Source organism: Trichosurus vulpecula, chromosome 3 (assembly GCF_011100635.1).
Source record: "Trichosurus vulpecula isolate mTriVul1 chromosome 3, mTriVul1.pri, whole genome shotgun sequence".
NCBI classification, from domain to species: Eukaryota; Metazoa; Chordata; class Mammalia; order Diprotodontia; family Phalangeridae; genus Trichosurus; species Trichosurus vulpecula.
The window spans coordinates 302,672,997-302,817,175 of NC_050575.1; the positions used below are offsets into that span (position 1 = coordinate 302,672,997).

The window sequence follows — 144,179 nt, forward strand, 5'->3', positions numbered from 1 at the left end:
ATTGCATCCCACAGCGGCTAATGCCAACAGAGTAGTCCTGCTATCACCATCTCCTTGCTGATGATGTTCCCTAAAAGCTTGTTGAACTAGAGGATCATGGCTGATACCTATGAATCTCATGCAGTCTGTCCTATCTACTGATATTCCACTGGCCCCTTGATCACTGAGTCTTACCATCCAAGATATCAATGGTTCTCCTATTCTTTGGCTGAATCTACTCAAAATATCTGTGACCTCTTGCGGTGAGAAATCTTCCTGAATTTCCCTTGTAACTGAATCTTCACCTCGGGTTTCTGTCTTCCTCCTTTGTATGGGTCGAGCCCTTGTCTGATCATTTAACCATCTCCTATTCTCTGTGTGAGGCACATCCTGAACCCCAGTAGTGTTTTGTGCCTCAGCCCCTAACATTGTCTCATTCTCCCCCCACTCACTTCCTCTGCCACCATGGCTAGGACGAAGCAGGCAGTCAGGCTCTTTCTGGGCTGGGTTGAAATGCACTCTGGGCTTTTTTGGTCTCCTGTTGCTCTTAGCCACATTAATAGAAAAGTTCTCATTTGAGTCAGTTTGGTCTCCTGCTATCTGAGATTCCCCTTCTTCCTGTGGGGTAGGAGTGCCCCCATGTCTTTCACTTAATCTCAATCTTTCGTATACTAGCCGGTAGGCTGATAACACTATCCAGCTTTGCCTAGATAGTGATGCCCCTGACTGAATCCCAACTTCTCGTAAACACTTTTCCAAATCCCTAGGATCTCCTCTCCGTAGCCTTGGTTCCCAGTTTTCACAGGGTCCAGCTTTTTTAGCCAATTCTTTTGCTAGGGAGGAATAAAATGGATCCTCCCATCCTGGGATATTCATCTCTTCCTCTGGAATTGTTCTGCTTCTAAATAGAGATCTTATACCTAGCGATCCCATCCTCGTCGCCAAATGTATTAGGAGGGCAGAGTTTATAATCTCAAAGAGGATCATAAACATGTCTGAAAGGTTCGGAACCGCCGGATATAAGAAACTCTCAAAGTAGAAGGCAAAAGAATCAGAACATATATTTAGGCTCCACAGTAACCAACCCATGAACCAGCAACCCCATTTTGATATATTGATCAAAAGCTTCCAGGCCCAATAAGTACGCCTTGAAAGAGTAACCAGGAGGCTACAGAGAAGCATGATTGCGTAAAGCAAAATCATGCTTCCCCCTCTATGGTAATAAGATTACCCACTGGCCTGAAGTCTTTGTTCAGCTTCCTCCCGTAGGTCAGCTCTGCTACTGGCAGCTCCTGCTTCAGCTGTGGCTGTGGCTGTGGCTGTGACTGTAACTGTAGCTGTAACTGTAACTGTAACTGTAGCTGTAACTGTCGCTGTAACTGTCGCTGTAACTGTCGCTGTAACTGTAGCTGTAGCAGCCTCTGGCTCCAACGGGAGCTGCTTTTAACCATCCAGCTTCTGCGGGGGTGTAAGGTACGCCGAGGAAAGCACAGGTTCTTTCAATCTGCTTAAGCAAGGTGAAGGGGTTGACCAGAAAAGCACAGGTTTTTTCCATCAGCTTAAGCAAGGGAAGCAAGGTGAAGGGGCCGACAAGCTTACTCCAGTCCAAGATACAAACAGCATTCAGTTCAGGGGAAAAAGCCAAACTAGTCAAGGGCACTTGTTGACTAAGTGCTAAGGAGCCTATTTTTGGTTGCCAATACAGATACAATTGACAAAACTTAAAAAAATAATTAATAAACCCAAAATATGGACAAAAGAAGAAATCTTGAAAATTCAGGGGAAAGAAAAAATTGAAAAGAAGAAGATTAGAGAAATAAAACTTGGGGCTTCTTTTAAAAAAAAGACTTATGAAACTGATAAACTCTTAGCTAAACCAATATAGAAAAAGAGAGAAGAAAATTGTCACCAAAATAAAATATGAAAAAGGTGAATTTATGATAAATTGAGAAGAAACAAGAATTATCAAAAATTACTACATGTAATCATGAGAGTAAAATTAAAAATTTAAAAGAAATGGATGATTAATTTAAAAAAAATACCTATACTGACAAAACAAGGAATAGAGATTTTAAACAACCCATCCTCAGAAATAAAAATTGAACAAGCCATAAATGAACTAAAAAATGTTTTTAAAACCTTCTCAATAGGAACTTGTAAGTAAATTCTCACGCAAATAAAAAGCAATTAATATTTACTACAAAATTTATTCTCAATAATTGAGAAAGAAAAAAGTCTACCAAACTTCATTTATGAGACAGATGTGGTCCTGAAACCCATACTAGGGAAGATTAAAGTATAGAAAGAGAACTATAGGTTATATCATTAGTTACTGTAGATGCAAAAACTTCAGAAAGACTATAGAAAAATATCTATAAAATTATTCAAATTGGTTAAGCTCTATTTCTTTTACTAAGAACATAAGGATAGATAAGGATTAGGCCCTTAATAATTGATTTATTAAAATTAATTAATTTTGTGAACAAAATCATAGTTATTTAAACATCAAAATAAAATCACATGGATGTATTAATAATATAATTAAAATTAATATACTATAATGTTTGATAATTTAATTAATCATTCAAATAACAAAAGCTACATGATTATGATTAATAAGTTACAAAAAAGGACTTAGACAAAAGTATCATTTTCTCATACTAAAATTCTAAGTTAAGGGTTCTTTTCTAATAGGATACACACATATACATACAAGAATATGTATATACATATACAGCTTTTGGCTCTATATGTGTATGTGTATATACATATGTAAAACTAAGTACTATCATTATTTGTAATGGAGAAATATAAAATAGTTAAAAAATAAAGAGATAAAGCAAAGATATCTCCTATCCGCACTGGTATTTGACATGATCCTAGAAATATTAGCATTACCAATAAGACGAGAAAAAAAACAAAAGCATAAACCTTGGAAAAGAAGAGATAACATTATCCCTATTCAAAGACAACATGAGACTTACTTAGAAAGCCCTAGAATCAGTTTTAGTAAAATAGCAGGATGTAAAGTTAATCCACAAAAATTAAGAGCTGTTCTATATAGCAATAATAAAAAACCAAGGAGAAACATTAATAGGAGAAATTCCATTCAAATAACCACAAAAGACATAAAATACCTGGGAGTTAACCTACCAAAACACAATGAAAGCTTTTACAAATATGATTACAAAATGCTCTTTGCGGAAATAAAGGAAGACAAATATTTGGAAGGATATTCATTGCTCATAGTTAGGCTGCACCAATAAAATAAAAATGATGCTGCTGCCAAAATTAACTTACAGGTTTAGAACCATGCCCATCAAAATAACAAGGGGTTATTTTATAGAACTAGCAAAAATAATAACAAAATTCATCTGGAGGAACAAAAGGTCTATAATCCCAAGGGAAATAATGAAAAAAAAAGTAGGAATGAAGGAGGCATAGAAATTCCAAACCTCCAACTATGGTATAAAGCAGTAATCAAAAATTTTTGGTATTAGTTAAGAAATAGAAAAATAGATTACTGGAATAGACTTAATGAACCATAACCAGAAACAAACATAGTATCCTTGTGTGTTGGGGTAAATACTCTGAGAATGACTTCTTATTCAAGCATTTCTGGGAATACTGAAAAACAATTTGGCAGAAGATAGGTTTAGAGTAACATTTCATAGCAGAGGTCTTCAGATGTCCCTTATCCCCTTGTCTCCTACATTCCCACTTTCTCCTCCTTCTCCCCCTAGCAATTCTGAGGCCACACAAATCAGATCCACCTGGGGATATGACCTCTTTCTCTGCTATTTTAATGTGCCCGCCTGAGAGTGAAACTCAAGGAATAACTCTAAAACAAAGCTTAGGTACAGTTCATGTTTAGAGTTTCCACACATATGGGTAATAGGGTCCCCTTCCACAAAGGTACTTAAAGTACAGTATGGATATCAGGTAAGGGATAGCTTTTTATTTCCTCCATTACAAAAGAACCCCAAACTGTATAAGACACAAAAGATTCACAGGTGCACATGAGGAGATACAGGAAACATAAAACACTCAAATAACCCATTGCACTCATTCCACTACTCTGGAAGGTGAAGATCATTTGAAGACTGTTGAACAGCTATTGCCCATTCACCTTAGACTTGAACTATCCAAACAACTCATACCAGTTATCATGAATGGTTGGCAGATCTTCTGACACTTCATCACATGATTTTAGTCACAGTATCACATAGGATCATTGATTCTGATTTCAAAGGGACCTCAGAGGTCATTTAGTTCAACCCCATTTTGTAGAAGAAACTAAGTCCAAGAGAGGTTAAAGGACTTGCCCAAAGTCATACTTCAACTCCTGATGGCAGCATTCTTGTCCTCTAAGAAGCATGGTATTGAGGAAATCTTCCCCCTTTGTCTGATTCAAAATTACCCGTGAGATAAAAACTGGCAAAATCCATTTCTTAGCATTACCAGTTGTTGACCTGTCTTAAGAAAAGAAAACATCAAAGCAAAGAAGAAAGCCAGGAGTTGGGAGGCCCATGACCTCCAGTTTCAGGCATACCTGGGCAGTCACGTATTTTCCATGATCCACGTGCTACTGTTACAAGTCACTATTAATCCTGGGGTCAGGGAGGGAGATACAAGAAATCTCTTCCCATTACTGGAATTTTGAAGGAGAGGGAATATGTCAAAAATGACAAGGGTCCACAAAGGCAACACCATCCCATAGATTGCTCTTATAGATCGCAGAGTGCAGCAGTTATCTGATAATAGTCTGCCCCTCAGTTCTCAATTGCCTGTCATCAAAGTGCAGCCCCAATCATTAGGGACTAATCAGAACAGGGCACTGTGTCTTCCCATGAAGCTTTGTTTTAGACATGTCTGGCTCCATAGGAAATTCTCCCTTTTAACTATGCCCTATGGCAATCTTGTCAGCTTTCTTGGGAGACTTATCAAGAGTTCTTCTTATAATCCCTACTACAACAATTTCCAAGTGGATAGGCCAATTAAATATAAAAAGGTTACTTCAAAAATAAATTAGAGAAGAATTGGAGGGTGTAATTTTCACAGCTATGGGTAGGGGAAGAGTTCTTAACTAAAGAAGGAATTGGAGGAGATCATAAAAAAGAAAGCAATTTCAATTACATAACATCAAGAAAGCTTTTGCATGATTAAAATCAATGCTGCTGAAACAAGAGGAGAAATGGTCAAGTGAGAAAAATCTTCACATTAAATATTTCTGATAGAAGTCTGATTGGCAAGATTTCCGGAGAATTGAAACTGGTATAAGTAAGAACAAGAATCATTCTTTAAAGAACAGTGATCAAGGGATATGAATAATTTTCAAAAGAATTGCAAGCTCAATGATCATTTGAAAGATTGTTCTAAATCACTAATATTAAGTAAGAGGAATGCAAATGTAAACAACTCTATTGATTCACTTTTCACCCTCCCAGAAAATTAGCAAAGGTGACAAAAAACAGAAAAAAATTAATGTTAGAGGAACTATGGGAAGGCAGGTACATTAGAGGAGCTATATATTTATCCCAATGTTCTGTAAAATAGTTTGGAATTATTTGGGGAAAATCACCAAACTAACCATATCAAGGGAGCCAATATATGTGGGTATATAACAAAAGAGGGTCAGACAGAAAAATACTGTATAGTAATATATGTGATAATATTATGTACATGATATGCACACATAAAATATATGTACCAAAATATTCATAGTAGTACTTTATGTAGTAACAACAACAAACTGGAAACAAAGCAGACATACATTGATTTTGGAGAGATTAAGCAAATGTATTTGAATTCAATGGAATATTATTATACCGGACATAGAGATAAAATGAAGACTTCAGAGAAACTTGGGAAGATTTGCATGAACTGATGTAGAGTGAAGTGAACAAGGATTCCAGAAATGTACATGAAAATAACATTAAAACAAAGTCAAAAATCTGAGTGGCTGTAACGACCAATCTTGGCTCTGAAAAACATGATGAAATGCATCTCCCTCCTTTGGATCAAGAGATGAGGGACTCCAGATGTGGAATGTTGCATATGTTATCAGAAGCAGTCCCTGTGTTGATTTATTTTGCTTATCTAGTTTTCTTTTTTACTAGAGTGCACTTTGTGTGGTTGGGGAATATATACAGAAATGTCTCTGGAGTAAAAAAAAATCACCAACAGAACTTGTTATTTTTGTTTAAATATTCAGAACTGAACATAATATATAATTCAGAGGTACTCTGACCAGAGAAGAGTACAATGGGATTATCATGCCCCTCATTCTGGACATGATATTTTTATAAATTCAGCCCAAGATTGCTTTAGCTTTTTTTTGGCTTCCATGTCACATTTTTTTTTACTCATATCAAGATTGTAGTCCTTGAAAAACCCTAATTCTCCCCACCAAACTGGTGACCCTGAGCTGGGTGGAGATACCCAGCTTTCCCCTGAAGGGTTGGAAGTCTCTTTTGTGAACCACTGAAGCAAGGCATCGTTAGTGAGCAGAGAGGAGGAGAGAACAAAGAGCAAGGAGCCCAATTATTAATAAGGCAGCAGTCCCATCCATCTTAATGAGACAGGGCAAAGAAAACAGCAGCCAAGCAGGCGGTATACAATTACAGGCCTCATTGTTCTATAACAAAATTTAATTTAATTGAAAAAAAATCTCCCCTAAACTAGAAAATAATTCCCAAACCTACATCTTCTGGGCTCCTCAAGGTTGGTGTCACCATATATCAGAGCTGTGCTTGCCATAAAACTATTAAGTATGTAGCGATCTTTAGCTGCTTTTTGAGAAGCATTAACTAAGAGCTTATCTTGTGCCAGGCAATGTGCTAAGCATTGGGGATGCAAAGACAAAAACAAAACAAGTACCTACTCTCAAGAAGCTTACATCTTACTGTGGGTAAACTACCTATATCTAGATCCGTGAATCTGTATATACTCACACACAAATATCCTTCTCTATATCATATATCCTATAGCTATTATGATATGTAATATACTATGTGACAATATATTACACAATATAACATATTAGAATGATATAAAATAATATATAAGAATATATTTATTTATTATAAAACAACTTGTAATATAACATATTAGAATATATTATATTATACACAGTATATTATAAATACTATATAAGAGAATATATGGTACATATAATATATAATACTAAATACAATAAAATACATAACATATAGATATCTCTACATATTTTATGTAGATATATCTCCATTGAAAGAGAGCCAAATGCAAAACATAAAAGGTAAATAGAAAATAATATGGAGGTGTTAGGGTACTAAAGGCTGGAGAAGCCAGGTAAGACCTCATGTTAGAAGTGGCAGTAGAACTAAGCCTTGAAGGTAGGTAGGATTCTAAGGGATAAAGTTCAGGAGGGAGTATATTTCTGGCATGGAAACAAGAGTGAATGCTAAGCAAAGAACTGGTCTAAGGAGATAGGAGATGGAATGTCATGCATGGGGAATACCAAGTAGGGTGGTTTTGCTGGAATATAGACTATATGAAGAGGAATTGTTTGTGATGAGCCTGAAAAGGTAGGCTGGAGTCCCTGGAGCACTTTGAATGCTGAACAGAGGAATTTGTATTTTGTCCTAATAGAAATAGAGGCCATGGGAGCTTCTTGAAAAGGAAAGTGACGTGGTCAGAACTGTGCTTTGGGAATATCGATGTGGCAGCTGCCAGGGGAGGGTGGATTGGAGAGAGGAGACTTCTGCTAGGAGGTTATTGCAATAACAAGGTGAGAGGTGATGAGGGACTGAACTAGATTGGCAGCTGTGTTAGTAGAGAAGGGGACAGAGGCAAGAGATATTGTGGAGGTAGAATCCATAAGACTTGACAACTGAGTGTACATATGGGATGACAGTGAAGGGTCAAAGATGATGGCAAGGTGGCAAAGTCAGGTGACTGAAAAAACGGTGGTGCCCTCAACAGAGGAAGGGAAGTTATTAAGAAGGGTGGATTCTTGGGAAAAGATGAGTTCTGTTTGGACCTGTTGACTTTAAATCTGGATGGAGATGTCCAGCAGGTAGGTGACAATTCAGGACTGGAAGTCATCAGATGGCAATTGAATCCATGTGAAGTGATGAGATGACTTTGATGAGAGAGAGAGTGTAGTGTGAAGAAATAAAAGAATGGAGTTTCCTAAGATTGATAGGATTTGTTGTTGTACGGGACCTCAGACATCATCTGTTCTAACCCTGTCATTTTACATGAGAAATGAGCCATCAGCTTTGGTTATCAACATTTCTGACTGTTTTCTTAGGAAGTCAAAAGGGAGGATTCTGTGGAACCGACACATATCCAGACACACTGGTCATTAAGGGGAAGTGATTTTCCCAAGATTGTACAGAGCTAGGAAAACTAAACCCATCTGAGTTTTTTTGACTCAAAAACCAGAGATTTTTCAATGATGCTATGGGAAATGGTGCCAGGGCCCTAAATACAGCTTTCACCTAAAACCTTCGGATGCAGCTCATGTGAATGCAATCTGGTCTGGGGCATAAAGACTCACCTAGGCAAGGTCTAAACCTTGAAAATAGGCTTAAGGTGTTTATACTTTATAAAAATCCACTGGGAGGAGAGTATTAGTCTTTCGAAAGTGATCTGTTCTTTTTCCTTTTCAGCCAGGGGCAAAATAGGGCTAAGGCCGATAAGGAGGGAATGGGAGTTAATTGATCATGTCCAATTATCAATCAGATATTGGTTATAAAGATTGGGTGGTGGTGAATCTGACAGCCTACTGGAAAGAGTGATTCAGCTCTGCCCATTGTGCCAGATGTCTGGGGGAGGCTTTAATGGAGGGGGTGGTGATACAATGATGGGAAATTGCTCAATTCATGCATACACATAATCAATTCTTCTGGGGAGGTTGGGTGTTATTCCATTAGAAAATGGATCATTATAATGTGGCTGCTAGCATTTCTGACTGGTTCTTTGGGAAATGAAATACGAAGATTTCATGGCACTGACATGTGTGCAGGCACACGGGGGGCTCTTGAGCTGCCAACCTTCATTCTTATCTCTGCCCTGCCCCACCGCTGATGAATAAAACATTGCTTGCCCTGTGTTGCCCTGGAATCAATGCCCTGCCTGGTGTTCGCCGGAAACTCAGGCATCTGAAGAACATGTTTTTTGCCTTGCAGCACCTCTTGCCATCTCCACCCTCCCTGGGACAGAGTCCAGTCCCACAGAGGAGGATGCATTTTAGATGGCAAGTTATTACAAGATGATAAATACCTATGTATTTTCAATGAGCAGCTGCCAAAAAGTTCTCTCCTGGTATGACATGGTCTATGACCATCCAATTCTTTCTGTTTGGCACAGTTCTTAGACAAGGGATTACTGCAAGCAGCTATTTCTTTAAGTAGAAGATAATACAGAGTTGTAGGCACAGGCTGGAGAGTCAAGAGGCCTGGCTGCTGCCTTTAGTTTCACAGCTGACTTACTATGTGAGCTTGGGCAAATCGTTTAAATTATTTGAGCATGTTTCACTGCTTGCCCTTCAGGCTGCTTTTGAACTGGGGTTTAAAAATTTTGTGTGTGTGTGTAATGGACCCTTTTGGCAATTAGGCTGGTGAAACCCATGGACCCCTTCTCAGAATCATGTTTTTAAATGCACAAAATAAAATACGTAGGATTACAAAGGAAATCAATTATATTGAAATATAGTTATTAAAATATTTTAAAAAACCATTTCGAGGACCCTAGGTTTAGATCTCCCATTTTAGAACAATGGGGAAAATACTTTGGACAACCTCTTCATGTTTTATTTATTTATTTTAGGGAGATAGGGAGAGGATACGATCCTATGAAATCTTATCATCTATCACCTTTGCTCAGAAACGCTTGATAGCTTGCTATTACTAACAGAATGCAATGAGAGCCTGTGGGCAGTTGTGCCACAATGTAGGTATGTTAGGTTCTAACTTGCCTCTTCAGACTTATTCCAAGCCAGTCTCCTTTGCCCGCATCAGGGACCCTGATCTCTGCTCACTCTTTCTTTTGTATCCCCCATGCCTAGAATGTACCACCTCCTATACACTGACTCCCTTTCCTTTTTTCAAGGTGCAGTCCAGGAACTGACCACCTCACGAAGCCTGTCTCCTCATTGCATCTCAGCCCACTCTATGCATCACTCAGCCCTCTCTACTCATGAAATCATTTTCTGCTCTTTATTATGGTTTCAGAATACTTCCCCCACTGTCAATCCCGGTGTGCATGTTTCCTATCCCCATCCCTTCACTAACCAGAGTAGAAGCTCATTTTTCATGTTGGTCTCTTCATTGACCAGGATACTGGATCATTGAGGTGGAAAATCCAATCCATTCATTTTGTAGATGAGGAAACTGAGGCACAGAGTGGTTAAATGACTTGACTGGGGTCACACAAGTAGTAAGTGGTCTGAGGAAGGATTTGAACCCAGATTTTCCTAACTTCAAGCCCAGCGCCCTATCTACCATTCCTCTCCCCTGCACACTCAACGATGGTTTGTTGAATTGAATTGAATGGAGATGCAGCCAAGGAAGAGTCAAGGCATCTCTAAGTTACCGTATTTTAGGGAAAAATGTGCTTGGAGTATGATGCAGAATCTGCAGGTCTCCTTATAGTACGAATTCTGTTGGGCAGAGAGGAAAATGACAGAAGAAGACGTAGAGTAAATGGTTATGCTGCATGCACACCCTTCTCATAATGTTGGGGAGCTCACCCTGTATATATGTATGTGTGAGGATGAGGCAGGGAGTCGCTTGTCTCTCTCCCTCTATTAACATATGCATTTTCAGCATGAAATGATAGCATTTTGATTCCAGGTCCAGGTCTGGATTGTGCCTTTTTCATGAGGCAGCTGGGTGGCACAGTAGATAGAGCTCTAGACTTGGAGTCAGGAAGAGCTGAGTGCAAATTTTGCCTCAGTCACTTATTAGCTGTGTGACCCTGGGCAAGTCACTTAATCTTTAGGCTTCGGATGAGGATAATAATGGTACCTACTTCACAGAGTTGTTGAGATGATCAAATGCGATAATATTTGAGATAATATTTGTAAAGTGCTTTGCAAACCTTTAGGGGCATGCAAATGCTCGTTATTCTGACTCTGATTCTGGTACTTGCAGAAATCTCAGGGGACTAGTTTTCCACAGCAGAAGAGAATGGCAAGGGGTGAAGGGCAAGAAGCGGTAGCCAGGGGACTTGTTTGACCGTTACCCCAGTCTTGTTAAGCCAAGTTGTATGTTCATCTGTGTGTGTCCTTCCCTCCTTTACAGGCATCCAGAAACACCTGAAAAGAGCAAAGATGCAACTAACCTGGCATTAGCTGATTGGTCTCAGGAGAGGGTGTTGAATTTGAAACAAACTTTGTGGTTTGGTACCCTTGGACTGACTTGAGCTTGAGCGCTAAAGCTTCCCTGGGACCTTTTGGGGAGAAGCATCCAGAATTGGAAGCATGTAGGGATGTCACATAGAATTTGAACCTGGGCATCTATCACAGGCCACTTTTACAGAGACCCTACCTAGCAAATGAATCACTAGTCCCTGGAGAATACCCTTTTGTCATTGGGTTTGTGAGATTTTCCCATCTGCAGCCCCGAAAGGACTGCCTCTCGCCTAATGAAGTAAAATCAGTCATTTGGTAAAAATCATCTCAGTTGCTGCCATTGTCCTTGGAGAGGTAGAGTTGAATGGGGCAGGAGGAGGGAGGGAGAATTGGAGAAGGGAGATGGATAGGGGAGGGCCAACAAATACACCATGCAGCCAGGACAACTAATATATTCTATTATGCTCCTTTTGCCTGGCCGCTGGAAAGGGGAGCACTTTTAATGTGAAGGTTTGTGAGGAGAGACTCTAAACCAACCTGTCTCATGCTGTCTTGTACCCTTGAAGGCCCTCATGTCCCAGAATCAGCCTGAGAGTAACTGTATAGGAGGATTATAGGGCTCAGGGGTCTGTTCGTGTCCTAGTCTTGTATGACAATCTCAAGAAAACCCATAAGAAGGATGGGCCATCCTCATGGAATCTGCAGTGTTGGGGGAAAGGGACAGCTTTTCAGGTAGCAGAGAATGAGGAGGGCTGAAAGGAAGAGTCATGGAGTGGGTTTGTTGTGGATTGTATTGATTTAGGAAAGCATAGATGGACGAGGAAGAATAGGGCCTGAGAGTTCGGTGAGAAGGCCGCCACGTTGAGAAGTGGAAAGGTGGCAAGTGAATGTGGGTGACAGGGATTAACAGGCTGATGAAGGTGTGTGAGGAGAAGAGTCAGGCCTCTGATAGCTTACCTGCCCGGGCACATCTCTCACTCCCCATTTCTCCTGCCTCACAACTCAAAGCTGCAGGGAATGTTCACCTAACTGTGCAGTCTGTGTCTGCTAGCCCTCTCTGTGTGCCCTAAGGCCCCCCTGCAGATGTACCTTGAAGTCTGACTCCACCAGAAACATTCCTCCCCCAGAGAATAATGGGTGGGAGACAGTGTTCTGCACAGCCCACGGATCTCATGTTCCGAGGCTACTTATCCTTGGAACAATGGAAATATTACGTGTCAGAGACAAGCTGAGAGAGTGAAAGGACTTGGAGAGCTAGGGTCATGTTCTCAAGCCTTTATCGTGCCCTTTCAACTCAGGAAGGGGGGATTTGCTTCCCTGGGTTTTTTTCTCAGCAGTCTGGGTCAATGCACACAGTCCCTTGTTGTTCCTTTCTCCCTCCCCCTAACGCTAACCCACCTCTACCCTGGATTCCACTTCAACTTGTAATGGCTGGAGCTGAACTCAGCAAGCTGAGGGAGGAGAGGCAAGGGTTCCCTGATGTAGCATAGGAGCCCAGCTTTAGCTCTGGAAGGGACCTCTGGGGTCATATGGCTCAGTCCCTTCATTTTATAAAAGAAGAAAATAGGGCCAAAGAAGTTACTTGCCCATGGCTGCAAAGATAGTAAAAGTGGCTCAGCTAGGGTTTGAACCTATTTTCTTTCTACTCTAGCACATATGTTCTTGTTCAGTTGTTTTCAGTCATGCCCAACTCTCTGTGACCCCATTTGGGGTTTTCTTGGCAGAGATACTGGAGTGGTTTGCCATTTTCTTCTCCAGCTAATTTTAACAGATGAGGAAATCAAGGCAAACAGGGTTAAGTGTCTTGCTCAGTGTCACATAGCTAGTAAGTGCCTGAGGCCAGATTTGAACTCAGGAAGATGAGTCTTCCTGATTCCAGGCCCAGGGTTCTCTCCACTGTACCACCCAGCTGCCCCACATGCTACATATGTTGGTACATACAGAGTACGAAGGCAGAGGCTCTAGGAAATGTTACCCTTCCCCTCCTACACATCCTCCGTTTGTGAGACTAGTGGAAAGTTATGACAACACTTCATGCCATACTCTGAAACACAGATCTCCCTAGCATCCCATGGCCAAGTGTAAAGGATATTTGCTCTCATAACCAATGGCATCCAGAATTGGCATCCAGTTAGGAGAAGGGTCTAAGCCACTGTCACTGGTGTCTGTTGGAAGGTGTATACTCTCTTGCCCTGCAGGTCTATAAGGACAGGAAAGGCTGCCAATCTGACAATCAGTCAATACATATTTATTAAGCACTTAGCATATGCCAGGCACTATGCTGGGCACTGAGGATTCAATGAAAGACGAAAGATGGGGGCAGCTAAGTGGAGTAGTGGATAGAGCACTGGCCCTGGAGTCAGAAGGACCTGAGTTCAAATCCAGCCTCAGACACTAGTGGTGTGTCCCTGGGCAAGTCATTTAATCCTGATTGCTTCCAAAAACAAACAAGTCAAATGTTAGAAGAGGGTTCTTGCTCCCAAGGAGGTGCCATACTTGAGCATCTAGAGGGCCACATGTCACCTCGAGGCTGCAGGTTCCTCACCCTTATTAGTCTTATGGGAGAGAACATTCAAACAACTATGTACAGTGAAGTTATATGCCAGATAAATTAGAAATAATCAATAGAGGGAAAGTACTAGAATTAAAGGCTTTCTATAGAAGGTGGGATTTCAGTTGGGACCTGAAGGAAGCCAGGAGGCAGAGATGAGGAGGGAGAGCATTTCAGGAATGAGAAATAGCCAGTGAAAATGTCACCACGGAGCAAGGAATAGGACAATCCCTCTTCTTTGTATCAAAGGGCATGGGAGAAGTAGCATCCAACTTTGGAAAGGGTATTAAGAGATTGAGTGTTTTGTTTGAGGAACAGTAACAAGTCCAGTGCCCCTGGATCTCAGACTCTGTGTGTGTGTGTGTATGTGTGTGTGTGTGTGTATGTGTATGTCTGTATATGTGTGTGTGTCTGTGTGTGTGTTTGTGCGTGTGTGTATGGTGTAAGGTGTGAGAAGACTAGAAAGGTGGCGGGCAGGAAGATTTGGGAGCCACTGGAGTTTATTGATTAAGGAGATGTCATGGTGACACCTGTGCTTTAGGAAGATCACTTTGGCAGTTGAGTGAAGGATGAACTAGAGTACGTATATGTTTGCTGGATAGTTTTAGGTATAGAAATATGAGGAGGCTATATATGGACAACTAGGTGGTGCTGTGGATAGAGTGATGGGTCTGGAGCTAGGAAGACTCCTCTTCCTGAGTTCTAATCTGGCCTCAGACACTTACTAACTGTGTGACCCTGGGCAAGTCACTTCACCCTGTTTGCCTCAGTTTCCTCATCTGTAAAATGAGCTGGAGAAGGAAATGGCAAACCACTCAAGCATCTCTGCCATGGAAACCTGAAATGGGGCCACAGAGAGTCAGATACAACTGAAAAATGATCTTTAGAGTGAGTTTTTCCCCCGCTCTTATATAATATCCAGAACTAGAGTGAGATTTCTCTGTGCATCATTCATTCATTTATTCAGCCCACATTACAAATAAAGTAGGTGACACAGTGAAAAATGTTTGATTTGGTGGGCAAAAGTCCCAAGTTCAAATCCTACCTCAGATGCTAACTAGCCAAGTAAGTCACTCAATCGCTGTCAGCCTCAGTTTCCTCATCTGTAACATGAGCAAAGACAATAGCCTCTACCTCCCCATGTTGTTGGGAGGATCACATGAGATGAAGCATGGAAAGCTTATTTTAAACCTTTAACAGCTGTATATAAATGCTAGCTCTTATTAACAGTCATTAAGCACCTGCTTTTTGCAGAGCACTGAATTGAGCTGTCGGGGAAAGGAAGAGATGGTCCCACATTTATTAATCTACCATTACGCACCAGGCTCTGTGCTGGAGATACAAAAAACCGAAATGAAGCAGTCCCAGGTACAACCGAGTGGGGCGCTGGGTGGGGGTGGGGGAGTTAGGACACATAAACAAAAATTACCTAAGTATTTACGCACGTACTAGTCATCCTTCAGGGCAGACTATGACAAGAACAGATGAGAGGTACGAAATACTACGTGATACCCATGGAAGAAATGCATATTTCTGGCTGCTTCATGGAGGAAGTTGCATTTGAACTAGTTCTTGAAGGATGGATGGGATTTCAACAGGGGGTGGGCGTAGTTCCCCAGTGGGACAGTGTTGAGGGCTCCCTTGGAAGATTATCATTTGGCATTCTTCCTAGAGTTTCAAACTCTTCCCCTTGGCTCGATAATCACTCAGATAAGGGATGGAGAGATACATTTTCTAAATGGAGTAGAAGGAAAGCAGATGATGAGATCATCCAGTAATATGTCCTCTGTCTACATCTCATCTTCCCAGATTGACTGTATATTCCTTATGACCCTTCCTCCTACCCCCACCCCACCCCTGAGGGCACACTGGACTTGGGATGCCTAGGATCAGAGAGGGAGAGTAATTAGCATAGGGGATATTGGCACTGCCTGAATATAATGTGACCGCCCCTCTCCCTTGCCCCCATAATAAACTAACAGACTCTTTCCAGTCTGTATCTTCTTTTGCCCTCCATTTCTAAGGCTGCCTCTGGACCCTCCTCTACTGTGGTACAGTGGGAAAATCAGGGGATTTCGAATAGGACCTGATTTAGAATCCTGATTTGCTTTTAACTAGCTGTGTGACTTCAGCAGCTGGGCAGCAAAGTGGATAAAGTGCTAGGCCCGGAGTCAGGAAGACCGACTTCCTGAGTTTCTTCCTGAGTTCAAATCCAGCCTCAGACACTTACTAGCTGTATGACTCATGGCAAGTCACATAACCCAGTTTGCCTCAGTTTCCTCATTTGTAAAATGAACTGGAGAAGGAAATGGCAAACCACTCTAGTATCGTGTCACAGAGTTGGACATTTGGGCAAAACTGAAACCACTCAACAACAGCTCTGAGACTCAGGCAAGTTCCATTAGCTATCAGATTCCTCATCTGTAAAAGGAGTGGATTAGACTAGATGACATTTACAGTCTCTTCCAGGTCCAGATCTATGATTCTATACTCCTAGATCTCTTCCTCTCACATTCCTAATGTCTTCTGGTGTTCTCTGAAATCTAACTTTCTCCTGACAACATTCATCCGTGTGTACTTTGTTACTTATCAGTTGACTAAGATAGAGGCCTTTGGAAGTGTTATTCCTATTTTCCCCCTCCTCCAACCCTGTCTCTCAGACCACCCATCTCCTGGTGCCTTGTCTAAGGCTGGCTGTTCCTTCTCTGATACTCAGGACCAAGAGGAAGAATTGTCTTATTCCTTGCTCCCTGATGCCATTTTCAGACCTGCCCTCTGCTGCTATTACTTAGCTTTCACTACTTCACCCTCTTGTCCAGATCCTTGTTATCTCTGATCCTTTGCCAGCCTCTTCATTATGTTCAGAACCTAACTCACTGTCTTCTCCACCCCAGCTATTTCTCCCTTCAACTACCCTGGTTTCCTAGTTCATTGACCTCCTCAGCTCCCAAAATCTGCCTCCAATGTACCTCAGCCACACACAATAGTGACCTCAGACACCCTTCGCATACCATTCCAGCCCAAGGCTAAATTTAGCCCAGTTATCTGAACTCCTGGTTATGGTTTGGCAGAAAATCATAGACTGTTAAGAAGGGACTCTAGAAAGCACTGAATCTTTAACAGAGGAACAAACTGACACCAGGGAGGTGAAATGATTTGTTAGAACCATGACCAGTGCCTAGGTCTCCTGACTTCCATTCCAGCATTCTTTTCAAATTGTATTTTATTTTTTTTAATCACATGAGCCTGTGAGCTCTTTGACCTATTTTTTCCCCCTTTTTATCCCCAGAACTTCCTAGCACATAGTAGGTGTTTAATAAATGCTAATTGACTGAGTTTTTTTCTCCCTCTTACCACCCCCCCAGCCCCTCACACATTGGAAAAAAAAGAAAAAAAAGGAAAAATAAAACCTTGGTAACAAATATGCATACTCAAGCAACACAAATTCTCACATTGACCATCTCCATCAACTGGGGAATGGCTGAACAAATTATGGTATTTGAATGTAATGGTATTACTACTATGCTGTAAGAAATGAAGAAAGAAATGATTTCAGAGGAACCAGAGAAGACTAGCATAAATTGGTATGGAGTGAAGTGAGTAGAACAGGGAGAACAATTTATAGTATAATTAAAGCTACATTGTCAAATGAACAACAGATGGTAAAAATGAACAATTCTGAAAGACTTAAGAACTCCAATCGATGCAACGATCAACCATGATTCCAAAGGACCAAGTTTATGAAGACTGCTATCCATCTCCTGACAGAGAGGGTGGTATGTAATGAAATTTTCAGAACAAGCTACATATTTTGATGCATCCAGGGTTGTCTTCACTCTACCCACTGCTTTTCTAAGGCAGGATCAAGGTTAAAAGGTGCAAACTAGAAGTGCTCATTAATAACTCAGTAGCAATTCCAGACAGGTTAGAAGTAAAACCAATATGCTGGAAAAGAAGGATCAGTTACAATCATGGTGAATGCTATAGCATTTCAACTTTCAAGGAGAATAGTTTATTCTCCTGTCACAGGACCAAGGATAATGGCAATAGAACATAAATGATAGTATTAAGGATTACACAGTAATATAAGAAGCAGTTAGTTATATATTTATGGACTGAAATCATTGGAAAAGCCTTCACACTGGAGGAGTTAATGTAGGGCTTGGAGAGGGCTCCGAGGCTTAGTGTTTCTATTTGAGAAGTTGTTATTTATGAGGCTTTATATGGTGTATTAAGCAATTTGGTGGTCTAGACTGTAGTAAAAAAGCAAAAAGCAAGAAAAAAATCCTTCCTGGACAAATTAGGTTTTGGGGGGAGTTTATGGCTTTTCCTCCAGTGTTATGAGGGATTTGATAAAAGGCAATGTTCTTATAAATGCAGACATTAAATATTAAATACTTGTTGATTGAGTAGTGGTGCAAGGGACAGAACAACATGAATATTCCAAAATCATCTACAGCAGAGATGGCAAGGGTTACAGACACATGGGCTTTTCGAGTAGGAAGAGCTCTCGAGCCTACCATCTAATTTTTTATTGAAGGAAACTGAGACCCACAGAGGGACAGTGACTTATTCGATGTAACACGGTGGAGGAGCCAGGACTAAAATGCAGAATTCCTGACTTTGTGATAGTCTCCTATTTCTAGGAAGAGTAAGGAAAGAAGCATTTATTAAGAGCATACTATGGCCTGTCACTTAACCTTGATTACCTCAAAAAAAATTGGGTAGTTAGGTGGCTCAGTGGATAGAGAACCATCCGTGAGACTCTGGGTAAGTCATCTAAGCCTGATTGCCTCCCCCAAAACAGCCTGTCATGTGCTAGGCATGGTCCTAAGTGATCAACAAGTATTAGCTCGGTTATTTCTCACAATATCCCTGGGAAATGGGTAATATTATTTCCATTCTACAATTGAGAAACTAAGGCAAGGTATCACAGCTAGTAAATGTCTAAGACCAGACTTAAATTTTATTGGGAGCTGTTACAGGCTTACAGAGACCTTATGAATAGGGCGAGTGCTTATATCGTTGGGTACTGGGAATGTCTTCAGAATGGAAGGTCTGTCTTGCTCAGAATAAAGCAAAGGGGAGATGGAAGCTGTACTCATCTCTCTTGGTCTGTCTAGCTATTTTCTTGAGAGCTTCTTTGGGAACACTGTGAGTGCCTTGTGAAGTTGGGTTTCTTGGCAGACGTCTCACTCTCTGCCTCCATCCTTCCGAACTAGATTATTTTTTAAATCGAGTCTCTGAATGATGCATGTTCCTGGAAGGTTACTGACCTCTTGGAATTATGTGTATTCTTTTGTATGTCAAGTGGGGCTTTTATAGGTCCCTTCTGGTAAGCTATTTTGAGGCTAAATTGAGGCTACTCCAATGACTCCCTATTACCTTTAAGATCAAATACAAATTCACCTGTTTGGCTTTTAAATATCTTCCCAACCTAGCCCCAATCTACCTTTCTAACCTTATCTTCTCCCCTCTTCCTCACTCCTCATCTCCTTTATTGATGGATCATCTTACCGTTCGTTACAGCTAGGTGGTGCAGTGGATAGAGGGCTGGGTCTGGTGTCAGGACGTTCAAAGACAGCCTTAGACACTTATTAGCTGTGTGACCTTGGTCAAGTCACTTAACCTTTGTCTGCCTCAGTTTCTTCAACTATAAAATGGGGGAAATAATAGCCCCTACCTTTCAGGGTTGTTGTGATGATCAAATGAGATAATATTTGTAAATCACTCAGCACAGTGCGTGGTACACAGTAAGCGCTTAATAAATGCTTATTCCTTTTTCCCTTCTCCCCTTCCTTACAAACAGTGCTCTATACCCTGTCTCTCTATGCCTCTATACTGGTTAGAGTGCTCTCCCTCCCCGTTTCCACCTCTTAGAATTCCTTGTTTCTTTCAAATTTATGCCCATGTGTCACTTCCCACATGAAACCTTTTTTGATCCTCTCAGGCATTCGTGTCCAACCCGTTAAAAAAAAAAACACAACAGCAAACGAAAGCTTAGTATTTATGTTGATATACTATTTTCTCATTTTTAGAATCATAGAATCATGAAGTGTTAGAGTTGGAAGCTTTCTTATAAATCCCCCTTATTTCACAGATGAGTAAAATTATATATATGTTAATGTATATGTATTCATATATATATATTTATCTACATCTATATCCATATCCATATCTATGTATCTATGTATCTAATCTGCCAATCTGCCTGTCTGCCTGTCTATCTATCTGTCTATCTATCTGTCCATCTGTCTATCTATCTATCTATCTATCTACCTATCCATTGTCTCCTAAATCTCCCTGAAGGTTGGAATCATTTAATTTTTATCTTTGTATTCTTAGCACAGTGACTTATACATAAAAGATTCTTAATAAATGCTCATTGGTTGATGGAGAAATAGATGGGCACATAGAAAGCTTAGAAGACTCTGTATTTTTTTTCGTATTAATGGTGTAATACCAATCACCTAGAATATCCTGGCTGTTGTACCATTCTTGTTCACAGAATCCCAGGATCTGAAAGTTGAAAAGGATCTCAATGGGCATCCTGACCAACTCATATTACACAAAAAGGAATATCCTATATAACATACCTAACAAGAGTCCAGGCTCTGTGTAAAGAATTCCAAAGTGGGGAGCCCAATCTCTCAAGGTAGGTCATTCCATTTTTGGACAGCTCCAATGTATAAGGACATATTTCTGACATATGACTAAAATTGACTTTTTTTCTTTTTCTTCTTTCTTTCTTTCTTTCTTCCTTCCTCCCTTCTTCCTTTCTCTTTCTTTCTTTCTTTCTTTCTTTCTTTCTTTCTTTCTTTCTTTCTTTCTTTCTTTCTTTCTTTCTTTCTTTCTTTCTTTCTTCCTTCCTTCCTTCCTTCCTTCCTTCCTTCCTTTCTTTCTTTCTTCCTTTCTTCCTTCTTTCTTTCCTTCCTTCCCTCCTTTCTTTCTTTCTTTCTTTCTTTCTTTCATTCTTACTTTCTTTCTTTCTTTCTTTCTTTCTTTCTTTCTTTCTTTCTTTCTTTCTTTCTTTCTTTCTTTCTTTCTGTCTCTCTCTCTTTCTTTCTCTTCTGCCCATCACTGCTGGTTTGACTTTCTAGGGCCAAACAGAACAAATCTAATCACTTCTCCACCTGGTAGACCTTCAATCCTTAAAGACTGTTGTCATTCCCCCCACTATCTCCCCTGCCAAGTCTTCTTTTCTCTAGGCTAAACGTGCCTAGTTTCTCCAACCCCCATCCTGCTATGCCCTGGCCTCAAAGCTCTTAAGCATCTTGGTTGCCATCCTGTGGATACTTTCCAGGTCATCAATGTCCTTCTTAAACTGTAGTCCCTAGAACTGAACATTAGAGTTCAGTTGAAATCCAATGAAGGCAGAGGGGCAGTGGGACTGTCAGCTCCCTACTTCTGGATGATATGCCTCCCTTAATGTGCACTTAAGAACACATTAGCTTTTTTTCATTGTCACATTACTCTTCTGACTCTTCTGAGGCTTGCATTCTATGAAAATCCTTAGATCTTTTTCAGAACAATTGCTGTCTGTTCTTGCCTCTCCCATCTAATGTTTGTGAAATTGATTTGTTTCTTGTAAACAAATGAAAGAATTTATGTTTTTCCCTATTACATTCCATCTCCTTAGATATAGCATTTGATAGCTAGCACACTGGTATTAGAGTCAGAAGAGGGTGCTGACCAAAGGCAAGTCTCTTCCCCTTTTTGGGACTTATTTTCCCCATCTGTAAAATAAAAGCAGTTAGACTAGATTACTTGTAAGATCTCTTTCAGATTTAATACTTCAGGGTTCTATCACTCTAAAAACGAGACATGTATATGCTATAGTTTAACATATGGTCCAGGGTTACATAGAATTTAGATGAAATGAGAACTTCCACCCCTTGAGTCCCTAGTCTGCTGCTGGAACTTTGCCCTAGGGCCCCTCTTTGGTTGTTTTTTTTTTAATTAAAATTTTTTTTCAGTTCCAAATTCTCTCCTTTCCTCCACTCCCTTTCCCACCAATTGAGAAGGTAAGAAATACAATACCTATTAGACACATGAAGTCATGCAAAACATTTTTTCCATATTAGCCATGTTGTGAAGAAAAGTCATTAAAATAAAGTGAAAAAAAGTACGCTTCAGTTTGCACTCAGAGTTCACCAGTTCTTTCTCTGGAGGTGCATAATATTTTTTATTTGAGTCCTTTGGAATTGTCATTGAGCATTGTATTGACCAGATTAACTAAGTCTTTCACAGTTGATTATTGTTATAATCTTGTTAACTATGTACAATGTTCTTCTGGTTCTGCTCACTTCACTTTGCATAAGTTCATGTAAGTTTTCTCAAGTTTTTCTGAAACTATCCTGCTCATCATCTTATAGCACAATGGTATTCCATCACAATCATATACCACAACTTGTTCAGCTATTCCCCAACCGATGGGCATCCCCTTGAATTCCAATTCTTTGCTACCACAAAAAGAGCTGCTAAAATATTTTTTTGTACAAATAGGTCATTTCCCCTTTTCTTTGCTCTCTTTGGGATACAGACCTAGTAGTGTTATTGTTGGGCCAAAGCATATGCACAATTTAATAGCCCTTTCTATATAGTTCCAATTGTTCTCCAAAATGGTTGGACTCATTCATAGCTCCATCTTTGTTTTTTTTTTTTCTACACACCATGCAAAACTTCCCAGATGACAGAATACAACCATCCAAATCATAGACTGAGTAGGAAAGGACTTCAGGGGCCATCCATTCCAACCCCCTACTCAAGTCAAGAATTTCCATGATAACATCCTTGACTAGCAGGCATCCAGTTTTGTGGTAGTGTTAAGTCTATTTGTATCCAACCTGTGGTTGAGCATTCTGAGCTTGTAGTAGTCTGATCAGCCACAGTCAAACACACGGTACCTTGACCCCAACATTGTGATGTCATTTTGGTTCTCTTCAAGTATGAAGGGCAAACAACAACAAAAATGACAGCGTTAAGAACATTGGCTGTAGAATGAGAAGAGCTGTGTTCAAATACTGCTTCTGATACTACCTATGTGTTCTTGACAAATTAATGAATCTTTTGGGATTTCAGTTTCCTTGCTTGCAAAATGAGTGGGTTGGATTAGATGACCTTGGCAATTGCTTTCAGCTCCAGAACTATGATTTTATGACCTCCAGTGACTGGAAACTTCATTTCCCTCAGAGGAAGCCCATTTGATTTTTTGACAGCTCTAATTATTAGAAAGGCTTCCCCCTGCATCAAATTGAAGCCTACCTCTCTCCAGCTTTCACCTATTGGTCCTAGCTCTACCCTATATTGTGGACTTTCTAAAACTTGTTTATATGGTCCCCTGCTAGCTCTTTTGGGGACCACATTGCATCACTAATAGTTGTCAGAGGGACAGTTTCTGTTTTTCACTGTCAATTCTCCCTATTCACGTGCATCTTTTCATAAGATCATAGAAGTTTAGAATTGGAAGGAACCTCAATGGTATTCTAGTCCAATTCATATGTGACAAATGATCCCTTCTACAACATAGACCTGCCTTTCTATCCTTTCCTCTAGCTAAACTTGCTCCTCTCAGTAGACTATATGTATGAATTAACTCCTTAAAATCTTTCCAATGTGAAGTGTTAATGGCTGATTACAGCTTAATGGATTACTTCTTGGCAAGGGTTGGGGGTGATGGTGTAATATAAGGGGCATGTTCTAGACTTGGATCCAAAATAATGATTTTGGTGTATTTCAGCCATGAATAATGGTGTGGGAGGAGAAGATCAGTGTGTTTGCATTTATGTGTGTGTCTATGTATGTTGTGTGTAGGGGGTGATAGGCTCTTGGTAGTGTTCCTACAACCACACCCTGTTGACAGTCTTGCTCCCATGGTCATTGGGGTGAAAGGTACCCCTGGTAAGGAGATGGTTGGGAAACAGATGCAATTTATTCCTGCCCCCCAAATCCCGCCCCTCCTCCCACCATCCACAGGTCCTTTGGGAAAGGCCAGTGGAGGCAGGGGCACTTTCCTGCAGTGAACAGGTTAGGTAAATAAGCACCAGGCTTCTTGGGGAATACATCCTGGCTCCTAGTCTCCTCCCTGCAGCTATCCTGGCAGATTTATGGGCCTCCTGTCACTGAAGCATGTGCTGCTTCACTTTCGATTTCCTAGAGCCTCCCAAAGTGGTAAGAGGTGGCTGATCTGTCCTACTAGCTGTGAGTGGTCTTCTTTTGCTTCTCCTGGTACTCTGGAGACAATACTAGGACATCTTCCATCACAATGAGGTTTCCTCATCCTTTCCTCTCCTCCCCTGAAGCTTTTGCTAAGGATGTCTACAACTTTCCATGGTAGGCATTAGTATGTCTGTTTCGGAGCTCCTGATTTCCTAACTGGACAGTTGACACTGTGGGAAAGATTGGAAACTCTTTTGAAATGGGAAATGATGTTTAAAGCTCTTCTTCCTTTTTTCTTTCTTACTTTTCTTCCCTCTCTTCATTCCTTCGTTCCTTCCTTTCTTCATTCTTCCTTCATTCCTTCCTTCCCTCCCCTCCCATTTCCCCCATCCAGAAAGGAGAAAGGGCTTGCTTCTCAACTTAGAGATTGGAAATTTAGAATTCTTTGACTCTATCAACATGACAAAAAATTCCCCAGGATTTAGTCATGAAATCTAAGCTCTGGAAAAGTTCTCAAAATCATCAAATCCAAATCTTTTATCTTACAGTTGAATAAATTGAGGCCCAGGAATGGGAAATAACAGACCCAATGTCAAAATAATTCTACAAAATCTTCTGTATGCATCCCTCTTTTCCTTCTCCTCCCTTCTCCTCTACCTCCATCCCCCGTCCCCACCCCAATGCCCTACTAAGGAACAAAGAAACTGAACTTCCACACACAAAATTTGAGCAATGCAGTGTTGCAATTCATTGTGAATCATAGAATTTTGGATCTGGAAGGCAACCTAGACTTAACCAAGCTTTTATCCCTTTTGCACTGTCCCTAATGAGAGTTTGTCCAGACTCTGCCTGAAGACCACCAGTGATGGGGAACTTTCTCCTACCCTCCCAAGGTATGCTATTTTACTTTGGGCCAACCCTCATCATTAAAAAATTTTCCCTGTGCTTCCTTATATTAGAAAGTAATTACATCTTCAGAAGGGGAAAAAAGCATTTATTAAGCACCTACTATGTGCCAGATACTGTGCTAACTGCTTTTCAAATATGATTTCATTTGATTATAAAGTTGGACATATCCTGAAAATGAAAAGACATTTTCATTTTCAAAAGCTCAGTCAGTCTGGCAACAATTATATATTTTATTTTTCAAATTATCGTTCATTTATTTAAAATGATGTTTTCCTTTTCCCCTGAATTACATTGAAAAACAATTTTTAGCATTCATTTTTTCAAGTTTTGAGTTCCAAATTCTATCACTCCCTGACCTCTCTGCTCTCTGAGATGCTAAGCAATCTGATATTGTATGTGTGCAATCACGCAAAACATATTTCTGTAGTACTCATCTTGTTATTTATTCTTAATATGTATTTTAAAAGATTTTGAGTTCCAAATTCTCTCCCTTCAGCCTTTCTCCCACTCATTGAGAAAGCCAACAATATGATATCAACCATACATGTAAAATCATGTAAACCATATTTCCATATTAGCTATGTTGCAAAAAAGCAAGAAAAATAAACTGAAAATATGTACTTTAATTTGCACTCAGACTTCATCAGTTCTCTCTCTCTCTCTGGAGGTGGATAGCATTTTTCATTATAAATCCTTTGGAATTATCTTGCATCATAGTCTTGATCAGAGTAGCTGCGTCTTTCACAATTGATTATCCTTACAATATTGCTATTACTGTGCACAATGATTTTCCACTTCTTCTTGCTTTACTTTACACCAGTTCATGTATGTCTTCCTAGGTTTTTCCCATACCATCCTGCTAGTCATTTCTTAAAGCACAATAGTATTCCATTAAATCATATGCCATAACCGCAACAAGCATTTATTAAGTGTTTACTGCATGCCAGACAAAGTGCTGGGGGATGAAAAGAGAGGCAAGAACAGTTCCCTCAAGGAGGTTTAAGTTCAAATGGGGAGACAATATGTAAATAACTAGGTATATGTCATATCCACATAGAATAGGAGGAAGGTAATCTCAGAAGGAGAGGATGGGGAGAGGATAGGGAGGAAAGAGAATGAGGAAAGGCCTCCTGCAGAAGGTGGGACTTCAGCTGAGTCTTGAAGGGATCCCAGTAGGCTGAGGTGAGGAGGGGGAGTATTTCAATCATGGGTGCAGCCAGTGAAGAGGCACAGAATGGAGAGTAGAATGTTGTGTATGAACAACAGGAAGAATGCTTTTGTTGCTGGATAACGGAGTACATTCAGGGAAGTAAATTTTAATAAGGCAAGAAAGATATGAAGGGGCCGGATTGGGAAGGACTTTAAATGGCAGGCAGAGGGTTTCATACTTGATTCTGGAGATAATATGGAGCCACTTGAGTTTATGAGGTTGAGGGCTTGGTGTGACATGATCAATCTTGTGTTTTAGGAAAATCACTCTGGCAGCCAAAGGGAGAATAGAATGGAACAGAGAAGACACTTGAAGCAGTAAGACCAACCCATAGTCTATTGCAACAGTCCAGGTATGAAGTGATGAGGGCTGTTGTGTGAGTTGAAAGAAGGTAAAGGCAAGTCACATTGTGAAGATATAATGACAAGACTTGGCAACAGATTGGTAAGTGTGAAGATGACATTGAGGTCACCAGCCTGGGAGGATAGTGGTGCCATCAACACTATGTATAAAGCATAGCAACCACTCTGGCACGATGTAACCATTTATAATTTGTTCCCATCCCCTGGTAGAGGCTGATATCTATCCTCCCTCTGGGAACTATATTTGGTAACAAAGGCATGACCATGCAGATGGAGGCTTTTAGCACAGGAGTTCCCTACACAGCCAGACAGTCCTGGGTTTGAGGTTTAGGGATATTGCTTGGTGAGTCTTCAAAACTGGGACACATAGACCCTCTCCCTTTGTCCTCAAGACAATTGCATCCCATCATTGCTCTGGCGGCACATTGCTAGACCAATGAGTATTTGGAAAGGAGTGGGGGTACTGTGACCTGAAGAAAAGTTCAAGAAAGATTTTAGTTGGCATGCCATTGGCTGCTTCAGTCTCTGAGACAAAACTTAATGAAAAGCTGGAGATGTTCTTAGGGAAGTCTTGTTCAAGGAGCACTAATGACTTCTTAAGGTTTGATTCAAGTCAGCCTCCACTCCATTTCCTGCCATAGTTTGATACTGCAAGGGATATGGCTGTAGGGGGTTAAAGGGCTGATTGTCAGAACCAGTTTTGGGAAATTTAACCCTGGGGAAAGGCAGCTAGGCAGCTAGGTGGTAAAGTGGATAGAGTGTCAGGCCTCTTTCTGAGTTTAAATTTGGCCTCAGACACTTACTAGCTGTGTGACTCTGGGCAAGTCATTTAACCCTGTTTGCCTGAGTTCCTTATTTGCAAAATGAGCTGTAGGGGAAATGGCAAACCACTCCAGTATCTTGGCCAAGATTCCCCTCCCCCCAAAAAGGGGTCATGAAGAGAGGGACATGACTGAAACAACAAGAAGAAGAACAGCAAGGGCTGGGAAAATCATCCACGGCAACAGAAGAAGAAGAATAAAATTGGAATACACTGGAATACAGTGAAGCCTGTATTGGGGGGAAATGCATCTGTCTGCAAATACAATCCCTCCCAAATATTCATTAAACAGGGAAATTTGGCTTGGAATTGAAGGTTGGACCAAACATTAGAAATATCCCAGAAGCAAACAATACTTATTCTCCAAATGTCCCCTGAGCTCCTGCTGGCCAATTTCTGTATGGCTCTGTGGACTCTCGAGACAGAGCATTAGCAATTGTTTCAGGATTAACCTCTTGTCTCCCATAGTCTGTTTGCAGCATTCCTTTGGCCCTAGGAAGATTTCGAATACTCCATACCTGCACCATTGAGTCATAGTTGTGTCAGTGGTACTATCTCTTTAAGAAAAGAGCTCTATTTCTTCACAAGTGCCATAGTTTTCCTTGGAATCAGTCCAGTGAGAAATGAGGTCTGTGGGGTTGAGACCAAGCTTCCCTGAAGCATTCTGGAGCTTAGCAAACAAGCTAGCAGAGCCAGGCTGAGTTTCTGCCATGCCTGTCTTAGTCATTCAGGTTCTGGAGTCCCTGTGCCAGGTGGGGTGGCATCATGCCTAAGAAGAATGGTAGAGTGGAAAGGATGATGGATTTATTATCAGAAGATCTCAATTTTATTGGAAGCTTTGCTGTTTACTTTTTTTTGAGACCTTGGACACATTGCTTAACTTCTCTGCCCTTCTGTTTCTTCATCTGCTAAATGATGGGGTCAGACTAGATAGCCTCTGAAGGCTATTTCAGCTCTAACTCTGTGATGCTATGACCTTTCCAGCTCCAAATCCTTTGGCTCAACTGGAATATACATGAACAAGTACTGGCTTTCCACAGGGCCTTCACTTTTACTCCATCCATATCCCAGAATACCCACAAAATGGAAAAAAGAGGAACTTTGTAGTAGATTTCTTTCTGTCGTTTCAGTTGTTTCTGAGAATGAGTCCTATCCATGGTGAAGTAGAAAGAGTTCTGAACTCATGGTCTTGTGTTTCAGCTCTGAGACTGCGTCTGTGACCATAGGCAAGTTACCGCACTGCTTTGTGCCTCAGTTTCCTCACCTGTAAAATGGGGATGATAATCCTGGTGTGACCTTCTTCCCAAGGCTATTGTGAAGATCCACTGAGAACATGTATATAAAGGATTTTGTGAATCCTGAAATGGACTATATAAATCAAATGTAAACTCCTTGGTTTTTCATTTAAATTTCTTCAAAAACTAGCCCCTTTCTACCTTTCTAGTCTTCCTATCTATACCTTACTTTTTTTTTTTACACATTCTTCAATCTAACAACACTAGTCTATTTTCAGTTACTTGAACATGATACTCTGTCTTTCATCTCCATGCTCCTTTGCCTCAGTTTTTCTGGCCTTCTTCGAGACTCAATTCAAAGCCTGTCTTTGGCAGGAGACCTCTTTTTTTCAAATGAAGAAACAGACTCCCGAGATATGAATCAACTTACTCAATGTAGTCACTCACCCTCAGGTTTCCTGACTCCCAGGGCAGGATTCTTCCCATTTTAGTGCAGATGAGAATCAGTATCAGAGTAGAGACAACAGCCCCCCAAAGTTCTCTTTGTTTCCCGTTTGTGTGCTCATTTTCTGGGACTGAGATAGAATGTCAGTGAAGGCCTCATAGAGGCCCAGGCCATGAGCATGGATGACATCTCAGTTGTACTATGCCTGTTTTTGTTTCTGGACTCAACCCCGTCTTACAGCCTGTGTGCCTGAGTTAGGGATAAGATACAAGTAATGCTGATATGTGAGCATGTGTTTCTAATATCTTGACTATATACACATATGTATGCATGATATTTGTTTACACATAAACTCTCCACCATGGTTAATGACTCTACCAATGTTAATGTTTAAGGATAGCATGGAATCATAGGATCACGGATCCAGGACTCCTTTCTCAAGTGTGAACACAAAAATAGTATTTCACAGAGCACTGAAATTCCCCAGGGAATCTTCAGTATTGGTTGACAGCAACTTTCCCCGATACTGTGTGAAAGGTGGTACATTTCCAAAACAAGAAGCATGTCAGCCCCAACCCCCTTCACTTGGCCAGAAGGTGGCTTCAGAAACCCAAAGTTATTGGTGTTGAGGAGTTAAGAAAACTTTTTGTATTGTCCTGTTTGGAAAATTATCAGCCAGTATCCTTTCTGAGATACTTGCCCACACAACTCCCCCCACACCTCTGAACTGAACAGCCTCCCAGGACCTACAGAGATAAAAACCTAGGAACTGACCTCTCAGACTGATGCTCCGAGGTCAGTGGTTTAGAAAGAGAAAAGAAAGGATAGAAAATTGTCCAAATCTCAGATGCCTGTTAGGATCCCAGGATCATAGACTTAAAGTTGGAAGGGACTTTAAAGATTTGTCAGTCATTAAAGTCCCCTGCTTTTCTGCAAAGACTCAATTATAGCGTTAGACATTTCTCTTCTCTCTGTGTCTGTCTGTCTGTCTCTGTGTCTGTCGGTCTCTCTCTCTGTTTTGTTTTAAGGGGTGTTGACCCGTATTTAGCTTTACCAAACTGAGTCCTCTTGCAAGTGAAATGATTGGTTAATTGAGGCCGTGACTGACATGGGGAAAAGAGTGCAGAAAGGCGCAGCTCCGATCTGATTGGCTGAGAGGTTAGACTCAGAGGGTTCTAACAAGAGCACGGGGCACACTCTCCAGCCTGCAGCCTCCGGGAGTCGGTGCCGTTCACCCCGCGGGCCAGGGAAGGAAGGAGGGAAAGACGGACAGACCGGGCTGTATTTGCTCTGCTCCCTTCCCCTCCCCTCCCTATCCATTGCCCACCACCCACCACCCACCCACCCCCAGCAGGAAGAGTACAAGGTTTCCTGGATTGGGCAGGAGTGTGCAGCAACTGTGAGGGTGGGGGCTAGGGGTGGAGGAGCCTTCTTTTGTCCCCGAGGATCACTGGTAGGAGCCTCCAAACTTTCTGCACGGTGAGACCTCTCTGCAGCCAGAGAGAGCAGCCCTAAAGTTGATCTGACTCTGGGCCAAGGATGGGTAGGGCGCACCACTCCCGGGGCCGCTGCTGGCCCCCTGTGGGGGTATTAGTGGTCTTTGCTGCTGGGCTCTGGGCTGGTGGCATGGCCAGCGAGTATGACTATGTGAGCTTCCAGTCGGACATCGGCTCCTACCAGAGCGGGCGGTTCTATACCAAGCCCCCTCAGTGTGTGGACATCCCAGTGGACCTGCGGCTATGCCACAATGTTGGTTACAAGAAGATGGTATTGCCCAACCTGCTGGAGCATGAGACGATGGCCGAGGTGAAGCAGCAGGCGAGCAGCTGGGTGCCCCTGCTCAACAAAAATTGTCACATCGGCACCCAGGTCTTCCTCTGCTCGCTCTTTGCCCCCGTCTGCCTGGACCGGCCCATTTATCCATGCCGTTGGCTCTGCGAGGCTGTGCGGGACTCTTGTGAGCCCGTCATGCAGTTCTTTGGCTTCTACTGGCCAGAGATGCTAAAGTGTGACAAGTTCCCAGAGGGAGACGTCTGTATTGCCATGACCCCTCCAAACGCCACGGAGGCCTCCAAACCTCAAGGTAAGGCGAAAAGTCCTCCTTCCTTCCCGTCCTCAGACGTGTTTCATCTTCTGACACACTTTGGGGTTGGGGGTGGGGAAGGGGCAGGAGGTGATGAAGTTGGATCCCAGTAAGAAAGTGGCTCCCTAAGTTCCTTTCCTCCATCACTTTCTCTAGGACTATAGTATACTGCTTACCAAGAAGCTGCCCTGAAACTTTTTGGAATAACCACAAAAGCTTCTGTTGTCTCCTGGAGCTAGGTGCATGTCGAGTCTCTGCCTTGGCTCCCATATCCACGCCTATCCCCTTTCACTGAGTTCTGAAAGCCCTTATGCCCGTTCCTAGCTCAGTGTTTCTCTGAGTCCTGCTCTCATCCCGACCTCCCACCCTAACAAAGCCGGTAACCTTTAAGTGAAAGGAGAGAAACATCTTGCACCATCCTCTTGGAGGGTTGAATGTTCCCAAGGAACAGTTTATTTATTTATTTTTTTCAGAGAAGAGGAGAGCTGCTAAATGAAAAGTCAGTTGTGTGTGTGCGTGTGCGTGTGCGTGCACGCGCAAGCAAGCAAGTTTTGGGAGAATGCTAACAGCTATTTTGTTTATTTTCATAGGTACAGTGAGGCTTAAACACCATCTTTAGCCAGTCATTAAGCAAAATAGCCCCAGGATAGCAGTGGGGCTAGCTGCAAAAAAGTTTAGAAACTGCTGTGATTCCTCCCCCTCCCCCCTCCCTTCCAGGTTAGGACTGTTAATCTGGGGCTGTGAAGGGATCCCTCTCCCTCTCATCTTTGGATTCCTCCACTTCCCCTCACCGAACAGTTTCACAAATCCCCGGGTAATTAGAAGGAGGAAAAATGTAATTAACTCATTGTCTATTGTCTCAATGGGGGTGAGCATTAGCTCTGCTAGCTCTGGATTTAAAATCCTCCCAGATGACCGGTCTATTCTCTCAGAAGCTTTTAGCAAGTGTTTCCTCTCAGACTTTAGAGACAATTCGTGACTGGGGGTGTGTGTGTAGAGAGGGGAGATGCGGCAATAGACTGAGAGAAATTTCTACATTCACAAGCATGGATTATAACACTTAGCAGACTGGCTACTTCAGGTGTGTGTGTGTGTGTGTGTGTAGATGCTGAGTGGTTTAGACTGGAGAGAGGTAAAGACGGGTGCTTACACATTTACCAAGTCACCTTGAAGTGTAGTGACTTTTACCTTCTCATCCCGTGTAGATTCATAAAGAAATAGTTCAGGGGGAAGGGGAGCGCGCGCGGGGGGTGGGGGTGGGGGTGGGGGTTGTTACTTTATTTCAAAGATACGTAAAGATGAAATACTCCCAGTTAGCAGAAGTGTGAGTGTGTGTGTTAAGGGGTGTTACTTAATTTGAAACACAGTTCATTGTTTTAATGGGATGTGGAACTGGGGCGGGGGAGGAGTATCGTGAGAGATGCGGTTCGGTAGTTTGAGCCTAGGACTAGGGGTTCTGGGAAGTCCAGGCCACAATGAAATGAGTTGGGGGCAACACGCATTGACACTCTCCCTGTCTACAGAGGGTTAACCTTACGGGAAATTCAGCTCGTTTCGAGAGCCAGCCGAGCAATTACCTTGAGCAAACAAAGCACGTTGTGTTCTGCCCATGTGGAACGGTCCGTCGCCTGCAGCCTGGGCAGGCTTTTCCTTCTCGCCTTCCTCTCTCCGCTGGGGGGACGAGCCCAGCGCCTGCCCTGGCAACTACGCTTGCCGGCCCGCCAGCCCGCCCGGGTGTTATTGCACACAGTCCTCCTCCGATTACCATGTAATTGCCACTTTCGGGGACCGGAAGCGGACACGACCTGGGATAGAAGAGTCCAGGGGGCAGCCTCGGAGAAACTAGTTATGAGACTGGGGAGGGGGACAAGTGGATGGATGGACTGAGAGAATGCTCTCCTTCCCGCACCCCCATCCTCCTCCCCTCCAAGAAGGGTGGGGGGGAGAGGGAGAGAGAGAGAGAGAGAGAGAGAGAGAGAGAGAGAGAGAGAGAGAGAGAGAGAGAGAGATTTGGTGACTTCCAAGTGTTTTTTTTTTCTTTTTTCTCAGTGCTTCTTTGGCAAAGTTTTACTTTTAAAACCTAAGGGTTTTCCCCATTTTCTCCACCTTCACCTCCTTGCCCTTACCTAGGAGGCTCAGGTAGTTACTTCTCCCCTGTTTAGCCTAGGCTGAACAAAGGAAGAGGAAGCTTCTATGTCCTACAGCTGGGAAGCCAGGAAGGGAACTTGGTGGCCACCCATCCTCCCCTGCATTCCCTTAGTGATCTTGACTTTCTCAAGCTTCTTTTCAGCTGCTTAAAGATCCTTGGGTCTGACATCAAGACGGCTCCCTCTTCCATGTATGGAGGGCTGGCGTTTCCGATTTTCAGAATGAAGTCAGTGATACAGAATGGCAACAGAGCTGAGAAAGGGAAACCAAGCAGCTGGCAATTCGGGAATATAAACTGGTAGTTTTGGATAAGAGCAACCATAAGTGCAGCTCTCACAATATCCTTATTAAACAGGGTTGATACTTTGCACACAGCAGAAGTGGCACTAGCCATGGAACTGTTACTGTGTTTAGTCATTCAATCAATAAACATTTATTAAGTGATTACTATGTCCAAGAGGGTTGCTAAGTGCTAGGGATACAGAGTAAGGCAAAAGTCAGCCCTTGCTCTCAAGGAGCTCACAATACGATGGATGCAGGAACCTACATACAAATAACTATGTGCAAATAAATTATATATAGGATAAGTTGTAAATAATCAACAGAGGGAAGGGAATAGAATTAAGAGGGACTGGGAGAGGTTTGCAGATGAAGATGTTAGCTGAGACATGAAGGAAACCACGGTAACAAGGAAGCAGAAATGGGAATTCCTGACTTGGACTAGAGTCTTAGATATTGTTGGCCCTAAGTTTCACTATCCATCTAGATTTGTTGCTACACCAGATCTTTGTGCTTTAGCCTGCATAAGCGTGCTTAAGCACTCAAGTACACACACATGCCCATGAGTGTGCATACACATACATTTATGCATACTCTGCGCTTTGGGGGTTGGGTTGGTTAGGCCGACCTGGGTTTTCCTTCAAATGAGCCTAGAACCCTAGAACATTAGAACTAGAAGGGACCTTTGAGATGATGTCATCCAACCCCACTCATTTTACAGGGGAGGACACTAAGGCTCAGGAAAAGGAATTAATTGACTTGCCTGAGGTCACACAGGTAGTATGTGCCCTTATATGCAGCAGTACTCAGATATTCAGAGCCAGGATTTGAACACAGTTCTTCAGACTTCAATCAGATGTTTTTGCCATTACACTAAACTGCCTTTCTTGCAAACGTTAGTTCAAAAGCCACCTTTTCTCTGAGTGGATGCCAGGCCTCTGTGGGCTGTTATTGGACAGGCAATTGCATACTTTACAGAAGAGTGATTTCTCAAGCACTTCAATCCCATCAACACTTAAAACCTCCAAAGCCACACACTTCTTATTCTTTTTTTTTAAGTTTTACCAAACTCAAGTTTGAAAATTGTCTCATGCTGTTGTTTCATTTTCTTTTGTTTAGAAACTCTAGCATATATGAACTATCTAAACTGATTTCCTTTTCTTCCATAGATGGAGGTTGTATAAGGGCCACTGTCTTCCCACAATATTCTTGGGTTCTCTTTCCTGTGTGGTTCTCCCAGGACAAGAGTGGCTGCATGTGTGTACTCTTTTCATCAAAGAACTCGCATGATTCCTTCCTTACTCCTAAGTCTTCCTTGTATGAGACAATGAATGAATGAATTCTCTAAGATGTGCCTCAGCTTTGGAATCTCTGTCTTTTCACCAAACCAATGCTGTCAGAATTATGCATTTTAAAATTACTTTCTCTTCTTCCTGTATTTGTAGCTAAGAGGGGATAAACATTACCTGAATTTTGATTTGTCTGCCCTTTGTGTTGGTGTGTTGGGGGGTGTGTGTGTATGTGTGTGTGTGTGTGAGAGAGACAGAGACAGAGAGACAGGAGAGACTGAGAGAGAAACAGAGAGAGATAAAAAGAAGAGAGACAGAGAGAGAAAGAGAGAGAGAGAAGTCAAGCAACAGTGTAAGTCCTGGTATGTACGTGTTTTAATTCATTTAAAGAAAGTCCTAAGCCTAGTGCTTGGTTTTTCCTTCATGCTTTACTACTACTACTACTACTACTACTACTACTACTACTACTACTACTACTACTACTACTACCAGTACTACTGCTACTACTACTGCTGCTGCTGCTGCTACCCCCAAAGCTTTCAGGATTTTCTTGCTTTTAAAACTTTAAAAAACCAAATGATTATTATAAACTTTCAAATTAAGATTTGGTTCCACTTTTCATATGGTTGACCTGTTTCATTCCTCCTGCTTCTGCAGTCTGTAGGGCCCCCAAATACCTATCAGGGGAGTCACAGATTAATATTGCATTACACATTCCTTCTTCTCCCCTTGGAATAAAGCTGCTCCAGAATTGTCCATAAGGAAATAGTCGTGATGAAGGAAAGCAATGTGGAAAACACATAGAGGTCACTGCTTCCACACTTGTCATCATCAGAAGCAGTAAACTGACTTCCCAGGGCAAAACTTAGGAGTAAGGAAAGTGCCCTTGCCCTGATTTCCAAGAGTCAGTTTTGGGCACTTAGAGGTGTGGACAGAGCAAGGTCACACAGTCTGTACATAGGAAAAGCCAATGTGTGGGACTAGATTCCATGCCTAAATGTTCTGACTTCTCTGCTGCTGTCTGTCAAGATTCTATTCTTGTAACTTCGCACAAGGAAGGTTTCTGGTTTTTTTTTAAAACCCAAACAAGGACTGAAGGTATTCCACCCTTGTAGGACTTTATTGTTACTTGGGAGAGGGCAACCATTTTTTCTAACAGTGAAGGAATATTTTCTCACTGCTTCCTGTATCTGTGCACTTAGGAATGCTCCCCCCCCCATCTTTCCTCAGTCATTCCTCCCTCCTTTAATACACAGAGATTATGGCCAAAGCATCGAATTCTAAGCCAGACTTGGTCCTTGTTCATGAGAGACTAGCACCAGCTCTCATCCCCCAAGTCTTGGATGAAGAGTAAACTGTGGGCCAGCCTGATAGAATGCTGTGCATTTTTTAGTTTGCAGGGTAGGTCCCGACTACCTGGAGACCACTGGGTATTTACCAGATTGTTATGCTCATTCTTAGAATGAGTGGACATGTGTAGCTGCCCCTTGGAACAATTAAATGCGCGCACGCGCGTGCGCGCGCGTGTGTGTGTGTGTGTGTGTGTGTGTGTGTGTGTGTGTGTGTGTGTGTAATGCTTCTGCAAAGCATACGTCTTATGGGCTTCAACATAAACTACCTCCAGACTGTATTGGAACCCTGCTTGGAATGAAGGAAGAGATTACACACTACCATGCACTGTATTGTCTCCTGATTGCTGACACAGCATTAATCCTTCTCTAGCTGTGGAGTGTAGGTGCTCTGAGTACAACATTAATGTTGGGAGAAGTTATTCACCATCCTCGCCATTCATGCTCCTTCCTTCTTACCCTGGGAAGAAGTGGTGTGTGTGTGTGTGTGTGTGTGTGTGTGTGTGTGTGTGTGTGTGGTTGTTGGGGGGCAGGAAGCTACATTCTTCTCACTATCTGTGTCCCATGCTGAGGAGCTCCTTTGATCTATTTGATGAGGGAGGAGAAGCTGTAGGCTACTCTCTTGAGGGGGATGGGAAGAAGAGAAAGAAGGGTTGGGGACATGTTTCTGAGCAGAGAACACCTCCATCTGGAACGGGCACCGGCTCCTTCCCGAATAGTTTGGGGGTCTGTTGCCAACTCCTTAACACAAGGTCTCAACAAATTCAAGGGACTTAGTGCTAGAAAGGACCTTAGCTATTCTCCAGACCAAATAGGACTTGAACCCGGGCCTAATGACTCCTCAGATTGGTGCTCTTTTCACTGCACCAGTCTACCTCTCCCTGCCAGAGCCTTGGCTTCTTTCTAGGGCAGAGAATAGGCTACAGGAACTGCCCACTGAAGCCTCAGTGTACCAAGCCCCAGCCTGTTTATGTTCAGTGTTCCATATCGAAACATGGCTGTTTCTTGGGCTGGAGACCATCTAGCCTCCTTTGCCCTGACTCTGCTCCTGGTAGAGATACTTTGCTTCCACTGGGTCCTTCTGTTGTGACAGCTGCCTTCACTGATTAAACTAGGCATTCATTCATTAAAGGCCTGTTGGATTTCTTCTTTTTCTTGGGTGGTGGGGAGGGAGATCAGGGAAGACTTCATGGAGAAGCTATCACTGAGTTAGGCCTTGAAGGAAGACTAAGATTCTGAAAGGCAGAGATGAAGAGGGAATACATTCCAGGCATGAGAGATGGCTTGTGTGAATGCCTGGAGGTGGGAGATGGAAGGAGGAATTTGAGGAGTGGTTCAGTACTAGCTGCTTGTAGTTCAGTGGTTTCACGTCAGAGGAGTCATTCTGGATCAGTCCTCAGAAGTTCCTTCTAATGGGGTTTGGCCCCACCCCTAGTAGTCCTCACCTTTCAAAGCCTTTTACAGACATTCACTAATTAAAGTCCACTGAAGTGCCTCTCCCCACCAATTTCTGCCTTTCCATTTGGCAGCTGTTTCTGGTGTCCCCTCCCCACTGTAACTCCCCTTCCTCACTTCCAACAAATTCTGCCCTTTGCAGAGTGATGCTGGGTGGAGGATGGCAGTGTCCTGGGGATGGAGTTCATGAATAAACTTAGAATGCATTCTTTTTTTCTGCCACCATCCAGGTTCAGTGTGTCTCAGAGAGTGAGTTCTTGGCCAAATATGTCGGTAAGGTCACGTTGGAGAAAGGGCAGGGCAAAGGGAACAAAAAGAGAGCCTGCTTTTTAACTATTGATTATAGTAGTAAACAATATACAAGGAAGAAAGGAGAAAGAATTTAGGTGAGAAAAGAATGCCTAAAATAATCTAAAATTCACCAGGAAGTGAGTGATTTCAACCATTCTCCATATTTCATCCACTTCTCTTTAGACGGTGTTGGTTTAATCAGAGGCAGAAACAGTGCCTTATCTTGGACCTAGCAGGGGTGGGGAACCTGCAGGCTCAAGGCCACATATGGCTTCGAGGTCCTTGGGTGCAGCCTTTTGACTCTCGAGTCCAGGTTTTACAGAACAAATCCTTTTATTAACAGAGGCTACAATATTTCTCCTTACCCTGACCAGCTGAGATCAGAAACACACTGAGATAATTCTCCCCTTCTCAGGATCATAGTTTTAGAGATGGAAGGGACGTTAGAGGTTACCTTGTCCAAACTCATCTTGCAGTTGAGGAAACTGAGGGAAAGAGTAATATGGTGCCAGGATTTGAACCCAGGTCCTTTGACACCAATTCCAAGACTCTTCCCACCTCCCTAGCCTCCCTAGCATGGCTCCAGTGATTGGATCCAGCCAGGGGATGCTTTTTTTTCTCCATCCCCTCTTCTCTATTTCCAACTTTCTCAATACTTTTTCTCTTGTTCTTTCCCTTCTCCTAGGCACAGCTGTGTGTCCGCCCTGTGATAACGAGATGAAATCAGAAGCCATCATAGAGCATCTTTGTGCCAGTGAATTTGGTAAGCACATCTTTATGGACTCCACAGATTTGGAAATCTCTTACATGATCCCAATTGGGGGGGTCAGCTTCCCCTGGTGCAGAAAGTACATATAGCTGATAACAGCTTCCTTACTTCCCTCCTGGGGTGCCTAAGGCTTCTGAGGAAAGAGGCAAACCTGGGGAGTCTTCCATCAGAAGACTCTTGTAAGAACATGGAATATGTACTTCTCTTTTCAGAAGCGGAGGAGTCTGGCACCTCTGGGTTTCTGCAGGGAGCCAAATTGCTGCCTCAAGATCTGCCCCTAGGTGTCAGTGTTACTCCATCAAAGTGTGAGAATGATTGGCAGGAGGCCACCTCCCCAGGGATGGGGAGAGTGTGTATGTGGATGAAGGGTGCCCATCCCTGTCTGAATCAGGGTAGCCCAGCCCATGGAAGTCCTGCATCATAGCGGGCTAACATTTTCTTTTTTCTCCCTACAGCTCTAACATAAAAAGAACTCTCAAGGAGAAGGGATAGGTAGAGAGGACTCTGCTGAATTTCTGCATTAGACAGCTTCCTTTGTGGGATGACTTCCTTGTAGGTTTATCCAAAGGGGCTGTCCCTTCCAGTGACATAATTCTGTATATCTTCCACACCTTCCCATGACTTTCTCCCTTCGTCCAAGTTATATTTCAATCCTTCTCTCTGTGGCATTAGGACTAATGCAGATCTTTTGCCTGTGTGTGGGATGAGTTCTTTTCAGGAGTCTTCTCCACCACCTCATGTCTCCTGCTCAGACTGCTAGGTTGAGGGGCAAGGAGGCATTCTATGATATGACATGTGGCTCCTCATTTCCCTTTGCTCACAGAGAATAGAAGAGGCCCTTTCCTCCCTTTCCATGGTAGTCGTAGGGATTTGGGGAAGACAAAGGATCGTAAAGATGTGACTCTTAGAGCTTGAAGGGACCTTGGAGATCTAGTCTAACTCTCACATTTTTCAGTAGAGGAAACTGACACTGGTAGAAGTGACCAGTGAGTTTCTTCAGATTCAGGACTTGGGTTTCCTCATTCTTAGTCTTAGTATTCATGTTACTGTGTTGTGCAGCCCAGCTGATTTCCCCACCTTAGTAGCATCGCTCCTCTGGGAAAGGTTGAATATTGGGGTTTATATTCAAGGCAATATGTCTTTTATTTATTTATTTTTTAGTAAGGCTGTTGGGGTCAAGTGACTTGCCCAGGGTCACACAACTAGTTAAGTGTCAAGTGTCTGAGGTAGAATTTGAACTCAGGTCCTCCTGACTTCAGGGCTGGTGCTCTATGTGGTGCTCCACTGTGACATCTGGCAGCCCCTAGGGTAATATACTTTTTAGCTGCCAAGATCCTGTTCCTTTCTGTCTCTTTGTTTGAAGGAACTACCAAATTTGATTTTGACATTTCTGATATTGATCATCCTGGGAATTCATTCCTCATATGCCCTAGAAGAGTAATTCCCTGAAAACCCCTCCCAACATATTTGCTTTGTAAGAGAAAGGATAGAGGACTTAGTTCTTCCTGATCCCCAGTGCTCTGGGCCTCTTAGTTGGAATTTCATGTTTGTTTGTTTGTTTTTTTCTATTGGGTCTTCCCATCTTGTCCTGGCTATAAATGAAAGGGGTTAATCCTGGGCCTGATGTCACTACTGATTGTCCCAGAAGGTTTGACCCTTTCAGACCTGAGTCAGTTTGACCCTGCTTGGGTAACCTGGTGCCCCATGCCCCCTTCCTGCCGGTTCACCATACTGATGTCTGGGAGTTCTCCATAGTGACAGTGTAGACACTTGATTTTAGCCCTAATGCAACTCAGAACCTTTGAGCTCAAGAGATCTGCCAGCTTAAACTTTCCCCATAACAAAAAATAGAGGTGTATGCCACCATGGCTGGGCCATTCAGGGCCTTAACTGGGAACAAACAAGGATGGGTTATACATAACTTCCTCATTCATGTCCATCCAGATCTCCGCACTATCTGTTTCCTCAAATCAAGCTAAGGGAGGGAAATAGCATTACAACCAGGTGTCCGCAGTCACCGAAGCAATGGAATTGAGTGAAATAAGAGGGGAAAAAAGCTCAGTTCCTCTTGTAAAGGAGGGATTGTGGCTGCTTGAAAATGACCAAATTTACTTGAGCTTTATCTGTTTGGTTGGGTTTCTCTTTCTGCACTCTTATTTATTGGGAGAAATGAACCTTTCCCAGAGGTTCCCTTGGAGGAAGTCCATTATTTATTTCTCTTTTCTTAGATACTTGGCCTTCTTTTCTACAGCTACTTCAAACCCCATCAAATCTCACAAGATGACTTTGCTTGCCATTTTGCATGTGAATTAGGTATGCAAAATCCTAGTACCTTTTTACTATGACTTGTGTTGTAACAGAGAAGCTCAGGGTGGAGGCTGTGGGGGCAGCGTGGGATAGATTGCTGGACTTGGGGTCAGGAAGACTAGGGTTCTATCTTGCCCAAGATACTGTAAACTGAAGCTGCGTGAGCTTGCTTAACCTCTCTGGGCTTCAATTTCCTCATCTGTAGTCAACTAAGAAGGTCAACAAGTCAATAAGCATTTAGTATGTGGTCACCACTACTAGGTGGCACCACTATGTACCAGTGCGTACTCGGTCACTATGTACCAGTCAACAAGTCACTAAGCGTTAAGTGGTCACTATGTACTAGGCACTGGGTTTTATGTTGAAGATACAATGAAAGGCAAAAAATGATCTCTGCCCTCAAAGAACTTACAGTCTAATGGGGAAGATAATAGGCAAGCAACTATATCCATTCAAGATATATGAAAGGTAAGTTGGAAATAATCAATAGAGGGAAGGCTCTAGATTTTAGGAAGATTGGGAAAAGGCCTCTTGAGCTAATATTTGAAGGAAGCCAGGGAATCCAGAAAGCGGAGGTCTGTAAGGACAACATTCCAGGCATGGCTGTTGTTGTGTTTGTCCTTTGTTCTCGAAGAGGACCATGACATCAGGGAACTAATGACATGACTTGCAGTTGGCTTTGATTTGAGTGAGGGAGGGCTGGGCAAGGTCACTAGCTTCACTTTCTCCCCCAGAGCCATCTGGGTCCAGTGGCCTGATGTTTACCAGGTCAACTGGAGATGGCCCAGGATGCATTTGGAGACTCTGGCCCCTTCAGGCTAAGGTCTTTTCAGGTTCTCACTTTGAGTGAGATAACACTCATTCAGTGAATAGGCCTCTTTAAGAGGTTAATCAAGGGATGGCCCCTTTAATCAAAACTCAAAAAAAAAATCAAACGGAAGGCAAGCCCCCAGGGTTCCTGGCCAAAAGAGAAACAATTACTATTTAGTATTTACATTCACTCTGTGCTAGGAGGACAGGGACCTATTGTCCAATCTATGAGCTCCAGAGTGAACTGTGTTTAAGGCTTCGTTTTTGAGAAAGAAATCTAGCCAGGGACAACCAGTGAAAAGGCACAGAGTCAGGAGATCGGGCATCTAGAATAATAAACACCAAGGAGGCTTGGATAATGCAGTGAGTAGAAGAGTAAAGTGTGAGAGGACTAGAAAGATAGGAATAGGCCATGCTGTGAAGGGTTTTAAAGCAGCAGAGGATTTTCTATTTGAACCATGGAGGGTCCATCCATGATCCTTGGTTATATTTTCAGGTGCTACAAAAGATGGGCAATTAAATTCAACACATTCATTTAGTGCCTATTGCTTGCAAGGCAAAGGGACACAATAACAAAAATGAAGTGGTCCCTGTCCTCAAGAAGCTCACATTCTACTGGGGATAAGGCATGTACACAAATAAACAACGTAGAAGGGAAATCATTGAAACTCTATATATAGAAGGTAGAAGAAGTAAACCATTTATTCAGACACCAGAGAACCAGGTCCCAAAACCAATAAGTCTGACCCATCCAAAGAGCAAACAAATTCCAGAACCAGTAAGTCCACTTTATCGAAACAGCAAAGACTCTAAAACACAACATCACAGCAGGGAGCCAAGCCATCCCATAATCTTCCCGCCCCCTGCTGGGGCCTTGCCACCAACAAATACACTCGCAGCACAGCTAGGACACATCTGCTCTCTCTCAGCTCTGAGAATTTCCTGTTCCACCCTTCCAGTTCTTCTCCTTCAGCAAGCTCTTTCCACCACATGTACCTTAGGCTTCCTGTCAGGTAGGCGGGTCACATGGGCTTATTTATGGGTAGGAAAGATCTTCAAATTTAAATTACCATTAGAGAGAGAGAGAGAGAGAGAGAGAGAGAGAGAGAGAGAGAGAGAGAGAGAGAGAGAGAGAGAAGGAGGAGAGAGAGAGAAAGAGCTAACGACTTGTATGGGGGTGGGGAGAGGAGCAGGAAAGACTTCATGATGAAGATTTCATGATGAAGGTGTCACCATAAGTTAGTCCTTGAAGGAAGACAAAGATTTTGAGAGACAGAGAGGAGGAGGTACTATATCCCAGGCATGGGAATAGGCATGATTTATGTGGTAAGTGCCCAGAGGTGTGAGATGGAAGGTTGGATTTGAGGAGTAGCTAGTAGTTTAGTTTTTCTGCAACATAGTTTGGAAAATAAGGGTGGGAAGGTAGGCAGACCCTGCAGGGTCTCGATAAAGCAGCCACAGAATCTGTCATATAAAAGGAAATGATGAGTCCCCCTAGACCTTATGCAGAATAAACTCTCAATAATACAAATTCACATAAGGCTTCTTTCCAAAGATGAATTGTTTTTCTTATAAGAAACAAGAATGTTCCATAAAACCTTTCTGCCTAAGAATTCCCCACTGGATGCCTGACACAGCACAGCCGTCAGGATGAAGAATATCACAGCACAGCCTATGTGAAGAGAAAAAAGAAGAGAGAAACTGGGAAATGGCTGGAAATTTGAAATCGTCAAAAGACCAACTTAGCAGATAATAGTTGTTTGCAACTGCTTTTTGCATTGATGACTTTGCCAGTCCCTTGGCAAGGGTATGGTGATTACAGATCATTCTCACCTGGGTAAGATGGCCATCTAAGGCACAAAAAAGTAGAAAAGTCCAGCTCTGAAGGAACAATTAGGAGCTTTCTGTGCAGCAAGCATCAGGCAGTTTGCCATATTAGCAGGGAGAACAGTCATTAGAAGCTAGATAGAACTGCTTATCTCAATTGTAATAGGCAGGGAAGTGAGGGAACTATTCCATTGACTCAGACAGTGCTATCTTTGTATTTGTTCTATAGGCAACCATAGAACAACTAGGTGTTTACTAAGTTTGGATTGATTCTTTGGTAGAGAAAAAGGTGAAAGAAATTGAGGAAAGCCTCGCTCCTCTTTGGCTTATCAAAAGAGGCTGACATCTTCCATGATAGGATGGAAGAAATGATTTAGGTGGGAAACAGAAAAAAACCACTCAGAGGAGGTCAAATGGAATTCAAATATGTGTTACAAAGTGAGGGGAAAGATGCATGTGACACAAAGAAGGAAAGAAAGGAAAGAAGGAAGGAAGAAAAAGAAAGAAAGAAAGAAGGAAGGAAGAAAAAAAGAAGAAAGAAGAAAATCTTCTGAACCTAATGAGCGTTACACATTTCTGGTGACTTATGTGGAAATAATGATCCTTATAGAAATAACCTGGGAAAATCTTTGGCGGTTATGAAGCCTTGGATGGAAAATTGAAAGAGCTGGGAGAATGGGTGATGACATTACTACTTTCCTTTGAAGGTAGTGATTTTACAACGGAAAGGAGGGTATGAAAAGCAATCAGCCATCTAGAAGGATGGTATAAGACAGGGGAATTTGACTTTCTGAGCCTTGGCTTAAAGATATAGGAATCACAGATCTTTCACCAGGGTTGGAGTATATCTAATGAGGGCCAAGAAAAATATTTCTACCTGGAGACTTGCTGATCTGCTAAATGGGTTTTTAAACTGAGATTTGAGAAGAGAGGAGGAAACTCCTCAGCTACAATTGCTAAATCATATATTGTAGAAAATAGGAGGTTTTTTGGGGGGAAAGAAGAGTAACCCTGGAAGTGTCTAGTAATTCATAGGAGATGACAACATGGAAGAGGAGAAGAAATGATACTCATGACCTCAGATGCCTATAAACCAAGACAGAGTATGTATAATAAACAAAGTAACCAGACTTAGTAGGATGTTATTTATGACTTGAATATGACAATGGAAGGGACTACCATACTCAACAGGAATAGATTATTTAGAAGGAACATTAGGGTAGCAATATATAACAAGAACATGAAGTAGCTGGATAGCACAGTGGATAGTGCTGGATCTGGAATGAGGAAAACTAGAGGGCAAATCCCACCCCACACTCTTACTGGCTGTGTGACCCTGAGCAAGTCACTTAACCTCTGTCTGCCTCAGTTTTCCCATTTGTAAAATGGGGATAGTAATAGCCCCCAATTTCCATGGTTGTTGTGAGGATCAAATGAGCACTATATACGTTTTGTGAGGAAGATGTTGATGATACACAGCTCTGTGGAGGTCTGTAAACCTGGAGGAGGAAGTACGGTAGAGGACATTTTCATGAGGACTAAGGAGGAGAGAAAAAGAAGTAACATCATGGTAGGATACAAGACCACTTGGCCACAAAGAAGGAATTAAATTATGAATTTATAATACAAATCACAAAACTGACGTCGAAACAGAATCTAGATGTCAAGCAGTACAGCTAGACAGATGTGTTTGACTGATCAGAAGCATAGTGTCCTTCAATGAGCTGATGTTACCTAATAAAGGATGGATGGCACACTTAACAAGTTTACAAATGACATGAAACTTGGAGGGTTAGGCTAAAGTTATGGTCCAAATCTAACAAGATGAAATATATTAGGTACAAATGTAAATTTCTATACTTGGGTTTAAGAAATCAATTAATCGCACAACTACAGGATGGGAGAACATGGCTAGATAAGAGATCATATAAAAAAAAACACCGGGGAGTTTTAGGGGACGGCAAGCTCAACATAAGTTGACATTTTGTGATATAACACTTCAATATATTAATGTGATCTTGCATTAATAAGCTTAGTGTGCAGAACAAAAACATCTGAAGTTTTGTATTTTGTATTTTGTTCTGAGCACTTCACTTCAAAAGGATCAATATAAAACTAGAGCTGGTTGAGAGGAAGACAACCAGGATGGGAGGGGACTTGAAATTACATGAAAATTTATTGGAGGAATTGATGCTAGTTAGTCCAGGGTAGAGAAGGCTTAGGGAGGGACATGATTGCTCTCTTCGCATATCTGAGTTAACATGTGGAAGAAGATTTAAATGTATTTACTGTGTCTCTGAGGACAATAGTTAAAAGTTACAGGAAGGCAGATTTTGATTCAATTAGAAGAAAAATTTCCTAGTTTCCAATAAGAGCTATCCTTAAATGAATGGTCTGCTGCCTTAGAGAGGGCAGCAAATTTTCTGTCATCAGAGGTGCTCAAAGAGAAGGTAAATGACTCTTAGGAATATTGGAGAGAATATTTCTGGCAAATCTTTAACCATCAACTCTCTGAAAAATATATGAAGGACACACTTTTAAGTTGAATATACATTATTAACATTTTCCTCATAATTTTCTTAAGTTTAGACAATCAACAAAACAATAAATCAAGCTCTAATTAATAGTATTTGCCAATTTCCAAGGGGGAAATGTTATCACTAGAAATTTTTTCTTTCTTGCTTGCTTTTCTTTCCCTTTTTTCCTTCCTTCCTTCCTTCCTCCCTCCCTCCCTTCCTTCCTTCCTTTCTTTCTTTCTTTCTTTCTTCCTTCCTTTCTTTCTCTTTCCTTCTTTCTTCCTTCCTTCCTTCCTTTCTCTCTCTCTCTTTGTTTTTTCTATTTCCTTCTTTCCTCCCTTCTTTCCTTCCTCTGTTTTCCTTTTATCTCACTGTTTACTCTCTTTCTCCCTCCCTTTTCCTTCTCTTCCCTCCCTCTCTCCCCATCTCTTCCTTCCAACAAATTTATTATTTATTATTATATGTGAAACTTTCTCATCTTACTGAAAACCAACTTAATTTTCATATCAACCTTATATGAAATCAGTGGAATTTTTATAATTCTCACCTCTTGCTTATTGGCTGGCCCTCCTAAATCCCTCTGAATTTCATTAGTATCATTAACCCCTTCAATAATCTTTTAATATCATTAACCACTTCAATAACCCATTAATATCACTAGCCCCTCTTTAGATTCCTAACCTGGGGGATGGGAGCCAAAGAGACTCAGGCACATGATGGATATCAGTGATGGTGGAGAAATAGAATTCTTTCATTTCTGCCCTTTTCCTGTTTACTCTGCAAAGCCTTGATGCGTCTGTGTCTATATTTTGTTCAGAACCCATCTACATGGAATTTTGGCTTTACTTATCTTCCTTGAGCCCATCTCCCATCACAGATTTTGGAACCTCTGAGAACTTGTGGCAAGTAGACAAGTTGGATATATCCCAGGGATATACGGGAATAGAACTGAGTCTTTGGGAAGAGTTTGAACACTGTCATATATCCTAATGAACTTACCAGGAGGTACATGCTCCTTACCTGATTCAACCTACATAATGGGATTGAGGATCATGGGGAGGAACCTTAGGATACTCTGAGACTGAATATCTGTAACACACCAATACTGATGACTCAGGCAGAAAACTATTATACCTTTGCTCTTTTTGCCAGAAGGAGATTTGTTGTTGTTCAGTTGTTTCAGTCATGTTTCACTCTTTGTGACCTCATTTGGGGTTTTCTTGGCAAAGATACTGGAGCGGTTTGGTATTTCCTTTTCCAGTTCATTTTATAGATGAGGAAATTGAGGCAAACAGGGTTAAGTGACTTGCCCAAGATCACGCAGCTAGTAAGTGTCTGAGGCCAGACTCAGGTCTTCCTGACTCCATCCCTGGAGCTCTATCCACTGTACCAACTAACTACCCTATCAAAAGGAGAGGCAGGTCCTAATTTGAGAAGCTGTCAAATTTTGGTAAATCCATGTCACTGGCAGTCTGGATCTTTGGCTTAGGACAAAAGAAAGTTTTCTTTTTTGGCTCATGGAGTCATGGGAAGCAGAAATTGGAAGGGATGTTTAGCCCCCTCACATGCAGTAAGTCCCACTTACTATATATAAGAAACCTTTTCCAGCTTTCCTTGATCTTAGTGCCTTCCCTCTGAGACTACTTCCAATTTATATTCATATCTTGTTTGTACATGGTTGTTTACATGTCTCTTCCACCTGAGCTTCTTGAAAGCAGGCGCTATTTTTTGTTTGTTTTGTTTTTGCTTTTCTTTGAATCCTCATCATTTAGCATAGTGTCTGGCACATAGTAGGTACTTAATAAATGCTGGTTGACTGACAGCTATAGATGGTACCTGTCCCTGACTTTTAGTAGTTCCTGGGCACATAGTAGGTACTTAATGCTTATTAACTGGCTGTAATACTACAGTTTCTTTTTCATATCATCATGAAACAGCAGGACTTCATAGGATCATTGAATCAATCTCAAAACTTTGAGCTGAAAGAGAACTCTAGATGTTACCTGATCTAACCCCCTTCATTTTGCAGTGGAGAAAATTGAGACCCAGAGAGGGAAAGTAATCTACATATATTTCCAGAGCTAGTAAGTAGCTTCATTTTGACTTCCCATTGGGACCAAGTTATATGCTTCCAAAAGGGTCCCCGAATTTGGTCAAACAGCTTTCATTGAGATCTCACATACCAGCACCATCATGGCTTGGTTAGCTACACAGCCACCTATGTCAATAGGATTTGATTGGAGGGAAGGAAAACTAATCCAAGTGCACACATAGCAAGTAAGAAAAAATGTAGTAGGATTTCTTTTTTTCATCAGCTCAAACTCAGCAATAAATGGGCCTGACAGTCCCAGAGGGGAAAGAGGATGTAAGTTTCCTGGAAGGCTCTCCACAAAAACCTAGGTCCAGAGGTGGACATTCCATCAGGGTTAGCATACTACTTTCCTTTCTGCCAAAGCTTCCTCAGGCCCGACAGCCTCCAGGGCACTCGGGCATGCCTGGCCCCCCATTAACTTCTCGTCTGGTAACAACTCTCTTGCAGGTCTGTATGGTCACAATCTCCCTCCCACCACTGCTCCCTCCCATTTCTCCCCCAGTTCCAAGCACATTTTTTTTCTCCCAATAGGGAAAAAGACCAGCAGGAACACCTGTGTGTTGCTGCTTAGGAATGTGGCTGGATTGGCCTGGATCAAGTAACAGATGTTAGAAGCCAAAAGTTTGATGGTGCACAAGCTCTGAATTCAACATGGCAGTTGGCCTTCTTGCTGGGCTCAGGCTGGGATGCTCTGGACTGGGTTTATTGGTTTTTTTTAGTGCATTTTTTTTTCAGGTGAGGAAACGCTGCCCAGACTGGAGTCTCCTTTGCTCTCTTTGCTATGGGATTTATGGTTTTCTGCCTTGTAGGAGAGCTGAGACAGAGCTCAGTGCCTGGTAGTCATCTTTCTTACTGGCTTGTTTGTTCCTTCCAGGTGATATGATGTCACTTGTGGTTCCAATGAGATTAGGGTCTCTCTGCCCCAGGCTGCAGATTCATACCTCTCTTCCCCTTGGTCTCTCAAAATTCCCTTAAGTTCCTCTGGCATAATCAGAGTTGGCAAAGCAATGCATCTTTTCCAAAATGTTTGACAGTTATCTCCTGTATTGAGTTTTCTAATTATTTTTTTTCCTTCTGAGAGATTTCACATGGCAGCTTCTTTCTACAGATGACTTTCTGTAGACACTTTCTTGTCTTAGAGCAGAAAACTTTTTTCTCAATTGCCCATACCTTTGTTTATACTCAGACACAATATTTTAGTACAATCCATGAGATACCTTATTAGATGCCTGGGGTTCACAAGGCATTTGGCAAGATGCTGGGTTATAGTTCACATTTCTTTAATATTTTAGGGTCCCCAAAGCCATTTCCTTGCAACCACTAGCATATGTTACCATGCCTGGCACATAGCAGGTACTTAATAAATGCTTTTTCACTGACTGATACTCTGTGAGGTAGGAAGTTATGCTAACCTCATTTTACAGAAGAGGAAAAACTAAGTCTCCAGAGAAGTCAAAAGGACTTGCCTGTGATCCCAGAGCTAGTAAGTGGAAGCACTAGTGTTTGACTTATGGTCCACTGATTCTGAGCCTGGCGCTCTTGACATTGTGCCAGAGCCTACACTTTAATGCCTTTTCCCCAAGGTGACTTGGTTACTTTGTTTCTGAATAGTTCAGTCTAAGGACGGTCTGCCCATGTGACTTGGAGGAACTGAATTCTTAAGATGTCCTTTCCTTTGCCAGACACTGGAAGCTTTTCACCCCAGAGATGAGGATACCCTTGGCAGCTAGCTCAATAATTACAGGTTATTTAATTAATTGTTGAATTAATTAATTGTTAAGTTTTTGGAGGATGGAAGCGGCATCTTACACTGCTCTGTGCCACGGCCATAGGAGGTAGTTAATATTGATGGAAACAAATGCAATGGTTGAGAATGATGGAGTTGGGAGGGGAACTTTGTTTCCACCGAGGAAAGGGCTCATACCCAAATTAATATGCACCATTTGTTTAAGAACAAGGAAAGCTATGAGCTCTTGCTTAGGGGTTGACTTTGTGTATATTTGTATGTAAGGAAAAAAGACTATAATCTAGAAATCTATTTCAGTCAAAGTCAAATTAAGTAGACATGGGAGAAAGAGCTGTTACCCTGGAGTGGAGTTGGCAGCCTGAAAACAACTGGTTTTCATTGTTATTGAAGATCTCTAAAATACGTATCACATCCTCAGATATTGCAATGTTTGGAAGGAGTTGTTATAGCATTTTATTCGTGGGAGAGCATAGGACTACTTATTTAGTAAGTGAAATTGACGTTCGAACCACATACTTGTAGTTAACGTCCTATCCTAAATATTCTTCCCATGTCTTGGGTTGAATTTTACAAGTACAAAAATGTAAGGCCAAACCAGAAATATTCAAACCCTGGAATGGTTTTGTGAAATAAACTATCTCTCTTTCCCATCCTCTTTCCCCCACTCCCACCTCTTTCACTGGTCCCAACCTTATGATTGTTACAGATTATGGAATTCCTGGGAAGAAACTGGAACCTGTGGTCCTGGCTGTAGATGCTCAGTGAGGCCTTAGGCACTTTGGGCTGTGGCCACAGGATGGTCATGTTACAGTCTGACCCTGTGTGTGGTGTCCACAAGCAAGAAATGGAGAGAACTGGCTTAACCAAGATAAAAGGAAAGGCCTTTCTGAAGGAAGGGCCAAGTTCAACTTTTCTCCATTTGTTTCTCTCTTGTCTATTCCTGTGGCAATGAGAAACCTTGAAAAGGAGCTGTTTCTACTTAAAGTCCATCTACAGAAGGAGTAAGCATCTTAGAAAGATGGAAGAGACTTCAGAGATCATCCAGTCCAATCCCAAATCTGAGAGAGAATCCCCATCAGGTGGTCATCCAGTGTTTGATTACACACTTCCAGTGATGGACACCTCACTGTCTTCCAAAACATCCCATTCTACTTCTGGGCAGTTCTTTGCCAAAGCTTTTAGCTACTTTTAGCCTGAGCCTGTATAAATTGAAACATAAAAAGTATGTTTTCAGATTCATGGGCCCTCCAGTCCAGGATTCTGTCTCTGATGGGCACCAAGGTGCCCATGGGGAGGTTATGTTTGCTCCTTATGGTCTCAACCTCCAAAGTTCCCCAAACATCTTTTCCTAACATTTATCCCTTCCAGAATTACCTGAATATGTGTGTGTATGTATAGACCCAGACAGACAGAGAGATAGACACACATACACACACATACACACACACACAGAGGGAGAGAGAGAGAGAGAGATGTTTTTAGCTATAACCATCTCTTGGCCCAAGGATATAACATAATTCCATTTTTAATTTGTCCCATAACTGCCTCATTTACAGTTTCAAACTGGGCATAATTAAATCTTGTTGTTGAATCTTTTCAGTCATGTCTGAATGTTTGTGACCCCATTTGGGGTTGTCTTGGCAAAGATACCAGAGTGGTTTGCTATTTCCTTCTCCAGCTCATTTTTAGAGATGAGGAACTGAGGCAAACAGGGTTAATTGACTTGTCTAGAGTAATGCAGCAAGTTTCTGAGGCCAGATTTGAACTCATGAAGATGAGTCCTTCTGACTCCAGGTCTGGCACTCTGTCACCTGTGCTACCTAGTTGCTTAAGGGCCAACATAGGGCTTTCTCATTGTGCGTCTTTGGTTGGAATAGGCCTGTTCAGATTTGTAGACAATCAGAACTAGAACGGGCCTTAGAGATCTTCTAGTCCAGGCCCTTCATTTTTACAAATTAAGAAACTGAGTCTTAGTGAAGAAAAAAGACTTGACAATGGTTATCTTCCTCTAGGTTTTGGGTTGCACATGGGACAATTTGTCACTTAGTCCATTTTCACCATTTCACATGTACTTGAAATTTGCCTGAGGAGAGAAATGGAAGAAGATTCAGATTCAGCTAGGTCTCTGGGGTCTAGATTGTGTATGTCATGATGGTAATTGAAGGACAGATGTGTTTACATTTCAAATTCAGGCTGTCCATATCACTGGGCACTCTACTGCAATGTTTCCCTCCGTTACCTCTCTAATCCCTGGTCCCGAGTGGTTGCCTTTGTGGTCCCTTCGGTTCTATTTCCCTTGATTCTTTTTGTTCATATGCAGCTATTTCCATTCCCTACTCTCCCCTCCTCCCTCATTCAGTGGCCATTTGGCCTGTTAGCTTCCTTTAAGAGAGAAGAGAAGTGTTTTTCCTTCTCTAAAAAACTATTCAGGATAAGACAGGTGACAGATGACTCTGGGAGTTGTATTCTCTCATTCATTCAGCAGATATTAAATTCTCACTATGTGTGAATCATTGTACTAGATGCTGAGGGTGATTCAAGGAAAAATAAGTCATTACAGTCTCTGTCTTCAAGGACCTGATAATCTAGTAACAGAGCTAAAATGGGTTCACAGATGACTATGATCTAAATAGCACAAAAGTACATTAGAAGTAAAAAAAATACCTCGGAGGAGGAAGAAATCATGTCTGTTTCAGGAGGGCTGGAGAAGGCATCATGGAGGACGTAGCAATTGATTTGATTCTTGAAGAACGAGAGTAGAGTTTATTTTTAATTAAAGGAAGTAGTGATTTATTGATGCTTTTTTACATTGCTATCATGTGAATCAACCAATCGACAAATACTTACTATGGCACTGTGCTCAGCTGTGAAAATACAAACACAAAAAAAGAAACAATCCCTATTCTTAATAAGTTTGTATTCTGGGGCATGGGAAGGGGGGGTGCCTTGGTGTTGAGAGACAACGTGTATGTGTACATAGGGAAAGAGAATGTGATTTCATTGATGTAGGGAGCTCCCAGATGAGGATTCTTCCTCTACCAATGCAATCCGACACCTTCTCTGCAATTTATAGTGTTAGATAGCTGCTCAGATTCCTGAGAGATTAAGTGAGTTGTTCAGGGTCACAGAGACAGTATGTATCAGAAGTGGGACTGGAACCCAGGTCTGTGTTGTCTCTGTGGCCAGCTCTCTATCCACTAAGCCACACTGCCTCTCAGAACTGATATATACATACATGTACAGAAAAAAATAAACTAAATAAAAGGTAGGGAAATATACTATATTTCCCAGTGACCTTTCCCTTCCCCATTAATAGAATTATTTATTTCTTATAACAAAGAAGCACAATCAAGCAAAAACAAAACCAAAAAATCAACACATTGGCCCCATCTGACAACATGTGACTCATCCTGCAACTATGGTTCCCCCACCTTCCTGTGGAAAGGAGGAATGCCCACTCCACCTGGTCCTCTGCAGGCACAGTAGGTCTCTGAATTGGGCAGCCTTGAGGCTGGTCAGTTTTTGTCACTTACATTATTGTGGTCAATGATTACATATTGTTCTCTTAAAGGTAGCTTGGTGGTGCAGTGGATAGGGCAGCTCTGGACCTGACAGAAAGACTCGAGTTCGATTTTGACCTCAGACCCCTGTGAGCTGTGAGCTTTCTTAACTGTCAAATGGTGATAATGATAGCCCTTCTGTCCAGGGGTCGTTGCGAGGATCATATGAGATGATATTTGTGAAGCGCTTAGCACAGTGTCTGGCATGTGTTACGTGCTCTTGTTCCCTTCCTCCTGGTTCTGCTTACTTCATTCTACACAAGTCCATACAAATCTTCCATTGGACGTGAAGATTCTGGACATGAAGAACGGTGTGGGCAAAAGCACAGAGGCGGGAAAGACAGGGATGCAGTGGTGAAGGAATGGGGAGTCCAGTTTGGCTGGAGGGTAGAACACATGGAGAAGGATGACTAGGGAAAGGAATAAGCATTTCTATCTTATATGACACCTACTATGTGCCAGGAGCGTTTATTAGCAACTACTCTGTGTCAGGTACTGTGCTTAGCACTTCACAAATATCTCATTTAATCCTCCCAATAATCCTGTGAAGCAGGTTCTATTGTTATCCCCATTTTACAGCTGGCGAACAAGGCAAACAGAGGTTAAGTGACTAGCCAGGAGGTGTCTGAGGCTGGATGTGAATTCAGGTCTTCCTGACTCCAGGCCTAGCACTCTCTCCACTGAGCCACCCAGCTACCTACTGTGAAAAGAGAATATGAAAGGGGAATGAGATGTTCTATATAACTGAGTTTGTAGGATCATCGCATCTCTGGTTAATGGCGGCTTAAGCTTAAAATACTTTGGTTTCAACCTTTATTGTTGAGGATTTTTCTAAAGCACTAATTCATGCCTCTTTAGTTAAGACAGTAGGAGGAACAGAATACAATCTTCCTGTAATCTTACAGGGAATCAGGATTATTTGAAAGCACTTGTTCGTGTACAGGTAGGTACAGAGGGCATTGGAGAATGGACAGAATAGGCACAGATCCCAGGATATAACCTGCATGTGCATGTGTGTATATGTGTGTGTGTGTGTGTGTGTGTGTGTGTGTCTGTAAAACTGTGTGTCATACTGGAAAATGGGCTATAATGGGGCCCTGCAGATGCAGTCTGGGGTGACATGAGAAGTTCTGGGGATGGAAGATCTGGGTTCAAATCCCACTTCTGATACATTATCTGTGTGTCCTTGGCCAAACCACACAAGCTTCCTAGGCAGCAGTGTACTGGTAAACATTTAACTATTGGCTCTCTGGGGGAAAAACATAGACATGACATACTCTAAGTTTAATCTGCAGTATTAAGAGTTTTCTCCATTACCTTCTTAGTCTAGGCAATCAACAAAAGAAATCAACCTCTGATTTGTAGTGATTGCAGATTTTCAAGGTGTAAATGCTCACAAGGGAAAATTTAATTGTAGAGCCTGTAACAGCTGCCTCTAATTCCCCTTGTCCCCCAGACCTCAGTTTTACCATCTGTAGATTAAGGGGTTTGGACTCAAAGGCCTTAGAGGTGCCTCCCAGTTCTAGAGATATGATCCTTTCCTCCTAAGATGGAAATTTGGATCCAGCCTCTTACTATCTGTGTGATCTTGGACAAATCCCTTCTCTGGGTCTAAATTTCATCATCTGAAAGATGAGAATGTTGGTTTCTAGAAGATATCTAACGTGCCATGCAGCTTTATATCTTATGATTCTTATCTGAGCTTGTTTTTTACTTTGTTTATTGGGTTCTGGTTAATTGAGGTTTTACTGTTGCCTTCCTTTCTCTGCCTCCCCACCCACCTTATGTTTTAATAAGAGTCCTAGATTGGAACCAAGAGACTCTGGTACTGGTCTTGTCTCTTTCTCTTTCTAGCTGTGTGACCTCAGGCATATCGCTTTACTTTTATACAAAATGATTTTCTTATCTATAAAATTGTTATTGTTTAGTCATGTCCAAGTCTTTGTGACCCCTTTTGGGGTTTTCTTGGCCAAGACACTAGAGTGGTCTGCCATTTCCTTCTCCAGCTCATTTTATAGAGAAAAGAAACTGAGGCAAACAAGGTTAAGTGACTTGCCCAGGATCACACAGCTAGTAAGGGTCTGAGGTTAGATTTGAATTCAGGAAGATGAGTCTTTCTGACTCTGGGCCCAGTGCTCTGTGCACTGTGGAGCCCCCTGTGAAATAAGGGTGTTAAATTAGATCAATCCTAATGTTCCTTCCAGCTTTCTAAGTCTAGTTTGACATTCTTGACTTTCCCTTAAATTATTATAGCATTCCGAGCCAAAGGAACATTACAGACCAAGTCTAGTTCAACTCCCTCTTTTTACTGGTGAGGATGCTGAGAAGGGAAGTGAGTAATCCAAGGTCACACTGCTAGTTAGAACAGAGGCTTCCCTGGTTGCCTCCTTCAAGACTCGGCTCACATCCAGCCTTTTGAGAGATGCCTTTCCAGGTCTCCCCCCAGCCCCTCTTCACTTCCCACATTGGGCCTTCCCTTTGATTTATGGCCCATTTTCACTGTATTACTCTAGGTTATACGAAGCTGATTGCATGTGATCTCTAGTAGACTGTTGGCTCCTTCTGGTCAGGGACCGTATTTTGCCTTTTGTATCCCCAGCACTTAGCCTGGTACCTGGCATACAGTAGGTGCTTAACAAGTGCTTATTGATGGTGATGATGAGCTCAGATTTAAGCCCTGGCCCTCTGACTCCAAATCTAATTTGCTTTTCTTTCACTGTACAAATATCTCCCAAGCCTTACTGATGATTCCTGACATTTCCCTAAAGCACTCTGTAAGTCTAGTAAGCGGCAAGCAATATATATGCATGTTTTTTCCCCTTCATTGCTTAAATTCTGTTCACTTTTGCAGAAATTACTCAGTGAATCCAACCTGCAGCATTTTTTTCCCTAAAAGGGGGAACAAATGGCCAAAAAAATGCCAGCATGCTCAAGACCTTGCCCTGCCCCAACCTGCTCAGAGCAGCCAATTAAAGATGCATTAGCTTTTAGAAAACTCAAAGGGCTATAGATTGCTCTTGAAATCTTTGTTTAGTCTTTCAGGAGTACTGTCACACGGGTGATTTATCAAAGAAAGTTGTTTATTTGGCAGTAAAATAAACTCCCGGGCTATTCAGACTAAGATTTCCCGTGAATTTCCACCAAGGTAAACATGAATAACTGGCAGGTTGCAAATTCCGTGTGAAAGCCAGACGTGTACAATAAATATTTAAAGGAAAGCTTTGCTTGTGTAAGAGGCCCCAGCCTGTCACTGGAGCTGTCATTCTGGCTCTGCCCGGGAGGACCCTGACACTGGCCTGGCGGGCTTGGTTTATCTGCGCCATTAGGAGGGAGCACAGGCAGGGCCCTTTGCCAGGCCCAGGAGCTGCTGCTGACATGTGGGCCTCTTTCCAGGCCTAGTGGCGTGCTTAGAGCTGGCAAACCAAGACTTCCTGGTTCACAGAAAAGATTTTGAATGGCTTCCTTAAGTACCAAACAAAATAGCCTTGGGATGAGTTATGGGGGAAATGAGCCAGAAACAGGCAGCTTAGGTTTCCCTTAAAATTGACAGGCATTGATACGAGTGTAGAATTTGAAGGGACTGGAGACACCGTTTAGTTCAAGAGTTCTGAACCACAAATCCACTGACCCCTAAGGGGTCTTTGTGCAGATTTTTTTTGGGGGGAGAGAGAAATCTGTGAACTTGGATGGGAAAAAATGACATCTTTATTTTCAATGAAGTTGGTTTTCTTTGTAATTCTATGTATTTTATATTCTGAATTTAAGAACATTATTCTGAGGAGGGACCCAGGGGCTTTGCCAAAAAAGGTTAAGAACTACTGATTCAGTCTAACCTCAGCTTTTTACAGAGTATGAGGTCAAGGCCCAGAAGAATTGACCCAAGTGACGTGGGCAAGGTCACATAGGTAGTAAAGAGAAGATTCTGGATTTGAACCTCTATCTTCTGACTCAGAATCACAGAATCTCAGAGTTGGAAAGGATCTCAGAGGCCATCCAGTCCAACTCGTACCTGAACAAGAACCCTCTTTGCAACATGTGACTTCTAGCTTTTGCTTGAAGATTTTCTTTGTAGGGGAACTCACTACCTTCTCAGACAGCCCATTCCCCATTTTTTGTGCTCTTCTTGTGAGGAAGTTTATCTTGACATCAAATCTAAATCTGCCTACAATATAGCCCATGATCTGTCCTCTGGGACCAAGCAGAGCAACTTTGATAATCTTTCTCTGATGTGATATCCCTTCATATGCTTGAAGACAACTCTCATGTACCTCTAAATTTACTCTTTTCTGGGTTAAACATTCCCAATTCCTCTAGCCAGCAACGACTTATATGGCCCTTTATCATCCTGGTTGTCCTCTGGATGCTGTCTGGTTTACTCGTGTCCTTCCTGAAATGTGAGGACTAGAACTGAACACAGTCCTCTTGCTATGGTTGGACCAAGACAGAGGAGAACAGGACTTCCACCTACCTAATCTCAGACAGCCCACCTTTCTTCAGGTAGCACTAACCTTTCTAGCTGCCGCATCACATACACTTGACTCATTTTGTGTCGGTCTCTTTCAGGGGAACTGGTCTACTTACACCTCCCCCATCTTTTCTTGTGAAATACAAATTGCAATGTCCTGTCCGTCACTTTAGGCTCTCATTCATTTAACCTAATAGGTTTGGGTAGGGAAGAAAGGACATAACAGTTTGCATCCGGGAGGCAGGGAGTTTGGGAATGAGGACTAGAAAGTGAAATCATCTTCGGAGTGTTGCCAAGCTTGAATTTTATTTTCAGAATATCTCAAATGAAGTCCTCAGGAATAGAAATGGGGTAGTTTGGCATAGTGGATAGACAGTTGGATTTGGAGTCAAGACCCTGGGTTCCAACTCCACCTCTGACACTTACTAGCCATGTGATCCTGGGTATGTCACTTAACCTCTCAAAACCTCAATTTTGTCATCTTTGAAAGAGAGGGTTGGATTCAAATAAGAATAAGTGTCATAGAGTGGATAGAGTGCTCAATGTGGCCATGCTAAGCTCTCAGAGCCATCTAGTTTTTCTTCCTCACCATCCATTCATTTCTCAGCCCTTTACAATCTTCTTTTCCCACCACTTAACTGAAACTGCTTCATACAAAGTTCCCAGGGATCTCTTCACCATTAAATCCCATGGTCTTTCTGAAGCCTTCATCCTCCTTGACTATTGTGCAGCTTTAAGTACTGGTGAATACCCCTTCTGCCTGGATGGGCTCAGCCCCCTGTTTTTGTGACACCACTTTCTCAGTGTCTACTCTCACTTAACTGATGGCACCTTTGCAAGTCTCCTTTCATCCTGAACTGCCTTTTTACCCTCTCTCTATGACATCTCCCTTGGAGGTGAGGTTTCATCGATTTCCATCATTTTCGCCCAGCTCAATCTCAATCTCTCTCTCTCTCTCTCTCTCTCTCTCTCTCTCTCTCTCTCTTTCTCTCTCTCTCTCTCTCTCTGTCTCTCTGTCTCTCTCTCTGTTTCCCTCTCTCTCTTTCCCTTTTTCTGTCTCTCTCTCCCTCTCTCTGTCTCTCTCCCCCGCACCCCCACATTCGCTATTTCCCCCTTGAACAGCAGTTGCCCAATGCCAGCTTTGTGTAGCCATGTCTACTTAGACATCCCACTGGCATCTCAAACTCAGTATGCCCAGAATAGAACACATAATCTTTTCCCTGGAAACTGCACCTCCTGAAAAGTTCCCTATCATCTACCTAATCACTCAATTTTGTAAACCCCAAGTTATCTTTTAACCTTTCCTCTCCCTTAACACCAAATCTAAGTTAGTTGCTAAGTCTTAGTAATTTTATCTCCATAACATCTCTGGTATCCTTTGCTTTTTCTATGCTCACACAATCATCCTAGGCTCATTACCTCTTGCCTGGACAGTTGCAATCACTACTTAATTGGTGATTTGGTATTTTTTGGTAATTTGATTGGTGATTTCCTTACTTCTTTTCCATTCTCCAACATATGTTTGTCTTCGATACCAGAATAGTTCTCTTGAGGCATGGAGCTGACCATGATGCTTCCCTGCTCAAAAGCCTTCCATATCTTTCTATTGTCTTGAAGATAAAAGGCAAACTCCTGAGTCTGGCATTTAAAGCCCCCCACAAACTTACTTTAATTTACTTTTTCAGCCTCATTTTATCGTATTCCCCTTCATACTTCAGTTAAACTGGCCTTCTTACTGTTCTTCATTCATGACAATCTATCCCTCTCATTTCCATGCCCTTGCTCTGACTCTTTCCTCTCCCTCCTACCTTTCTCTAATTTCATTTAAGAGTCAGCTCAAGCACCAACTTCTAATTGAAACTGTTTCTGATCCCCCCAGATAGGAGTCCCTCAGCTTCTATCTCCTTGTATCTATGTAAATGTTTATGTATTATATGCAAATTCCTATGTAAATATATACATAATATACACAGTTGTCATCTCATATACTATCCCTCCTCCCTCAAAAGGTAAGCTTTTTGAGGGCAGGGACCGTTTTACTCCTGTTTTTTAATCCCCAGCCCATAGCATAGTTCCTGGAGTATAGTATGCGCTCAATAAAGACTTGTTGACTGAGTGGTGGGTTTTAGTAGTATTTTATTTGCCGGACTATATCTAGTATTCCAGCAAAAGTGGACTAATAGATGAGAGGTGTCAAATGCTGCTGCCTGCAATGCTTGGATTAAAATGTAATTGGGAAATAATTAATGAAATAAATAAAAACAATAGAACGCAAGTAATCTTAATCTATGGTTGTCTAAGTTGATATATGGCTATAGACATCCTTGTTATACTTAGTGGTCCCCTTTTCAATTTGAGTTTGACACGACTGGACTAAATGCTTCCTGAATGCACCTTTCCATCCTCCTCTGCATTTGCCCAGTCTGTTTCCTTCAACTTATATTGCATTGACTTTTCTATGTACATATCCCATCCAGAGACTGTTAGCTCCTTAAGGGAAGAAACTTTTTTATTTTCATCTGTGTATGCCTTCTGCCCACCAAAGCCTTTTGAACTGAAATTGAATCAGGAACGAAGATAATTAAGATGAGATCTCAGGCAATAGGGGCTCATGGTGGAATGGAAAGAGCACCGCCTTTGGAGTTAGAGGGACCTGGGTCAAAATTCCACCTGTGACCCATAAGTAACTTAACTTTTCTGGGCTCTACAGGGTGTTCCTACAGTCTGGACACAGAGGCAAAAATGCATATTTTCAAGAAATGAATGAAATTCTCAACAACATTTTATTTAATTGGAATATTAACAAATAACATCTTCAATATGATTTCCATCATTTGTGATGCAAAGGTTGATGCGCTTTGCAAGATTCACGTGAACGTGATGCAATAACTCCACATTGCGGTCAATTTTGGCACATTTGCTCTTTATGCATTCAATTAAGTGTGTTGCATCTGTGATTTTAATTGAGTACACCCTATCCTTTAGTATACCCCAGAAAAAGAAGTCACTGAACAGCACAGAGTCTTTGGTGAAACGGTTAATGAGATGTTAATGAGATTTCCTATGTGTCCAGACTTTAGGGACACCCTGTAGTTTCCTCACTGATAGTATGAAAGGGTTGATCTAGATAGCCTCTGAGATCTCTGGTAGCTCTAGACTAATGACCTCTGGGTCTAGAAGAGGAATTTATATTGTCTTACTTCTGAGGCTATGATTACTTTGAATAAAGTTTTACAAGGTCAGTTCAGTCCAGCAAAGGTGTATGAAGCATCTCTTTCTCTCTGGCCTTCCCTTTCCTCCATCGTCAAATTGAGGGTTCATCTAGATGACCTTTAAGGTCTCTTCTAGCTCTGAAGAATATCTTATGTTCTTTCTTTTTGTCGAGGCAGTTGGGGTGAAGTGACTTGCCTAGGGTCACACAGCAAATGTCAAGTGTCTGAGGTCAAATTTGAATTCAGGTCCTCCCAACTCCAGGGCTGGTGCTCTATCCACTGTGCCACCTAACTGCCCCCGCCAACATATGTTTGTTGATTTCATTTGGGCCCAAAGTTATAGGCGCCAAAGGTGAGGCTCCAATGATGTCAGCAAGGCCACCATTGTAGTTTGGGGTAAGATTCTGGCTCCACAAGCTGTGGGAAGTAACAGATCCATTCTGTGGCTCACGCCACCAGGAAACCTTTGTTTCGGGTGTGTTGAGTGGGCATCCAGAGCATGTAATCAGCCTGTACCTCAGTCACCACAGAACTGGTCATTACCAGGAGACGTCGTCATTAGGAGCCGTCATAAACCTCCCGTGGCTTTTTTTTCCAGGCCTTGTTAGTGGCCAAGGACAGCAGCCAATGCATAGCTGAAGCTGGCCTCATGATTTCTGCATGTGTAATGGCCTTTGTGAAGGCCCCAAGGGACTGGGGCTAGTTCCAGAGATTGTTGTCTTGAGGGACTGTTTCTTGGGGCCAAGTGTTGGCTCTTTTGGTGAGAGAGAAGAGTAAGCAAGTGAGAGGGGGCATGTCTGTGAACCTGTTCCTGCCAGGACATGGTGTCTCTCTGTGTGTGTGTGTGTGTGTGTGTGTGTGTGTGTGTATTTGGCCTAGAGAAAATAAAGACTCTGGCCACATGTTCTATTAACAGAGCACCTGCTGCTTTAGACTTCTTTGTAGCCTTTCCCCCAGGTGGTTTTAGAGAAAGAAGAATTTTAGGAACATTTATTCTGGTTTGCCAGTGCTAACTATAGCACAGATTCCTTCAGGTGCTAATATGGTTCTGGGAACTTGTGTTCTTGCTACTTCCCAGGTTGATTGTATTGTTTCCGATTAGAATTTCTTCAAATCCATGACTCTGAGCTCAGTGGCGACACAGTAAACAGAGCGCTGGGTCTGGAGGTAGAAAGACCTGAGTTTAAATCCAGCCTCAGACTCTTTCTAGCTATGCAACTCTGGGTAAGTCACTTAACTTCTGTTTGCCTCAGTTTCCTCAACTGTAAAATGGAGATCATGATAGTCCCTAACTCCCAGGGTAGTTGTGAGGATCGAATGAGAGAATATTTATAGAGTGTTTAGCACAGTGCCTGGCGTGCAGTAGGTGCTTAATAAATGCTTGTTTCTTTTCTTCCTATTCCATTTGATCCCTATACCAGATCAGAAAAAAATAACATGAATGAAAAGCAAGAGCCATTTAATTAAGATGGAAGGACAAGATAAATAACACAGAACTGAAGCAGATAGCAAACATTTTTATTGTTCTCGTTGAATGGCTGCGAAGTACTCCGCTTAGTAGCTTCCCTTTCAGCTCTGCAATCCAGGGAGCATCGTTGACTTCTCTGAGTGAAAAAAGCATTGCTTACTTCTGGGGAACTAGAGGGGAAACTTCCTATTGTGTCTCTCAACTGCAGTCCTGTCTCACTGTTTTCTCATGTCTCTGATTCTCCGTGGCTGTTGCAACACTATCTTTGCCACAACTCACAAAATACACCTATCCTCTTTTAAAATTGCACATGCTGGAAGCATACCATCCAATCAGCATTCGTATTAAGTGACGTCATCACACGGTGATGCTCAAACATAGCCTTCTTGGAGAAGTAGTCTATATGGAATTGCTCCCAATGACTGAAACTCTCCTGGCTTGATGCATTGTGGGATTATGGAGTCCATTACCACACCTCTTACAAGTGAGTGGTACTAGATAGGTCTTTAAGGTAAAAAGGAGCTTGATTCGTGGTACAGACTTACAGGAAGAATGGATGATTTGCCATCTTTTGTCTTATTCCTGAGCCTGGAGTTTATTCTGGGCATCCAACAGAAGCCGTTCCAGTTCTCTATGATCTTTGGAGTAGGTACGTGGGGCTCCCTGAACTTGGGTCTCCTCTGAAGTAGATTCCAGTGATGAGTAGTGAGAAGCAGTGCCCCATCCATAAGCTCCAGGGACATTCTCTACCACTCCCATATAATGAGCCTCTTGACATCTTCTCAAGATGAACATTCCACTGCTTTCTATACCTGAATAGATGAGCCACAACAAATGACATTTAAGATGATGATAACCCTGGTCATCAAAGATTCAGGTCCATTCCTAACTAGGAAATTGGACTCTGGTGTAGAAAAACAGATTTTAAGCCACACAGATTATAAATGAGAGTTCCTGCTTCTTCTCTGTTATCCAGATAATTAAATGAACAGATCGTATCCTACCTTGAATGTTTTGTTAAGGTTTCATTGGCCCTCCAAGTATGATTATGAACCACCAGTCACATAGGTATATGTGGAGATGGAGGGAGACTTTATTTAAAGTTTATGAAATGCTTTCCAAGCAACAACTCTGTGAGTCAGAAAGTGCCAATATTATCCCTGTTTCGTAGATGAGTAAACTGAGGATCAGAGAGGTTCTGATTTTCTCAGGGTCATGATACAGTGGAATGAATCCTGGATTTGTAATCAGAGAACCTGCATTTGAATCCTGGCTCTACTATGTGAAACCTGCATGACCTTGGGCAAGTCAATTAACATCTTTGGACCCCAGTTTCCTCATCTGTAAGGTGAGAGGTAGGCTTCAATGACCTCTAAGGTGTCTTCCAACTCTAAATCTATGACTCTAAGAGTCTTATCATTCAGGTAGCTCAAACATCTGTTAAGTGTCAGAACTAGAATTCAAACCCGGATCTCCTCCACGTTTGTGCCAGAAGGTAGGTATGCTGTTATAGGACAGAATCCTTTTTTTCCCCCTGAACCTCTTCTCTCACTCTTTTCCGTTCCTTCTGAGACACTGGAAACAGAGATGGGGTTTGCTGATAAATAAATGTTTAACAACCAGCTCTTGGGGGTGGTGGTGGTGGTGGGATGTACCATGACACACTTACAAGTTTCATCTATAGTATTAACATTTTCTCTACCACTTTTTAAAGTCTAAACAATCAACAACATAACAAGTTAAGCCTTGATTTGTAGCATTTGCCAATTTTTAAGGTGTGAATACTCACACTGAAAATTTAACAATTAGCTCTCTTGAGTCAATTTAAGCTAGCTTTAGTACACCCCTGAGACAGAAAGACAAATTAGGAAGTTATTACGATAATCTAGATGGGAGAAACGGAAAGCCTGGCCTAATGTGGTGGCTGTGTGAGTGGAGAGAAGAGGATGGATGTAGAATGATATTGTTGAGGTCAAAATGGCAACCTTTGCCAACAAAATGGATGTGGGGGAAGGTGAGAGTCAAGTATGATTCTGAGGTTGTTATCCTGGGTGACTGGGAGGAGAAAAGTTTATATCAGGAGCAGATTTTGGGAAAAGAGGACAAGTTCTACTTTGAATATGTTGAGTTTCATATGCCTATGAGACATATGAGATATCCAACAGAACGTTGATGATATGGAACTAGGGTTCAGGAGAGATATCGGTTGTGCAGAGATGGAAATTGAATACTTGGGAACAATTGAGATCTCTTAGTGAGAGATCAATAAAGATCTGAGAACAGAGATGCGACAGACACCGACATTTTAGGGGCAAGAAATTGATAATGAACCTTCAAAGGAGGCTGAGGAAGAGAGGTCAGTCAGGTAGGAGAAGAACCTCAAGAGAAAAATCATGGAAGCCAAAGGAAGAGAGTGTGCAGGAGGAGAGGGTGTTTGACAGCATCAAAAGCTGCATAAAGTCACATAGGACAAGGACTGAAAAAAGGCCATTGGATTTAGATATTAATACAGTGAAGCCTCAGTGTTTGTGCAGTTAACTTTCTTGACTTCAAGCATCAGTGTGATTTTCAGTAATTTCATTTTCACTTTTGCATTGGCAATGACGCACCTCCGTGGCTATGTGCAGTAGGAAAACAAATGATTGTGCCACTCACAGTTTCCAAGTTTGAAGGGTGGCTTGGCATAATCGACCAGCTGGTTAGAGACTTCAAGGCTGCCAATCTCGTCATCAGTCGCAGCTCAAGGTTAAACATCAATTCGCCTCTGCCATGCTCCCAATACTCTGAGACTTTAAGGATCTCAAATGGTGCATGAAGGAGATGTCACTGATAGATCATTTCAAGCTTGTGTGTTCTTCACAATCTCTAATTCCACCTACCAACAGTGAAGGACACAGTGTCAGGGGTGATGTCAAGACCTCGCCAGTCTTGGTGTCTTCCAACAGTTCCCAGCAACCTCTCCCTCGGTTTTCAGAGGGTGGCCAAGGTAGAGAGGCTTGTAGCAGTATAGTGTGCAGTACAGCACCCTTATGCTTCCGTCTGCCCTAGTGGAAGGTAAGATTCAAGTTAAAAAAGTATTTTAGTTTTAAGAATTTTATTTGCCATGTATAACACCCAGTCCTGGAATTAAGAAGACCCGAGTTCAAATGTGGCCTCAGACACTTGGTAGCTGTGTGACCCTGGGCAAGTCACTTTACCTTGTTTGCCTCAGGAGAAGAAAAAGGCAAGTCACCTTAGTATCTTTGCCAAGAAAACCCCAAATGGGGTCACGAAGAGCCAAGCATGACAGAAAAATGGTTCAACCCATAGTTTTACAAAGTGCTTTACAGATTTAAGAAAAACATTAATTCCCCCAAAAGTTTATGAGGTAGATAGTGCAGTAATTACTATTCCCATTTTACAGGTGAGGAAACTGAGGCACAGATGGAATACGTGACCTGGCCAAGGTCATGAGAAGTGGGGAATCCTGAGAACGGCTACTATAGTGAAATAGAGTATTGGAGAAAGAACTGAATTTGGACTCTGGAGAACTATCCAGGCTCTCCATGATGTTGAACTTTATCTCTGTCTATACATTATCTCCCTGGGTCTCAGTTCTTCATCTATAAGATGAAGGAATTGGACAAGAGCATGGGGCCTGGATTCGGTTCCAGAACTCACAATCTGTGTGACCCATTTCTCTGGGCCTCTGTTTCTTCATCTGTGAAATGGGCAGGGTTAGGTTAGATAACCTCTTATGTCCATCTCAGCTCTAAGTCCCATGATCCTAGGATTCTGAACCCGTTCTTAAAGCTCTCCATTAGACCCGCCCCTCCCCCCCCCCAATCTGTGGACTGAACTTTTCTGTGTTTCAAGTGCCAGGTCCCCCAAGGGCACTCAGTGAGTACCTAATGAATAGGAACAAAGGCTTGCACTGTGGAATAACTGAAAGACCAACTGCCTAGGAGGTAGGAACTCTGGGAGTTTTAGTTCCAACTCTCCTAGTAAGGAACTGTATGACCTTGGGGGAAGGGAACAAGCATTCATTAAACACCTGCTATGGGCCCGGCACTGGCCTAGGTGCTTTACAAATATGATCTGCAATCCTGGGAGGCAGGCACTATTATTGTCCGCATTTTACAACTGAGGAAACTGAGACAAACAGAAGTTAAGTGACTTGCCCAGGGTCATACAGCTAGTATCTGAGGCCTGATTTTAACTCAGATCTTTCTGACTCCAGGCCCCAGCATTCTATCCACTGAGTCAAATAACAGCTTCCGGGAGTTAGGCAAGACATTGTTATTTCTCTGGACATCAGCTGCTTTCTCTATGAAAAGGAAGGTTTGAATTCTAAGAACTCTGATGTTCTGTTTTATCTTTAAAAACCTTTGCTTCTTTTCTAGCTCTGCTCCATAACACAAAACTAACATATCTGGCAACTAGCAGGAGTGTTAAAGATCTGGTCTGGCCTTCCTATGTGGATGAGGAGGGTAGCTCTGAGGATGACAGCAACTTGCCCCAAGTTACACAATAAATTTATAGCTGAATTAGAATGAGAAGCATGCGCTTCTCAGTACCAGCACAGTAGACCCAGAATACAAAGCATGGGCTTTTTGAGATGTGTGTGTGTGTGTGTGTGTGTGTGTGTGTGTGTGTGTGCATGTATACAGTTATAAGATGCAACAACATACACAGTTTTGATGCCTCAGATACTTACTAGCTGTGTCACCCTGGGCAAGTCACTTAGCCTTGTTTGCCTTGGTTTTCTCATCTGTAAAACATACTGGAGAAGGAAATGGCCAACCACTCTAGTATCTTTGCCAGGGAAACCCCAAATAGGGTCATGAAGAATCAGACATGACTGAAAAATGACTGAATAGCAACAAACAAAAATGGTTGGAAGAAGGAGATTTGTTGAACCGTGAGAAAAGGGAATCATGGTTGGACCAAGTTAACTCCTGGTATCAGTTCTAAGTCCTGATTTCCCAGTAAGGAGAGAGGCTATATCAAGATGGCCACTAGGATTTCAGGGGACCTCCAAAGGGGTACATTGATTGTTTGCCAAGAGTTCTGATGGGGGATTATTGTTTGCTACCAGTACCTCATTAGAGTCTGTAATTATGGGTCACCCAGAATGAGGAAGACAATTAGATGGTTTCCTCACCAGATTGGGGAGGGCATTAAGGGGTGACCCATTCTAGAATCTAGGATGGCACTAGAACTAACATGTCTACATTGGATAGGAGAAAGCTTGGCAAGAACACAGCCCCTCTCTTCAGTATTTGAATGGTGATCCTGTGGAAGATGGACTCTTTGAGTTCTGCTTGGGCTCAGAACTGAGAGGGTTGGCTAGCCCAGGCATGACTCAGCCTGGTCTAATGACTGGAATCAAGGGAGACACTCACAGTTCAATTTCAGTAAAACAAGGCTTGCTTAGGGGCAGCTAGGTGGTACAGTGAGTAGAACACTGGCCCTTGAGTCAGGAGGACCTGGGTTCAAATCCAGCCTCAAACACTTGACACACTTACTAGTTGTGTGACCTTGGGCAAGTCACTTAACCCCAATTGCTTACCTTCCCCTCTCCAAAAAAAAAAGAAGAAGAAGGCTTGCTTAGCTATATCATGGACAGGATGTTCAGCAAGAATACCGAACTAGCTCAGCTAGACTCATTCCTCCTTGTGTCCATACCGAAATACATTCAGTCAACAGGGCACAATGCGGTGACATGAAGGGCCATGGGGCATCTGTCAACTCTGAGGAGACTTCTTGTGGGTTCACTTCTTATGAATTTAAGAAGCCAGGTGGCACACTGGATAGTACTGGATCTAGAGTCAGGAAGCTCTGAGTTCAAATGTGGCCTCAGACACTTACTAGCTGTGTGACCCTGGGTAAGTCACTTAACCTCTGTCTTCTTCAGTTTCCCCATCTATAAAACAGAGTCAATAATAAACTTACGTTCCAGGACTTTTATGAGGAAAACATTGATGATATTTGTAAATGCTAGTTACTTATCATCATCATCTTCTTCATTACCATCACCATCAACATGATTATATAAATAAGTTCTAACAATATCTCAAACTTTAGGCCTCGAGGCTCAGGTACAGCTTCCATGCCTTTTAGGGAAAAACCGTGCTGTTCTACGGAGTAGGGGACCCTGAAAGTTCTTTCTCTCACCACACATTAGGTGGCTGTTGCAGGGAAAGAGATTTCAGCTAAGTGTAAAGAATAGCTTCCCAAACATTAGAACTGACCCAAGTGGAGGGAGCTGCTCTGGAAATGGGGACATTTCCCATCACTAGAGATCTTTAGGCGAGAGGTGGCCTGGGATATTGCTGAGAGGATTCCTTCCTGGGTGTGTGTTGGACCGAAGAGCCTCTGAGCTTCCTACCAGATCTGCGGTCTTAGGCGTGTGTAGACAGAGAAGCATTGCAGTGAAAAGAACCTAAGCAATCCTTATAGCATAGAGGAAAAATGACTGAGAGCAGGGGTTCCGGACCTTTTTCTGTCGTGCCTCCATTTGTTAACTGGTAAAACCTATGAACCCCCTTTTCAGAATCATGTTTCAATGCATAAAATGAAATATGTGGAGTTACAAAGGAAACAAAATATACTGAAATGCAGTTATCTAAATATTTTCAAAAGCAAGTTCTCAGACCCCAGGTTAAGAACCTGTGACCTAGAGGGCACTAATTGGATAATTGTGTGATTTTTAGCAGACAGGGGGATCTGAATCTTCCTGCCGGTGCTTTAGTGCCTTTCATTTTCCCTGATTGCTGCGCCAGCTGAGCCCACAACCTAGCTTTTGTCTAGAACCATTTGGGCTCAGCCCGATTGACATGCCCTTGGCATTCCCAGCCACCCATGTCTTAAGTCTGACACCCATGGGGCATCACAGGAAGCCCCTCAGCACCTAATCACAGTGGAATCTTGCTGCCCTACTTGGAGAGCCCCAGGAAAGTCTTTCTGTTCCATTTGAGGTTGCCCGGATACTCACTGGGGCTGTTGCCCTGGGTGTTTGTGCCAGCAGCCCACACACTCAGCCTCTCTCTTTTCTTTAAATGGCATTAATGTTTTTTGCAGACACACCATTTCTGGAACAGGACTGTAACAATAAGGTCTCTCTCCAGGGAGCTCTATACAGTTTAGAGATGATTAACACCCAACCTGACCCCTGACCATTCTTATAAGCTTGGAAGATGGACAGTTTCTATTAGCCCAATTTCTAGGTGAAGAAACTGAGGCACAAGAAATTTGATGATAGAGGGAGTTTCGTGATGAAAATCTGGACTGGTTGTTTCAATGTCCAATTTTTAAATTCTATCCCAAAGGAGCTAACATTTCTTTTACCAGAATCTGCTGCTCAGTTTTCAGTGGGGGTATGAACATGGTATAGTGAAATGGGTGCTGAACCTGGAGTCAAGGACTTTGGTTCACATCTTGCCCCTTACTCTTATTAGCTGAGTGACCCTGGTTGTGCCCCCTGCTCCAACTTTGTATAGATTTGCAATATGGCTTTTTGCACTTTCTTCTAAACTCAAAGCAAAGGTGAGCAGGATGGTGAGTAGTCTCGAACTGATGCTGTGTAAAGAGGAATGGTTTAAGAAATTGTGGATGTTTAACTTGGAGAAGAGAAGATTGGGGGGGGGCAGGATTCTGATCTCACTTTTAAATATCTGAAGTTTTCTTGAAAAGCTTTCAGAGGTCAGCTGGTCCAATGCCCACTTGAAACATGAACAAGTGCATCTCCCCATCTGCCCCTTTTCCTCATCTTCCTGGTGTAATTTCAGAGGAAAGAACTGGAACCAATAGTACAAGTTATGGGGATAGCAATTTGAACTCCCTATAAGGAAAAAATTCTTAAATGTAGATTCCAGGAAATGGAATGGACTGCCTTGTAAAATAGTATGTTCTTCCTCACTGGAGGTGTTCAAGTAGCATAATTGCTTGTCAGGGATACGGTACAAGGGATTATTGTAACTGATGAGACATAGATGACTTTTAAGGTTTTTCTACAGTTCTATGATTTTATGATTCCTTAGGGCATTGGTCATTTTCCTGCAGATATAATAATAATAATAATAATTATCTAACGTTCATGTAGCTCTTTGAGGTTTGCCAAGTAGTCTACAAATATTATCTCATTTTATCTTCACAACAACCCTGAGAGGAAAGTGCTATTATTATCCCCATTTTACAGATGGGAAAAAAACCGAGGCAAACAAGAGGTTAAGTGAATTGCCCTGGTTCCTACTGCTAGTAAGTGTTGCAGGCTAGATTTGAACTCACATCTTCCAGACTTCCAGCATTCTACCCACTATGGCACCTATCTGTCTCGTAATAATATTGTTTACCCTAAACGAAGATGCATTTGATTGGCTGGGACATAAGGTAATTTTTTACCCTGTTGGATAAGAAAGAATATACTTGACGATACACTGTGTAGCTTATAGATTATACAAATACCTGGGAGCTAGCTGAATTTGATCACAAGTCAACCACTAATCTTATAATATTAAGTTAGGTAACTCTGTGTTAATCCAGGAAGGAATGGGAGGGGTCCAGCACCTTGTATAAATAGATACCACGTGTTATTATATATTTGTCTTTGAGTAAATATCAGATTGCATAGTATCCCAGGGATAATAACTTACATTTATTAGTGCTTTCAATTTTGTTAAGCACTTTACATACATTATCTCACTTAATCACTACAACAATTCCATGAGGTAGGTAGCGTAAGCATTGAACATTTAAAAAAAAAGATAACATAAATGGCATTGCTACCAATCATAATAATTTAATATAGAAGCTAAGCAGATATAAATTAATTGTGACAACAAAAAAACCAAAAGAGCCTAGGAAATGCCTAAGTCAGTAAACATCTGACTTACTTGCCAATTGGAGAGAGAGATGGCTGCCAAAGGCAACATTGGGTTAGAATATAAACTTGTCTATAAAAATCTTACAAAAAAAGATGATGGATGATAATGAGCAGCATTCTCTCATAAAGCAGAGAGAAGCCATGGAGGGTCAAACCTCATAAAAGTGGGCAGGCTATCCAACTAAGTAAAATCATCCCAAGGGCATTCAAGGATTAAATGGAAAGAGGACTACAAACAGAAGAAAAAATGGAAAATATTTACAAAAACTATTTCAACAAACAGGTTTTTTTTCTCCATTAAAAACAATAGAACTACCATACTTAGACCCTGTCATCAAAATCCCCAACGTGCTAATAGAGGAGGTATAGGGATGGCACCAACAAGGAAAAAGAAAAGGAAAGAAACTGATTGGATCAGGTACATGTAGAAGAGATACATGTAGAAGAGATCTGAGGGCATTGAGGTATTGGTCATTCAGGATTCCTTGGAAGATGTGGCAAAAGAAATAATTCTGTTTAATTACCATCTGATAATAAATATTACATGAGGCATAAAACAGGGAGGTGTGTGCTTGCCAGAAATGTTTGCCACTGTGATGGTGAAGATCTAACATAGAGTCCAAGTTGAGGAGGAATTGTCTGTGGATGGTAAAGTCCTCCAGATGCTCCCTTTCTGTGGATGACATTGTGTAGGTTGCATCAAGTTTCCAAACACTGCAGAATTCCTGAAGGAGATCTGTAATCAGGATCTGGGACTGTCCATTCACACAGGAAAGTCCAAATGGATGAAGAATGTCCGTTGTCCAGTTTCAACTTACATCTGAATAGACACCATATATAGAATTTGTCCAATAACTAGTGACAAGCAGAACAGATGAACAATGAGCTGGACTCAGAGTTAATAAAGAGGAGTGGGTTACATTGCTTTTAGGAAACCGGGAAGTGCTTTTATTGATCCCAAGCTTTCCATGACAGCAAGAACCCAATTTTAAATACAAAGACCTCACTGGGGTGCTACACAGATCTGACACCTGGAATACTGCTACTTCTGAAGAATTAAAGATAAGCATCACACAGAAGGCAATGGAAAGATGCCCAAAGATGGATGCCAGGTGGTTATCATGTATACCTAATGAAAAACTCTGAAGAACAGTGAGGGTAAAGGATAAAGAGAGAAGGGCTGGTCATATATTGACAGTGAGGGGATGAAAGTTGGCATACTTCATTGGTACCCTCTTGACAGAAAGCAATAAAGGTTTCTAAGACTTTGGTTGAACTAACATATGGCAAACTTTAAGAAGGACATGATCAGAGGTCATACAAGATTGGCAGACATGGGATATGATCTGCATTACTGGAAGGAACTCCCAAAGTGATGAACTCAGAGGTCTATTTGAGTATTTATTTAGTGTTTTACAGATGAGGAAATGGAAGCTCTGGGACCTTCTGCGACTTGCTTAGGATCAGACGTCTAGTAAATGCCAGAGGCAGGATTTGAACCCAGGTCTTTTTACCCAGAGTCTGGTGTGCTCTCTGCCACATTATAGTACTGGCCTATTTAATTTGTCTTCCAATTTTCCAGTGAAGCCAATGAATGAACTCTGGAATGAGATGCTGCCACCAGAGTAGGCCTTTTCTGCTATCCTCCACCCCACCTCCACCCCATTTTCTTCCTCCCTTCCCCCACCATTCTCCACAGAAGGAACATCTATTCTCACCCCTCACCCCAGGATGGAGTCAGCCCATCTGCACAGCCCTTGGAATGGATTTTTCTGGTGATTTTGTTTATTGTTTTTACTGTTCCCAGTTTGGGGGAAGAGGCTAAAAGGCGGGGGTGCATATGTGTGTGTTTGGGGGAAGGGAGAATGGATGCTGAACATGAAGCTTCCCCTGCCTTGGAGAAGGAGAAAAATCAATATAGTCTGTTTACTTTCCCCCTTGACTGACAGGTCCTTGCCTGCAGCCTTCTTCTCTTCCAGCCTTAATGTGTCTTCTGGCAGGTTTCCTTGTTTTGAGTGATCATTAAAGGAAAGAACAGTCAGGCTTAAGAAAAAGAAGAGCTTTCCCTTTCTTCTCCTCATCCTCCCCCCTGCACTCCCCCTTTTTTCAGGGCACTGGAGAACCAGCCAGTGCATACAGTAGACCTTTTGAGAAGATTCTCTTTGACCTTTCAAGCCTCCTCATCCAAGTTATGTGTTCTATGCGAATAGCCCCAGGAACTCTGTGTGTTCTGTGGCTGGAGGTAAACACAGGGAATCTTTTTGCTCATCCCTATGGAGGGAACTTGTAGCTTGGAGCAACTAGAAGGCACAGGAATTGGGGAAAATGCTCCTAGGATCATAGCTGGAGAGCTGGAAGAAACCTTACAAGACTTTTAATGCAGATCTGACCATGTCACTTCTTCCTCCTTGCAAACTTTCAATGGCTCCCTATTGCCTTTGAATAAAATATAGACTTCTCAACCTGGAATTTGCAACCTCCACAATAAGGCTCCCACATGCTTTGCTATTCTTCTTACACATTACTCCCCTTCAAGCATTTCCGTACTAGTTATGCTGGCCTGTTAAGTATTCCCCATACTGCTGTTTTCCAAGTTTTCTTAAGCTTGTCCACTCTGTGGTTTAGGGAGAGACACTTCCTGAAACCTAGAAGTCATTTTTTGCGGGGAAACAGAAATCTGACTTAAATTCTCTTTTCTCTTTTGGGATCTGAGGAAGGGAGAGAGACACATCAGAAATCCCCTGGGAAAGAAACTATCCACCTTTTCCAAGTTTAATCAGGAAGGTAACTTAATGCCATGTTGTTTGTTTTTTAGCTAGTGGACATTTCTTTTCATAGGTCCTGGTAATTTTTAAAAAGTATTTTGCCAATTATCCCTTTTATTTAAAGGGATTTTGTCTCCACCTCTTACAGCCCCTCACTCCCCACAAGGCTTAACTTAGGTGCCTTGAACTCCTAAAAGAGGTCTTTCCTGGCCTTTCTCAGTTATTCATGCCCCTCCCTCATTATTTTGTATTTATCTTGTATATATTTTCTATTACTTACTTATCTGTGTACCTGGTGTATCACACTCACAAGAATGAAAACTCTTTGGAGGCAGAGACTTTTATTTTTCTCTTTGTATTCCCACTATCTAAGCACACAGTACCTGGCACACAGGAGGTGCTTAATAAATGTGTGTTGAACTGGGTTGACTCTCCATCCTCCAAGCCTTTGCACAAGTGGACCTGGAATACATGTCCTTCTCTCTTTCCCCTTGCAGAATTCCTCCCTTCCTTCTAAGCCAAGGACCATCTCCTAAATGAGCCCTCTCCAGATACCCTTGGTCATTAGCACATACTCTCTGCTCTCTTAGGAAATCACTTTGAATATGTACTTAATCTTTACTTATCTAGTTAGTACACATGCCGGAACCCCTTAGTCAAATGAAAACTCTCTGAGCATATTTCATTGTTGTCTTTGGAGCTCTAGCACCTAGCCCAGTGCCTGGCATACACTAGGTCCTCGCTAAATGTTTGCTGAATTGAATTGGATCTAGAGAGGAAAAATAAAAACTCTGCATTTTACAAGTGAGGACACTGAAGACCCAAGAAATGATGTGACTTGGCAAAGGTCACAAAGTGGTAAGTAACAGAGTCAGGATTTGAACTCAAACTCTCTGACCTCAAATCTTCTGGAACAGGACCAAATAATGGTAGCCCCTTTCTGAAGGAGGAACAGTGATGAAGGCAACTGAGTTCAGAACCTGCTTTAAGAGTAATATTTGCAGAAGAGTCTATTATCCTAGTCATATTCATAAATCTCACGTGCTCTGGGGTATAGCCTCGGAATCTCCATATTGGAGGGGATATCTGTGGGGATGTTTGGCCTGGAAAATAGAAAACTGGGTGGGGGAGGGTCAGGCTCACTTTCTTCAAATATTTCCAGGTCTTTGATAGGAAAGAGGAATTTGACTTCTCCTTGGCCCCAGTGGGGACCTCAGAGTAAGGCCGATAGCTAGAAGTCACAGAGAGGCAGAATTCAGCTTAATGTAATGAACATGTTCTGATTATCAGAGCTGTGCATAAACAGAATGGTGATAAGGAGGTGGTAAATTCCCCATTATTGGGATTTTTCAATTAGAGAATGCAGGACTGCTGATAATAATAGCTAGCACATGAAGATTTGTGAAGCGCTTTGCAAATATTGTCTCATTTTATTCTTACAACATCTTATTCTTGTAGGTGATGAAGAAACTGAGCCAAACAGGGGTAAGTGACTTAGCCAAGGTCACAGAGCTAGGAAGTGTCTAAGGCTGGATTTGAACTCAGGTCTTCCTGATTCCAGGTCCAGCCCTCTCTCTGCTGTTGCTTGTTACCTGGCTCCTGTAAGAAAGGACTTTTCTTCATTCAGGAAGTGCCCTGGATGGCCTCTGTGATTCCTGCCGCCCCCCTCCCCCCCAACTTTCAGATTCTGCAATGTTATGTAGAACTGTAATCTCTGCTCCTAAATTTCCTCTAGCCTCTGTTTGAAGACACCACCCCCCCCAAGGGACTCACTAGTTCCTGAGGCTCGTCATTTCACTTTCAGATAGCTCTTCAACATTTCATATCACTTCTTTCTTTCCTCCTTTTTAAAATGACTGGCAAGAGAGGGAAAGAAAACAAATATAGACAGTCACACCTCACTGGGTCTTAGCTTCTTCCTCTGTAAAATGAGGGTTTTGATGGTTTCTAAGCTTCCTGACAAAGCTAAAGCTTAAATCTGTAAGTGTCAGGAATGCAGGGCCGTTGGAGCAGGAGCAGCAAAGGGCCTCTGTATGATTACACATAATCTGGCCCCTCGGTGGGTACCTGGGCAGCCTGCCCAGCTTCACAGGATCATAGATCAAGAAAAGGATCTTGGACTCCATTTATTCCTCCACTTTCTCCCCTACCTTCATTTTGTTGATAGGGAAAATGAAGATGAGGGGTTTCAGTGACTTACCTAAAGTCACACAGATAGTGTGGTGGAGCTAGGATTCAAACCAAGGTTCTCTGCCTTAATTCCTTCCAATGTACCGCTTGGCTCATTTGCTCTTTCTCCCTCCTGGCCTTTTGGTGCCTCTAGCTAGGGGGAGCTTTGGGGCTCACAGATTTGCTGTTGACTACCACAGGAAGCGATCTATCTGATAGTGAGATAGATTCAGACTCTGAAGGCTTGGAAGGAGACTCAGCTTTCTAGTTTTTCTGCAGCACATTCTGGCTCTGAGACAAGAGACAATGGTCTGGTACTGGAGTCTGTTTTTCCCAGGGAGGTACATTGGGTGAATTCTGAGCTTGTAAGCTTTGGATCACATAGGAGGGTGAGGGAGGCTTGACGCTCCTGTTTCTGAGGTGGAACTGACGAGAGGAAGCCTAAGTGAGAGGGAAAACATGAGGAATAGAGAGCAGGGAGAAAAGGGCCAGGAAACCTGGATTCTAGTTTTGGTTCTTCTACAGGGTGTTCAGGGAGGACTAGCATCTCTGGTATGAGGGCTTGCCAAACCCTGTTCAGGGCTGCTCATGCACCTTTGGGGTACAACTGTCATCCACTTCTCACCTGTGGCTCCAAGAAGCTGTAGCATGTGCAATGACCACACCCCGGTAAAACCATCTTGGCAGTCAGGCTAATCCAGGTTGAAGGTACCGATAGGCTTCAAACCCATCAGTGAGTTAGGGGGATGTCTACCCCAAGGATATGAAGATGGAAAGGGCAGATGATAAGTTTGTTCCAAGAGCCATGAAGGCAGTTGACGCAGGCTCTATGGAGCCCTTAGAGCTTGGTCAGATATCAAAGATGCCAAGGTCAGCCGCTGCATCCTGGGCCATTGCCAGTCATCTTGATTTCTGTCCTGCCTCTGGACTTCAATGACTCTAGAACAGAAAGTGAGGCTGATGACTTTGTGAAACTCTGCTTCACTTAAATCCAATTCATGCGTAAGTTAAGACATCACCCACGATGTTGTTTGTACTCTTTGAAAACAAAGGATGAACAACAGTGACCACAACTAACTTTTTAAATTTTGGGCAAGTCTCTTACCCTCTCTGTTTCCTCCTCTGAAAGACCACGGGATTAGATGGTCTCTAAATCCTTTACTACTGACATCTTGTATTTCTGTCTTTCAGTAGCGACATGCCATAATCAGTTCTGGGCATTACCAAGGACCTACTATGTGTTAGGCACTGTGCTAGGCATTAGGGATATGAGGCATGACAAGGCTGACCCTAAGACTCTTGGGCATTGCCATCCCCTCTGTCGCTGAAGCCTTCCATCTCCAGGTCTTGCCATCCCTCTGGAGCTGAATTTTCCTACGTATGTGAGCCCCCTCAATTACTCTCCTTGGGAACGTGAAACTGTCTTCTTTTCTGCACCTTCCCACAATTCCTGGCACATACTAAGCACTTAATAAATGCTTTTTCTTTCTATTCTTTCATACATGTTTCTCCCAGTAGAATGTAAGCCTCCTTGAGGGAATTTATTATTTCTAGTTTTGCATCTTCAGTACCCAGTACATTGCCTGGTACACAGCAGGCTGTTCAATCCTTATTCTATTTAACCGATTTGTATCCTGAGTGAAAGAAGGACTGAAGCACTTCCCTTGACTTTTTCTTCCTGAGTACTGAGTGTGAAAACCTTTGCCAGGCTTCTCAGGAGAATGACCACCCAGAGAACTAGAAGCCAGTCCCAATCAAAACTGGGTGTTTTATAGTGTCCCAGAAGTCTTAGTGCAGTTTCAAGCTTTAATCACCTTAGTGTTAAGCTATTAAGGCTTAAAACTACACTAGGACTTTTAGGACATCCTATATAACTGGAACGATACTTACCTCAGAGAAGACAATATTGGGAGAAGGGGGCAGAAGAAATCTCTGCCCCAAATCCTTGGTAGGAAAAGATGATCTAAGACATCCTAAGACTGAGAACTGGAAAGGAAATTGGAAATGCATTTTACAGACAGAGAAACTGAGGCTCAGATAGCAGAATTGAGTCTCTAAGATCACATAGCTTATAAATAGCGGGAGAGAGATTTTAATGTAGTTTCTTCAACTCCAAGCCTAGTGTTGTTGCTAATGAATGCATCATGCTGCCTCCATGGTGCCTGAATCAGACCAATTGCCTTGTCTAGAACTCATCGACCATACAGAAGTGAAACTGAATCATTGTGACTCGTGCCTCAGTTTCTTCTTCTGCTCATTTCTAGGAAATGAGGTCTTCAGATCTCCCTTTTGACTTTTATTGCCTTAAGCCTCACCATGGAGTTGGGGAAGTGGGAGAAGCTTGTACTGTCTTCCTCTTCCCCCTCCCCCATTTTCTCCCCTTCATTCAGAATTATAGAATTTAGAACTGGGAGGCAACTTTAGATATCACTCATTCTACTTTTATTTTAAAAGAGGAGAAACGTAAGGCTGATGTAGGGGAAGTAACTTGATCAGGGCACAAAAGTGGGGGACGGTAGTCTGACATCTGTCAGACTGAGTCTGAGGTTGGCAGGTATGGGCTGAGAGTATCACCAGCCCTGGGGCCTCAGAGGTGCAAGCTGACCCTCCTCACACATGCCTTGGCCTTGCAGGAGGCAAGCAGTAAATAGTATACAGGGATGCTGGGGACAACTTTATACTGAGAGTAGGGAAATGGAGTGTCAAGAGCCATGCACTGGGACAGCTTGAAGTGGGTTCATAATTCTGGCCTTGCTACTCCCTTGCTATGTTTGAGAAAATCACTTCCTATCTATAAAATGAAGGGATTGTGAGTGACGACACGGTCCCTTCTGGAGTCACCAATCTGTGACTCCACTGGTGTTGCCTATAACCCACCAGCACCTGGCAACACCATACCCATTATGCTTGCTAGCTGTGTGACTCTGGGCAAGTCACTTAGCCTTTGCCTGCTTCAGTTTCCTCACCTAGAAAAAGGGGATCATAATAGCATCTACCTCCTGGGATTGTTTGGAGGATCAAATGAGGTAATATCTGTAAAGTGCTTAGCATAGTGCCAGGTACAGAATAGTTGCTTAATAAATGCTTCTTTCCTTCCTCCTTCCCTTCCTTCCTTCCTTTCTTTCTCCCTCCCTCCCTCCCTTCCTTTCTTTCTCCCTCCCTCCCTCCCTTCCTTCCTTCCTTCCTTCCTTTCTCCCTCCCTCCCTTCCTTCCTTTCTCCTTCCCTTCCTTCCTTCTTTCCTTCCTCCCTCCCCCTTTCATCCTTCCTTCCTCCCTCCCTCCCTTCCATCCTTCCTTCCTCCCTCCCTTCCTTCCTTCCTTCCTTCCTCTCTTGTTCTCTCCTCTCTTTCTCTCTCTTCCTGTCTCTCCTTCCTTCCTTCCTTCCTTTCTCCCTCCCTTCCTTCCTTCCTTTCTCCTTCCCTTCCTTCCTTCTTTCCTTCCTCCCTCCCCCTTTCATCCTTCCTTCCTCCCTCCCTCCCTTCCATCCTTCCTTCCTCCCTTCCTTCCTTCCTTCCTTCCTTCCTTCCTTCCTTCCTTCCTCTCTTGTTCTCTCCTCTCTTTCTCTCTCTTCCTCTCTGTCTCCTTCCTTCCTTCCTTCACATTTAGGTACTGCAGGGAGGATTCATGACACATTTATTTAAGGCAGTGGAAGCAGATGATGGCACATCAGAGTGCTCACTCAAAACATGAAAGCCTCTCTGTCAAATACCATTGAAATATGAACTAATATCATTATAACTCATGCTTTAGGGAATTGATCAGGGACTCAATTGGGTCTCCCTAGTCCACTTGATGAAATTACAGAAATAGAAAAAATGAGCAGCAAGGGAAGTATCTTCTTAGAATAAGCTAATTTGTAGGTTGAAAGAGTATAATCCATGTAGACCTTGAGAGATCCATTTACATGTTAAATAATCAGAAAAAAGATAGGGGGTTGACCAAGACAATGAATGGATCTGCCCTTTTCTCTGTCTACTCAATGAGTGGTTAAACTCAAAGGCGTGGCAGTGGAAAAGGGCGAGTTGACCCTATTGGCAATTATGAGCTCAGGTAATTCCTGAAGGTTTCAAGAAGAGTGCAGTCAAGTGCCTGGAGAGTTCAGTGCAGCCCAAACTATTTTAAAATGTAATTGAGAAATATTTTACAAAATAAGGAAAAATACAGCAGAGCATAGATAATGTTAATAGATGGTTTTCTAAATCAATATGCAGCCTTATGGATCCTTATGAAACATTTCTTGGCCCCCATTTCTATTTGAGTTCAGCATCACTGCAGTCAGGAGAGAGGGGAGATTTCTGTCTCTTCCTCCTTCTCCTTTAGCAATATATTGTGCATGGCAGCAGGAACACATAGTAGCATTCAGTAGAGTCAAGTTCCCAGCAAAAGAAGAAAGAGTCCGGGATTGTGATTGCTGCTTAGGAGATGGTTGTCTTTAGAACTGACCCTGAAAGAGCAGAATCAGGCAGGCTCCTGCTGATTTGAGGGTAAGGGCTCTGGTTCTTTCCAGAAAAAGCAATGGAAAATCCTGTAGACTAGGACTTCAGGGAGACAGAAGTCAGAGGTGAAGCAGCCTCCATCTGGGACTGAGAGACTGTCCACAGGAGCAGTGTGAGGGCATCAGCATCCCTGCAGCATCAGAGGTGTGACAGGACTCTCTTCACATGGGCCTCAGCCATATAGGTTTCCTCTTCTAAATAATGCAAATCCAGTCACTCAGAATCGGAAAGCGATACCTCTTTATAGCTTGTTGTCTTCATTTCTTGCTCCTTATATATCCTGAGATAGGTTGGGGGTCCTCAATTGATCAGAGGTCCCCTGATATGCTATAGTTTACAAAGCACTTTCCTCACAACTATGCTACGAGGTATAGAGTAGAAGTGGTATTGTCCTCATTTCAAAGGTGAGGACATTGAGACTCCAAAACAAAATGACTTGACTTGAGACCTGTTCTTCTGATCTCCAGCCCAGCACTCTTTCTGCTATTCTATTTCACCACAGTGGAAAGAGTCACCTTGTACTGATGTTGCCATGGGGCCTCTTGAATGGGTGGATTGGGGAGACAGCTAACTGGCCAGTGGATTCTGAATGAAATAAAAGGCATTGTCACTCTGGGAGCAGAGGGAATTCTAGCTAGCTTCAAGTCCTGGCTTCTAGCTGGCCCCAGGATGTTCAGGGAGTAGGACAAAATGCAGGCAGTGGCTTTCCTCTTCAGCTGCTTTGATGGGGTTTACAAGACCTAATTTGTAACATTGCAGACTAACTGTATGAGTAATGCCAAAGAAAACCCGCAGCCACAGGACAGGCATGCCCAGAACATCCGAGGTGAGAGGATAATGACTCTGGGGCCAGAGGAGAGAAATTCAGATGTTCAGCCTGGAAAGAGAAAATGTTCCAAGACTCCTCAGAGCCTTCCCCTCTGGAAGCTGTCTCCTGAAGTGAGGTTACAGGGCCCTTGAGCTGACTTTGTACTCAGAGGGTACTCAGAGAGTGCACTGTGGGGGAAAGAGGACCGCTCTCCCAGTTGGAAGAGCTTGACTGGAGTCCACGCCCTCATAAGCACTTAGTAACTCCACCACTTCGGGTAATTTACTTCACTTTCTTGGGCTTCGGCTTAATCTTCTTTCATATGAAGATGGTAATACTTACATCCCTCCTCCTCCTGTTCCCCCTCCCCCTCCTGCTAGGGGGATTGAATGAGACAAGGGACAGGAGACTCTCCTAGTCTTCAAGTGCTATAGAAGTTAATGATCTTGTTCTCCTGATTGCTCAGCCCCCTCTCTGGATCGCTCCAGCTCTTCACCAGCAGCTGGGGACTTTCCTTTATGCTGCCCTCTTTCCCACTTGGGGAAAATATATGCAAGATAAACTTTTGCATTATTAACATTTTCTTAAGTATAGGCAATCAACAAAACAATAAGTCAAGCCAAGGTTTGTAGTATTTGCTGATTTCTGAGGTTTGAATGTTGTTGTTCGGTCGGTCCAGTCATGTCTGACTCTTCATGACTCCATTTGGGTTTTTTTTTTTGGCAAAGATACTGGAGTGGCTTGCCATTTCCTTCTCCAGCTTATTTTATAGATGAGGAAACTGAAGCAAACAGGGTTAAGTGACTTGCTCAGGGTCGCACAGCTATTAGTAAGTGTCTAATGCTATATTTGAACTCGGGTCCTCCTGACTCCAGGCCGGGCATCCTATCTAATGTGCCATCTAGCTGCCCTGAATTGTAAATATTCACACTGAAAATTCAAGTCAGTTCTCCTGAGCTGGTTTGAGCTGGTTCCAGCATACCCTTATCCTCACACCACAGTTTTCTAACTTTCTTTGATGTTTCGTCTCCATTAGAATGCAAACTCCTTGAGAGCAGGAACCAGCATATTTTCATGTATTTGTGCTTCTCACAGTGCCTGGCACATAGTAGATACTTAATAAATGCTCTATTCTATTATTAACTAAAATACTCAGCTGCCACTAAAGCCTTACATCTTGATAGACATGTCTTATCATACCATGACAGTGGCCCTAGGTTTCATTGGCTCTATTAATGGAACCCAAGATCTGACAGGTTCTACCAAACAGGAAAGGCATTGAACATGGAGCCAGTGACAGACCTAGAATCTGTCAGGGAAAAATACCTGGATGAGTATAGACCTAGCATCTGTCATGGTCTGCCAGCCTAGAAAAGTGTGCTGTGCTCAATGTCCGAGGGTTGGTGAGCACTGCTTTCAGCCTCAGTAAATTAAAAAAAAAACCATCATCAGAAATGAAATGGGGATGGAGACCTGCTTCCTGGATGGGATAGACTGATGAAATCAGCAATTTTTGAAGGAAAAAAATCATGTAGTTGTATATCTAGAGTTGGGGATGGATGGCCCCTTTGAGGACCATCTAGTTCAAACTCCTCATTTTACAAACTGAGGATATAACTTGCCCTAAATCATACAAGTAAATGTCAAAGGGAGAATTTGAACCCACATCTTCTGACTCCAGAGGAGTCAGAATTTCCACTGTAAAATACTTAAATTTTCCACTGAAAGCTACTTAAATATAGCCTAAAAGGCGCGACAACCATCCTCATCTCTGACATCCTAAAGCATTGCCTAACATCCAGAAAACTAGAAAACACCCACTGAAGCGAGAATTCACTTTGAAATTGCATCTTTCTTTATTGAATGTGGAAGGTCAAATTATTCACACCCCAAGGAGTTAGGGTGTTTTCCTGGTATTCTATTTTACACTGAATATTTTTTCTTTTCTTTTTTCTCAATTAGACATAAAACTTTTTTAGCATTCACTTTTAAACAATGTTGAACTTCAAATCCACATTGAATATTGAGTGAAGTGTTTTGGGCTAGCATCTGATATTGGCTTTGACAAATGTAACAACCCCCCGCCACCGCCAGTTCTCTTTGGAAGCTTGTCTTCTGAATTATAGTCCCACATTTTGAATTCTAGCTACAAGCAGAACTTAAGTGGAAATTATTTGGAGTTGATAAAGTACTTTAGCCATAGCTGCTTAAAATAATTGTGTTATTTCATCTTCAGTGGGGCAATGGAAGAACCTTCGATTTAGTGATGAGTTTAATTCAACTTGATAAACATATAATAAGCATCTACAATGTACCAGAGAGTATGCTAAGTACTAAACAAGGAGATCATAGGCTAACTCCTTTATTTTACATATGGGAGACCTAAGGTCCAGAGAAGTGGTGATTTATCCAAGAAATATAATTGAGATTTGAACCCAAGTTCTCTAATTCCAAATCTGGGCCCCTTTTATGTTTCTTAGGTGAACAAGAACTCACCAACTATAATCTTTCCAGTGAGATGGAGGACCACTGGGTCTTACCATCTGCTCTGTCACTATATCTTCCAGACCCCTGGGCATTACCATTTAATCTGCCAGTGTGACCTAAGGGTTCTCTGCTGTTGGTGTAGGACCACTAGGCTTTTCCATTTGCCCTTTATCTTTATAGGTTGCTTCCCTCATTTAGAACATGAACTCCTTGAAAGAGTTTCACTTTTCTATTTATATCCCACAGTACTTAGTACAATGCTTGGTGCAAAATAGGTACTTAACAAATGCAACTTTATTAATTATTTCAAATTATTGAGGATAACTTTATACTGAGAGGCAGTATAAAAAGCCCTGCACTGAGATAGCTGGGAAAAGTGGATTTTAAGTCTGTCCCTTTTACTCATTTGCTACGTGACCTGGAACGAGTCACTTATATTCTATCGGCCTTAATCGTCTCATTTATAAAATGAAAGGGTTGTGCTAGGAGGTATCAATGGTCCCTTCTAGAGTCACTAGCCTCTCACTCCACTGGTGTTTCTTGTAAGCCCATCAGCACCTGGCAACATCATAATCAACTTTGTAATCATATAAGTATGGAACAGTTGACAACATTTATTGAGCTCCAGCCTTGTGCCCAGCACCTCAGTGGCAAAGGAAATTAAAAAAAGCAAAGAAATAAAAGATGATCCATTGGCCCTCAGGGGACTTGTCCTCTAAATAGTGGAGACAGGGCACATGCAATAGGAAAATCAATTAAAAGCAAATGCAATTAGCGTAAAGTATAAAAGCAGGCCAAAGCGTGGCAGAGGGTGGCAAAAATGGCTGAACCTTGAGGCAGAAAGAACTGAGTTCAAAATCTTTTTTTGATGCATTGTGGCAATGGGCAAATCACTTAAACTCTCTGACTCAGGTTACTTCCTCAGACTTATCTACTAAGTTATACATGGGTTGTGATCGGCATTGATGGAGGGATGGAAGACATAGGTGTGAAAGTGCAGAGGAGATGTCATGTCAAAGAATGATTAGAACTGGGTAGGGTTTAAGGAGGAGCTTGTGAGCAGGCACCTGCCCCATGAGGGATGGGGGAGTCAAAGGGGCATTAGACATGGGTTCAGATTCAGCTCCTCCACTTAATAACTGCATTGATTTTAGGAAAGCAACTCACCTTCCTGGACCTCCATTCACTTCTCTATATGACCAGGGATTATTATGATTTCCCACCTCTAAATGTAGGATTTTGAGGTCCATTCTCTACCCCTATGGGGAGAAGCTATTTGAAGTACAGTAGGGAGCAGGCAGGTAGGTGGCACCATAGTGCACAGAGTGCTGGGCCTGGAGTCAGGAAGACCTGAGATCAAATTCAGCCTCAGATATTCACTAGCTGTGTGACCCTGGGCAAGTCACTTAACGCTGTTTGCCTCAGTTTCCTAATTTTTAAAATGAGCTGGAGAAGAAAATGGCAAACCCTTCTAGTATCTTTGCCAATAAAACCCCAAATGGGGTCACGAATATTTGGACATAACTGAACAACAAGAAAGAACAAATATAAATAGACAAAGACATATACATACCCAAGAAATCACAATGTAAGGGAGAATGTGATATATACAAAGGAGAGGTCTGGGCAAAGGGCTATGAACAATATGAGGAGGAAAAAAAACCCAAAACATTTTTAGCTTGAGTGGGTAGGGGGATGAAATCAGAGATTTCATGGAGGAAGTAACACTTCCCTTAAAGGAAAGAAAGAAAAAATTGGATTTCAGTATGGATGGAGAGAGCCTATACTATATAGGAGAGAACATGACCCAAGAGCATGGAGCTGGTAGAAAGGAAGATTCCAAAGGAAACAATGTGTGAGTCAGATGATGGAAAGCCTCGAATGCCAGGGTCAGGGGTTTTGAACTTTAGTTGGTAGGCAGCAGGAAGCCTCTAAATGTTTTTGAATATAGTAGTACTGGGATGATAGATGGGCATTTCCAAAGCCCACCCTAGAAACCTTTCTCTCTCTTAACCCTGACTTTCCATACCTCCAAAGCACTATATTTCTCTTAGCACCACTTAAGTATGCTTGCTGGAGAAGCTAAACAGTACCACCTATGTAAATTTCAGATTAATTGCCAATTTGAGCCATGAGGCTTTGTAGGATTTCTCTTCTCATGTGCTTCTCCCCACATCTAGCATACGGGAAGGACTTCCCTGCCTCTGGTCTCTTTTGTTCTCATAACCTGTTTGTGAGGCAGACATTTTATTGCCCAGGTTGTAGTCAGAGAACTGGTACATAGCAGCTTACTTGAAGATTGGACATGGAAATCAGGAATCCTGACCACCAGACCACCAGACCTCATCTATATTTGTGCCAACTGATTCTGAACTGAGAACTCTGAAGGACTCCCTCCTCCCTTTCCCAGGAACCTTATCCATAGGACCTAGTCTTGATAATGGTCTTGGAGCTAGTCCCTGTAAACTCCTCAGCTGATTTACCATTATCCAGAATCCGTTTTGAGCCAAGACAAATGTCAATATTTAGGAATCAGCATCCCTTTCTACTCTGTTTCATGCGAGCCATAATCCAACTGGGCATCTGTATGCCTCTGGCGGCTCTTTGTCCATGCTGACGATAACTGAGCCATGTGCTCACTGTCACCATTTTAGGTTCTTTGTAGTGAAGGCCAGAGCTCTGACTTCCCACTGGTGGGAAAGGGCAATGAGTATGTGCAGTTAGCCTGGTCTAGGGGGCCACATAATTGTTGCTGCCAAGGCGTAAGGTTTGCAGCACTTGGCATAGCATATGTTGTCTAAACCTCTCTGCTATTAATTATCATTTCAATACTTCAAGGAGTCATGATTTGATAGATACTGGTGCTCCCTTCTCTGATGCAGAGAGACAACCCTTTCAGGCTTTAGTGTTATAACTGGAAAAAAAGGACCTGTTGGCTAAATTTCTGTTGATAAGCTTCCCCAAACTTAGCTAGGCCAGTACTCAGACAAGAGACCCACAATCTATATCCCTAGTCCAATGCATTAAGACTTTCCAGCTTGGTTGAGCTTGCCAGAAATTGTATTCTGATCCAGACCAGAGACCTTGAGGATTCAGGCCTACCCCACAGTGAGCCACTGGATGCCTTTAGTAGAGTCCTCTGTCTAAATGTAAGGAACCGGGTATGTGTTTGGCATCTCAATTCTGAAGAGTAAGAAACAGCTTATGTGTCGTTGTGACTTGAACATAAATAGAAGTTGAGATAAAAGGTACCTGGCTGGGAGTGGAGGGTTGGTTCAGATGATGGGGGGATAGCTACATAAGTGAAGGACCTGGGAAGCAGAGTTTTCTTTCTGGATTACTTGGTCCTTTTGCTTTAGAGTTACCTGAAAGAACAGTGAGACTATTCACCTCAGGGGAAGCCCTTTCCTCCTCTGAATCTTCCCTAGGAATCCAGGTAGGAGGATGGAATGGCCCCAGAATCTCCCTATTGGAAGGGTCCGCAGAGGCCTTCCAATCCAACTAATAGCCAAACAAGAATTCTCTCTAACAAAGTCACCAGTTAGTCATCCAGTCTTTGCTTGAATTCCTCCAACAGGAGGGGAACTCATGATCTGAGGTGACCTACTCCACTTTGGGGTAGCTCTAATTGTTAGGAAATTTTTCCAAATTACCACCATTTTTCTTAGTTGCCTTCCCTTCCTCCTCCACTGGGTACAAGCAAAAAAAAAAAAAGGTTTAATCCTTTATCCATGTCCTAGTCTTTTAATTACATGAAGATAGTTATCATGTCCTGTCTTTTTTTTCTTCTCTAAATTAAACACCTCAATTCCTTCAAGTGTCATCTCAGTTGGTCTACTGTAGATGCTCTCCAATGTAACAGCATCCTGAAAATGCAGCTCCGACAATGGAACGCAATACTCTTAAATGTGTTCTGACAATGGAACTACCACCTCCCTTCTCCAGGATATTATGCATTTCTCAATGACGCTTCAATTCAAATGAGCCTTTTTTGGCTGCCATAGTTTATTGACATAGAGGCAGTGTGGCATGGGGGGGGGTAATGCAGGATTGGAAGTCAGGAAGATCTGGGTTCAAATCCCATCTCTGCTACTTAAGAGCTCTGTGACCCTTGGCAAGGCATTCTTTCTTCCTACTAGGTTCATAGGCCAGCTTGTGATCTGCATTGGTGAATTCCCATACCAGGAATTCTCTCAAGGAACTTTTTTTGGTTTGCACCCAAAGAGGGAAAAACAAACCAAAAGAAATGGGTGGTAATTTCAAAAAGGCAAATTTATGCTTTTACTTAAGAATAAACTTCCTAACAGTTAAAGGTCACCCTGAAGTGGAGTAGGTTGCCTCAGGAGGTCACGACTTCCCCTTCTAGTGGAGGAATTCAAAGGCCTGATGACTAATTGGTGAGTTTGTTAGAGGGAATTCTCATTCAGCTATTGATTGCATTCCGAGGTGTTCTTAACCCTGATTACAAATCACAAATTTTTTGTGTATTCCTGTTTCACTTTGGTGACTCCCATTGAGTTTGAAGTCCATTAAATTCCACAAATCTTTTTCAGACCAACTACTATGAAGCCACAGCTGCCTTATATTATTTATTAAGCTGATTGCATATATATGTGTATGTATATACATATATACGTATATGTACATATACGTATATATATATATATATATATATAGCCATAACTTTACATTTACCCTATTAAATTTTGTCCTATTTGATTGGGTCTTGACTTTTAACCAGCTGAAATCTTTTTGGATTCTGACTCTGCAAATGATACAGTAGGAAGTTGACAAGTTTAATAAGCACACCATCTGAGCCTTTTGCCAAGTCACTTTGAAAAATATTAAACAGCACAGGGCCAACCACAGCTGCCTCTGGCATTCTCTTTGAGGCTTCCTTTCAAGTTGACATTGAACCATTAATGACTACTTCTGTAAGTCCAGTCATTTAAACAGTTTGGACATACCTAAACACGCTATCTATCATCTGGTCCATTTCTCTTCATTCTTTCTAAACAATCAACAAACATTTTAAATTGCCTACTATGTGCTGAGCATTGTGCTATGTGTTAAGGATACAAATACAAACAACAACAGCCACAACAACAACAAAAACCCAATCCCATAAGAGACTGCCAGGCTTTGATAAAATCTAGGTAAACTGCATTTACAGAATTCCCTTGATCCAGTAGCCCTATTGACAAAGGAACTATGATCAGTCTAGCATGAGCATTCTTGAGGAATCCATATTGGCTCGTTGTTCCTTTTCTAGTTGTTCACTAGCCATTTTTAAAAACAATATGTTCTAGATTTTGCAAGGAATCAAAAGATATTTCCTGGCACATAATAAGTGCTTAATAAATGCCTTTTTGATTGATTCTAACTGGCTTATATAGAATTTGCTTGTGGCAAATTCCATTTTCTTTCTTTTCTTGAAAATCAGGACATCTGCCCTTCTCTAGACTGTAACACCTTTTCCATTTCTCCTGACTTTTCAGAATTCATTCCCCACTTCTTTCAGTACTCTGGATGTAGTTCATCTGGGACCTGGACTCATTAGGGACTGTCAGGGGATTTCTTACTGTTTTTTTCCCATCTTGGGTACTGACTCCTTAATTAGTAGCTTTATGTGAAAGGCTATTATCTTTGAAAGAGAAAACAGCAGCAAAATGGGAGAGAGACAGAGACAGACAGAGATATGGACAGAGGCACAGAGAGAGGAGGGGGAAAGAGAGAGAGGGGGAAAGAGAGAGAGGGGGAGAGAAAGAGAGAGAGAGACAGAGAGAGAGAGGGAGAGAGAGAGAGAGAGACAGAGAGACAGAGAGAGAGACAGAGAGACAGAGAGAGAGACAGAGAGACACAGACAGAGAAAGAGAGAGGCGGGGGGAGAACGCTCCAGCAGATAACTAAAATTCTCTATGCTTCAGTCAGACTTGTGATCTTTTTCTCCAATTCCTCATCTGCTTCCTCTTTCTGACCAAGTTCCCTGTCCCATTCACCATTTACAATAATTCGTTGTATTCTATTTCTGTTGATCTACACCCAAATACTCTGTACCACACGTTTCCACGCTATAGCCTAGGTTTCCTTACACAAGAATATTTTCTCAGTATCTAATCCTACTCTTCCATTTCCTTTCCCCTATCATTTTCCTTTTTAATAAAATATTCCTTTCCCGAACCATAGTCTAGTAATGGGTTCTTTTGATGAGGATCATCGAATCTCAGTGATACTTGTGATGTCAAATTTCTTTCTAACTATACTTTGTACCTTTATGGATAGATATCTGAGGCCATGCATTTTATTTCTGGCTCCCTTCACAGGGGTTTGCCTTCTATGAATTTCTGGGCACCTTTGTTACTAATCTTCCTATGTTATAGTTGCTCTCTTATAGTATCTATATTGGTAGAATTCTCTCTTTTAATTTAAAGTTCTTTTGATTATATTTGCAAGACTTGAGATGACTACATTCTTACTCTCATTCTTTGACTGTATGTGTGTGTATGTATGTGTGCACACGTGCTCCATCTCTAGCCAGTAGCTTCTAATTCCTCTATTTTAATCTGCAATTCAGAAATATAAATCTTATTCTCAGATGCCATATTTTTAACCAACTGTTCTCTTCCCAGATCTGTCTTTCTCTTTGATAAATCCATTCTTTTTACTGGCAACAGTTATGAAAATACCACCTGTGCTCCTACAGTCTTCAGTTTCTTGTCCAAGATTGAATGAGAATCTTTCCCTTTCTTACCCAGAACTAGGGAATGACATGGTGTGGTAGAAAGAACCCTACACTAGGAGTCACATAAAGATAGAATCTTAGAAGGCTAGTGTTAGAAGAGAACTTGGGAATCACCTAGGCATGTCTTGGGGTTTTGTCCTTGGTCTTTTTTCTGTTCAAAGCTTTTAATCAGTGGCTTGGATGAAAGGAATGACTGACATGTTTATCAAGGTTGTGGCTGACATGAAGCTGGAAGGGATTGCTAACATGTTAGATGGAAGAATCAGGATCCAAGAAGATCTCAACATGCTTGAATGACGGGCCAAATCTGACTTCAATAAGTCAGGGGAATCATGATGTCATTGGTGTGGGTTCTCCTTCCAAGGCTGCAGTCTTCCTGCAACCCAATTGCTATTAAAGGCTAAATCTAATATGATGAAAGTTTATAGGGATAAATGTAAAGTCCTATATTTAGGTTAAAAAAGATTCCACTTTATAAGTATTCCATAGGGGCCATATGGCTAGACAACAATTAATGTGAAAAAAAATCTCTGGAGGGTGGAATAGGGTTAGCTCATCATGAGTCAACAATAGGATGTGACAGCCAAAAAAGCCAGTACAAACATATTCTTCACTAGCAGAAGTGGAGTTCTTGGAGGATGGGAGGCGATTGCCCTGTTGTTTTCTGCTCTTGTCAGACCACATCTGGGGCTTGATGTCCAGTTCTGAGCAATACATTTTAGAAGGAACATTGATGAGCATGAATGCATCTAGAAAAGAAAAACCAAGATGGTGAGGGATCTCAAATTGATGCCATTTGAGGATTGGTTGAAGGGCCTGGGGCTATTTGGCCTGGAGAAGAGTCAGGGAGAACATGATGGCAGTCTTCAAGGAGGATGTTATCATGGAAGAGAGGGATGAGATCTGCTTGATCCCTGAGGACAGAACTTGGACTACTGGGCTGGAGATCTAGAGAGGAAGATTTCAGCTCCCCACAGGGAAAAACCTCCTAATAACAAAATTGTCCAAAGATAGGCTGAGTTTTGCCTCATGGGGTAGTGAGTTCCCCAGTACTGGAGATGTTCAAGTGAATGCTTGATGATTACTTGTCAAGGGTGTTGTAGACCAGATTTCCTAAGTTTGTGTAGGAGTTGGACTAGGGCATTTTTAAGGTGAGGCTTTGACATTCATTATTCAACCCTCACCTTTCATTGCTCTGGTCTCACTGTGCTACTACCCAGCTTTGGGATCTTAGACAAATCATTTGCTCTCTGGACCTCGGTTTTATCTCATTTATAAAATCAGATGTTAAAGACAATTTTTATATAGTACCTTCTAATTCTAATAGTCTATGTAATACAGATTTTAGGGTCTTTAAGAAGAGTTACTTTGTAACTTCTAAAACAGCGTTTTTCCAAATTTTTCAGTCATGTCTATGAACTTGCTGAGGCTGCTCTAGATACATTGGCCAATGGCAAAGTTTGGGTTGGTAAGGAGTTTCTGTCTTTTAAAATCCTTAGTAGCAATTTATTGGTATAGCCCAGGGGTAGGGAACCTGCATCCCTGAGGCCACATGTGGCTCTCCAGGTCCTCAAGTTCTGCCCTCTGGCCAAACTTCAAAGGGCCACACTTGAGGACCCAGAGGACCATATGTGGCCTCGAGACCGCAGGTTTTCCACCCCTTTGTAGCCAGTTGTCAATACATATCTCACCCAATCGTATTTTTATACAGAATGTTGGACTTGGAATCTGGAAGACCTGGGTTTGAATCTTGCATCTCACACATCTATGTGATTATGAGCAAATCATTGGGCCACTCTGAGAATCAGGCAACTTTCTAAGACTCTCAGTTACAGACAGGTTGCTATAGGTATTGGTATCATCAGTTCCCTGAGAGTTCTTACACCAGCAAAGACACATGTGCTTGATATATTGACATATTTGTGCATATACATGCAGACAGGCATCCTCCTTCCACCACCAGGACTATGATCACGTTCACTTTCCTTGTCAAAAATTGTACAAAAGATGCGACATTGAGACATACCTAGGACATCTTCATGATGTGATGTAGTGTATTAGCATCATAGGATTTCCAACTGGAAAGAGCCTAAAAGATCTAATCATTTAGGTGGCTCACTGGATAGAGCACTGGGCCTGGAGTCAAGAATAATGGAGTTCAAATCCAGCCTCAGTCACTTACTAGAAATATGACCCTTGGCTAGCCATTTAGCTTCTGTTTGCCTCAGTTTCCTCAACTACAAAACGGAGGTAATAATAACACCTGCCCCCGAGGGCTGTTGTGAGGATCAAATGAGGTGATTCTAGAGCACATAGCACAGTACCTGGCACATAGTGGGCACTATAAAATGCTATCATTGTTAATATTACTACTATTACTGGCATTGACAGAGGCAACTGTAACCCAAAGTGGTTAAATGACTTGTTCTTAGACACCCAACAAATGGCAGAATTAGGATGTGAAACTCTCTCTTCTAATTCCAGAGCCAATGCTCTTTCCCCTACACCTTGTACCACGTAGGTTGAGATAAACAAATAGGAATTTAACATCTTTAATCAATGTTGTCATCTTCCTTCACTATCTGACCTGCTTTCTAACTTTCCCCGTATCTGTCCACGGCGTCTCCATGCTCCTGTTGCCGTGATTTTAAACTGTAGCATCGTCTTTGACTCTCTTCTTCCCTTCATCCCCACACAGATGATCATCTTTCAGATTTTCCTTGGCAGTATCCTTCCTCTGTCCCCTCTTTTCCACTCATACTGCCAGCATCTTCTTTTGGCCCCTCATCACCTCTTGCCTGGATTATTTATTTCAATAACCTCCTGACTGATCTCTCTGCCTCCATTCTTGACCTCGAAGGTCTTTTCCTTGCATCTGTGGTCTAAATTTTTGGCCTCATGATCTCCCTTCTTCAAGTCATCCTTCAAAAAGTTGGCAAAAGAATCTTCCTGATCAATAGATAGCTCCCCAGTGCCTAAAGGATTAACTGTAAACTTATAAACTTGGCCTTCAAGGTCCCTGACAACTGGTCTCCAACTTCTCTTTCCAGCATTACCCCCTCCTCATATGACCCTTCCTACCCCCACACCCACTTATATGTTCCAGCCAAACTGGGCTGCCTGCCTTTCTTAGATTTTATATTGTCCTCTCATACCGACATTCATTCATGTAGCTTCTCCACCCATGCCTGGAATATGCTTTCCTGGCATCTTTTAGCCAGTTGAATCCTTTTCTTTGTTCACAGCACAACTGAGATCCAACCTCTTTCCTCCTTGATCCCTCCAGATAAAAGGGATCTCTCCCTGTTGATAGCATCAGGTCTGGATCCTTTCTTTTGCTTCATCCCACTCTACTTTAAATCCTACTCATTTATGCATATATCATCCCCTTTTCTAAATACTTCAAGTTTGAGGTCAAGGACTATATTATTGTTCCTCTTTCTATGTCCTTTAGTGCTGGTACTATACACTGTCCACAGTAGGTACTTAATAAAAGTCTGATGAACTAAAGTGAATGGTGATGCCCCTCGCGATCTCCAATAGCATTTGTTTCTTCTACTGATGCTTGAAGAAGGACTGAAAACTGTGGGGACAGATGAAACTAATAGACCCAGCATTCAGAATGTAGTTTCAGCTGAAAGTTTGTGTTGTCTCTTCAGTTCAGTGGCAGCCTCTTACCATCTCAGAACTCCTCAGGTTTTCGATTCCTGACCACCAATGCCTCTATACAGCCCATGTGCTCCCCATAGCTGTCATTACTTTTCCCAGTGGAGCCTAGAGATTCAGAGCTGGAAGAGATCATAGAAACCATCTCATCCATCTCCCTCAGTCTGAGGATGAGCACATTGGGGCCCACAAAAGTGAAATGATTTGTCCAGGCTCAAGTGAGTAGCTGGGCCAAGACTCATATCCAGGCTTTCAGATTCCAAATCATGTTTTCTTTCCATGATGTCATGCTGCTTTCCAACATTTCTTGTCTTCTCAACTAAATCATAATTGGTTTGAGAGCTGATTGTTTATTACATGTGTTTTGTATGGCCCTCTTTCTTAACATTATTCCTTAGTTGCATTTCATAGCTTTTGATTCAGAAAATACGTAGTAACTATTAGTGCTTTTTTGACAATTTCGAAGTACTTCGCAAACCTCCATAAGTGCTTCTCAGTGATGACGGAAGGAGGAGCAATGGCAGAGAGGGACCAATTCCTCCTCATTTCACACACCCAAAATATAGAAATACAGAGCCAGGAAGTTTGCCCAAGGTTACCCAGTGGGACAGAGCTAAGAACAGAACCCAGACCTCCTGAATCATTGCCAATGACCCTAGTGTACCATCTGCTGCAAGGAATATTGTACAAATTGTTGTGTCTTAGAATGAAAGAATTTGTGTTTAACTACAAGGAAATCGTCAAACATGAGAAGGGGCTGTCAATGTTTGGCCAGTCTTTATGGCTCTTCTGATCTTTATGAAACCTCTCAGGACCTATTAACAGACCGACTTATTTATTAAAGCCAAAAAGTTGTTCTTTCCTCCTTTCCTCCCCTTCCCACTCCAGGGGACTGAAACTCAGAATTTACACATTTTTTTTGTTTCTTAGTGCTAGCTCACTTTGTATAGCACTTTACAGTTTACAGAGCATTTGATTTAGTAAAGAGAAAGCAAAAACCTGGGGAAGTGTAGATATTATCACCCTCATTTTACAGGTGAGGTAGCTGAGGCTGAGAGGTCTTCAATGATTTGCCCAGAGTCACATGGCTGGTATATTTTAGAGCTGATTTGAACCCAGGCCTCCTGACTAGAGTTCCATTGCTCTTTTTGCTATACCATACTGCTTCTGACAACCAATGTAACCAAGTCTGGGTCACTAAGCCAAGGACTCCAAAAGGAAAATAGCTCCAGGGAAACCATCCTCCTGGGAGAGACCTTCAGCAGTTGGTTAATGGGCTGGATTCCTTGGAAGCTATGGACAGGGGGTTGGGGATAGAGGATACTTTCAGCTTCCTTTTACACAAGATTTCATGGCGGGCATGGCAAATGTGGCCTTATTCACTATCTGGCTCAGGGTTTCCTGACTAGTGACACACCATGAGGTTCCCATGACTGTATGGATAGTGGGCTAGGTTTTACCTTTTGGTTTTGGCTCTAGCTCCTACTGCAATGGACCTCCATGAAGATCACTCTAGATCATGGACTTGACCTTCTCTTCTCTCCATCTCTGCCTTTCCCTCATCCCACTTCTGCTCAATATTCCTGACAACAAAATGCAAACAGAAATGGAGGAAGTTGGGTTAAGTCCTCTGGGGTAGAGGGTGACCGAGTTGTTATTGATATATCTGGTGTTACATTTTAAAGCCATTGAACCATAGAGATCAGGTAGTCCTATCCTGGTTTTAAGGTGGGGCAATTGAGGGCCAGAGAGAAAAGAATTAATGTGACCAAGTTCACATATCTACATAGGGAAGACTCAGGGCAGACTCTACACTTTAGATCAGGGGTAGGGAACCTGCGGGCCTCGAAGCCACACGTGGCCCTCTAGGTCCTCAGGTTTGACCCTTTGACTGAGTCCAAGTTTTACAGAACAAATTCTTTTATTGAGGGGATTTGTTCTATGAAGTTTGGATTCAGTCAAAGGGCCAAACTTGAGGACCTAGAAGGCCACATGTGGCCTCGAGGCTGAAGGTTCCCTATCCCTGCTTCAGGTCTAAGGACATAAGTTTGCCCAACAACCTTGGCTTCTATGGTACTCACTCAAAGCATTGATCTTGAGATGCAATTTGCCGTATTGTATAGAGTGCTAGACCTGAGATTCCACATCTTGTCCATATTTGTTATGGAACTCATGGGCAAGTTGCTAAACTGTTCTGAAATGATTTCCTTATCTGTAAGATAGCAATAATAGTACTTGTACTGTCTATACTATCTCCTAGTATGTTGTGAGACTCGAGAGGCAATGTAGTTTAAAGAGCTTTGCAAAATTCAAAGTGCTAGAGAAATGACAGTCGTCATTACATTTACTATGGCTCTTCTTTTCAGTGGAGCTCAGAGAGAAAGATTCCTAGGACAGGTTGTGTTTCTGCTGTTATCCTTCAATATTTTGTGTTATGTGGACAATTGGACAGGTGGCTAAAATGATGAATTTTTGTAATCGAATGAAAGTATTGGGATGTAAGCTTATATGCACTCACTGAAAGCATCTTTGGGACAACTCCAGTAGCAGACAGAATGACAAGCATAATATGTACTTCATCCTGTTTGCATGTGGTTTTGATTTCTTCCAACAGCTTTCCATTCTACATAGTTCAGAGATTCTGAGTATTTGCTATGGAGACATCTATTAAAAAGGCTGTTCTTAAATTTTTATGGCATGATGTTATGTCTGATCTACTGTAGGCAACATTTTTATCTGTGATAATAATTAATAATAATAATAATAATGAACAATCGCTAATATTTATATAACACTCAACTATGTGCCAGGTGCTGTGCTAAATGCTTTATAATTATCTCATATTATTCTATGTTAACACTCTGATTCCAATATAGTTTATTTTTGAATTCTTGAGTATATTTTCAAGTCTATATTTAGAATATAGAGATTTGTTGTCTGTTAGTTTATGAAGGAAAGCTGTCTTCTGGTGTTATAATTCTAGCCACTCGATTGTATCTTTTTTCTTTTGAAAATTTTTGTATTTTATTTTTTTCCCCAAGTACATGTAAAATAACTTTTAACATTTGTATATAAAATTTTAAGTTCCAAATTCTTTCCCTCTCACCTTCCCCTCCCCCATCCTTGAAAAAGCAAGCAATTTGATATAGATTATGCATAGTCATATAAAACATTTCCATATTAGACATGTTGCGAAAGAAAACACAGACTCCCCCCTAAAAAAAACCCTAAGAAAAATAAAGTAAAAAGAATGCTTTGATCTGCATTCAGACTCTGTCAGTTTGTTCCTTGGAGGTGGATAGCATTTTTCACCATAAGTCCTTTGGAAATGTCTTGGATCATTGTATTGTTGGGAATAGCTAAGTCAATTCACACTTGATCAGCATACAATATTGCTATTACTGTGTATAATGGTCTCTTGGTCCTTCTCGAGTCATTTTGCATCAGGTCATATAAAGTCTTTCCAGGTTTTTCTGAAAGCATCCTTCTCATCATTTCTTATAGCACAATAGTATTCCATCACAATCATATACAACAACTTGTTCATCCATTCCCCAATTGATAAGCATCCCCTCAATTTCCAATTCTTTTCTACCTCAAAAAAAAGCTGCTATAAGCATTTTTGTACATATAAGTCCTTTTCCTTTTTCTTCAGTTTCTTTGGGGTAGAGACCTAGTAGTGGTATTAGTGAGTCAAAGCATATGTATGCACAGTTTTATAGTTTTTTTTGGGCATAGTTTCAAATGGCTCTCCAGAATGGTTGGATCAGTTTACAACTTCACCAACAGTGCATTAGTGTCTCTTTTTTCCACATCTCTGCCCCACCCCCCAATATTTGTCATTTTCCTTTTCTGTCACATTAGCCAGTCTGATAGGTGTGAGTTGGTACCTCAGAGTTCTTTTAGTTTGCATTTCTTTAATCAATAGTGATTTAGAGCATTTTTTTTCATATGACTATAGATAGCTTTAATTTCTTTAGCTGAAAACTTCCTGTTTGTATCTTTTGACCATTTATCATTTGGGAAATGACTTGTATTCTTATAAGATTGACTCAGTTCTCTATATATGTGAGAAATGAGGCCTTTATCCTGCAAACTTGATATAAAAACTTCCCCCAAGTGCAGTCCTTTCCTCCTGATCTTGGCTGCGCTAGTTTTGTTTGTGTAAACCCTTTTTAAATTTGATATAAACAAAATCATCCTTTTTAAATCCTATTATGCTCTCTATCTCGTTTGGTCATAAATTCTTCCCTTATCTATAGATCTGACAGGTTAAAATATTCCATGCTCCCCTAAATTTGCTTATGATTTCACCCTTTATTTCTAAATCACGTACCCCTTTTGACTTTATCTTGGTATGTGGTGTGAGATGTTGGTCTATATCTGGTTTCTGCCCAACTGCTTTCTAGTTTTCCCTGTGGTTTTTGTCAAATAGTGAATTCTTGGATCTTCATGTCTATCAAACACTATATAACAATGGTCATTCACCACTTACCCCTGTGTATTACTATGTTCTATGTATCTAATCTATTCTACCAATCCACCACTCTATTCTTAGCTAATGCCAGATTGTTTTGATGATTGCGCTTTGTAGAGCAGTTTGAGATCTGGTACCATTAGACCACCTTCCTTCACATTTTTCACCAATTCCCTTTATATTCTTGACCTTTTGTTCTTCCAGATGAATTTTGTTATTATTTTTTCTAGCTCCATAAAATAATTTTTGGTAGTTTGGTGTGACACTGAGTAAGTAAATTAATTTAGGTGGAATTGTCATTTTTATTATATTGGCTTGGCCCACTCATGAGCAATTGATATTTCTCTAATTTTTTAGATCTGACCTTATTTGTGTGAAAAGTGTTTTGTCGTTGTGTTCATATAGTTCCTGGGTTTGTCTTGGTGGGCAGACTCCTTGCTTGTATCTTTCTAGGTATTTGCTAGGTATTGATTTTTTTTTTGGTAACCTGAAGTATATGTGTTGGACAGTTTCTACCATTTCCTTGCATAAATAATCCATATCGTTCATTAAGTCTAGGGTCTTTGAGGCTTTATTGTTCAGTTGTTTCAATCATATCTGATTCTCTGTGTTCCCATTTTGGGGTTTTCTTGGAAGAGATACTGGAGTGGCTTGCCATTTCTTCTTCCAGCTCATTTTACAGATGAGAAATTGAGGTAAAGAGGGTTAAGTGACTTGCCTAGGGTCTCACAGCTAGTAAGTATCTGAGGCCAGATTTGAATTCATAAAGATAAGTCTTTCTGGTTCCACCTAGCTGCTCTGTTGAATGAATGAATGTATGATTGACTAAATGCAACAAGACTAGAAGACTGAGAGTAATTGTCAGAAAAAAGCCCCCTGTTTTCACGGTGTCCTGACAGAGGAGATTCTAGGAGTTTGGGATAGGCCCCTCTTCTGGGAAAGGGTGACCTATGGAAAGTTTTGATAACATGATTCCCCCAGGTCACCTTGTTCCATCAGGGACATTCATGTGACTGTCCTGCTGACTTCAGCCTGAATCTACTGTGAGTCTTGAAGGGCTGCCCTGGGCTAGCTCTAGGCTTAGCCCATCTGTCAGCAAGCCTAATTCCTCAATGTGCACCCATGGTGAAAAGCCAAGGTATAACTGTTCTCCCTGCCCCCACTCCACCCCTCCTCTACCCTCCCCTCCCACCAAACCAAACCCAAAGCCCTTAGCCCCTGAAACATTCCTCAGAGGCCTGAATAGTTGATCCCTTTTCCAGTTCGTTGGATTCCTGCAACACTTAACCCCTTCCCTTCCCCCTTCCAGGGGGGCTGATTTGGATCCTTACTGGCCTTTGTCATTGCCACTGGATGGCTGTTGGGGGATAGGGAGCTGGGTGCAGCTTGGGTAGGGTGGTTGAAGATGGAAAACAAGAGCCCCGATGGCAGAAAAATCTGTTTGCCTTGGCAGCCCAACCTCAGACCCAGAGCCAAGGTTCAATCCATCTTAATGATTGACTTTCTTGAAGCGCTGCTGGGCTTTCTATTCTCCTTGGCTCTGTGTGTGGGTTAAGGTGTTTATTGGGAAGGCAAAGTGCTGAAGCCATTACTTTTCCTAGGTCTGAGGCCCCTGTTCCTTCTGCTTCAAAAACTAAAGTCCAGTCCCGCTCCAGGAAGACCACAACACAAGAGGCTTTGTTTTCAGGTCCCAACACACTATTCCATTATTAAGGCAGCAGAGAGACCAAGCTCACAGAATCTCCACTCATCCACCCTGGGGAGGGTGCAGCCAGGAGCTTTCCATTAGAGCAGATATTCACCTCGAAGAGGTGCTGTCCAGGGAGGAATTGTCCCCCACCCTTCTTCATACTTCAGTGCTTCATACACAGGTGTCTAGGGTCAAACTCGGAGGCTTTTGTCAGGGCAGATATTCACAGGGAGGAATTGCTGTCCAGAGAGGGCTTCTCCCACACGCTTGCACCCCTACACAGCATTGCCCCACCCTGCTCCATACACAGGTGTCCAGGTCAAGCTTGGGGGCTTCCATCAGGGCAGACATTCAGAGGGACAGTTGCTCCACCCTGTTTGCCTGCATAATATTGCCCTCCTACGCGGCTCTCCCCTGCACACAGGTGTTTGGGGGCTGCAAAACAGCTGGGCTCCAGTTAAATAATCTGTCCCATCTGAGCCACCCAGGAGCCCTTTCTGCATTTGAAGTGTCTGGTGAACAAGGTGAGAAGTGGAAAGCTGCTTCCAATCTCCCAGTCTGTTGGTCATTCCTGCCTACATCTCTAGTAAATCAGACAGCTTAGGAAAGTACATGCATTTGTGGTTTGTGGTTGGGGGTTGAGAGTGGTGGGGGGCAGTGTGAGGTCTTAGCTATTGCAACAAACAGAAAATCCAGGGCTTGGCTAAATGAATTAATAAGTCTCCCTGAGCCAACCCCGCCCCCCCCCCCCCAGCTGTGAATAGCAATAGAGCAGTCTGTTAAGCTGTGTCTTTGTTCACTGTCCTTGTTTGTGCCCTATTGCCTCAAAGCCAGCTCCCCGGCCCGTCCTGAGCCCTGGGCTGTAATTTCACAGGGAGGCTGCCTGCCCTCGCAGCCAGCTCAGGGTCTTCACGAAGTGCTGCTAGCCAAATGGGATTTGCACAGTTGGATGAGGGAACTGGCATTTCCCCCATCAAGGCTGCATCCCAAGGTCTCCCGTGGGGTTGACCTTGCCCACCCAAGACACTCCTCCAAGCTAGCCAAGGAGAGATGAGATTCTTGCCTGCCCAGTTCCCTTTTGAAAACTTTATCACACCCTGGGATTTGAGTTAGGGACCTCCAAAATGGAATAAGGGAGGGGCTTGGGGGTGGTAAGCATGACCATTTCTAGCCCCCAGGCCCCTTTAAGACTGACAGGTCTGACAATAAGGGGTCTGTCCTGAGCAGCTTGGTCACATGCCATGTCTTAACGAGAGCTTTGCACTTTCCATCCCTGGCAGTAGGACAACTCCCATGCCCTCATAATCCTCTGTGGAGGGGCTTTGGCCCTCTTGAAAAAAGCAGTGGAATTGGGTATCGGACTGAACGATGTGGATGGCAGGCCACCAAGACCATTTTATCAAGGCCTGCTGGAGAAAATCTATCCAGGTCAATTGTCTGACTGGTCCTCAGTTCTGCACAGGCTTGCCAGTTATCCCCGTTGCTCTTTTGTCCAGGAAAAGTGTGGAATATTGAAAAAAGCCCTGGAGCCTAATATTGTCTTTATCACTAGTGTGCTATGTGACCCTGAGCGAGACACTTCTTGGAGCCCCCATCTCTGTATCTGTAAAGTGAGAGGGTTTAAGTCAGAAATCTCTGAGATCCTGTTCTGGTTTATGATTCTAAGTCTTATCTCGCCTAACTGGACCGGAAGTTTCTCAAGGGGAGGGAGCTTGTAATTGTCTTATCCTTTTCTTCATCTTCCTCCTCCTCCTCCATCTTCTACCACCCTTCCAACACTATTCTGGTGTTTAGTCTTTAGCCAGTTTGCTGAGGATGAGGTGCAACCTTAGGGTTATTTTGATTTGGATTTCTCTTATTAATTATTTGGAGCATTCTTTCATATGATTACTAATAATTTACAATTTTTCTGAGAATTATATTTGACTTGAAACACCCATTCTAGACTAGAAGCTGCTTGGAGTTCAGTGTTCATGGCTACTTTGTTTTTGTGGATATGTCCCAGCTTTCCCACAAGACTGTATGCCTTTAAGGATAGGGACTGTATCTAATAAAACTTTTTATTCCTCACTATACTTAGAACAATGTTTTGCACATAGTGGGTTCTTTACCAATGTTTATTGAGTGAGTTAGTGATCATTTTGCAGGTGAGGAAACAGGTTAAAACAAGTAATGAGTTTTCTAAAGTCAGATATTTAGGTAATGTCAGAGTCAGGTCTGAGACCTAGATCTCCTGACGCTTGGATTCCAGTCTCATCTCCAGCTAGGCGAAGCTTCAATCCGGGCTTCTTTCAGAGTCTGGGCCTCTTTCCACCATATTCATGCAGAGTATATAAAGCACAGGTGTTCTCAAAATAACATTGTTTTGAAATAATGTTATAAAAAAGCCCTTTTGTAATAGTTGTAAAGTAAAAAGGAGAGGATAGGGATAGGGGAATGGAGGAGAAGAAAGGGAGAGGAGGAAGAAAAGATTGAAGGAGGATAATGGAGGAAGTGAAAGTGAAAAGGGAAGAGGGAAATGAAGAAGAAAAGAGAGGAGGAGAAGGGGAATGGAGGAGAAGAAAGGGAGAGGAGGAGGAAAAGATTGAAGGAGAAGAAAGGGAGGAAGGAGGAGAATGGAGGAGGTAAAAGTGAAAGGGGAAGAAGGGAATGAAGAAGACAAGGAGAGGAGGAAACAAGGAATGGAAGACAAGAAAGGGCGAGGAGGAGGAAAAGATTGAAGGAGGAGAAGGAGGAGGTAAAAATGAAAGGGGGAAGAGGAGAATGAAGAAGAAAAGGAGAGGAGGAGATGGGGAATGGAGGAGAAAGCTTGCTGGAGTGAAGAGGAGGGGAGAAGACAGGAGGACAACGAGGGGGAGGTGGGGTGCAATAGGGTTGGGATTCCATCAAGCTTCTCATTTTCCTCTACCTTCTCCAGCACTGCGTGCTTTGCCCTGTTGTTTTACTTAAAGCAATGTTTTCAAGAAGACATTTTTAACATTAGGTTTGGTGCCCATAGGGACTGTTGGGGAAAAGGTGTGACCTATTGAGGTCTGAAGCCAGAAGGATCGGTGTCAGGATGACTGAGGCTGTGGTTAGCGGTTGACAACCTGTGGCTTATGGTCCCATTATCACATACTGGTTTTATGTAGAGCTCCAGATGCTTCCAAAAGCTTTCTTTTGTTTTTCCTTTCATAACAATTAAGGAAGGATGTGGAAGAACTGTTTGTTTAGAGCTATATAATTGGGATGGATTGTGAGTATTCTTTGTTGTTTGAAGGGCTCTGGAGGGCCTCACATTACACTAAATATCACTGCTTGTCACAGTATTTCAGGTCTATTAAAACACAGAGATCCCAGGTAAGGGTCACACCTTACTCATGTTCCACCTTTAGCTTCAAGGATTCTGTTATCAGATCTGTTCATGAAGGGCCTTCTTCTCACTAGTTGTCCAGTGTAGAAAGTAGACACAGGATAATGATTTGGGGGGAAAGGTGATAGAAGGTTAGCAGAATCATGGATTCAGCACTGGGGTAGATCTTAGAGGTCATTCAATGCAATGCCCGATTAGATTCCTAATAGGAATTGAAGTTTACAGATGAGGAAACCGAGACACAGATGTGTTAAGGAAAGAGAAGAGCTCAGAGAAAAGTGGCAGAAAACAACAACAATAATAATGAAAATAGCTAACATTTACACAGCACCTACTATGTGCCAGGCACCGCGCTAACCGCTTTATAGTTATGATCTCATTTGCTCCTCACAGCAACCCTGAGAGGTAGGTGCTATGATTATCTTCATTTAACAGTTGAGGAAAATGAGGGAAATGTAGGTTAAGGGACTTGTCCAAGGTCATACAGTGAGTGTTTGAGGCTGAATGATGAAACTTGGCCTACTTCAAAGTTACACTTGGAGCTAGACCCACTTCCAAGCCTGCGAAGGTTAAGTATCATTATAACCCCATTTTGCAGATGAAGAAGAGGAGGCACAGAGAGCAAAGGATTCAGAAGATAGGGGTTCACATCCCTGTTCTTCCACTTACTCTCTGCAAATCACTTTAACTTCTCTGGGCCTTAGTTTCATCTGCCAAACAAAGGGTTTTGAACTAGATAACCTGGAAGGTTCTTTCAGTTTGAAACTTATGATCCTAGGAGAGCAGAATGGGACCTATCCAGGGTCACGCAGCTAGTTACCATCTGAGCCAGCTCTTAGAGCTCAGGCCTTCTGACTCCATGCTTTCTCCCTCATGCCCCCAGAAACCCTCTTGTTGTTCTCTTCCTTCACATTTCCCCCACGCCTTGTGAAATGGTCAACAAAGCCAAGTTCCCCCAGTCCCATGAACCAAAGTCTTTTCCAACATGGCTAGGAGGCCAGCCACAAGTGAAGGGGCGTAATAGATTGCAAGCTGTCCAGCCATCAGACCGGGTTGATTCTAGTCCATACTCCACCCCACTTCAAGCCTCCCCCCTTTGCCCAACACCAGCCCCCTCCCCACATTGCAGTGGTTGAGGGCACAGTCATATTCACAAGGCAGAGGACAATCAACCTAGGATACCTAATTGCCTGTCTAAACATGTTCCCAATCTGCATCCCTAAAATAAACCCCTGAAAGATGGAAAGATGTTAGTAATTTCTGGCCATATGTACTTCCCCCTTTTGCTCTCCCCCTCCTATCCAAAAGAAAAATCGGTAGAGCCAAATGGCAAGAAACAAAGATTTTTAACGCACAACACATTTTCATCATTTTGTCCCCCCTGCCCTCCCCACCCCCTCTCCCACGTAAACTGCATTCCTCTACACGGTCATGGCAAAGGAACATTAATTTCTGATTCGGGTTGTGATTAACTTATAAAAGCAACTCAATCAAAAGGGCGAAATAGTTTCCACTGGTGTAATATCATGAGAAAGTCAGCCCAACGCAGTGGGGGAGAGTAGTGGACTTGGAATCAGAATAATTAATACCTGGGTTCAAATCCCAACTCTGCTGCTTACTGCCGGTGTGACTCGATCAGTCCTCGCCTCTGGATCTCAGGTTCTCCGTCCATAATGTGAGGAGGCTGGGATAAATGTCTGAGGTCCTTCCTAGCTCTTAATTCTATCACACATTAAACTGCATGTCGCTGTTAGAAGAAGGGAGGCCGCTGTTATATTTGGCATGTTAGCCTAGGTAAAGACTCCTCTCTCCAAAACAAACAGCCTGGGCTACTGGTTTTTACCAAGTCTAGTCCACTGGTTGGGGAAGGCTCATTTCCTGACTGGTAGGCCTTTGAGAAGCAATCTGAAATTATCTCCCCCAAGAAATTAACCATCACTTGAGAATTTCTGTGGGGAGGGGAGCTGGGGTAAGGGGTGCCCCTTTCAAGCCTGAAGATCTAGGATATTTAGATATTATAATGTATTTGAAATCTTGGTATGGTTTAACCATTCAGGATAATTGAATGATCTTATAATGGGGATATTTAGCCTGGAGGAGGGAAAGCCAAGCAGGGGCCTATCTGTAGACTCAAGGATTTAAAGGTTTGTCATGTGGAAGAGGTATGGCGGTGGCAGGGGGTGGCGCACAGAGACACAGAGACACACACACACACAGATATAGAGAGATAGAAACAGAGATACAGAGACACAGAGATAGATATAGAGAGAAAGAAATAGAGGCACAGAACAGAGAGACAGAGAGGAAGAAACCTGACCCTGAGGTATAATAATAAAGATGATGATAGATAACTCACACTTGTATAGAACAATAAGGCTTACCAAGCATTTTTCTCACAAAAGAGGAAGTACGAGTGTCATGATTTTCATCTTTCAGATAAGAAAACTGAGGCTGAGAGGCTACGTGACTCGCTCTTGTACATACAGCTAATGTCAGAGCAGAATTTGAACGTGAGACCCCAGACTCCAAGACCGGGGCTCTTTCTATGACACCACAGCTGCCTTTCAGAGCCCACATTTTGTCCCCAGCTCAGAACATTTGGACCATTAGTGCTAACAGTCTGAAACCATGTTGTTGTTCACTTATTTCAGTCACGCCCAACTCTTCATGAGCCCTTTTGGGAGTTTTTTTGGGCAAAGATACTGGAGTGGTTTGCCATTTTCTTCTCCGACTTATTTTACAGGTGAGGAAACTGAGGCAAATAGGCTTAAGTGACTTGCCCAGGGTCACACAACTAGTAAGTGTCTGAGGCCAGATTTGAACTCAGGAAGATGAGTCTTCCTGACTCCAGGCCCAACATTCTACATTCTTTAAAACAAAACAAAAACATGTTAGTGGCCATCGCAGGTGTGCTGAATTTATTCAGGGAATGGCAGGTTCAGAAATATTAAGGTGGGGCTTGAATCAGGCAGGCTCTCTAAATAAAGAACTTTACTCCCCCTCCCCCCATTCAGTCTTGTGAGAAGGAAGTAAGAAAATACCTAGGCAAGTGCCTGGTGCATTATGGGTAGCCAGATATCTCTTGATTTGATTTAAAGATAGAATTACGACATGAAGGTGACTGGTTTTTTAAAGGCTATTATTCCAGCAGAAGAGAATGAGCCAGGTACTGTGCTTTACAATTATTATCTCATATTATCATTATCATCTCATTTGATCTTCGTAACAACCCTGAGAGGTAGGTGGTATCATTATTTCCATCCTAGAGTTGAGGAAACGGAGATGAACAGAAGTTACGTGACTTGCCCAAGGTCACACAGCTAGGATGTGTCAGAGGCTAGATTTGAACTCCAGTCTTCCTTACACGTGGCCCAATGCTCAACCCAATGCACCATCTAGCTGTCAGAAGACAAGCTCCAAAAGGTTTGAATATGTTCTTGGGCTATGTATTGGACATGTGAGAACCACCCTAGCTCAAGTTCAGAGAGGCGTATCTCAAGAAGGTTGAATAGCAGGTGATGGGTTACTTTGGACTCAAGAATCCCCTGAAGGTCATTGGCTGAGGCACTAGGGTCTGAGGTCTGCATCTGGGGAGGGAGGGCCCCGCTGATAAAATCCTGGATCTAGTGAAGTCTTGAAGTTTGGAAACCTTTGCAAACAAACTCTTGCCCAACAATGGGAAAAGAGTACCATGGGTTGGGGGAAGGGGCCAAGGGCAGGGGGCAAGGGGCAAGGGAGAGAATCAGAAACACTGACTTAAGCTGGGAGAATCCTCTTTCAACTCGCCACACTCTCATTAGGCAACTCTCACAGTCCCCTTTTCAGTACCAGGGGAAAGAACATCGGAGTAGCAGAATAGGCGACAACAGTTCTGACCACCAAGCAACACTTTCTTAATCTCTCAACCCTTTCACTCATTCAGCATTGCAAGTATTGGGAGGAGGGAGGGAAGAAATGAGCAGCAAAAGCTTCCTCAATCAATTTTTTAACAAACATTTAGCAAGTGCTTACTCTAGGCTGATCACTCTCTTAAGCCTTGAGGTTACAAATAAAATGGGAAGAGTCTCTGCTCTCTAGAGGCTTACATTCAAATCAAGAGACACCATTTAATATGAGATATGTGCAGTTTATATATGTGATATAAGGGGTCGTAGGGAAGGCTGTGATAGCTGCCGGGGGGCGGTTGGGGACTGGGAAAAGCCTCTAAAGAAGGGGGTATTTGAACTGAGTTTTAAAGGAAGTCAGAGATCTTAAGAGGGAGAAGGGAAGAAGGGAACAAACATTTATGAAGCACTGTTATGTGCTGGGTACCACGCTAAGTGCTTTATGAGTCTTATCTCACTTGATCCTCACAATGAATTCTGGGGGCTAGATGCTATTACAACTCCCATTTTACAGTGGAGGAAACTGAGGCAGGCAGAAATTAAGTGAGTTGTCTAGGATCACGCAGCCAGTAAATGTCAGAGGGCAGATTTGAACTCAGGTGTTCCTGACTCTATACATTGCATCACTTAGCTGTCTAAAAGGTGGAGATCAAGAGGGTATTGTATTCCAAGTAAGGACCCCTGCCACAAAAAAGGGAGATCCATTCAGCTGTCATAAATCCAGGGGTGGGAATGATTGATGGGGGGGGAGGGGGCATAGTAACCAATACCATATTTTGCATCAAAAAAAGCAAGTGTTCCTCCTAAATTTCTATGGCATTTGTCAATTTGTTCAGTTTGTCTTGGTGGGCTCAGGTACGGGCAGTAAAATATCCCTCTATTGCAGTCATAATTTTCAGTTGTGGGTTTAGGAGAAAAATTGTATTCTAAAATAATTTCTTTGCATTTTTCTCCTTCTTCCCTTTTCTCTCCTTTTCTTCTCTCCCCTCCCCCCACCTCTACAGCACTGAGGATGAAAATAAAAGAAGTGAAAAAAGAAAACGGAGACAAAAAGATTATCCCCAAGAAGAAGAAGCCGTTGAAGTTGGGACCCATCAAGAAGAAGGAACTGAAGAAACTCATCTTGTATTTAAAGAATGGGGCAGACTGCCCTTGTCACCAGCTGGATAATCTCAACAATCATTTCCTCATCATGGGGCGGAAAGTGAAGGCCCAATACTTGCTGACGGCCATCCATAAGTGGGACAAGAAAAACAAAGAATTCAAAAACTTCTTGAAGAAAATGAAAAACCATGAATGTCCCACATTTCAGTCAGTTTTTAAATAATTCCCTCCCAAAGGGTGGGTTTGAGAAGGGGGTGGGTGGGCTGGGGCAAAGTGTGGGGGGAGAACACAGCCCTGGAACCTTGGCGGTTCACACATATGGCTCCTTCTGTTAGTAATGGATATTATGTCTATGTTGATTGTGTGTGTGTGTGTGTGTGTGTGTGTATGTGTGTATGTGTTTGTGTGTGTGTGTGTGAGTGCGTGTTCTCTAACTCCCTTCAAAGCTTCCACTTCTTTATCTTCCCCCTCACCTCCCTCCATGAAATCCCTTCTTCTCCATCTTCACCCCAACTTCTGAGACAAGTCAATATTGAAAATAAAGATGTGGGGTCTAGGAGGGACTGGTGACACTGGATAGCCATTTTAAGACTTGCAACATCCAAAGCCCCCTAGCCACCAGCTAAAACCAGGTCCTGATCCAATTCCATCAAGAGGCATGACTGTTTGGGTAGAAGTCTACCAGGGAAAGGGTGGTGGTGGTGGTGGCGGCAGCCAAGGGACAAGAGAAAAAGGGAGGGAAAGCCAGATCATTTTGTGAATTAGGCAATGAGAAAACCCTCCAAATGCATTCTACAACTTTGCTTATTTAGCTGATAAAGTGCTCATGAATCCATCAGCAAAAATCTACCCTGGAGGATGAACCAATTCTAGTTAGTCAATAAATCAAGTTGCACCTAATTATAGGTTATTTTCCTTTTCTATGTTTCTGTATTTTTTTAAAAACTTCAGACCAATATTCAAAGAGAGGAAAATCTTTAAAGTATAGTTTGCAGTCCCACCCTGCCCTCCCAAAGCGAGCAGCAGCGTAACAGCAGTGCATGCCCTCCCCAAAATGATTTCTTCAGTCACCTTTCCAAAGAATTTCCTTCTTTCTGCAAGCAATGCCATCCACAGCTGCTCTCAGATGCCTTCTTAGTAATGCTTCGTGATCCGCCAGGGTGCATGGGCGAAGGTCAGATTTGCCTGTGCTTCCTGTCGAGCGGAGGCAATACTGTGGGCATGAAGCTGCTGACATGAAACAGATGACTTTGTTTTTTTCAGTGACAGCACTTTCAGACAGAGCCTGAAGGCAATACTTAGTGGTTCCAAAGAAACTTGTTTAAAGGGGGAAGGGAGTTGGAAAGCTGTTTTAAAACAGCTTTGCAAATAAGTACTCACCCAGCATAAATCCCAGGTTAGCCTGGGTAAGGAGCACAGGGCTCTGATTTCACTAACTTTCCTGTTTATGTACCTCCTAGGGAGAAGGAGAGCTGGCAATTTTGTTGTTGTTGTTGCATTAGTTTCCAAGGTTTAAGAAAAATAAAAACATTCCACCCCCCCCATTCCCCCTATATTTTGTGGTTCAATGCAGAGGAGAGATGAAGACAGACCAAGATTCCTGGATTGTTTTTAGGCCTTTTTCCATAGGAGTGGCACTCTCTCTCTAGGAAGTATTGGCTGGTTTTGCATTCAATAGTACTAGTATTAGTAATAGCATTCATATAGTGTTTTAAGGTTTGCAAAGAGCATTGCATGTAATTTCATTTGATTCAGACTGCTGATGAGAAAAGGTGGTTTCCTCATGGTAAAGGTCATTAAATTTAGGTCCTTTTTACTCTGGCCTCAAAAAACCAATCAAGAAACACTTCACTTTAAATCTGGTTATTTGAAGTTAAGCTGGAAGCTGGTTACTTGAAATTAAGGTCCACTGAGCGGTTCAGTGGAAGGCCAAACTAATGTGCCCATCCCATCCCTCTTTACTTTTCAAGGCTCTTGTTTCTCCTCAGTGTATTTTCAGCTGTCCCTAGACACATGCAAAGAATACCACTCGCCATGCCAATAGTTATCCCTCAAGGCCCCTCAAAAAATTTCTTAGAGCCCAAGTGTTTGGTAAATTGTGTTAATTCTTTTCTTTAAAAAGAACCTTCCTTTTTCTGGAACCTTCTTGAAAGACATTTATTTTTTCTCCCTTGTGTTTTCTTTGTACTCCAGCTTAGGATGGTTAGTCCCCAGACTTTAAAAAGTGAAATCGGTTATGACTTCTGGAGCTCCAAATGTCTGTAGGTACAGAACTCTCTTCTAGGGAGATGCTTATGTCTCCTTCAGCCTGTGGTAGAGTTGGGAAACCAGGCATTGGTTACTCAGGCCAGAGAGAAACACCTAAAAGTTGTTGGAACCTTTATAAGAATTCTATTTCAATCCCCCACCTGCCCTTTGGGTTGCCTGCTTGAAAGTTATCAGCCATCATAATATAATAAATGAATGACAGTATCTTTTGAATACCTGGCTCCCCTGTCCCTGATAAAATGTTGGGGAGAGCAAGGTAAAGTTGATTTGATTTGTGTGTAATATTTCATACGAGGGTTTTGTGTTTGTTTTTGTTGATTTTTTTACACATGTACGTACATTAGCTGATTAGAGTTTTTTTTTAAACTTTTCTGTTGTCAGACTGAACTTAAAAGCAGGTACATGACTTAGATGGAGATAGATTTTAGGTTTGATAATTGATTATAAACGTAAGCATTTTTGGTCTGCCTGCCACTTTTGATCAAGTTGATAGCACCCAGGAAGATGTTTGTACAATGTGACAGAGCCTTCTTTCCATAACTATATAAAAATTCTGATGTAATGGTAAACACTAGGAGGAGAAAGGAGTTTATGGAAGAATGAGAGTCTACTACTTCCTGTCAATCTCCATTAAGTGAGGATTCTAAGACAGTCAGTGACATTTAGGGAACAACTAAATAGTAAGAAAACGTGGTTTTCTATTTCTTATTATTTTCTTTAGTCTACAAATGGCATTTGTTAGTGTGACCTCATCCTTCAAGTTCCCGGACTTTGGGTTTTTACTATGCATATTACAAAGATTTTTAGTTTTATAGATGCTAACCAGCCCTGTCTATGACCCTGCAAGCAGTTTCCAGAAAAGATGGAGGCTTTTCAAATGTTTTCCCCTCCAAGGGCAGCCTTTCCATCTGAGATACTGGCATTTCCTGAAACCAGAGCAAACTCTAAACCAAACTTTTGTTCAGAACCATTGGTTGTATACCTGAAGGTTTCCACTTGGAGATGCCCAGGATGAGATGATATGAGATGAGCCTATTTACAAGTTGACTTCAACACAAAAAGTTACAGCAACTAAAATTTTGAAAGACAACACAGTCAATCCCCTTTCCCTGGCAATCATCAAGCCCTGTTCTGGTAATAGTCAGGCCTGAGCGGAAGCTTATAAAGATGTCAGAGTCAGCACCAGAAGAAGATGGTCTGTGTGGTACAAAGAGAAAATTGTTGGTCTCTGTAATGGCACCTTGGTTTTCTCTCTTGGTACCATGGGAAGCTCTTCCCTGCCCTGGGTCAGAAACTATATTCCATGTTTGACAGACCGCACCCTGCCCCCCCACCCCTCAGCTCATGCTGGGACATGGATAAAAAAAGTCTTAGGTTTCATTTATTTCTGCGAATTGAAAATTTTCTGCCTTCATAAAAACCCAAACAGCAACGAACAAAAATCGAAACCTGCAAACCCATCCAAAACAGTTCCCCCCTCCCCTCCAGAACTTCAAGTAGCCAGAAGAGTGTTCTCTACCATCTCTGTGGGAATTTCTGAGCTTCCTTTGGTCACTATCATCCTCATTCTCTGAGTATCTGCCAAGCACACTTCAGGCAATTTGTAGCAGGAAAGGACCAGCAGCACCCACCCATCATCTACCAGCCAATGTATGGAACATGGTGGTGAAGAAATTGTGTGTCCCTCTGGAGCCCTCAAATTCCCTTCTCTTTTATACTCCGTGTCTTATATGAAAGCTTTGAATACTGTGAAGATGTTTTCCATTCCATCTCATTTCAGTGTTGTTTTTTTTCAATCTGCATTATTTTACCAGATGTTTTGATGTTATCACTTATGTTAATAGCAAGTCCAATATTTGTTCATCTTATTCTCATGCTTTTTCTGCCATGTATCAATATTCACTTAACTAAAATTGCTCAATTAATCAAAGGCAATGTCATTTATTTTTTATCCACCAACTCCCCCTCTCCCCAAAACAATGCGACTCTGTGCATTCCATTTTTGTAAAGATGCTGATTTCTGCTCTCAGCTTGATCGCTTTCCAATGTGGCTTGGGGACTGGGGTGGGTTTGAATGAACATTTGGGATCCACTGCAGGATGGATGAACACCCTGTGTATTTAGACCATCTGCCACTATTAATAACTTCCAGAAGTACTCCTGACTGCCCCTGTGTTTCAGTTCAGACAGAGAACATCAAATCTATGCTCTGCAAGTATACATTATCCAGACCTGCTAGAGTTTCTTTTCCATATTTTTGACTTTAGCATCTGCCTCTTGATTATACTTTTTCCAAGAGCTTCATTTGATTTACCCTGTCCCCAGAATCACAGAATTGGAAAGGACCTCCAAGGCCATCCTGTCCAATCCATCTCAGGAAAAGAACTCCCCCTATACAAATATACTTACCAAGTGGTTGATTGAAGATTAAAGATCTGGTTAAAGATCTCCAATGAAGGGGAAACCCATTCCCCTCTGAGGTAGCTCATTCCAGTTTTGGACAGCTTTAATCATGCTGTTTTTTCCTTATGTCAAACCTAATTTTGTCCCTAACATCTGCCCATTCTTCCTAATTCTGTCCTATGAGGCCAAGCTCAACAAGTGGAATCCTGCCCTTCAAATACTGAAAGATACTTATCATCTCCTCCCTTAAGTCATCTCTTCTCCAGGCAAACCCCACCCCTCTAGTTTCCTCAACGGATCCTTAGATGTCACAGATTCAAGGCCCTCTGTCAGATGCTCTCTAGCTTATCAAGTGCCCTTCTAAGCAGTGGCACCTGGGGCTGGGTCCAATGCGTTAGTAAAGGTCTCACCAGGGCAAAGTTCAGAAAAACCTCCTTGTTTCCGGAAGCTTCTTCTCACTTAATGCTGTTTAAAGTCACATTAACATTTTTGGCTGCCATAGCATTAAAAAAAAAGCTAAGATGGTATAAACCTTGTGTTCACTAAATATCATCTTGACCACTCACCTCCCAAGTTGGTGGAGGCTGTATTGAAGGGAAGTCTTTCCTCTAGAATGAAGGAGGTAAGGGTCCATTGTATTCTGGCCCGTGGTCACATGACTTACTTCCCTGGCCGTGGTCAGTCCTGGGTGGTGTCCATGCAAGGCCAATAGCAAAGTTGGAAAGCTGAAAAATTTGGTCAGTCATGTGTTTGTTCGATAGTGAACAAACCATTGAATTAAAATCGTGGAATATTAGATCTGGAAGAGACATGAGAGATAGCCTCATCTGTTTATTTTACAGAGGGGAACACTGAGCCCCACAGAAGAGAGAGTTATAATTTAGTGGCAGAAATGGGGCCAAGATCCTGGCCTTATTACTTCTAATTCTGTAGTTATAAAAGCCTGCACTTGTTTGGACAGATCTACCCCATGTTAGACTTTGCTCTAACCTGGAAAAGTCTCCAGTGCTGCAATCAATTCTTCAAAATAATAGCTGCAACATATTTGTGGGTGCAGTTCCTGAATTAATAGAGCGATCTCAAATTCCAAACCCCTTGCATTTTAACATAATAAAAAGCAACGCAAAATGACATTGTACAAATACTCCCCAAGTGACCCAGAATACAGCCCACATGCCTTAGTCTAGTCTAGGACCCTTTTCCACTTGACCACACTGCTCCTGTGTACATTTTTCTGCAGACTGGTTGGTGAATTTGATGGTTCTTTTGAAGTCCAGTAAGTTAAAACAACCCCTTTTCCTTTTAACTTCCCTCTATTTAGCAATTCTGTCCTGAAGTCTTCTTCCTCTGCCTCATCTTGCAATGGAGGTAAGCCTGAGGTCCCAAAGGCAGGGACCACAAAGTGTAAGCTCCTAAAGGTCCTACAAAGCCTCCAAGGGCTTTGAGTATGAACCAATCAGTGACAGGTGATATTATTTGCCATGTCCAGACAGCAGAGCTAAGTGCAGAAAAACTCATCTCTAGAAGCTTGGGCCCCAGATGAGGCATTTTGGATCACTCCAACGAAGTGGCAACTGGAGTGCCAGGCCTAGGAGTCAGGAAGACCCTAATTCAAATTGGTCTCAGACACTAGTTGTGTGATCCTGGGCTAGCCACTTAACCCTGTTTGCCTCAGTTTCCTCATCTGTAAAATGAGCTGGAGAAGGAAATGGCAAACCACGCCACTATTTTTGCCAAGAAAACTCTAAATGGGGTCATGAAGAATCAGACACCACTGAATGACTCAACAACAACAATAACACTTCAGTAGACAAGATTCTCCATTCTCCCACAAAAGCACAAAAGAATATAATAAAAGTACTTCCTATAAACATAACTGTAGAACCTGTCTTGGAACCCATCAAAGGGAGTTTGTTCATGGTACTCCCAAATCACTTTGTTCAGTGGTCTTGCCTTTAAGGAAGTCCCATGGCATTGAGTACAGAGGATGCCATTACAGAGAGGAAATAGGATCATGATAGGGGCCTTGAGACCATGATATATGAGTATCAGCTGAATTATCTTGGAGAAGACAAGCCTCAGTGGGGAACTTGGTAATTTTCTTCAAGTATTTTAAGGGATTTCAATGGAAGAAGTATTAGTCTCATTCTGCTTGGCTCTAAATGACAGATCCAGAAGCACTGCATTAAAATGCAGATGGCCAGACAACAATTAGAGCTTTCTAGACATGAAATGGGCTGACTCTAGAGGTAGCAACTTCTAATTCTTCAGAGACCTTTGAGCGAAGTCTGTATGCTGGCTTGTTGAGAAAGTTGCAGAACCTATTCTGGTTCTGGGCTAGATTATATGATCTTCTGAGATCTCATCTAACCTTGAAATTCCATGTTTCTGCCTCCTATTTACTACTCTTATAAAAGAAAGAAAATATTTACCCAAATATAAAGGGGCACATAAAATCTGAAGTTGGGAAAGGTAATATATTTTTTTGCCTTTTTTCCTCATTCATAATTTACTTTCTTTAGCATTTTTCATAGTAGCATAGTCATTTTCTTTATGGTTTACAATATACATGTATATATTACATATGCATATATACATATTTAAAATCTATTTATAAGATTATTAATGGAAAAGAGCTGAGAAGTCATCTAGACTAATGTCCTCATTTTACAAATAAGGAGGCTAAGGCCTAGAAAAAGACAAGAGTTTTCCTAAGGCCACAGAGGTAGTAAATTGCAAGGCCACGATTCCGAACCAGGCCTTCTGATTCCAAATCCAGCACTCCTTCCACTAAGCCATACTGTCCCTCTAATGAGTTGTAGTGGTAGTTAAAAGCAGCAGGATGAAATACAAACTCAAGCCTTATGACTGGACCCTAACTTTTCCCCAGACGTAGGGTAAAGATCATAAGACCATAGATATCAAACTGGAAGGGAGCCTAGAGGTCCAACCCCTTTCATTTTGAAAAAGAGTAAAGTGAGGCCCAGAGGGGTTAAAATGATTTGTTGTAGGTCACACAATGGAAGATGCTTACATACAAGGACTTGAGAATTGTACCACCTCTTTTGTTGCTACCATTGAAAGCTCTGAACCTTCACTATAACACATATGACTTTCATACATTCATGCATTCAAGACATTGGCAAGTTTCCTATTGTGTGTAGAGCACTATGTTAAGTGCCAAAGAAAGTGCAAAATTTAGATGGAACATGGTCTCCATTGTCATAAAACTCATTCTAGAAGAAGGAATAAGAAATATAATATAGACAACTATTGAAACCTGGGACTTTGGACTTTGATGGACTGGATTTAATCCTTGGGGCTGGAGGAATGAATAAAGAAGGTTAGTTTCCCTTAGCTCATTTCTCTTATCTATAGTTTATTCCATGAACGTCTCCAAATATAGCTTGTGTGTAGATGCCCACATATGTGGTTGACAGGAGATCTCCAGGTCCCTTAAAAGAACTCGAGGTAATAAATGTATACTGGGTGTAAGGACAGACTTTGTTTCATCCTAAAAAGGATGAAAATCTGAAAGGTCCAAAGAACTAATTGGAGCCCATATATGGATGAAGAAGACACATAAGTCACAATACTCACAGGGGCTAACCCAAACAGGCCAAGAATGAATAAGAATGACTCCTATGGTGTGTGTGTGTGTGTGTGTGTGTGTGTGTGTGTGTGTGTGTGCAACTCAAGCTCTTTTTGCTGGTGGTGGTGAAAGGAAAACATACTGTAAAACAGTTTGTTAGGGCAAAGAACAAATCATTGAAATAATAGAAATAAATGTCATTAAAGATAGTGACAATAACTCTAACCCATAAAATGGAAAGAAAAAACACAAAATACTCAAAGAACATAGAATTGTAGGTCTGGAGCTAGAAAGGACCCTAGAAAACTTTGAGTCCAACCTCATTTTACAGATGAAGAAAATGAAGCCAAGGGAGGTAAAAAGACTTGTTCAAAGTTTTGCAGGAAGCAAGTGGCAAAGCAGAGATTTCATCCCAGGTCATTTCGCTCCATATTCAGCCTACTTTTCCAGTGTCCCATGATACCATACCCTCAGGAAGAGGTGAACATGGGGTTGCTGGGGGTGGGGGGTGGTAACAGAGTGATGAATCCCCAGTTACCCTAGAGGGTCCCACAGAATTCCTCCCTTATTTGTAAAACCATCTATAAATTAGACTTCCCCTAGGAAGCATGCATACTTGCTTACCACTATCTAGGCGAATGTATTTGCATTGGACATGCACTATCCAAATAACTGTAGTATCAGGAGGTAGTAAGGTTCTGTTGTCTCCCCTCCAACCCTCTATTTCTTGGTGTGTTGGGGAAATTAGAGCCCAGCCCTTATGAACATGAGCAATGTGCTCAGCCTGACGGCATCCCCAATATGTACTTCAGTTTTCTATGACTGTCTCCTGTCAGCTGACTGCCTGGGGCAAAAAGGGTCTCTACCTGGCTGGTGAGATGAAACTGAGTATGCTTATGAATGACTTGCATGGGAGAGGGGGCACAACTCAAGCTCTCCTTTTACAGGAGGCAGCCAAAGGAAGACATGCTGTAAGACAGTATTTGTTGGGTCAAAGAACAAATCATAGAAAGAATAGAAAACATCATTAAAAGTAATGACAATAATGAAGCAACATTCCAAAATGTTTAGTATGCTATAAAAATAGTGCTTAGGGGAAAATTTATATCTCTAAATCGTTTAATGAAAAAGAGAATAAACATCAATAAATTGGGTTTGCATTTAAAAATACTATAAAATTGACAAATTTAAAAACCTCAATTAAATATCAAAATATAAATCCTGAAAGTTAAAGAAGAAATTAACTAAATTGAAAACCAAAAAACAACTATTGAACTGATAATTAAAATTAGGAGATTAAAAAAAACTATTAGTTAACTTGATTAAAATGAAAGAGGAAAACCAAACAGCAGTATCAAAAAGAAAAAAGAAGAGAATTCAAAATAAATGAAGAAGAAATAAAGAATAATGTTAGAGAATAATATGTTTTGCCCAACTATATGAGAACAAAACCAAAAGCTTTAATTGAGTCAAGATGTTAAATTATCTATTTCATGTTCTGTTCATTTGAGGTTTGGTTTTCCTCTTTCTTTTTAATCAAGTTAGCTAATGGCTTATATATGTATATAAAAATATTATTATACTGTATACTATATTATAAATGATATAATTATATATTTTGTTACATAATATGACTATATATTATATTAATACATTATAATATACACTTTATTTTTTTTGGAGGCAATTGGGATTGAGTGACTTGCCCAGGATTTAAGGCTAGATTTGAATCTGGGTCCTCCTGACTCCAAGCCTAGCACTCCATCGACTGTGCCACCTAGCTGCCATGTATATGTATATGTATATGTATATGTATATGTATATGTATATGTATATGTATATGTATATGTATATGTATATGTATACACATACATATATATTTAAATAGTATTTTATTTTTCCCAATTACATGTAAACATAGTTTTCAACATTCAATATTTGTAAGATTTTGAGTTAGAAATTTTTCCCCCTCTCTCTCATCCTTCCTCCCCAAGATGGCAAGCAATCTGATATAGGGTTATACATATGCAATCATGTAAGCATATTTCCACATTAGTCATGTTGTGAAAGAAGGAGCAGAACAAAAGGGGAAAACCACAAAAAAACCAAATAACAAGTGAAAACAGTATGCTTTGATCTGTATTCAGACTCCATAGTTCTTTCTCTGAATGTGGATAGTATTTTCTGATGTGGAATTTCCTTTGGGATTGTCTTGGTTCATTGTATTGCTGAGAAGAGCTAAGTCAATTACAGTTGATCATCTCACAATGTTGCTGTTGCCATGTACAATGTTCTCCTGGTTCTGCTCACTTCACTCAGCATCAGTTCATTCAAGTCTTTCCATGTTTTTCTGAAGTCTGCCTGCTCATCATTTCTAATAGCACAATAGTTACATTACATTCATATACCACAACTTGTTCAGCCATTCCTCAAATGATGGGCATTCCCTCAATTTCCAATTTTTTGCCACCACAAAAGAGCTGTTATAAATATTTTTGTACGTGTAGGTCCTTTTCTCTTTGTTATGATCTCTTTGGGATATAGACCTAGTAGTGGTATTTCAGGGTTAAAGGGTATGCACAGTTTTATAGCCCTTTGGGCATAGTTCCAAATTGCCCTCCAGAATGGTTGGGTCAGTTCACAACTCCACCAACAATGCATTAGTGTCCCAATTTTCCCACATCTTTTCCAACATTTTCTGTCAAATTAGCCAATTTGATAGGTGTCATGTGGTACCTCAGAATTGTTTTAATTTTCATTTCTCTAATCAATAGTGATTTGGAACATTTTTTATTTGACTATAGACAGCTTTAATTTTTTCATCTGAAAACTGCTTGTTCATGTCCTTTGAGCATTTATTAATCAAGGAATGACTTGTGCTCTTATAAATTTGACTCAGTTTTCTATATACTTGAGAAATGAGGCCTTTATCAGAAACACTTCCTGTAAAAATTGTTTCCCATCTTTCTGCTTTCCTTCTAATGTTACCTGCATTGATTTGGTTTGTGCAGAACCTTTTTAATTTAACATAATCAAAATTATCCATTTTCCTCTCCATAGTTCTGACAGGTAAATTATTCTTTGTTCTCCTAATTTGTTTATAGTATCACCCTTTAAGTCTAAACCCTGTACTCATTTTGATCTTATCTTGCTATCCTATGAGAGATGTTGGTCTATGCCTAGTTTCTGCCATATTATTTTCCAGTTCTCCCAGCAGTTTTTATCAAATAGTGAGTTCTTATCCCAGAAGCTGTAGTCTTTGGGATTAACTAGATTACTATAGTTATTTACTACCGTATCTTGCATACCTAATCTATTCCACTCATACACCACTCTATTTCCCATCCAGTTCCAAATAATTTTGATGATTGCTGCTTTATAATATAGTTCTAGATCTGTTACAGCTACGCCGCCTTCCTTTGCATTTTTCCCATTGACATTCTTGACTTTTCAATATTCCAGATGAATTTTGTTATTTTTTTCTAGCTCTATAAAATGATATTTTGGTAGTTTGATTGGTATGGCACTGAATAAATAAATTAATTAAGTAGAATTGTCATTTTTATCATATTAACCCTGCCTGTCCATGAGCAATTGATATTCTTCTAGTTGCTTAGATCTGACTTTATTTGTGTGAAAGTGTTTTTGCAATTGTGTTCATATAGTTCCTGGGTTCGTCCAGACAAGTAGACTCCCAAATATTTTATACTGTCTACAGTTATTTTATACAGAATCCCTCTTTCTATCTTTTGCTGATGAGCTTTGTTGGTAATATATAGAAATGCTAATGATTTATGTGGATTTATTTTTATATTCTGCAACTTTGCTAAAGTTATTAATTATTTCAAGTAGTTTTTTAGTTGATTCTCTAGGATTGTCTAAGCATACATCATATCATCTGCAAAGAGTGATAGTTTTGGGGCAGAGCCAAGATGGCAGCTTAAAAACAAGGACTCGTTTAAGCTTTTCCCCAAATCCCTCCAAACACCTGTAAAAGTGACTCTAAACAAATTCTAGAGCTACAGAACCCATGAAATAACAGAGGGAAACAAGTCTCCAGTCTAAGACGGCCTGGATGGTCGCTAGGAAGGGTCTATTGCACCGTGCTGGGACTGGAGCACATCCCAACATGGGCTGTGCCAGGAGAGACCAGGCTGGAATAGACTGGGCAGAGCAGGCCTCAGGGCCCTGAATCACTGAGCTGTGGCAGTTACCAGACTTCTCAACCCACAAATGCCAAAGGCAACAGAGCAGGTCAGTGGGAAAACTGCCGGATCTGGGTGAGAGAAGTGAATGGTCCAGCCGCAGCCCTAGGGTAGTGGAGGTGGCTGCAGAGGCAGCAGCAGCAGCAGCAGTAGCAGCAACAGCAGCAGCAGTGGTGGTGGCTGCTCCCAGAGCCCCTGGCCCACATGGTGGGAGGAATCAAGCAACTGATCAGAGAGGAAGTGCAGAGATTGCTTTGCTGGCAGTGAGGCAAGGTTCTCTTGCTTTGCCCTGCTTGGATCTGGGTTGTGGTCCTGGTTGGTGGTTCTTGGGGGTGGAGGAGTGCTGGCATGGCAGAGCTTTGTGGTGGCTGTGGTGGTTAAAGAGCAGAAAGGAGTGCTTTCACTCACAGACCAGAGCACGGGCCAGGAAAGGAGCATCATACCACCTCAGAAAGGAAATAGCTCTGAAAACAGCAGTGAAAACCCCCTGAAGCTTGGGACAAAGCACTCTATACTCTAAAAGCAGTCATACCCTGAGAAAAAGCTCAAAAGTCAAGTAATTGGCTGGGAAAATGAGCAAACAGTGAGAAAAGACTCAGACTATGGAATCTTTCTTTGGTGACAAAGAAGATCAAAACATACAGCCAGAAGAAGTCAACAAAGTAAAAGATCCTGCATCAAAAGCCTCCAAGAAAAATTTGAATTGGTCTCAGGCCATGGAAGAGCTCAAAAAGGATTTGGAAAAGCAAGTTAGAGGAGCAGAGGAAAAATTGGGAAGAGAAATGAGAGTGATGCAAGGAAATCATGAAAAACAAGTCAACAACTTGGTAAAGGAGACCCCAAAAAATACTGAAGAAAACAACACCTTAAAAATAGACTAACCCAAATGGCAAAAGGGCTCCAAAAAGCCAATGAGGAGAAGAATACCTTGAAAGGCAGAATTAGCCAAATGGAAAAGGAGGTCCAAAAGACCACTGAAGAAAATGCTACCTTAAAAATTAGAATTGGGCAAGTGGAAGCTAGTGACTTTATGAGAAATCAAGAAATTATAAAACAGAACCAAAAGAATGAAAAGATGGTAGACAATGAGGAATATCTCACTGGAAAAACCCCTGACCTGGAGAATAGATCCTGGAGAGATAATTTAAAAATTATTAGTCTATCTAAAAGCCATGATAAAAAAAGCCTAGACATCATCTTTCAAAAAACTATCAAGGAAAACTACCCTGATATTCTAGAACCTGAGGGTAAAATAGGAATTGAAAGAATCCACTGATAGCCTCTTGAAAAAAGATCCCAAAAAGAAAACTCCTAGGAATATTGTAGCCAAATTCCAGAGCTCCCAGGTTAAGGAGAAAATATTGTAAGCAGCCATAAAGAAACAATTTGAGTGTTGTGGAAATACAATCAGGATAATACAAGATCTAGCAGCTTCTACATTAAGGGATTGAAGGACTTGGAATATGATATTCCAGAGGTCAAAGGAGTTAGGATTAAAACCAAGAATCACCTACCCAGCAAAACTGAGTATAATACTCCAGGGAAAAATATGGATTTTCAATAAAATAGAGGACTTTAAAGCATTCTTGATGAAAAGACCAGAGGTGAATAGAAAATTTGACTTTCAAATACAAGAATCAAGAGAAGCATGAAAAGGTAAACAGGAAAGAGGAATCATAAGGGACTTACTAAATTTGAACTGTTTTGCCTACATTCCTACATAGAAAGATGATATTTGTAACTCATGAGACCTTTCTCAGCATTAGAGTAGTTGAAGGGAATATATATATATATATATATATATATATATATATATATATATATACATATATATATTTATATACATACGAATATATTGGGAGAAGGAGAAAGGGAGAGAGAGAATGGGGTAAATTATCTCACATAAAGGGGGCAAGAAAAAACTGTTGTAATGGAAGGGAAGAGGAGGTAGGTGAAAGGGAATGAGTGACTCTTGCTCTCATCAGATTTGGCTTAAGGAGGGGATATCATACACACTCAATTGGGTATTTTACCCTATAGGAAAGTAGGGGGGAAGGGGATAAGAGGGAGTGATGACAGAAAGGAGGGCAGATTGGGGGAGGAGGTAGTCAGAAGCAAACACTTTTGAAAAGGGACAGGGTCAAGGCAGAAAAGTGAATAAAGGAGGACAGGATAGGATGGAGGGAAATATAGTTAGTCTTTCTCAACATGACTATCATGGAAGTGTTTTGAATAACGATACTTGTGTGGCCTATGTTGAATTGCTTGCCTTCTTAAGGAGGGTGGGTTGGGAGGGAAGAAGGGAGAGAATTTGGAACTCAAAGTTCTAAAAACAAATCTTTAAAAAAGCAGCTGCTTTTACATGCAACTGGGAAATAAGATATACAGGCAATGGGGTATAGAAATCTATCTTGCCATACAAGAAAGTAAGGGGAAAGGGGATAAAGGGTGGGGGAGTGGGGTGATGGAAGGGAAGGCAGATTGGGGAATGGGGCAATCAGAATTTATGCCATCTTAGGGTGGGAGGGAGGATAGAAATGGGGAGAAAATTTGTAACTCAAAATCTTGTGGAAATGAATGTCAAAAACTAAAAATATTTTTAAAAAAAGAACAAAAAACCCACTGGTAGTTTTATATGACAAACTGATCTGGAGGGGGTTTTTATGATTATAAATAAAAAGTGTGGTCTCCTTAAGAATCGGTTCTGATGCCATCTTGCAGGGGAGGGAGGAGGAGAGGGAGAGGAAGAAAATTTGAAACTCAAAAACTTGTGAAACTGAATGTTGTAAACTAAAAATTAAAAATTAAAAAAGAGTGATAGTTTTGTTTCCTCATTGCCTATCCAATTTCTTTTCCCTCTCTTATTGCTAATAGTTCTAGTACAATATTGAATAACAGTGGTATTAATAGGCATCCTTGTTTCATACCTGATCTTATTGGGATGGCTTCTAGCTTATCCCTATTCCAGATAATGATTGCTGATGGTTTTAGATAGATATTACTTATCATTTTAAGGAAAGCTCAGTTTATTCCTATGTTCTCTAGTGTTTTTTTTAAATAGGAATGGGTGCTGTATTTTGTCAAAAGCTTGTTCTGCTTCTGAGAAAATCATATGATTTCTGTTGGTTTTGTTATTGATATGGTCAATTATGCTAATAGTTTTCGTAATATTGAATCAGCCCTGCATTCCTGGTATAAATCCCACCTGGTCACAGTGTAATATCCTGTTGATAAATTGATGTAATCTTTTTGCTAGTATTTTATCTATATTTTTTGCATCAATATTCACTAGTGGAATTGGCCTATAATTTTCTTTCCCTGCTTTAGCTTTTCCTGGATTAGGTATCACTATCATATTTGTGTCATAAAGGGAATTTGGTAGGCCTTCTTCACTTATTTTTCCAAGTAGTTTACATAGTATTGGAATTGATTGTTCTTTAAATTTTTGGTAGGATTTGCTTGTAAATCCATCTGGCCCTGGAGATTTTTTCTTAGGGAGTTCATTAATGGCTTGTTCAATTTCTTTTTCTAAAACGGGGCTATTTAAATATTTTATTTCCTCTTCTGTTAATCTGGGCAATTTATATTTTTTTGCAAATATTCATCCATTGCACTTAGATTGCCAGATATTTTTGGCATTCAGTTGGGCAAAATAGCTCCTAATTTGCTTAAATTTCCTCTTCATTGGTGGTGAATTTACCCTTTTCATTTTTGGTAGAGGTAACTTGGTTTTCTTATTTCTTTTTTTAATCAAATTAAAGAAAGGTTTATCTATTTTATTGTTTTCTATAAAATCAGCTCTTAGTTTTATTTATTATTCCAAATTTCTTTATTTCAATTTTATTAATCTCTCCCTTGATTTTTGGAATTTCTAATTTGGTGTTTAATTGTGGATTTTTAAGTTGTTCTTTTTTTTTTTTACCTTTTTTAGTTGCATGCCCAATTCATTGGTCTTCTCTTTCTCTATTTTATTCATGTAAGCATTTAAAGATATAAAATTTCCCCTAAGAACTGCTTGGGCTCCATCCCATAAATTTTGTTATGTTTTCTCATTATCATTATTCTCTTTGATGAAATTATTGGTTGTTTCTATGATTTGTTGTTTGACCCACTTATTCTTGAGGATTAGGTTATTTAGTTTCCAATTTTGAAGATCAAATTTTCTATTCAGCCCTGGTTTTTTCAAGGAAAGTTTGAAAATCCTCTATTTCATTGAGTGTCTATCTTTTCCCATGAAAGATTATGCTCAATTTTGCTGGGTGGTAGTTGATTATTAGTTGTAATCCTAGCTCCTTTGCCTTTCAGAATATCATATTCCAAGCCCTCTCATCCTTTAATGTAGAAGCTGCTAAGTCCTGTGTAATCCTGACTGTGATTTCTTCATATTTGAATTGTTTCTTTCTGACTGCTTGTAGTATTTTCTCCTTGACTTGATAGTTCTGGAATTTAGCTACAATATTCCTTGGAGTTTTCATTTTGGGATCTCTTTCAGGAAGTGAATTCTTTCAATGACTATTTTACCCTTTGGTTCTAGGATATCAGGGCAGTTTTTCTTGATAATTTCTTGAAAGATGCTATCCAGGTTCTTTTTTTGATCATAGCTTTCAGATATTCCAATAATTATCTTTCCTGGATCTATTTTCCAGGTCAGTTGTTTCTCCAGTGAGGTATTTTACATTTTCTTCTATTTTTTCCTTCTTTTGGTTTTGTTTGACTGATTCTTAGTGTCTCATAGAGTCATTAGCTTCCACTTGCCCAATTCTAATTTTTAAGAAATTAGCTTTTGTACCTTCTTTTCTATTGGGCCAATTCTACTTTTAAAGGAATTGTTTTCTTTAGACAATTTGTGTGCTTCCTTTCCAAGAAGTTGACTCTTTTTTCCATAATTCTTTTGTAGAACTCTCATTTCTTTTCCTAATTTTTCTTTGACTTCTCTTACTTGATTTTTAAAATCCTTTCTGAGCTCTTCCAAGAGTACTTTTTGGGCTTGAGACCAATTTATATTTCTTTTTGAGGTTTTTCATGTAGGCATTTTGGCATTGTTGTCCTGTTCTTAGTTTCTGTTTTGATCTTGCCTGTTGCCATAATAGCTTTCTATGGTTAGGGCTCTTTACTGTTTTTTGCTCATTTTGGAAAGTTGAGCTCTGCTCCTGGGGTACAGTTTTTTGCATTGGGGGCCAGGGGTCTGGTCACTGGCTTTCTGTGGATGGGCCTCTGGGGCTGGCAGCTTGCCCACTTAGCTAGGGTGGCCCAGCCCAGTTATACCTGTTGTGCCCTGGGTTCTGGGGCTGGCAGTTTGCCTGCTCTGCTGGGCTGGAGGCCTCACAGTTGGACTGCTGTGCCACTGGACTGCTGGGCTAGGACTATGGGGTCTTAGTTGCTGATCTGTGCTGTGGCAAAGAGTCTCCCCACTAGCTTGTTCCAGCACCACCTGCACTAGGCTCTGCTTCCCTTTTACCCAAGTGAGAGAGAGCTTTCCTGACATCCTTCTAAGTTATCTTGGACGGGAAAATTGTTTCACTCTGTCTTTTTGTGGGTTCTGTCACTCCAGAATTCTTTTAGAGGCCTGATTTAACATTCTTTCTGTGGGAAACTGGGGAAAGTCCAGGCAACTTCCTGGCTTCTCTCTACCATCTTGGCCCCACCTTCTCCCTGGTATATATGTGTATATATATATCTATATATCTATATATATATATCTATATCTATATCTATATATATATATGTATACATGTGTACACACACACACACACGAACAAAAAACAAAACCAAACCAATCAGCTCCTAGTTTTATTTACCAATTTAATGGTTATTCTTTGTTTTCAATTTGTTAAAGCAGTTGTTGCTCTCTTGAGTTGGGAAAATCCATTATTGAACTGTCTCCTTTTAAGCCAAATGGGTGAGTATATGTAACTTCCATATACTTCTGCCCTAAGGCAGCTGCTATCAATCAACTCCTGAAAAGAAGTGACTTTATATGCACATACTCCCAGAATATTGGTCCTATTTATTGCATTCTAGTCTTTCCTCTCTGAAAAGGGAAAAGGAAAAAAAGGGAAAAAGAGCCACAAACAGTCTGTAGTTCTTTTATAGTCTGACACAGAGGGGCAGTTCCTTCATCAAGAGTCTATCTTCTTCATCACATATGTTGACCATGAAAACCAATAACTAGTTGCCTCGGTCCTCTAAACAAGGCATCAGTGGAACTGTTCACATCATCCATGGGAAGGTGCCCATCAGGCGCCTTAAACAAAGGTTCATGTTCTATAAATTCATCAAATTGGTCAGGGAGCTTCCCAGCTCTACTCTCCCACCTAGCACCTAAACTATAGAACACAATGTGATATTATAACTATATGTAAATTCCTGGAAGGCAGGGCTTCTCTTCTTCTTCTTCTTCTTCTCCTCCTCCTCCTCCTCCTCCTCCTCCTCCTTCTTCTCCTCCTCCTTCTTCTTCTCTTTTCCTCCTCCTCCTCCTCTTCCTCCTTCTCCTCTTCCTTGTCTCCAATGGCTCCCTAGTACCTACAAGATCGAATACAATATCCTTTGTTTGGCATTTAGAGCCCCTCAAAACCTGGCACTTTCCTACCTTTCCAGTGTTCTACACTTTACCCTGTCTCACTTACCCTCTACTCTCTCACATTCTAGCTACTCTGGCCTATTTGCTTGTCCCTGCTGCCCCCATGCTTGGAATGCTTTCACTCCTCACTTTCACCTCTTAGATTCTCTGGCTTCCTTCAAACATCAGCTCAAATGATGTTTCCGGGTGTCCCTCATTTCCAGGTGTCCTTTATTAGTTATTCCCCAGGTTCCTGCCCTCCTGGTCCTTTCCCCCTAGTATTGACCCTACCCTCTCCCCTAAGACTAGGCACTTAGGTCTCTGCTATTTCCCTTGATTTCTCTGGAGGGACTGAATGTTAGAATGATCTTGTCTATCAGTTGGCTTTTAATGGCAATGGTATGCCTGTGCCTCTACATAAGGTATCAGAACCTGGAAATTTTTTGTGTTTTAAAATCTCTCGTTGGGGGTTGGGGGATTAGAGAATGACTACAGTGAATATACCAGTGAGGAATTATTCACTAGCTCCACTAACTAAGGTAAGCAATAGAATGAATAAATCCCAGATTGGGGGAACTATATCCACACAACCTTGCCAGTTAAGTTGTACCTCCTTCCACACAAGGCACTGTGGCCAGATTATTTCCATTCAGGAGCTGACTGCTGCTGACTCTCTGATTCTAAATGAAAGCCCTCCCTCAGCCGTTCTCTTCCTCTTCTTATTCAGCCAGTCTTGCAGTGGTACAGGGGATCCCTTTATCCAACATGGATTCTTCTCTAGCACAGAGAATGCATTCCCTGCACTGTCAATGCTGTCATCAGGGCTCAGAAAACTTGGCCCACTGGGAAAACCTGGTAACTTTTCCTTAAATGTTTTACCTTGACAGTTAAAGTAGGACTGAACATCTGATAACAGAACTGGAGCTTCTCATCATGATATCTGTTCACATCTGGATAACTTCAAGCTTGTGAGATTGGGAGAAGTGAATAAAATGGAAGCAGTGAAAAAATGTCAAAAGTCATAGGACCACAGGGAAGGAAGCTTAGAGGTCTTCTTTTCTAACCCCCCTCATTTATAGATAAAGACTTTGAGGTCCAGGGAGGCTAAGTAACTTGCTCACATAGGTAGCAAGTATGATCATCAGGATTTTAACTTCCACCTTGGTACTCTTCCTAATGCACTGTGTTGTTTTTTTGAAGATTCTTTAGCTATGATGCTATTGCGAGGAATGGATGACCCCATCCTAGGTGATAAGGATAAGGCTTCCAGAACAACCTGCCTTCTAGGAAAGAAAGGTTCTAAGCCCTGATAACATCTGTCTACTATTTAGATAAGAAGTGATTGCACTGAGAGGTGTTTGCTTAAAATAATAGATAGTTGTGCTTTTTTCCCCTTAAGGAGAGTTAGGGAGAGAGGAGAAATTTGGGAGGGGAGAAAAGGGGGTCAGGGTTTTTCCATGGCAGAAACTTAGATATGTGGTTTTCATTTGGATAGCCTCCATGTTTTCTGAAAAGCAGGACAGAGGAAGAAGGTAAGAATTCCCATCATTGGAGATCTTTAAGCATAGGCTGAATAGACCACTTTTATGAGATGTTGTCGAGAGAATTCCTGCTCTTACATAGAAGACTTTTTCAGATTAGAGGAAAGACTTGTGGATTTGAAGCCAGAAGACCGAAGCTTAAATCACAGTTGTTCTGCTTACTATCTGTGTGGCATTGGGCAAATCTCTTTGTTTTCCAGGCCTCAATAATTTCTTCACCTGTAATATGGATTGGTTGATGGCTGAGGTCTCTTTCAATCCTAAATAAAGCCAGTGATCACCTCTGAGGTCTCTTTCAACACCAAGATTCTATGATTCCCAAGGTGAGGTGTTCAGTTCTCAGTAGAGCCTCAAACCTAACCCCTTACTTAGCTCCCTTCTTCTGTCTTGATAAATCAAGAAATCTTGGGAGGGCATGGAAGACCTAGAAGGCCAAGATCAAAACAGCTGCCATCCAATATTACCTGATACTGTGCCCTTATAATGGAGTGTCAGTGGTGCAGTGTTTAGACACCTGGACTGGGAGTCAGGAGAACATGAGTTCAAATCTTGCCTTAGAAACTTATTGCCTGTACAACCCTCGGCAAGTCATTTAAATTCTCTGTGCCTCAGCTGAACTCATGGGTTTGTTAGGTCCATCCTGGCTCCAAAGCTATGGTTATATATATATATATATTTGTATATATATACATATGTATACATATATGATTCAATATAATCTACTATCAGCTGACTGCTCAAATACATTAATTTAATTTGTTATGATGTGCATGTGTGTACATGTGTGTTTGTGCACGCATGCATGTGTGCTTATGTACCCCTTGAATTATCTGATCACCTGCAACTAAAAACATGAATTTAGCCATTAAAACCTGGGGTTGTAAATGAGAACTCCTCAGGAAAGAGGAGGTAAGAAAAAAAATCCAAACAAGTGTCACAAATTGTATACTTAGGGTGGGTTGCTGTAGTTCACTTGTTGGGGCACTTAGTCACCTCCTAGGACTGTGCACACCTAGCAACCAGGGGATTATTTGATGTGCTCTCCCCTCTCATTCTAAATACACCCTTTTCCTAAGTGGCTGTGGCTAATCTGCTTTGGTGAAATGTATATTCACAGCTGGGCAGCTAGGTGGTACAGTGGATAGTGAAGACCTGAATTCAACTCTGGCCTCAGACACTTCCTAGCTGTATGACCCTGGGCAAGTCACCTAGCCCTGGTTGCCTCAGTTTCCTCATCTGTAACACGAGTGAGAGAAGGAAATCACAAACTATTCCAGTATGATTCCCAAGAAAACCCCAGAAGAGGTCACCAAGAGTTGGATGTGACTGAAAAACAAATCAACAACAAATTTTCACAGCAATGAAATCATGTTACTTTCTGGAACAATGGATAGAACATTGGGCCTTTAGTTAGGGAGACCTAAACTCAGATTCTGCCTCAGACACTTACTAGCTGTCTGACCTCGGGCAAGTCGCTTAAATTCTGTTTGCCTCAGTTTCCTCATCTATAATAATGACTAGAAGAACCATAATGGGAGTTCACATTTACATAGCGCTTTAAGGTTAATAATAGCACCTACCTCTCAGGATTGTGGTGAAGATAAAATGAAATATTTATGAAGCATTTCACAAAATTTAAAGCACTACATAAACCTAGTTATTATTAAAATGATACTTGACACCAATATAAAATCTTCTCTAAATTCTTTAAGCTGTCTATTGCCATTTTATGACAGCTCATCCTGTTTTTTTCATTTATAAAAAAATAAGGAGGAAGGTTTAGAGGTGCCCCTAGAGAAGGCTTAAGTTAATTCGCAGCCGGGTGGTGTGGTGGATAGCACTCTGGACTCAGAGTCCAGGAAGACCTGAGTTCAAATTTAACTTCAGACACTTACTAGCTGTGTGACCTTGGGCAAGTCATTTAACCTGTCATTATTTCAATGTCCTCATCTCTAAATTAGGGTTGCTGTGAGAGTAAAATGAGATAATACCTCTAAAGTGCTTTGCTAACCTTAAAGCACTATATAAATGCTATCTATTGTAAGTTTTAGAGATGGAAATGGAAAGCCATTCTGGTATCTTTGCCAAGAACATCTCAAAGGGGGTCATGAAGAGTCAGACAGGATTGAAATGACTGGACAATAAAATGGTAAGTTTGCCCAATGCTCAGAAAAGTGATTGAGTACAGACCCACAGAATGGCGGAGAAGCGTGAATGCCCAAAGAAATTGTTGTCTTAGAGCTACGTTTGCTTAGCAAATCAGAATTAATTGAATGGCCCCAATGTCCGAGGTCTCTCTTAACATCTGGCAACCTGAGGCCACTGGAAGATTCAAGTTTGGTCACTTCACTCCTGGCAGTTTACTTGGTGAACACTGGAAGCAGAATTCCCCTTAGGGTATGATTAATTAAGGAAATTGACCTAGCTCAGACCCAAGACAGCTGGAGATGAGATAAAAGAAGGTGGCAGCCGTGCTCTAAAACACAAGTAGCATTAGTATGTAAACTGTGGCAGAGTCACTCAGCCAGAGAGGATAGAGAGTCAGCCTTAAAGCCAGGAAAGCCTGAATTCCATTCTTTGTGATACTTACTGACCCTGTGAACCTGGGCAAGTCACTTAACATCTTAATCTCTCATCTAGGCTGCTCTGGAGGACTGTAATTTACTGAGAAAGTGCTGCTCTGCATAGTGAGAGGGAATTTCCTCACTGAGAGTTCCCAGTAAAATCCCTAAAGTCCCAGGTCCAGTCCCTATGCCTACTTCTGATGGGATGACTTGTCACAGCCTTGTGTTTTCCAAGGCCATGCCAGCAGAACACTGACTCTGGCAAGTCTTACTTAGGCCAAAAGGCTCTGAATAGGAGCTCTATTGATGCTCAATTCAGAGAGGTCATTGACCAGTCACTGATTATCTTTGGTCAAGGCAACTTCTGAAGACAGTCTGCTAAGACATGTATGGGGTATAGTCATCACTTGTGGAAGGAATGCTCATGACAATGCATCTGGGGGCAACTGGTGGCATAGTAGATAAGAGTGCCAGGCCTGGTGTCAGGAAGACCTGAGTTCAAATTCAGCTTCAGATACTTACTAGAAGAGTGATGCTGGGCAAGTCACCTAAACATCTCTTTGCTTCAGTTTCCTCAATTGCAAAATAGCGATAATAATAGCATCCACCTCCCTGGGTTGTTGTGGGATAACGAGATAAAAATTAAAAAGCACTTAGCACAGTGCCTGACATGTAGGAAATGCCAGGCATGGAGTCAAGAAGACCTGAGTTCAAATTCAGGTTTAGACATTTACTAGATATATGACTAGATATAGACATAGACTAGATATATGACTAGATATAGATATAGACTAGATATATGACCCTGGGCAAGTCACTTAACTCTGCCTCAGTTTCCTCCTCTATAAAATGAGCTGGAGAAGGAAATGGCAAATCACTCCAGTATCTTTGCTAAGAAAATCCCAAAATGGGGTCACAAAGAGTCAGACACAATGGAAAACAACTCAACAAGAAAATTATCATTACTGAAGGAAGTATGTAAGAAGACAATGAACCTCAGTGTAAAACTTTCTCCGATTTACTTCCTTTTAACTCCCTCCAGCTACCAGTAGTCATTTTTCTGCCAGGTCATCCTCTGTTTCTTCATCCATAAAATTAAAGGAAGGGTAGCAGGAGGCCTAGATGATTTCTAAGGTCTCTTTCCAGTCCTAAATTATATCATCCTACGTTTAAGGTCGTATACGTGGGGTGTGCACAGTTAAATCTTATTAACTCGAATTGAAAACTGAATGGAACTAGGGTTGACTAGAGATGTATATATGAACTTGGACAGTATTTGCCTTTAAGAAGTCATCTTTTGGGATCTTGGTCCCTGCTTGGAAGTATGTGTATAAACCCAAGTCAGAAGGAAAAAAAAAGGGTTGGTAGGAATCAAGACTGGAGCCACTCCTCAGAAAAAGTAAGGTCAGAGTTCTAGGCTTTTCTCAGCCCTGATCATTAAGGTATTTCAGAGTCAGGATGACTTAGGCTCCAATCTCATAGCTGTATGTTCCTGAACAAGTAACTTAACTTTTCAGTGCCTCCCATCGATAAAATGAGGAGCTTGGACCCAGTGGTCTCTGCTCTCTGTTCCAGCTCTAAATCTGTGATCCTTTGACCTATTACCCTATGACTCCAACTTCAGCAATTTCCCTGTCATGGGAAGTGAACTCAGCACTCCAAGTCACAGCAATATCTTTCTTTTCAAGCCTGGGCACTTCTTAGCCCTTTCTAGATCCTGCCCAGGGTCAGCCAGAGGAAGTCCCTCTCCCTTTTCCCTCCTGTTCTTCTTTCCAAAATCATTAGTTTCTTCTTGTCCCAGTGGATGGAAACGTTTCTATTTGGGAGAAGTAGTAGCCGAAGGGAAGAGACGGCAGATTCCCAGTCGAGACAAATGTAATTCATATGCTGAAAACATGCACGGGCACACAAGCTCTATCTCTCACTCCAAGTGGGGAGGTGATCATGGCCCCCTCCCCACACAAAGAGAACATTCTTTCCCAGCCAGGAACATTCCATGTCTTAATTTGTTGCTATCGGTTTTTATAAGTACTGTTGTATGTTCAGATGATTATGAGTGGCGTTTGGAATGTGTGTCCTCATGTAATTGCTTGTTTCCTACTGAAATTTTGATGTCAGGCTTTCTTATGCTGTTCTCCTCATCTCACGCTTCCTGACGAGGGAGGACCAATCACAGCCCTGGGGTTGGAATTGATTATCAGAGCATCAATTCCTGTTTTCCCAGACATCAGGTGCCTGTCATGTGCTAGGCCACAGGAATTCCAGTGCGTTCTTTTTGCTTGGGTCACTTGTAGAGGTGGAGACGTGAGAGGAAGGGAATGATTGGTGGGTGGGGCCTTTTCTGGGTCAGGAAATGGCTAAATATCAGAGAGCTATGGGGCTAGCCTGCTTCTTGGGTCTATGTGGCTCCCACATCATGCTTGAAAGGTTTGGGGGTACCAACAGATTATAAATGCTTCTCACATCCCCACCAGGTTGTGCCTCAATACTCCAGGGGTCCTATGATTATATCAATTTTAGTGTTCCTCTATCCAGTAAATTTCAGAGAAAAATAATCTATGTGTTTCTGACTCATTCCCATACAGAACTCATCAATATGTTGATTTGCAGGAGGTATGTGATGTACAGAAAGGATTTGGGGGCCCCTCTCCTAAGCTCTCTTTTTCCTCTCTCCCAATCCTCCCTCCCCCAGGAAGTCTTTTCTGAAATGGGAATCTGCATTCCACGAGGAAAGAAACTTGAACCTTAGAGGGGGGCAATGTTGAACCCATGGAATAAGAATGGGCTCTGAAACTGGACAAAGCCAAAGCATGCACTCCCCAAACCTAATCAGAACCACCTGGGCTTTCTCAAGGCCCAATAACTGGCCAGGAGGCATTAAGCATTTGAACTTGACCTGTACTGAAATGAAGCCAGGCTGTACAGAAAGCAAGGTTCATCGTCAGTTTACAGGAATAAACTTACGTCCCTGGAGAGGCAATGTAGTGGAAAAAACACGAGACTGGGAGTCAGTAAGAAGGAAACAAGCATCGCTTGAGGTCCTGCTATGTGGCAAGTACTTGACAAATATTATCTCATTTGATCTTCACAATAACCCTTGGAGGTAGGTGCTATCATTATTCCCATTTTGCAGGTGAAGAAACTGAGGCAAACAGAGGTTGGTTAAGATTAAGAGGTTAAGGGATTAAGGCCCAGGGCCACACAGCTAGTAAATATCTGAGGCCAGAACTCAGTTCTTGTTGACTCCAGGCCCAGTGCTCTAACCGCTGGAATAAACAGGAGACCTAGTTTCAGTACCTGCATATAAACCGTAAGGCTGTGGTCAAGTCATTCAAGTTCCTTTGGCAGAACTGCTGGGATGGGCACTAAAAAAATGTACCTGGAGCAAGCAGCATAGGACACTCTCAAATCATCTTTTCAGGCCAAATTGCATTGGTAGGTAGGAGTACTGTGGAGAGGAAGCATTTGCTCTCATAGCTTTCTGGGTCAAGTAATGATCCTTGCTAAGTAGGTGCAAGGCTCAGTTGTTTTTTTTCTGTGATCTCGAAAGTAACCTTTACATTCTAGCACTCTGGGGGAAAAGCCATCCTAGTTACAACTCAGACCCTGCAGCCCAGTTTTTCCATATGTGAAATGAAAGAAAAGTCAAAGACATCATTTTAAGGAAAGTGTTTTATAAACATTGAAGCACTATAGAAATATGAGTAATTATCAACCCCTTATCCTCATCATCTCTGGATAATGGCAAAAATACCGGTAATATTATTTTGGTTTTGGATTTCCTCCTTTTCATGGGAGAATTTTAGAGTCATTTGTGGAAGGTGGTTATTCTTTTGAAATATTCCCCAAGCACTCAGGGTGCATTTTCGTGTGTAGAATAATACAGAGCAGGTTTCAATTTGATAATGATAGAACTTGACTGTTACTAGTCGAGCCATGAATATTCACTCAAATCTCCTACAACTCTTTTATAAAGCCCTTCCTAGGAGGAAGTTCGTTGTTTTTCGATAAATCATGGTATTCAATTTCAAGGTTAGTTTGTGTTTTTAGATTGTATTACATCATTCATTCCAGCACAAGGACCCATAGGTCTGACCACTGAGCTTGTCTTCCATCTCCTTTACTCAGGGCCAAGTTAAGGGGAAGGCAAGCCAGGTGTTTTTTGTCCTTCGTTTTCAAAGAGGACTATTTACATCACTGGGTGGTGTCTTGGCTTACTTAGGAATTGGATTTAAGTGAGGCGGAATTGCACAGTCATTAGCCTCACTTTCTCTTCCAGAGCCATGAAGGTCCAGGGGCAAGACAAAAGTCAGGACTATTGTTGCTGGCCTGGGATGTCGTGGATGACCTCATGTTCTTTGATGTCTGACCAAGCTCGAAGTGCTCCACAGAGCCTATTTCAGCTGTCTTCATGGCTGTTGGAACAAATTGTTCTCATCTATCTACCCATTCTGCCTGGGGAAGTCTTCATATTCTTGGTTAGACATTCTCTCCCCCTCCTGCCCCCACCCAAGAGGTTTGAAACCTGTCGGTTACACTCAACCTGGTTTAGCTCGTCTGCTGAGATGGTTTTACCAGGGCGTGGCTGCTGCTCATGCTGCAGCTCCTTGCAGCAGATCAGAGTTAGGTGTAATGTTGAGAAGAAAGGGTTGGAATGGGGTCATGGGCAATGAGGGACAATTAAAATGTTATTTTTACAAATACACACAGAACTGAAGCAGATCACCAAACTGTGCTGACCAGGACCACTATGTAACCTCATCTTTGTTCTTAGCACTATGTAAGAGACATAATATGATCATAGCTTTAGAGCAGGAAGGGAATTTGTAGGTCATCTAATTCTCTCATCCATCCAACCCCCTCATTTTATAGATGATGAAAATGAAGCCCGCAGGACTTAAATAACTTGCCTGCAGTTACCCAGGTATTGAGTGGCTGAGCTGGCATTGGAAACTAGGTCCTCTGACTTCCAATGCAGCATTCTTTCAAAGTTTGTGTTCTCCCTTTGAGGCAATAGGGCGCCACTGGTGTTCATACCTTTAGAGCTAGGAGAGAACTTCAATGTCAACTAGGTTAGCCTCTTTATTTTACAGTTAGGGAAACTGAGGCTCAGAGAGGTCAAGTGATTGCCTAAGGTGACACTGATAGTAAACAGTAGAGTGACAATTCAGACCTAGTCCCTCTGACTCAAAATTCATCACTCTTTCCATTATGCTAGTCTGCCTTTATTAATCTCTAACTCCTATCACACTCACCGTAGTTACCTGTTTCAAATTTTTCTCTCTCTTTGAATCTCCAATATACTCCCAAACATGTCTCTCTCTGCAGATGACCTTACCTCAAACTTTTACATAGAAGATTGAGGTCATGGGTCATCCATTCTGAGTTCTTTGATCTCCTCTACTCCATACCTCAAAATCCATGTCTTTATCTAGTCTTTCCTCTTCCCCTGGGATAGCTTTCTTTCCTCTTTGACAAGAGCTCACTCTTCCAATTGGTCCTTGATTTTGTAACCTGCTCAATTCTCCTTGACCCATTACTGCTTTACTTCTCTACTAGCCCCTCTTCTTTCAAACATGGTCAGCTTTCATTTGTCCTAAAACATAACCAAACCCTTCCTTCTTTGACCCTGCTACTTCCTCAAGAGATTATTCTCTCTCTCTCTCTCTCTCTCTCTCTCTCTCTCTCTCTCTCTCTCTCTCTCTCTTTTCTCTCCTTTCTCTCCTCTCTCTTCTCTCTTTCTCCTCTCTCCCTCTCCCCCTGCCTCCCCCTCTCCCTTCCCCCTCCATCATTGCTGAATTTTTCTAGAGAGTGGTACACATTCACTGCCTCCATTGACTCACTGCCTGTGCACTCCTGTGGCTCCTGCAATCTGATACTTAGAGTTTCCATTGCTAGTGAAATTTCTCTCTCCAAGGTCACTTGGAGGGTCTACCTGCAAGTTTGATCACACATTTCCCATGTTCCCGGGTTCTTGTCCCTGACCATGAGTTCACATAGAAGGGAAGAATAAAGAAGATGCCATAAGGGCCTTGCAGTATAGTTCTTGTGGTGAAGCCATATGAGTCATTGAAGCATGGCATGGTGACAGTGACCAGGGAAAGGAATGATAGGGGTATGCCAGGGGTGTGACCTGTAGATTAAACTGAACCTTAGTTGTTGAGCAAGTATCTAGTGAGGGGAAGAAAAAAGAAGATAAGCCTCTCTCCTCCCTTTATCTTTCCCAGAAGAAGTGGATTTTCTCTGCTTGCTAGTCGATCCTTTGGACTTCATGCTTCCATTGTCCCTTCTAGACTTTTTTGAGTGGTAGACAGGATATGGAAGCTTTGTTCTCTTCCTAAATGTTTACTTTCATGCTTAAGCCACTAACCTATGATAAAATGTATTAGCCAAGAGAACCCAGGCTATTTGCTGAGTTTATTCAGCATACAAGGAGAGATCAAGGAAAGAGAATTTTCCTTTTCAGAGAGGGCTGACCTTTTTTTCAGCAAAGCTGAGCCAGGGAGCAGAGCCACAGAGGGAGAGAGGGGGCCAATGTCATCGTCCATAAGTACTTGCAAAAGTACCTAAGAGCACAAGAAACGCTTAGACCTTATTTCTTTCTCTTTGTAAAAAATATTTAAAAAAAAGAAAGCAGAGGGGGACAAAGCTACTGTCATTGCAGTCTGAAAGGTTTCATGTGTGTCAAAGCTCTGCCTTGCAGGTGTGGGGGAGGAGGAATTCCAAGCACACTGTTTCAGTCACATCCGACTCTTCGTGACCCTATTTAGAATTTTCTTAGCAGAAAAACCGGAGTGGTTTGCCATTTCCTTCTTCAGCTTATTTTACAGATGAGGAAGCTGAGGCAAACAAGATGGAGTGACTTGCCCAGGGTCACACTGGCAGTAAGTTTCTGAGGCTGGGTTTTATGTCTGGTCTCCTGACTCGAGGCCTAGCACTCTATCTACTGAGCCACCTAGCTCCAGTAGGACCTCACACCTCCCCGCCCTCCCCCCCCACTCCAGTTGTTAGTGCCTCCTAAAATAATTGAACCTCAGTTTCCTTAACTGTGAAATGGAGAAAGGGGATCACGATTGCACCTTATTTTTAGGGTTGTCGTGAGGTTCAAATGAGATAATATTTTAAAAATATCTTAGCACGATGCCTAGCACATAGTAGGTGCTTGCTAAATACTCGTCCTCTTCCCCCTTCCCTATGTAGGAAGTAGCACTGGAGCTAAGCTTCGATGGTAAATAGAAGGGATGGGCTACAAAGTCATAGAGGTGGGAAGTAGACTGCTGTGTATGAAGGACAGAAAATAGATCAGTTTGACTGGGACATAGAGTGTGTGAAGGGGAGTTATGGGTAATAAACCTGGAAAGGTGGGCTGGAACCCAATTAGGAAAGCTTTAAACCAGACAGATTTAAACAGAGGAGCTTGAATTTGGCCCTAGAGGCAATAAGGGGACACCCAATGAAGCTTTTCAAGCATGGAAGTAGTTTACGAATATCATACTGGCAGCTGGGATTAGGGAGACCAATTAGGAGAGTATTATAATAGTTCATATGGGGGCAGCTAGGTGGTGCAGCGAGTAGAGCACCAGCCCTGGAGTCAGGAGGACCTGAATTCAAATCCAACCTCAGACACTTGAGACTTACTAGCTGTGTGACCTTGGGCAAGTCACTTAACCCCAATTGCCTTGCCTTCCCCCCTCCAAAAAAATAATAGTTCATATGAGAGTTTATGTAGCACTGAAGTAAGGTGGTGGATTAGAGAGAAGGAGATGGATGCAAGAGGGAGTGTGGAGATAGAATCGACAATGCTTGGCACATGGTAGGTGCTATATAAAGGCTTATTCCCTTCCTCTCCCTTCCACAACATAGGAAGAAACCCTTAGACAAGTCTTGGTAACTGATTAGATATGGTGAAAGAGGTTGCAAATCTGGGTAACTGAAGGATGGTCACACCTTTGACAGAAATAAGGAATCTAAGAAGAGGGTGGTTTTGAGGGGAAAGAATGAGTTCTGTTTTGGACATGTTGAGTTTGTAATGCCTATGAGATGTCCAGTTGGAAATGCCCAATAGGAAGCTGGGGCTGTAGGACTGAGGATCAGGAGGGGGATCAAGGCGAGGTACGTCAATCAAAGAGTCATCTGTGTAGAGATAACAACTAAATGGAAGGGAATGGGTGTGATAAGTAAGAGAGAGAATATAGATACAGATGAGAAAAGAGAGACAAATTAAATGTTTTAGCAACAGTGTATCTTCAAAGCCCCTGGTGGACAGGAACAAACACATGGGGCAAGAGATATTAAATCTTACCTAGGGAACACATGCACTTTATCCATGCTCAGACATTACTTTTCTAATTTTCTAATTTTCCAGATCACGCACTGGACCCAGCTCTGATCAGCTAAGGAGCCAATTGTTAAATTTTCAGTGTGAGCATCTACACCTTGGAAATCAGCAAACTTACAAAGCAGGGCTCGATGGAATGTTTTGTTGATTGTCTAGATCTAAGAAAGTGATGAAGAAAATGCTCATAGTGCAGATTGAATTTAAAAGCATCTTGCTTCCTGAGAGCAGGTTGTTAACCAGCATATTTACCAGCATGTTCCTGATTTTAGCTCACCTTTACATAGGGATTTGTAGCCTTACAAAGGATGGTCTCTGATAACAGCTAGGTAATGCCCTAGGGCGATTACTGTCTGCTCTCCCTCTGATAGCCTGTTTTATAGGTAGGGAAACTCAAGCTTAGAAATTAAGTGGGGGACAGCTAGGTGGCACAGTGAGTAGAGCACCCACCCTGGAGTCAGGAGGATCTGAGTTCAAATCTGGCCTCAGACACTTGACACTTACTAGCTGTGTGACCTTGGGCAAGTCACTTAACCTCAATTGCCTTGCCTTCCCCCTTCCAAAAAAAAAAAGAAATTAAGTAACTTGGGCACATATAGTCACAGGTGGCAGGTTCAGGTCTTGGTATCTGACTCCAAGTACCAGCTTCTTTTCTATGCTGCATTTTGTATGATCTTGTACCAAATAATTTAGCATAGACTAGAATATTGTTTAGCATCTGGCATTGGTGTTTCATGCCTATTATCTTGCCTTCCCACCTGGAGTTTTGGCTTTTCCAGGGTAGGGTCTGTCTTTTACTTTTTCTGCATTCCTCAAACGGCTAAACATGGTAGGCATGCAATAATTCTCACAAAAATTCATTTTGAACAAACATTTATTTTGCACCTACTGTATTCAAGATAGGGCAGCTAGATGGTACAGTGGATAGAGTGCTGGGTCTAGAGTCAAGAAGACTCAATTTTGTGAGTACAAATATGGCTGCAGATACTCACTAGCTGTTGATCCTGCCTCAGTTTCCTCATCTATAAAATGAGCTGGCAAAGGAAATGGCAAACCATTCCAATATCTTTGCCATGAAAACTCCAAAGGGGGTCACAGAGAGTGAGACACTACTGAAAAATGACAGAACAACAACTGAAAGGGCCTTTCTATCTCTAAGAATTTCTGAAATGGTTAAAATAAACCATACCATATTCAAATACCATTTACCTGGGTATGAAGAGGGCTGAGATGAAGGAGTGTGCTAAAGCCATTTTAAAATTGTTAAATTTTCCGTGTGAGCATTTATATCTCAGAAATATGGCAGACACTATGCAAATCAGGACTTGATTTACTTTTTGTTGATTGTCTAGACTTAAGAAATGATGGAAAAAATGTTAATAATGTTTCTTGCCTCCATTTTCACCCCCCCTTTACTCCCCAGCCAGGGCTTGTTAAACATTTACCAGCACACCCATTTACCTGCACACCCTGGTGACTGAGAGAGATTTATTGCTGTATGGGAGAGAAGACAGAAAAGGGGGATGAGCAGAAAGAAGCCCAGGGCTTGAGTTGGTTTGTTTCTGTGGTCTCTCTGGCACACAGAGCTCTGGCCTCAGGGGTCAGAGGTCTGAACCGAAGTCTGGAGATGGTTTATTTAGAGAACAGAAGACCTAGGTAGATATGGCAGCTATCTTCAAGGACTTGAAGAATGGTCAGGCTTGTTTTACTTGGAGGGGCAGCTGGGGGGAGAGAACTAAGGGCATTGGATGGAAGTGGCAAAGAGGCAGATTTCAACTTGATTCAAGGGAGAACTGCAAAGGAGAAGCTATGTTGAAGGGAAATGGGCCCCCTTAGGAGGTAGGGGGCTCCACTTCTCTGGGGCCTATGAGTGAAGATCATCTGGTCAACTGATTGGAGATACCCTAAGGGAGATTCTTATTTGTGTATGGGTCAAACTATACAGCATCCATGCTTTCTTCCAACTCTGAGAGTCTGGATGCTTATGACTATGTGACCTTGACAAGTTAGTTTTCTCATCTGTAAAATGGGGTTAATAAACACTTGAGCTGCTTCATAGGCTGGTTGGTAAATGCATAGATAAAACATTCATTTTATTTACTGTGTACCGGGCATTGCACTTAGAGCTGGGAATACAAATAAAAGCAAGAAAAAAAAAACTGTCCCTGCCCTTAAGGAAGTTACATTCAAATAGGGGAAGGCAATATATTAAATATATCAAAGGGACATTTAGGTGGCACAGTGGCTAGAACACTGAGCCTGAAGTCAGGAAGACTCATTTCCATGAGTTCAAATCTGGCCTCAGATATTTATTAGCTGTGTGACCCTGGAGAAGTGACTTAATCCTGTTTGCCTCAGTTACTTTATCTATAAAATGAACTGGAGAAGGAAATGATAAACCACTCTAGTATCTTTGCCAGGAAAACCTGAAAGGGGCTTACAAAGAGTGAAATGACTGAACAACAAAAAAGTAAATTAAGGAGAGCTAAAAAAAGGGTGTCAGGAAGTGGAGGGGGCAGGAGAAGTCCAGAGAAGAATCAGGAGTCAGGAGAGGAGTGGAGTGGTTATGAGAAAAATGCTTTGTAAATCTTTAACTACTTTAGAAATGTGAGCTGTTATAATATTCCCGAAGAGCATGTATTTGGGGGCTTCCCAAGAAAATCAATTGGCTTCCCCCAAAGACACTATGCCCTCTGCCCTATGCTGATGGCATCTTGGATTGCCTGCACCCCTAATTAACTTGATTGCTTTTCCCTTATGAGAAGGAAAACAGTGAATTCATTTGAGTAGATTTGGATGTATTCTAGATTGCTCCTGTCTCCCAGATGGTGCCCATCAGTTGCTGACATTCGAATGAAATTAGAGGAAATCTGGTTTCCCAGTATTTATTTCTTTGGCAAAGTGTGCAGAAGCTGACACTGGATCAAAATTATGGTGCAGAAAGTAGCAGGGCCAGGCCCTGAATTCCTACTTCTTAGGAGATGCTTTCGACTTCTTATCTTTTTGGAACAATTAAAAATGCTGGCTGTTGGATGCCATTCTGTTCGGGAGCATGGCCATCTGGGCTGCTGTCTTCTAGTCAATGAACTGTGAGTTTTGGGAGAACAAGGACTGTCTTTTGTTTTTCTTGTAACCTCAGAGCTTCAAATAGCACCTGGCAATTAGTAGGTGCTTAATAAATATTTATTGACTGACTGACCACACATCATAGGATCATAGCCCTAAGTTTGCAAGGGACCTCAGAGGCCATCTAGTCCAACACTCTTATTTTACAGGTGAGGAAACTGAGCCCTAGGGTTAAATGACTGGTCCATAGCCACACACATATTAAGTAGTAAAGGTGGATAATAAAATATTCAGCTACCCAGGGAAGGTGATTGGAGGTGGGGTGTGATTTTTAAATAGAAGTTTCACTGAGAATCTTCTGTAGAAGTTGACTATATTGAAGATTGCCTGCCATTGTGGAGAGGACCCTGGATTTAAAAACTTGGGTTCAAGTGCTGGCTCTGATGTTTATTTGTTGAATAACCTT

General features: G+C 41.9%; 1 protein-coding gene across 1 annotated transcript; it reads left to right on the forward strand.

The window, feature by feature from the left end:
• The first annotated feature begins 30,549 nt into the window (after nucleotides 1–30,549).
• On the forward strand, nucleotides 30,550–109,403 carry SFRP1 (secreted frizzled related protein 1). Its single transcript, XM_036748334.1, has 3 exons — nucleotides 30,550–31,093; nucleotides 38,590–38,667; nucleotides 109,081–109,403. Exons 1-3 carry the CDS (start codon nucleotides 30,550–30,552, stop codon nucleotides 109,401–109,403), a joined length of 945 nt encoding a protein of 314 aa, XP_036604229.1.
• Nucleotides 109,404–144,179: the final 34,776 nt, after the last annotated feature.

Excerpts from the sequence above, each read along its gene's own strand:
- SFRP1 (XM_036748334.1), top strand. The coding sequence starts at position 30,550 with ATGGGTAGGGCGCACCACTCCCGGGGCCGCTGCTGGCCCCCTGTGGGG. Across the intron at positions 31,094-38,589 it reads GGAGGCCTCCAAACCTCAAG|GCACAGCTGTGTGTCCGCCC; the intron begins GTAAGGCGAAAA and ends CCCTTCTCCTAG. Across the intron at positions 38,668-109,080 it reads TCTTTGTGCCAGTGAATTTG|CACTGAGGATGAAAATAAAA; the intron begins GTAAGCACATCT and ends CCACCTCTACAG.